General features: G+C 44.5%; 1 protein-coding gene and 2 long non-coding RNA genes across 7 annotated transcripts; 2 read left to right on the top strand and 1 right to left on the bottom strand.

Annotated features, from left to right (window-relative positions):
* Window positions 1–50,084: 50,084 nt before the first annotated feature.
* Window positions 50,085–79,573, bottom strand: TRIB2 (tribbles pseudokinase 2). 4 transcript variants are annotated; one of them, XM_086323550.1, is made up of 5 exons: window positions 79,506–79,573; window positions 77,920–78,883; window positions 72,842–73,134; window positions 57,640–57,687; window positions 57,003–57,351 (listed from the first exon to the last, which is right to left on the bottom strand). In XM_086323550.1, exons 2-5 carry the CDS (start codon window positions 78,187–78,189, stop codon window positions 57,204–57,206), a joined length of 759 nt encoding a protein of 252 aa, XP_086179676.1. In that variant the 5' UTR covers window positions 78,190–78,883; window positions 79,506–79,573; the 3' UTR covers window positions 57,003–57,203. The 4 variants fall into 4 exon arrangements, with proteins under 4 accessions (XP_086179674.1, XP_086179677.1, XP_086179676.1 ...); XM_086323548.1 differs by lacking the exons at window positions 57,003–57,351; window positions 57,640–57,687 and adding an exon at window positions 50,085–52,573; XM_086323551.1 differs by lacking the exon at window positions 57,003–57,351 and adding an exon at window positions 50,882–52,573 and having other exon boundaries at window positions 77,920–79,568.
* On the top strand, window positions 79,254–125,287 carry LOC147362732 (uncharacterized). Of its 2 annotated transcripts, XR_015135778.1 has the most exons (5): window positions 79,254–79,393; window positions 95,920–96,040; window positions 117,340–119,364; window positions 123,699–123,935; window positions 124,945–125,287. It is a non-coding gene; the product is annotated as an uncharacterized LOC147362732 (long non-coding RNA). The 2 variants fall into 2 exon arrangements; XR_015135779.1 differs by lacking the exons at window positions 123,699–123,935; window positions 124,945–125,287 and adding an exon at window positions 101,569–101,637 and having other exon boundaries at window positions 117,340–117,845.
* A 1,456-nt stretch (window positions 125,288–126,743) lies between these two features.
* Window positions 126,744–133,523, top strand: LOC147362731 (uncharacterized). The gene is made up of 2 exons (XR_015135780.1): window positions 126,744–127,030; window positions 133,224–133,523. It is a non-coding gene; the product is annotated as an uncharacterized LOC147362731 (long non-coding RNA).
* The last annotated feature ends 10,656 nt before the right edge of the window (window positions 133,524–144,179 follow it).

The raw sequence follows: 144,179 nt of genomic DNA, 5'->3' as shown, positions 1-144,179 counted from the left end.
AGTCGCTTCAGTCGTGTCTGACTCTGTGTGACCCCATAGACGGCAGCCCACCAGGCTCCCCCGTCCCTGGGATTCTCCAGGCAATAACACTGGAGTGGGTTGCCATTTCCTTCTCCAATGCATGAAAGTGAAAAGTGAAAGTGAAGTCACACAGTCATATCCAACTCTTAGCGACCCCATGGACTGCAGCCTACCAGGCTCGTCTGTCCATGGGATTTTCTAGGCAAGAGTACTGGAGTGGGGTGCCATTGCCTTCTCTGTATGATACCTAATACTATGCAGATGTTCTGAAAACAGTGTGCAGCACATTCAAATTTTGCTTTTTTGACGCTTTCTGGAATTTAAAAAATACATATTTATTTTTGGCTGCCCTAGGTGTCTGTTCCTTTTCACAGGCTTTTTATAGCTGTGGCAGCAGGGCCTACTCTTGGTTGTGGTGCATGAGTTTCTTGTTTCGGTGGCTTCTCTTGTTGGTGGAGCGTGAGTTCTAGGGTGCTTGGGCTCAGTAGTTGTGGCCCACCGGTTTAGTTGCTCTGAGGCACGTGAATCTTCCCGGACCAGGGATCAAACCCATGCCCCCACACTGGCAGACAGATTCTTATCCACTGCACCACCAGGGAAGTCCTGAAATTTTTTAAAAAATATTTTAGACCCTTGGTTTGTTGAATCTGCAGATACAGAACCCATATATATGGAAGGCTGTCTATAATAAGAACTCTGTCATGTTTTTTAAGCTTGAGAGAAGCACCGCATATTAGGTGTTTAAATCATGATTTCATTATGTTTTGTTGCATCGACTCATGAGTCACAAAGCAGAGAATAGAAGATAATCTCAAAAATATATCCAAAATAAAACCATGAGGTTAATAATTGTGGTCCTTGTGCTGTAGTTGGAGCAGAAAATAGTAAAGTTGTGGAAGTACTCTATACAGAAATGCACACGGTACTTTCCTGTACTACGATTAGATGATGATCAAAATTTCACATCAGGTTTCCCAATGGCCAAACACACAAAAAATGCATAATCAAGTACAGAATCTGAAATGTCCATAAGGTAAAAACAGAGCACATATACAGAACAAAAAGAGTTGTTCATTAGCCCACTTTTCTTCCTAACATGAAAGGTAACTGACTTTTTGTCTCCCTTTGTTTGTTTTATTTTGTTCTCCTTTTGAGTCTCATGGCTGGGTCACAACCACGTTACGTGATACTGTTGGAATCCTGTTGGTCCCTTAAGGTGAAGGGTATCACAGAGTCTCTCCAGCAGAAGTAAATTATCCTCAGAATGAAGAAGAGCTTCATTTTCCAGCTGGCGGGCAGCTGGTGTGCACGCTGGACTTTTTGATGAATGGAGTCATTGCATTATCTGTCTCCTGTATTCTAGACCACCCAGCACCTTCTTGGCGTTGTCTGTGGATGAGAATAATGGCCCCTTTGTTAGGCTCGCCAAGGCAGTGCTTCTGCAATGTGACCCACTGAAGAACAGTTTCTGGCCTGAACAATTTCCTCTCTGAGAGTGTGGCCTTTTTTGAGCAAGGGAGGCTGTCTGGAAACTGGAAAACACCCTGTTCACCAAACGCATTCAGTGACCATTTAGAGCCTTACCTCTTTACTCCACTCCCACCATCATACTCTTCATCATTGACATTCTCAACATCACTCACGTGGATACCATCTTGAGGACTTTCTGTAGGCCAAATCAACTACATAAATTATCTTAGCTAATTTAATCAAGTCTAAATGGTCTAATTTGTATTTTATATATGAGACGGCTGAGAACCATAGGTAAAATAATCTAATCCAGAACACAGCAGGAAAGTTGCAGAATAGGAGTTTCTATTCCAATTCTAAAGTCCACACTCTTACTAGTAAACAATAATCATCCCATAAACAATAGTGCAGCAAGGAGCTCAGAAATCAGGAATCTCAAATATGCTTATTCATTTAGTCCACACGTATTTATTGTCTACCTACAATGGACAAAATACTAATTTGAGCAATGGAGTGAGCAAGACATAAAAATTCCTGTCTTTTGGAACTTATATTCTTAAGATAGAGACAGACTGTGAATAATTCACTTGGTTTGAGGTCAATTAAAAACTTATGTTTTTTCATTTTGTTTCATAGTTCAGGGTTTTCTGCACAGATTTTCAGATCAGTTTTTTGAAACCATAGTAGTATAAATGTGCTAGGAAATGTATTCCATGCTAATGCTACATTATAAACATTAACCATGAATTTGCTAACTTTAAATGATTCTTTAACAAAGACTCAAGTGTGCTAGTGCTACTTTTTCCCCAAAATATAACCAAAATCTTTTCCTAGGATTATTTCACTAAGCATTCTAGAACCACAGAGACTGAGAAAAACAAGGCCATCAATTCCTCTTTGTGAATTGAGATAGAATATTTTTCAAGTTAGTTTAATGTATAAATCCATGGGGGGAGAAAAAGTGAAAGCCTTCACTAAGTAGTTTAGCATCCTAGCATGCTGATTTTTGTGAGCAGTAGCAAACTGGTGAAGATAAATTACCTATTTTTTAAAAAGTTGTAGGATCCTTCAATTTGCTAAAAACAAGAAATGGCAATTTGTGAGGTTCATTGCATTGCTGCAGAAAATACATGCAAATTTTTTATTTGAAATTTTTGTTCCTTGATGTCTTTGGTCTACTTTGTATGCCATTTCTTTTTTGGTAGATGATCATTTGTAATTTAGACCTGCTTCATCTAATCATAGTTGTTTTTTTTCCTCCAAGATTTCATTATTGAAAAATGACTTGCATTATAAATGTTTAAATTGGTTAATTGGACTAAAATATATTCTTAGTATGAAGTACATAGACACTGTGATGCTTTTTCCGACATTGATAGTTTCACAGATTTGCTGTTAAATTTGCACAGGCCTAATCATTGAATACCTTTGTTTATTTTTGTCCAGTTACTATAGTTGGCAATCCCTATTTTTCTTTCTGCCTAAAGGTTTGAGATTCCTTCTCTATCAAGTTCAATTTCATTACAGAGTATAGAAAATTGAAAACACTTGTGAAGTAACCTTTATTCAGAATACTTCAGGATTTATAAGTTTTTATATTCTGATCTAAACTTTTATTGTTGTCTGTTGCATGTCTCATTCAACATTTTACCTAATTCATTCATACTTTCAGAGACCTTCTAAAAAATTCAAACTCACAGCAACAGGATCTCTATTTTGCATTCTCTAATTTAAAAGAGGGTTTATTAAATTAAATAATTGATATGGCAAATAAATTGGTATAAAAAAGTATGGGAACAAACACAGCTAAATTGGTAAGCATCGATTTAACTTGTTAAGAGGGTGTTGTTTTGGTAGAATGTGCCAAGTGACAGTGAAAGTCACTCAGTTGTGTCTGACTCTTTATGACCCTGTGGACTATACAGTCCATGGAATTCTCCAGGCCAGAATACTGGAGGATATTTCCCTTCTTCAGGGTATCTTCCCAACCCAGGGATCAAACCCAGGTTTCCCACATTGCAGGCGGATTCTTTACCAGCTGAGCCACAAGGGAAGCCCAAGAATACTGAACTGGGTAGCCTAGGGCAAGCATCAATCCTGCAAATCAGTTAAATGAGAGTAAAGAGAGTTTATATTGCATTATTGACAATTGAGATATTGGCAAATGATATGCATTTTTTAAAAGTTATAACTTTGGACTGATTTTCTGAAATATTAATAAGATTTTTTGTCATTAGTATCTTTAGTAGCCATTTGTATTTTCTTCTTCTATAGATTGTCTATTCAAATCTTTCATTCATTTTCATTGTAATGCTAATTTCCTTTTTTTCTCATCACGTTATAAAAGCTTTTGCACACAATGTCATATATGTTGCAACTTATTTTTCAAACTTCTTTTACTTTAACCTCAATTATAGTGTTTTTGCTATTCAGCGGTTTGAAATTTTAATATGTTTCAATATACCATATTTCTTCTTATACTTTCTGGGATTGAAATAGAGTTAGAAACGTCTTCCAAACCCTAAATATAAAATGCTCACCAATATTTTCTTCTAGCACATTTATCGGAGAAGGCAATGGCCACCCACTCCAGTACTCTTACCTGGAAAATCCCATGGACGAAGGAGCCAGGTAGGCTGCAGTCCATGGGGTCGCGAAGAGTTGGACACGACTGAGCGACTTCACTTTCACTTTTCGCTTTCATGCATTGGAGAAGGAAATGGCAACCCACTCCAGTGTTCTTGCCTGGAGAATCCCAGGGACGGGGGAGCCTGGTGGGCTGCCATCTATGGGGTCGCACAGAGTCGGACACGACTGAAGCGACTTAGTAGTAGTAGTAGTAGCACATTTATAGTATGATTTTTGTAATGAACTTAACTAAAGGCTAAATGTATTATGTTGATTAAAAGTGAGTCAGGGACAAATGTCTATCTCTCCTCCACCCCCTTTCCATGGCCAGTTAGTTGACTCTGGGATATTTACAGGTTAGCTGTTTGTAGTATTGCCTTTATGGCATACTCTACTCCATCATCTACATGTGAACATTTCCTGATTTCATTTTTTATTTCATTGAGTTGTTCATGAACTGCTGTCCCAATATGAAGGATTGTTCATTACAAAAGTATTATATAAAGTTGAATATTTGATAAGGCTGGTCTTCCATTCCTACTTTCCCAAAACTGTGCTAATGTTTTAATAAGCTTATTCTTCCTAAGGAATTGAAAAGATATTTCTTTATTTCATTAAAATTCTTGTTTCTATTAAGTAGAATACATAGATTTCTTTAAAGACAACTAGTGCCTTTATGATGTCATGATTTTCTATTCAAGTACAGTGTATTCAAATCTTACTTACATCTGCCTGAAGAGTTTTATAATTTTGTTCATATAAGCTATAAATATTTGGAGTTAAGCCAGTATCTATCTATATCATATTTTTAATGTTTTGAATGGGTAATTTTCATCATATTTACTGTGTAATTATTATTACTATACCTGAAAGCTATTAATCTGTAAATATTTTGATACCAGAAAATTATAATTATGAAAACTTCGTAAAATAGTTTCAGTTGAATTTCTTAGATTTCTAAATTGACAGTCTTCTATCTGAAAATAATGATTACTTTGTCTCCTGTTTGCCAGTATTTATAATTCTTAATTTTGTTTATTTAATCACTTATTTTTACCTTGCTTCAGTCTTGAAAATGACAAGTAAAGAAAATATAAATAAATAAAACATAATCAAGGGTAAAAGGCCGGTGTGAAGATAAGTCACTAGAGATCCAACATCCTGTTACCCAAAATCGGAAAGAAATGATGCAACAAAATGAAAACACATATTCTAAAGGTAAATAATGTTTCCTGAAATAAGAGATCTGAATCCCACCACATCTACTTCCCCCACCCAAGCTGAGAATACTTCTCCATCCCATTAACTTTGAGGTTGACCACAGGACTTGCTTTGGCCAGTGGAATACGAATGCTATCCTAGGGCAAGGTCTAAGGACACATCACTAGTTTGATGATTCGGATCTCCTTCATAAGAAGATGCTTCTGGTATCTAGACTCCTTTAGCCTGGGCTCCAGAATGAAGACATCTGTAACACATTTCCCAGCAGAGGGCCAGGAGATGAACCTAAGCCATCAGAGCACAGCTGTATGTATGGAGTATGTAGAGAAGCTGCAAACCTAGTTGCTGATCAGAGAGTGAAAAATGAATGTTTTTATTTGTGTAAGATATTGCTAGATTTTACGGTATCATCATAGTAAAAACTAACATAAACAGTATTGCAGGAAAAAAGAAAACAGATCAAGGAATATCTGATGAAGTTAGCAAAATACCAGAATTCAGAATTCAATTTCTAGGCTTACTAAAAAAAGGAAACTAAATTTTTATGGTTCAGACATTGCCTCAGCAATATTAGAAACCAGTGGAAATTTTTTTTTTAATTCTACAGAGATTGGAAAGGGAGGTGGTATAACCCAAAATTTTGCTATAACCAGCAAAGTCACTGTGCATGAAGAGAAAAACAATGAAATGATTCTCATGATAAAAGATCTTAAAAACCAAAACATCTGTGATCTTGAAAAATGTACTTGAAATAAGAATCAAAATAAAGATGTCATAAGTGAGGAATTTATGGTTTATGAAGAGAGGTAGTGAATATGGAATCAATTTAAACATGGTATCATGTCAGAATAGATATTTTCAAAAGAAAAAACTACTTAATATAAAATTATAGTTATTGAACTACTACTGTTGCTGTTCTCATTTATTCCTTAGTTTCAGCTTAATTTGCATAAAATTCTGTTCTCTGTTCTCTTTCTTTTTTTCTCTTTCTTCCTTTCTTTTCCCCTTCCTTCCTTTTCCTCTTCCTCTCTCCCCCTTCCTCCATCCCTTCCTTTCTTTGTTTCTTCTTTTCATTTTAAGATTTCCAAAGAGAACTTAAGAAACATTTACTTAGTTCCCCAAATACACTGAATAATTGAAATAATGTTTTCCTAGATTGCATGTGGATATTCTTCACTATTGCCTTTCCATATAACAAGTATTTTTGATTTTTAAAGTGGCTTATTTCTTTTTAATTGAATAACTTGAAACTAATATCCAATCTTTCAATTTCTACTTTGTCATCTAAATTTTACATAGATACACAGTACAAGATGTGAGATTTCATTAACAGTTAAATGAGACAGTATGTTAAAGTGCTAGTAATGAAGGAGTTGGATAAACCGGCTGGTGAATCTCCTCACTTAACAAAATCAATACAGGATCCCTCCCAGACATGCGAAAGCTCCTACTAAGCATTTCATGACTCACCAGACCGTATTTCCTAGAGAAGTGGGGCACCGTCTGGTTATTTTTGTATGTTTAAGCCTCAAATTGGGCTTTCCCTGGTGGCTCAGAGGTTAAAGCGTCTGCCTGCAATGCGGGAGACCTGGGTTCGATCCCTGGGTCGGGAAGATCCCCTGGAGAAGAAAATGGCAACCCACTCCAGTATTCTTGCGTGGAGAATCCCATGGACAGAGGAGCCTGGGCTACAGTCCACGGGGTCACAAAGAGTCGGACACGATTGAGCGAATTAACTTTTCAAGCCTAGAATTGTGCCTAACTCATAACCACCACCCAGATCTGTGTTGAATACAAGTGGAAAGAGATTTAGAGAATCCCTTCCACACACACTCAAAAGGAGAGTTTGCTCAGAAAGTGTATTTCTGGCCAACATTTGTTTCAAATTAGTCTCTCAGCAAGGCTGTTCAGCTGTCTAATCAGTGAGGATGCAGAAGGTCAAGTCTTCCTTGCTATCATGAACTACCCTGTCCAACAGTTCCCAGCATGGGATGGTCTTTCTGGAAAATATTTAGGAAGGGGCTTTTCTTAGTGATCTCCATAAACATATTTGGAACATTTAATATGTGGCTGACACCACGCTAGACATTTTCATGGCAATTATCTCATTTAACCTCCTTTACAACTTATAAGTTGGATATTATCAACTGTATTTTGCAGATGAGAAAGGAACGTATTGAGTGGTTTGCCCATAGCTAATACGTGTCAGAGTACAAGATTTGAACCCCAGTCTTTCTCACTCCACATCTAGTTCTCGTCCCATTATGTTCCAGCTGCCTCATAAAGGACAACTGAGGAAAATGCAAGCTTTATGTTTCCTTTTCTTTCCCCTGCCCTTTCAACATGGCTCATACAATGGAATGGAATTTCAAAAAAAGATAGAAATAAATTCTTTTCTTTGGAATTCCTTGTCCTTTGGAGTCGTTCCCAGTTCTTATGTGAACCGTGGTTCAACTTCTACATCCTCTCTCTGACCCTAACATCCTCTCAGATTCCTTTTCCAAGAATCCTCTCCCGCCCCATGTGATGAATCACCTGGTTTGCCTCGAGACAGAGAACAATAGCCTCTAACCAACTCATCATCATCCGGGCTAAAGCTCTCCAGCTATCCGTATATCCAGCCTTGCATATCTTGTTGGCACAAGCACACCTAGAAAAGTAGTGGCGTTTCAAGTTTTTCCTTTAATACATAGAGCATCCAGCAGAAGTTTAAATAAAGTGGTTGTGCTTACCTTTATTCATTTAATCATTCATTTATTTATTTACTGAGTGTTCCCTCTGCACAAGGCATTCTATTTGACATAAAGGCTTCAAAGCTGAATGTTGTATTCTCTGTGTATATGGACCCTAGCAGCTTGTAGGAGAAGGAAATAAGCATTACAAAGTATTGTGGTAAATTATGAAAGAGATAGTGTATATTACTATAAGGATTATAATCTTTGAGACAAATTGACTTGCATCTGAAGCCTAACTTTCACATTTATTTGAGTATATATAGTCTTTTGAGGGCTTCCCAGCGGGTGCTAGTGGTAAAGAACTTGCCTGACAATGCAGAAGATGACACTTGGGTTCGATCCCTAGGTCAGGAAGATCCCCTGGAGGAAGGCATGGCAACCCACTTCAGTATTCTTGCCTGGAGAATCCCATTAACAGAGGAGCCTGGTGGTCTACAATCCATGGAGTTGCAAAGAGTTGGACACAAATGAAGTGACTTGGTGTGCATGCTATTACGCATGACTCAGTTTTTTGTTTTGTCTTTCCTCTGTTTATACTTATTTATTTTAATTTAACTTATTTTTTATTGAAGAATACATGACATAACCTTATATGTTTCAGATGTGCTACATAATTCAATATTTTTTAGATTATACTCTATATAAAGTTATTATAAAACATTGGCTATATTCCCTGTGCTGTACATTGCATCCTTCTACCTTATTTATTTTACACTTGCTGGTTTGTTCCCCTTAATCCCCTTACCTGTCTTGCCCCTTTGCCCTCCTCCCTCCATCATTACTGTTAACATCCTCATTCAGCCCAGGTGCCAATCTAAACCAACGTCTCTAAGCATCGTTTCCTCCCTTTCTCAATTCCAATGTCTAGCTTTGGTTGCTGTGTTTGACCTTCCATCACATTTCTGTCTTCCTCCTTATGTTTATTATCCAGCATCACTGGTCCAATGTCCAAATATGAACACAAGACTGGCTTACGGTGCAGTTGGCCCTCAGGCATGCTGGACAATATTGCTCCTGTGTCCTAGCCAGTGTTTTACAGCTGTTTCTGTGCTGTGAACTCTTGACAGTGCGGTGAAGCCTAGGAACTCTTTCTCAGAACAGTTATGTGTGTAAAAAGGCAAAGATTGGAAAGAGAATCGATTGTGTAGGAATACAATCATTCATATTAAAATAAATGCATGATATGGTACTATTTGTGATTAAATATTAGATTTTAAAATCTAACAGAATGAAATAATTTTGAAGAAGTGATGAATGTAAACATTTTGAAATGTCTGCAACAGCTTTAATGGGATTTGAAAATATCTGATGTCTATTGATTTTATAGATATTGCAACTAGGATTGTAGTTTGTTGCCTATATGCATAAATAAAATACATGCTAAATTTCAGTTGAAAAGTAGTAAAAATAAAGACGTAATATTTTATCCATGGTTAAAATCTTCAAAATTTTATCCATGGTTACAATCTTAGAAATTTTATCCACAGACCTCTTGGAGGGCTCATGGACCAAAAATAAGAGCCTTGCTCTAGCTCAGCATTTTCCAGAGATTCTTGAAACCAGCATCTCTCATAAGCTTCCTCTGGATGTCTGCATGGAAACCAGATGTTCTGAGTGCCTGGGGACCCTCTCTTTGGAGATCACTGTAGCATCTCTTCACTATAAATGAAAGTCTCTATGTTTCAAGGCGCAGATTAACCCAGGCTTCCTTGGGAAAGACTTGCCTGACCATGGAATCCCATGAATGTGTTTTTTCACACCATGGCTCTAATTCATCTGCCCAGAGTTTCTGTTATTACAGAAGGCTAGAGTCACCTGTTCGGAGAAGGCAATGGAACCCCACTCCAGTACTTTTGCCTAGAAAATCCCATGGACGGAGGAGCCTGGTAGGCTGCCATCTATGGGGTCGCACAGAGTCGGACACGACTGAAGCGACTTAGCAGTAGCAGAGTCACCTGTTAACTCTTGTTCTAGTCACTAGTCCAAAGTGTTTGCCTTGCCTTGCTACTATATTTTATCAGCTTAAATTGTAGATGTCAATTATCATTATCATCTCAACAAAATTACTTTGCATTTTATAAAGCTTAGAGGAGATTTTATTTGTTTCTTGTGATAGATCTCTGTGGGTAGGTACAACCCAGACATAATCGTTATCTTACATATGCAGGAACTCTGGGAGATAGTGAAGGGCTGGGAAGCCTGGCATGCTGCAATCCACGGAGTAGCAAGGAGTCGGATATGACTCAGCAACTGAACAACAACATAAGAGGAAAACCCAGCAACCATATCAAAGTGGAATCCCCTTTCTCCTGTCTGTCTTCACATCTGCCTCCCCTCCAGCAGCTCAGAGTTTGGCCAGCACAGGAGGTTAGTGTATGTCAGTGGCTGATTCTTTGAAGTCTTCTCCTGCAGTTGAAGAGATCATTCTCTATTTCTAAACCTGTTGCAAGGCTGGCTGTCCAGTTAAGAACTGCCAAAAAGAAAAGCCAAAGCATGTAATCACTAACAAAGAATCTGGAGCCATTTCGTACAACATCTTCAGGTTAAAGAGGAAGAAACAGAATCCAAGAGAAGGAAATGAACATCGTCAAGAAGCAGGAGAGGACCTAGGTCATAGGGCTCCCACTGAGATTGCAAGTTTATTTGTTCCAGTAACTAGCATTACTTTCCCAAATGTAATTCATTTGGAATGATATAATCAACAAGAATAGTCATGAGTGCCTACTCTGTGCAAAGTATTTTCACAGACAGTCTTGCAAATAAAAAAATTATTAAACACAATCTTGAATTTCCTCCATAGTATGTTTCTTGTATAAAAAATATCTCTATTATACATGTTAAATCTAGGACTTGATAAGGCTATGTGCAAGTGTATGTCTGTATATTTGCATATGTAGAAAAACATTTGAGCATACTTACGTGAACAGAGATAATACATACACAATTATATACACACAATAACTATAATGTATAGCATTATACATTTACACATCCAGACATTTACATGTTTGCATATGAGTGAGCCCTACTATACTCTATATAGAAAATTAATCAGAAATGTGTATGCAGAGTGGGTGATATTTATGTGATATGAATGTCAAATATAGACATCAGTATGCATTAATGCACATGTTCAGATGCATGTGTATATACAGAGATGTGCAAATATGCATGCCTGTACATATACAAGGGCTTCCCAGGTGGCTCAGTGGTAAAAGAACCTGCCTGCCAATGCAGAAGACATAAGAGACACGGGTTCAATTGCTGGTTTGGGATCATCCCTTGGGGGAGGGCATGACAACCAACTCCAGTATTCTTGCCTGGGAAATCCCATGGACAGAGGAACCTGGCGGGCTGCAGTCCATAGCATTGCAAAGAGTTGCAGTTGGACTGAGTGACTAAGCGCACACACACACACATACACACACACAAAGCAGAGAGACAAATGCACAATTTAAATATATACTTACATGTTAAATACATAAAATATGTACATGCATACATTTATGCCACACTTAGACAATAATATGTGTGCATAAATCTACATATAAATCGACATGAAATATTTGAAAATTCAGTACTTGTTCATTTGGTTGTCTTCCTTATATCCTTAACACCCTTCACTCCACCCAACTTCATCAACAAACCCTCCAAGATGAGGAGGCTATTTATTAAAATTCCTGCACACACCCTCATTCTTCAAACCGCAGGCGCTGTTTGGGTGCTGGCTGTGTTCCAGAGCGGAAGGCCAATAACCAAGTGCTCAGATAGACCCAAGAACTGGGACAAACAGGATAAAGTCTGGGCTGGAAAGAATTCTAGAAACAGCTCATAAAAATGTCCCACTGAGCTCTGGCAGAGCTTGTACACTTGGAGCTCACACGGCCTAAGGCTCTGTTTCTTCAAATGAGGTATCTCCATTCAGCCTACAGGGCTTTTCAGCCAACCCAACGTGTGTGACTTTAAAAATAAAAAAGGCCCCTTTGACCCATGGCATGAAGGAAAAGTTAAGGAAAATTTGAATTGCAAACATGGCATGAGGAGTTATGAAATTAAAAACTATTTCTTTATAGAAGTCATTTCTTCCAAGGATAAATAACATTCAAAGAACGTGGATGGTTTATGTACGAATCTATTTACTTGACAAATCCTATCCACCTGCTGTGACTGTGCTAAACACTGCAAGTAGAGAGATGAAAGCCATTTCCAAGGAACTCACGGTGTCTGTGCTAACCTGAGTGCCATACTCAGGAAGGGGGCCCCTTGAGAGGTGAAGGATGAGTAGGAGTGAGCCAAGAAAGCAACAGGAAGGACACCTCAGACCTATGGAACAGCATGCACGGAAACACAGAGACCAGAAGAGTCAGGCAATACTGTGGGAAGACAAATCCCTCAGGACTGAAGGAAGGAAGTTGGAGAGGACAGTGGACTTGTTAGGAGATGGGGTCAGAAAGAAGACAGGGCAGGTTGGGAGCATCCCAGAAGACCAAACAAAGGACTTTGCATGGGTCTGAAACTCCACTAGATGCCACTGCAATGTTTCTGTGAGCTTCTAGGCCTCAGTCTGTAATCCTAAGACATAGTGACCATTAAAAAAGTCTGCACTCAGTTTGACATCTCTAGGTCCATCCATGTTGATGCAAATGACATTTTTTCATTCTTTCTTATAACTGAGTAATATTCTCTTATAAATATGTACCACATCTTCCTTATCTATTCTTCTGTTGATGGACATTTTAGGTTGCTTCCATGTCCTGGCTATTGTGAGTTGTGCTGCAAAGGGTGCATGCATCTTTCCAATTGTGATTTTTCTCCAGATACATGCCCAGAAGAGGCATTGCTGGGTCATATTGTATCTCTATTTTTAGCTTTTTAAGGAACCTCCATACTGTTCTCAATAGGGTTGTACCAATTTACATTCCCACCAACAGTGTAGAAGGGTTCCCTTTCCTCCACACCCTCTCCAGCAATTATTGCTTATAGATTTGTTTTATGATGGCCATCCTGACCGGTGTGAGGTGCTACCTTATATCATATGATATCACCTATATGTGGAATCTAAAAAAAAGGGTACAAATGAACTTATACAAAATAAGAATCAAGCTACAGATGTAGAAAACAAACTTATGGCTACCAAGGGGGAGGGATAAATTGGGAGACTACAACTGACATATACACAATACTATATATAGATAGCTAATAAGGGCCGACTATATAGCGCGGGGAGCTCTAGTCAATACTCTGTAATGGTCTGTATGGGAAAAGAATCTAAAAAGGAGGAGATGGAAATATGCATATATATATATATATATATATATTATGATTCACTTTGCTGTACACCTTACACAACTCTGTCAGCCAACTACACTCCAAAAACTTTCTTCAAAAGTGCACACGTGATTATCTTCCACTCCTCATTAGGTATCAATTAGAGTAGGAGCAGATTAGATGCAAATGTTACTACATGTCTTTCAATTGACATGTATGTCTTACTTAAACCAAAGCAAAGGCAGTATTAGAGCTCCAGTTTATTTACTAAAAATAGAAGATATCTACACAAATCCCTCAAATTCTACATGAGCGGCATGCAAATGTAGTGATATGATTGCATCTTTTGGTAAGGCCCAAAGAAAGGTCTCTTGATATTCAAACAATACATTCCTGAGTATGATTGTAGAGCTCCTCCTGTTTACAGAGAGAATCTATTTTTCTATGCCTGAATATTCTACCAAACAGATTCAACACAATATTCAATACAAATACCAACATAATAGTCTACTCTGTGTAGGCCGATAGGATGAGGTAGGTGTGTCTACAGGGCAGTTGAGTACCCAGGCCAATATGCTCACATTCCTGGATGACCCCTGCCACACCCTGGAAACAAGCCCAGGTTGGCTCCTTGAAGGCTCACAGGCCACACAGTAATGGGGGTGATCTTTCCAGTTGTGTCCATCCAAAATAGGCCTGCCCCTGCCAACCCAGCTGCTGACCAATGACCCAGAAATGAACTCAGCCCCAACCAACAGAGCCTGGTCCAAATCAGTAGAACCTCCCAGCTTGCCCATTGACTAGGAAGCGAAAATGAGTATGCTGGGTATTTGTCACTGAGGTTTTGTGGTAGATTATTGTGTATTGCCTTTGAGGCACTAGAAAATGAATGTGGTTTTGGAGTCCAAAAACATGATCTAAGACCTGGTACCTCCACTTGTGAGATATATGTTCTTGTAAAAAAAAGCATTGCATCTTTCTAAGCCCCCACGGTACTCTTTGTAAAATGGGAAGAACCACACCCAAGAGCAGAATTGCGTGATGATCTGAGCAACATGTAAAGCACTGGTATTTAATAAGCACTTGGTACCTGGAACTTTAATTAGTACTCCCCCTGCTCTCACAACAGTCCTCATCCAATGATTCTGACAGCACAGACTTTTAAAAGGCACATTCTCTGTTGAGGCTGGCAAACCAGCATGATGAGGTGAAAGCGGTTCGGGGGCTCTGAGCACCTCTTCTTTAAGGCCAACTTGTGAAACCACCAGCTAATTTAAAACAGGCTCCTGCGGACAACAGATATCCCCACAACCATAGTGACCCTGGGGCTGGGAGCTCACAGCTCCCTCTGCTTAGTGAGATCCTTCCCTGCCGGGCGGGGCCTGCCCAGAGCTCAGAGCTCTCCCAGAGCTCAGCGATGGTGGACAACTGGGGAGTCCCACTCAGACCACCCAGGAGCCTTAGCTGATGCACTTGGCTGCCTAGTTACAACATGCACTGATGAGAAGGCGATGTTCCCGCAGCCTGTGCTTGCCGCTGCCCTGACTCTGGCTCTCAGGGTCACCCCATGGGGGAGGCAATGCCTTTGATCTACAAAGCCCATGTCCACTTTGATCCTGGTCACCTTCGGGGTCAATCTGTCAGCAGCTGGCCCTTCCCACCATGTCAGTCACCTGTGCCCTGAGACAGGCATTTAATATTTCCAGATGGAGAGAGACTGAGAAAGATACTGGAAGCTTTTGTGGTGAAGCCAAGAATGCAATTTGAAAGAGACTCAAGATGCTCTCCACACTCCGTCTTTTTCTTTGGATTCCTCTCAGCCATAGGAAAGGAATGGTGCAAAGGCTCTTATGTCCTACCAGTCACTGGGCATTGTTACCCCGATTATCACAATCAACTTGGAGTCCAAGCTGAACCCAAACACTTGCTATCTAAGCAACTGTGGGGAAGTCCCTACACTATGCAGATCCCAGTTTTCCCATCTAAGGAGTAACAATAATTTCTTGATAATAATATATGTAACATGCTTGGCGTTGAAATACTCCAAAACATCATTTTCATGTGTCTGCCTGCCTACTCAGTTGTGTCTGACTCTTTGTGATCCCATAGACTGCAATCCACCAGGCCCCTCTGTCCATGGAATGCTCCAGGCAAGAATACTGGAGTGGGTTGCCATTTCCTTCTCCAGGAGATTTTCCAGACCCAGGGATCAAAACTGGGCATTTGCAGGCAGATGCTTTACCATCTGAGCCACTAGGGAACTTTTCAGATCCCAGTTTTCCCATCTGAGGAATAACAACGATTTCTTAATAATAATATATGTAAAATGCCTGGCATTTAAATACTATGAAACATCATTCTCATACTAACTGCATGATCAAGACCTGCCATCTTAGAGGGGAAGAGACAGACACTCAAAGACCCAAGGTGAGTAGAGGGTAGACATGAGATTTGAGCCCAGGTCTTCCAGGCTCCAAATTCCCTATTGTCATCCTGTTACATTGTCTGCTGTGAATTAAACACACTGATCTACACATACGGGCTTCCCAGGTGGCGCTAGTGGTAAAGAACCCCACTGCCAACACAGGAGACATAAGAGATGGGGATTCGACCCCTGGTCAGGAAGATCCCCTGGAGGAAGGCATGGCAACCCACTCCAGCATTCTTACCTGGAGAATCCCCATGGACAGAGGAGCCTGGTGGGCTACATCCATAGGGTCGCAAAGAGTCAGACACGACTGAAGTGACTTAGCACACACACACACATGCATCCGCACTTTAAAAATTCATTCATAAGCTGTTCTACGTGAGTTTATTTTCCAAATCACTCGTTTACTTATATTTTAGTTTTTCAAAATGTAGCTTTACCATTTTAGATGGAAATACTTCTAGAATGATTGAAAGACTACTCTTCCTTCCTGAGAACAATTACTGAGTACAAGTTTAAACTTTTTGTGATGATACAGTGTCATTATTATAACAACCTATCAGACTATTATGACTATCACTTAGAAAGCTCTATTATAAAATGGCTCTGGCCGCCCACTCTCTCCCCATTCACCCATCAGGCTCCCAGCTCTCGCCAGTGTTTGTCTCTTGCAGCCTTCCCCTGCTTCCGTCTGCTTTATCAATGATTCTCAGCATCAGTGAGGCAGTAATTATCTGGGAAGTTTGCTAGCCACTCTGATATCAGGACTCCACCTGAGAGATGCTGTAGGTCTGGGGTGAGGCTTAGAATCTCCCAATTTTAACAGGCTCCCCAAGAATATGCTGATGCAGGTGGTCTGAGAATCACACTGAAAATATATTAGGCTGTGGGCTGAAAACCAAGTTACTCAATCATTAATCTATTTAGCACATGTTTCCCAGACAAGGCATGAGTTTTGAGACATGGAGGTGAGACACACTGACCTCTCCACCCTGGAGGGTTTACAGTCTAGTGAGCTGACAATCCTTACAAGCAGTCATAGAGGCTGGGCTACGAGATGTAAGAAGTTTGCAAATGAAAGGGCTCTTAATCCATCAAGGGTGGCTTTGCTATGGCACAAACCACACAGCCCACGTTTGAAAAAGTGGGTTCCTGTTCCTGAAGCAAGAAGGTCACTCTAGGCAGAGGGAACAGAACTTGCAAAGCCAGGGGTACAAAGGGAGCCCGAAAACCAGAAGGATGTGCAAGTGGCAGGATACTGAGATCCTGTGAGATGAGACCAGGCTGGAACTGAACGAGAACTGGTCCTACCAGTGTGGGCTCTGAGAGGAAGGTGGGAGTGTATCCTGAAGGTGACCGGGAGCAAAGGAAAGGCTTTCCTCCATACTAAGGCACCATTAAAGCTCAGTTTTAGAAAAACCAAGTGTCTCCAGCTCCTTCATCTGGCTCTGTGCCCCTAAGCTCTGAGTCCCTTACTAGCTCAGAACCTCTTACTTAGAGCATTTTTGACCCAAGTGTGATCAGGCTTCCCCAGGCTTCCCAGGTGATGCTAGCGATAATGAACCCACCTGCCAATGACACAGGTTCAATCTCCAGGTTGGGAAGATCCCCTGGAGGAGGAAATGGCAACCCACTCCAGTATTCTTGCCTGGAGAATCCCATGGACAGAAGAGCCTGGCGGGCTACGATCCATGGGGTCACAAAGAGTAGGACACGACTGAAGCAATTTAGCATGCATGCACGAAGTATGGTCAGGCCTGTAAGCTTGGATATCTGGTCATCAACCATAATGACGTCAATGCTCACAATATAGAGGCCTTTTCTATAACAATTTTCCAGTCATCATCTTAAACATGTGCTAGTGTGTGTGTACAAGTACATGAGTGTGTGGATGTATAAATATACTAGGTGTGTCTCCAAAGTCCTGCCTGTGCTCTCATTTTCCCCAGAAAATGTAGGACCTGGACCCACCTTAGTCCTTGGAATGTCTTCCCAAGCCCCAGCTACCATCGTCAAGTGCTGTCAAGGTCACCATGACCCCACACTTCCATTTGGGTAAAATGGCCCACAGAACACTTCCCAGGAGAGTCTGGCACCAAATGCCAACAAGCAGCAGAAGAGTCCCATGACCAGCACTCACCCAGCCACCTGACGGAAGCTTCTCAGCCACGGCTTCAGTCACCCCGTGGCCTTTCAGCATGATTGCTTCCAGACCGGGGGCCCCCCAGAGTCAAGCAGCTCCCAGTGTCTCCACTGCTGCTTTCTTCTCCCCTCCCTATCCCCCCGAGCCTGAGTTCTCTGATGCTAAGTCCAAGCCTTCCTGGAAAACTGAGAAAGCTTCCCAGCCTGGACCCTCACAGCCTGCGTGCCTCTACATCTGTCAGTCATCAGCCCACTTCCCTTCCAATAACTTGCGCCCCCTCCTTCTCTTCCTGCAGCCATGAAGCTGAGTATACTGCATTAATGATCATCATTATTTACTGGGGCAACGTCTGTGACACAAGAGAAAAGGCGCTTGGGGTGTTTCTCAGTTCCTCACAAACACGGTACTACAGATACCAGATGAGTGGGTTTTTTTCTCTACAGCAAGCACTCCTTTGAAAAGAGCTCTTACAGTCAACTCACCTCTCTCTAGTGGGAGCTAGTGTGGATGCCAGAGGAGACGGGGTCAGGCCCACGAGACTACCTCCCACTTCAGACACCATCCCCAAGTAGTAGGTCCCCCCAAGTAGAAGGTTGCTCCCAACTTCTGTCTGATGTGGCTATAAATTGGAGGTTCTTATTCCCACCTGCTTAGATTTGATCCTTCGTTAGAACAGCCCACAAGACCCAGGGGGAAACTGACTTACATTTGCTAGTTTATTATGTAATAAAGGAACAATAAAGGATCAAGATGAACAGCTAGATAAAGAGGTCTGGAAGAATTCTGAGCACAGGGGCATCTGTTCTCACAGATCTGGGATCCATCACCCTCCCAGCCTGTGGGTATAGTCACCAACCTGCACACACTGAAAACTTCAGACTCCACACCATGGGGATTTTGTAAAGGCTTCATCACCAAGGTATGACCCATTATTCACTCCAATTCCAGCCTCTCGCCTGGGTTCTATCCCTGGGTTGGGAAGGTCCCTTGGAGAAGGGAATGGCTACCCACTCCCAGACCAGAATTCTGGTCTGGAGAATTCCATGGACTGTATAGTCGCAAAGAGTCGGACATGACTGAGCGACTTTAACCTCACTCCCCTCTCCAGAAAATAGCTAGTGAGGTTAAAATTTCCAAGCTTCCAAGCATGGCTGTGTCCTGCTAGTGATCAGCCCCAGGAGCCCATTAAAAAACACCTCTTGAGAGTAAAAAACATTCCTATGAACCGAGGAAAGCCCAGAGCACTTGGGAGCTCTCAGTTAGACTCTCCTCTCACTCAGGAAATCATATAGGTCTTAGGAGTTCTGTGTCGGGGACTGTGGCCAAGACTAAAATGTAAGAACAAAAGACTCTTCTAATACCCTTATTTATAGGGGTTTTAGAAGCTGTGTCAGAAATGGCGGGCAGAGAACAATGTAAATATTTCTTATTTCTTCCCTATGCTGGGGTCATTTAATACATTATCATTTAATTTAAATCTCAAGGCAGTCTGCAAAAAAGCATTATTATCCTCATTTTACAGAAGTTAAAACTGAAGCAGAATGATTCAATTACTTGCTCATAATCACTCGGTACCGTGGAGTATAGCTGGGATTCAAATGCAAGGTTGAAAGCTGGCCCCCACTGTAACCCTGTACCTTCAGCCTTTTTGCCAAAAGAATATTTGTACTTTGCCTTTCTGTGCACTGAGTACTGATGTCAAAGTTTTCAACATTTGGACTCATCTCTCTATATGTTATTCTATCCCCAGGATAACAGTGACCACCCCAGTGCTTCCCAGGGATCTATAGACACTTCAACAAATACACACATTTCTGAACCCGGAGACTTGTGAACCCCTTTTAATCCTGCATGTACCATAGACATCACTTGTGTAATGGCAAAGATGAAAACATAGCAACAATGGAAAGGATGTAGAAATGTCAAGTTCAGTTTTTGAAGTTGAAATGTTTATTAATACCATTCGGGAACTGGCTGTTAAATATGACCACGGAGGAAGGAAAAATCCCTCTTGTCTTCCGCCCTTCAAAGTCCCTCTGTGCCACAGCTGTGAAGTTTCAAGGAGGCGAGCGGGGGCGGGAGCGCCGCGCAGAAGACATTTCAAAGATGGAATCCGGCGCAGGAATGAGGCAGTGTGGTCCCAGCGGGTGATGCGCGGTCTTTCTTCCTAATTGAATCCTCCTGTTTGTCATGTTCAGCCTCCCAGCGTTCCTTTTGGACCCTCTACCAACCAGCCCCTCAAGAATGCAAAAAAAAAAAAAAAAAGAATATCTAGAGCCCTTGATAAGATACATATTGAGGGAGCTTCTTCCAGTGTTAAACACACTCACATTTTATAATGAAGGACCCTCTAGAAACAGATTTTAAATGGGCAGGCGCAGGCTCAGAAAGGGTGGAGCAGAGGAATTGCCCCTGGGGGTAACTTTAAGCTCCGTTTCTTTCTGTTCTCTGGTTGTAAATCACTTCACCATTCCAGGATGGTTCGTGGCACCTTTCACAGTATCTGAATAAACCGTAACTTACTAGAATGTCAGTCGGGTTTACTGATGCTCCTTTTTAAAGATTCTAACTAGGAAACATACAGGAGGCTTTCATTCACCAGCACAAGCCCATGTGCTCAGTCGTGTTCAACTCTTTGTGACCCCATGGACTGTAGCCCGCCAGGCTCCTCCATCCATGGGATTTTCCGGGCAAGAATGCTGCAGTGGGTTGCCATTTCCTCCCCCAGGGATTTTCCTGACCCAGGGATCGAACCCATGTATCCTGCAGCTCCTGCATTGCAGGCAGTTGCTGTACCATCTGAACAACCAGGGAAGCCATCATTCACCAACACTGAAGGGCAAATTTATTTAATCAATGTGCTTCCATCTCACACATGGCTCTGAGCAATCAGTCGAAACCATAGAGTTTAAGGAAGAAGGAATTCTAGGAGGGAGGGAGGAAGGGAAGAGGAAAAGGCACTAAGCTCAGAAAGAGAAGGAAAGATTCCTGAGATGGACACTGAGCAATCTCAGAAGGTAGATGTCTGTGTCAGAAGGTGATATTCTCTAGTGTAGGAAGGGTGAGATGAGAGTCCAGGAGGGGAGTCGTGGATGCAATCCATACTCCAGACTTTTCTAAGCTGGTGGCTTTGAACTCACGAGAGAATGGGCAGTCTGGCCTAAAGGACTCAAACCAGCGTAAACATGGAATTCAAGACACAGAGGTATAAACAGTACTTCTTTCAAATACAAGCTCTGAGCTCTTGGTTTGGGGTCCAAGAGGCTACATGTGAATACTCGCTAGGCTTTATAGTCGAAATGTGATATCCAGCAAAAACTAAAAACTGTGTGCCTCGGTGTTCTCATCTGTAACATGGGAATGAGATTATCTTCTTCGTAGGATTAGGTGATGATTCTGAGGTCTCCTTGTAAGCCGGTGGCAGAGGTGGAATTAGAAGAGCGATCTCATCATTCCTGGTCTGTTGTATATTCTCTGTATGCATGTGTGTGTGTGTCTACACCTGTGTGCAGTTGTGTGATATCACCTTCAGACAACTCTCCTGTATGAAATGACAGCTTCACACAACTTGACGACGTGATGCTACATTCTCCAAATCTCCATTCCTGCCTGCGTACCTAAAGCACATCAGGTGAACTTGCTTAGTACAAAACACTCTTTTTTAATTCTTGAGACTATGGCCAGATGGTATGAACAGCTGAACCTCCTTAGAAAAATTGTTAAGAAAAGGCAGAGAAATAGAAGAATACAAAAATAAGTGTCTAACTTTCAGGAGAGGAAACAAAAATTGTGCAGAAGCGAGTAACAACTATGCACTAAAAAACAAATTGTTGGAATTCAACTTGATAGGGACGAGTATTCAGAACAGGCTGTATTGACAATGCTTGAGGTACCAGAATGAGTGATAAGCAAAACTGCAGGTGAAGGAAATGCACAGAAATCTGGCAGTACGGCTAGTACATGATAGAGAGACACGGTCAAGCTCTTCACAGGTGAATGAACATGACGGGGATTCCTTCATTCCTGATTATCACTGTTTCTCCTGAGTATATTTGCCACATCAAATCTGGTTTTGTTTTTCAAAATCAATTTTTCTAGGAATGCCTATGCTTTGGTGTCCCTAATACATGGGAAATATTGAATGTGAAGAAAAAAGTGAAATCAGATGTTTAAAGGGTGTGAGAGTCAACATTTGCCCAGCACCTGCCAGATGCCAAGCAACATGCCAGGGGGCAACCAGAACGTTTCAAACCCTCTAATTCTCACAAGTTCTACAGCATCACCTGCATTGTCCAGGTGGGAAGACTGAGGTTCCAAAAGGTTAAGTTGGTTGCTCAAGATGAAGGGATGAAGTAGAGTTTATATTCTTCAAGGTTGTATGATGCTAAAGCTCAGTATTCATTTATTTAAAAAGACAGTTTAATCATTTTCACAAAATTGATAAAGATAATTCTGAAGGAACTTTGCTCGGGGCTCTGTTATCTTCCTTCTCAAAATTATCTCAACCTCACCATTTCCTTATTTTGCCTAGTCTCTCTGAGCTCCTTACAGCGGTGGGAAGTCTGCCTGGAGGGCTCTGTTCCAGCATCCTCCTCCCACATTACCTCCACGTTCGCTGAGAAGTTCAAGTGCACAGACGAGCCTCGGGCAGTACAAGAGGTCAGCGATCCATCAGCCAAACCGTGTGTTCCAACAGCCCATGTCTCCAGGTACAGCACTGGCACGGGAACAAGTGCTAATTACTCCACCTCCAGCATCCTTCAGAAACAGCAGGGACCCGGCTGAAAACCAGCCAGGGCAGCCTGATCAGCTCCACAGCTACAGAAGTTCTTGCTCGGAGGAAGTCGTGGGGGGCACAGTGCTGGGGGGCGGTGAGCGGATGCCTGTGCGTGGGGGGGCGGCAGAACTCCAGTCTGGAAATGCATCTGCCCACAAGAAGCTCATCCGTCTCTCTGGTCTCCTTTCCTCTCTCTTCTCTCTTCTTTTTTTCCTGTTCATTTTCTCTTCCCCCTGTCTCTTCTTTGCATCTTTTATTTACAGCTTCCTTATATCCTTCTCTACAAGTTCTCTTTCTCCCTACTTCCTTCCTTCCTTTCTTCCTTCTTTTCTTCTACCTTTTTGTTTGCCTTCTTGCCTTCTGCTGCCCCACAACTAGATGCACAATATGTTATATAGTTATACGAAAATAAAATAAAACCTAATCATATATATATATATATATATACACATACATGATATCCTGAAGATCTTGGTTTCCTAGAAGCTGTGTCCTGCTCTCTCTTCTGATTCTGGAAAAGACTGAGGTCTCTCAATCTCCGAGTTAGGGAAAATCTCAGAGAACATCTGGTTCACTACCCCGTGGATGCAGGAGTCACATGGGTGATACACTCAATGGGTGTTCTCCAAATAGTTGCCGGGACCTCCTATCTTGTGGAGAAGAGTGGAGAAGATGAAGGGCCTGGGAAGCTCAGCACAGCGCCTGTGTCATCCTGGAAGAGTGGACACTCAACTGAAAGCAGCGAGCTCTAAGGGAAGCCTTTGTTGAAAATGACTTGAATCCTTAGGGAAACTGAGATATGAACATCGTAATGGCCAAGTGGCCTGTGCATATTGAGTGGTGCTGGTTTTCTGTAGGGTGTCATGATACTTGAGCAAGACATTGCTATGGAAGAGTCCCTGAGGAGGCCTTTGCACAGCCCTCATCTTCTAGAGAAATAGAACAATAAACGTATGCATCAGTTAGTCCAGAACTAGGACTAGAACCCAAATCTTTTGATGATAATTGCTCTCTTACCCCATTGCACTCAGCTCTCTCTATCTACAAAAAGCAAGCTGGTCTTTCTGGGAGATTTGGCTGCAGATCAACCACAAGGATACATCTCAGTAATTCTCCTCTGCTATCTCATACATCCTGTCTCCTCCTCCATCCTCACCTTGTCTCTCCCTGACCTCCATCACCTACTTAGTCCCCATGCTTATCCTAGCTAATGACTCAGAAATACCAGTGACATATGGTGTCCTTCCTGGTCTTGTGGCCAGATCCTTGTCCTGGAGAAGAAGAAAGAACACAACACTAGAACAAAGAGACAAGAGGCATTCCCTGTCCGCACCAGCATGGAATTCCAGAACGAACACTAGCACCAGGACTCCAGCTGCCCTTCTGGGAAGTGCTGAGACATAGGATGCTGTTCTTGGTAAGTCACAGTGGTCGTAGGAGGCAGCATTGGTCTATAAAGACTCTACATCCCCAGATGGATAGGCCTGGATGCAAGTTAGAGATCCTTCACCCTAACCCGTCTCTGAACTGAAAACCAAAGCCCAGAGAGGGAAAAGACTTCCCAAAAGTCACACATCATTTACCTATAAATCTGAACTAAAATCAAAGCCCTCGTTTCATTGTTTTCTCAGAGCACCCACCGTTGTGTGAGACACAGAAGAGTACTCAGTAAATGCTGGTTTTCTTTCATCTTTTTCCCCCTTCTCCATCCCTTGTTCCTTCATCTCCTTCCTTCTCATCAGAGTAAAATAATTTATAAGCACTTAGTGCTTCTTTTCCTGGGATTTTTTCCAAATTTGGTTAGATTTATAGATCTATAATTTTCTGTTTCCATTTATGTCTATAAATGCACTCAAAGGGGTTCTGGAATCCTTTCTTTGTCCCTCTTTTCCTCCCTCCCCAGACAGGGTGGGGGAGAACCTAAACAAATGACTTCCTAAAGTTTCCTCAAATCCTGGTGAGTTTCCCAGGGCTCCCTGCAAGCTGGAAGGAGAATGGTGGAAGCAGGCGCCCTCCTGGTCCTGCCGCAACTCCCATGCTGCTGACATTGCCTGGATGTGGTCCTGGGAAAGCACAGGACAGGCAGATAAGAGCTGGGGAAGTTGAAGGTGGCAGGAAGAGCAGCCCCCATCCTCATGGCTCAGTCTAGCTTCCTGAATATGAAATGTGCAATTGGATTTGCCAAAGACAAAGAAGTAACATTTGTTATAAATTCCAGCACCTCGAAGCTGTATAAAACCTCAGTGCTGGACCAGAGAGCAATCATTTTCTCCTCTCCATCCAGAGATGACTTTCAGGGGCTCTTTTCCTCTGGGGACTCGAGGAGGGGAGGGGAAAGGAGATGTCAAGTGGCAGGTGCAGGGTGAGAAACACAGAGCCTTGAGGTCTGAGATCCTCGAGTCCCATTCCATTCTGTCACCCTCCAGCTGAATGACTCTAGCCTAGGCAGTCAACTGGCTTTAGTGCCCCAGGTCCACTACTCACAACTGAGTGACCTTGGGCAAGCTATTTAGCTTGGCAAATCTCCTGACATGTGTAATGAGTATGATGACACCTACTTGGCAGAATTGTGATCAAGATTAGAAATGACTAGCACAGAGTCATTGTAGAGGTCCTGATTATTATTCTGATCACTATCAAAGAGAAAGGAGGGGCACTTCAAATATTCCTCCACTGAAGTGGGATTCCTCTGTGTCAAACACTCTTACAGGCAGCTCAGCAATGGCAGAGTGATCCCTTAGCTTCAGCCTCAGAACTTACTGGATCTGAGTTGTGTGTCTGGAAGGAAGCACCCAGAATGCTCACCAGATGGGTGTTGTATAAATAGCATCTTTGCCATGCTGTTGTTACTGCCCAAATTCCCTTACCAAGAACTAGGTTATGTCTGCACGTCTCTGTGCCCAAACCCCTCCCCCTGGCTGGCCTGGCCCCTGATTACCACTGGACAGGTCCCCATCTGTGGGTTCAGGGACCCTGTGAGCAGTGGGTAGATTCTTGGCACCTGCCCCCTCTACCATCTATTCAATCAAAAGAGAGCAGCACCAAGGATCTGGCAACAACCGGAGCCCCTTCCAAGCCTCCAGGCGCGGCTCCATCTGGCGGAGCGTCTTCTGTCTGGGACGCGACCACCCACGCCATATCTTCCCATCCAACTGTCGGGCTCTGGGTGATTCAGCTTCTGCTTCAATTCTGCAGGATCCACTCTGCTCTGAGGGATGGATGGCCTGTCTGATGAGTGAGCAGGAAGTGTGGGCTGGGTAGCACCTCCGTCTGAGGCTCCAGGAGAGCCTACTCACATCCGAGATGTCAGGGAAAATTCTCTCCTATCATTATTTTTAGCCTTATTAGCTCTGCGTTATCTTGGAGAGGCAAAGCACAGAGAAACACAGAAAGAGGGAGTCAGCTTGGCTCCTTGTTCTGATTTTGTCGCTCAGGAACTGTGTGACCTGGATTTGCTTTTACCTTTCTAGGACTGGGTTTCCTCATCGGTACAACAAAATATACATCTTTCTCAGTTTATGATGGTGTTCCATCCTGTCCTGAGAAGTGTATCATAAGTTGAAAATATTATAAGTAAAATTATAAGAAAATATTATAAATGTATTTCCTCTACCTGACCTAGCAAATATCATAGCTTAACTATGAAAGTGTAAGTCCCTCAGACATGTCCGACTCTTTGCAACCCCATGGACTTTAGTGCACCAGGCTCCTCTGTCCATGGAATTATCTAGGCAAGAATACTGCAGTGGATTGCCATTCTCATCTCCAGGGGATCTTCCCAACCCAAAGATCAAACCTCAGTCTCCTGCGTTATAGGCGGATTCTTTACTGCCTGAGCCACTTTACTGAGAAGCCTAGCCTGCCTGATATGTGGTTAGACATTTTCATTTGCCAACAGGTGGGCCAACTCACCTAACACAAACCTATTTTATAATGAAGTGTTCGAATAGCTCCTGCACCTGATGACTACTGTACTAAAGGGAAAAACAGAATGATTCTCTGGGTCCAGATGGCTAGAAGTGGTCACCAACTGGGGCGGGCTGACCTCAAAGCCCAGGCTCATGACTGTGTGGTGACTGGGAGCCAACGTTCACTGCCACTGCCAGCATCACCAGGCAGTGTCATCCTACATATTGCTAGCCCAAGAAAGATCAAAATTCAAAGTACAGTTTCTACTGAATGCATCACTTTTGCACCATGTAAAATTTAAAAATACTAAGTTGAACCATCGTCAGTCAGGGACTATCTCTGTAATGCTGTGGAAGTATTCATCTCTACATGGAAGGCTCGAAAGAGGTGATGGTGGTGGTGGTTTGGTTGCTAAGTCGTGTCCGACTCTTGTGACTCCATGGACTGTAGCCTGCCAAGCTCCTCTGCCCATGGGAATCCTTGGAGTGGGTTGCCATTTCCTTCTCCAAAAGAGGTGATAACAGAGGTGAAAGAGCGTTGTCAACTATAAACCAACGTTTAATTATCATAAACTTACTAATCCCCTAGTGAAAGATACTATCCTTTTTATCCTACAGCTGTTCCTTTTAGATGTCACCTTCTTATGAATTGGAGGCAGGAACTGGGACAAGGGCTTGGGAAGTTGGGAGACAAGAGAGGGTTGATTTATCTCAAAGTAAATGGGGGTCTCACTCAAAATGTTTGTTGTTGTTGTTCATTCACTCAGTCGTGTCTGACTCTGCAACTCCATGGACTGAAACACACCAGGCTTCCCTGTCCTTCACCATCTACTGGAGTTTGCTCAAACTCATGTCCACTGAGTCAGTGATGCCATCCAATCAACTTCAAAATGTTTGGAGTTTGCTAAACTAAATCCATTCTTTCCCATCTTTTTTGGTTCCTACTCTTGCAGCATTTTTCTTTGAGGAGACTCTGAGAGTGGATCCTTTGCCAGACACAAATTCCAGAGATACAACAAGGTGAAATGACCAGAGAGTCAAAAAAAAAGAACTTGGAGATAATATAACCTTTATTCTACGGATGGGAAAGCTGATACTCAGGAAGCTAGGATATCCTGTTCAGGTCAAAAATCAATAAGTGGAAACTTTTTGAAAGTCCAGCGGTTAAGACTCCACACTTCCAATGCAGAGGGTGTGGGTTCAATCCCTAGTCAAGGAACTAGGGTCCCACATGCCTGCAAAGTGGCCCCCACAATTTTCTTTTTAAGTTTAAAAAATTTAGTAAGTGGTGTAGCCTGGGTTCAACTCAATTGTGTATGGCTCCAAAGATCATTCTGTTTTCATTATACCATTCTGAGCAACTATGGCACCATTGGCAGGTGTATGATGCCATGAAAAAATATTTTTTTCTTATATGAAGATTCTTGGAGTAAGGAATAATTAATTCACCATGAAAGGTCTTTATTCTAAAACCACCTCCCTAGTCTAAGGTTAGGAGAAGGGAATGGCACCCCACTCCAGTATTCCTGCCTGGAAAATCCCATGGATGGAGGAGCCTGTTAGGCTGCAGTCCATGGGGTCGCTGAGAGTTGGACACGACTCAGCGACTTCACTTTCACTTTTCACTTTCATGCATTGGAGAAGGAAATGGCAACCCACTCCAGTGTTCTTGCCTGGAGAATCCCAGGGATGCGGGAGCCTGGTGGGCTAGCGTCTATAGAGTCACACAGAGTCGGACACGACTGAAGTGACTTAGCAGCACCAGCTGCAGTCTAAGGTTTTGTTTTCTGACATTAAGACTCTATTACTGAGATGATTTTTCTGATGTTAATCCCTCCTCTTTCCTATTTAAATGTTCTTGCAACTCTATCAGCTCCTGGACTTCCCAGGTGGCTCAGTGGTAAAGATTCTGCCTCTGCAAGGCAGGAGATACACGTTCAATCCCTGAGTAGGGAAGATCCCCTGGAGAAGGAAACGGCTGCCCACTCCAGTATTCTTGCCTGGGAAATCCTGTGGATAGAAGAGGCTGGTGGACTACAGTCTGTGGGGTCGCAAAAGAGTCAAACACGACTTAGCGACTGAACCAGAACAACTCCATCAGGTCAGTATCTCCAGGACACACGGCAAATTCTTAAGCCCCTTGTAGAATCTATCACTTACATTTCATTCCACCTAACTTTCCTCTGCTTTGTCCAAAGTTCACCCAAGCAAATTTGATCTCTGTTCTTATTCACTGAGATGCCAGTAGCGATGGGGGCAGGGAGTAAAAAGGACACAGCCTTTGGAGTCACAAGATCCGGGCTCAGCTCCCAACTCTGCCATGAATAGTCTGTGAACTTGAGCATGGTCATAGAGGTCTTTGAGCCTCTGTTTGTGTCTAAAATGAGAACGCTGACATTGACCCTACAAGCTTGATGGAAGCTTAAGTGATGTGATTTATTACTGACAGCCTAGGGAAGTGAAATGCATTTGATTGTTATCAGCATAGAGGGCAATCTGCAAATAGGCTTCTGATACAGAATTAGCTTCTTTGTTATATTGATATCCCCAGCTTTCTTGAGACATAATTGACATATAACACTGTATGAGTTTAAAGTGTCCAACAAAATGATTTTGATATGTGTATGTATTGCAAATAAATAAATTTAGTTAACATCCATTGCTCACATAGTTATCATTTATGTGTGTGTGGTGAAAAATGTTACATTTTACTCTTTTTGAAACTTTGAAGTATGCAATACAGTATGGTTAACTATAGCCTTCATGCTGTAGCTTAGATCCTTGCAAACCTCCAGATACAGGCGCTTTTCCTTTAAAGAAAGAATCATGTCAAATGACTTCGATCCTGCAGCCTTCAAATCATCTCTTTGGAAATGATCATCTTTCAGGCAGATGCTTGTTGTCCCTTAAACTCTAAAGTGTAAATCAATTCAGTCTCGGACCTGTCTGCTTGCAATCAAGCCATCACTTTTCTCCTTCTCCTCCTTTTTCCTGTACAATTTGTTTCTCTTTTCTAATGAAGTTTCCCTCCTGATATTAGCTGTTCAGAGCCCAAGAATACAACACTTGGAATGAGATTTTGTGAATCCATGCTGGGAAATGTGGGCCCTGTGTCAAGAATGAGTGCCTCCAGCTCAGTCTAGACTATAGAGCGAGGCTCCAAGGGGAAGCAGTGGTAGAGATGCTGCCTGACTCATTAAACTCTTGGGCCTGGACCCAGGCTTGGAGCAGGCAGCAAGCATGTTGTCGGCAGTGATCTCCAGCTGGCGGAACCCTGAGCCGGATGACTTGACCGAGGCCGGCTTTTGTCTCTAGTTTCTTCAAATTTTTCATTTGTGTGGCATCATAGGGAGCTCTGTTTTTCTCAGCGTGGCCCCCCTGGAAGACTTAGACAAAAGAGGGGAAGCCCTGTTCTTGCCAGATTCTTCATATCACCTGCCTAGTCTTTAAGTTCTGAGCACACACCTCCATCTCCCTGCCAGAAGTCTGATATCTGCTAGAGTTCACTGAACTCATTCTGGCTTCCTCGGGAGTCTTGGGGAGAAAGTCTGTGCAATTTCTTTTTGACATGAGGGTAGTAGAAGGTCAGGAAGACAGTTCTAATTACCATGTCTGCCACCTTAGGCTAAAGACCAGACTTCCCCAAGGAAATACATAATAATGTTGCATTTAATTGAATCCAAGATGCCATTATGTAAGCCCTTCTAAGAAAGAAAAAAAAATGCTGCCAATTAGACTGGCACACTGTTGACAATGAAACGCATCCTGGATTCAGAGATGTTAGACGGTTGGGGGTGGGGGTGGGGGGAGTGTCCTAGAGCAAACAAAATGTAGCACCTATCTCAGAAGACTTTCTGCGAAGATTAATTAAGACCATGCAACTGAAAGTGTTTTGGAAACTGTCAAGTACCATAGACACACTATTCAGCCCAGAGGTCAGTCCACTGGCCCAAACTCCAGTGATACCATATCCTGGCTGTTTAACCTTGGACAACTTCTCCTACCCTGGTGGGTCTCAGTTTTCTTCTCTGTAGAATGGACACAGTGATTCCGGTTCTGCTTCCCCTGCAAATGTAACATCCTAAGTATATACAGGGCATGTTTATGCTCAATTTTTTTATTTATCTGAAATTCAGATGTCACTGGGTATCGTATATTTTTATTTGCTAAATCTGGTGACCCTAAGGAAGACAATAGGGATCAACAGATGTCAGATGGAAGACTTTCTGAGTCAGAGGGATAAGACCTGGGAATTTTCAGAAGGTCACATTAAAGGTGAATGAATGGTGATCTGAAAATAGAGATTCTCACCAGTTTCCCATGGGGGTGGCGGTTGGGTCTGGGAGGTAATATATGCATGATGGGTGAGGGGCATCTGGGAGACAGCAGAGACAAATAGACACTGAAGGCTTAAAGCTGGGGTGGCAAGAACATACAGACGGTGCTCAGATGGTGTCTTATGAAAAGCCAAGAGCAAGTCACCAAATGCATGTCTTTCTTTAAAAAAAAAAGCAAAGAAGTGAAGATGACTAAGTGAGTAATAGCCGCAGGAAGAGAACCCAAGTTGCACTGAGTTAAGAACATGTTCCAATGTTTTTCAATAAATGGAGGAAAAGCTGCAAATTATTCATTTGTTATTTTTGTAAGATTTTCAAATCTGTGATTTTTTTTCCTGTTTTGTCTCCAGTTTTTGTATCCACAAAAATATTTCTCCTCCTTCGTAAGTGACTTCTTTTTGCAAATGCAGTCTCAAACCACACTAAAATTGCAAATGTAAAGTTTGTTTCTCTCCTCTCAGGTCCCTGCTGGATAGACTCCCAGGTCAGCTCTGGGCTTAATACTACTCCCTTGTTCCAAGGAGAAGGCAGCACTTGTGTGCTGTTTGGTTTGTTTGGACTTTAGAAGCTGCTAAATTCGGGTCTTTGATATTTGACCGTGTTTCTGAGCTATTGAAATAGACTTGGGTTTTCGTCAGTAAGAACTGAATGGCATTCGTGTTTTCTCAGAACACACTCAGACCAGTGATTGAGGTGCCTGGGGTTACGATTCCTGGTTTACCAGTGGGGAGACTGAGTCCCAGGCCTGTGATGCAGCAGCCCACACCCTTGCCCTGGGTGGATGACAGCTGAATGCAGGCGCTGGTCCCCTCCTTCCCCACTAGCTGTCTTGCCACTTCAGTTAAAAACCATATGGGCCTCCATTGCCTTATTGAGGAAACACGATGAATATATACTTTATGCAAGATTATTCGTGAGGATCATATGAAATAATATGTATGAAAGGGTATTGTAAACTGCCAAACGGTATCTAAGTATTAGCAGTTCTTACATATTTAGCTTATTGGCAGAACCGGAAGAATTTCAGTCATCTTAGATGGAATCTTCATTCCTGTTTTCTAAACGCTGCTGCTGCTGCTGCTAAGTCGCTTCAGTCGTGTCCAACTCTGTGCGACCCCATAGACGGCAGCCCACCAGGCTCCCCCATCCCTGGGATTCTCCAGGCAAGAACACTGGAGTGGGTTGCCATTTCCTTCTCCAATGCATGAAAGTGAAGTTGCTCAGTTGTGTCCGACTCTTAGCTACCCCATGGACTGCAGCCCACCAGGCTCCTCCGTCCATGGGATTTTCCAGGCAAGAGTACTGGTGTGGGGTGCCATTGCCTTCTCCAGTTTTCTAAATAATGTACCCTTATTTAGGGAAGAAGAACCAATTTTCCAATGTTAAGTCTCACTCTCACAATAGAAATCTCCAGCCCTTTCTCCAGGGGCAGGAAAAGCCAACCTTGACTTTGGGATGTCCTCTTACAAAGTAGGGTAGGGGCAACAAGTCTCTTTGGTAACTGACAGAAGCAGGTGTATGTCATACAGGGAAGCAATGAGAAAAAAGAGCTTCAAGGAAACTTAGGATCTTTCATTGCTTTCTGTGTATTGTGGAAGAGGATTATTCATAAAAAGAAAACTGCTAAGAGCAAGAAATTACTCAAAATCTTTCTCAGCAAAATGTAAGTTTTGTTCAGAAAAGCAAGGATGTTCTGGCAATAGAGAGTTTACTGCCAATTAATGGGACCAATTTCCAAAAGCTACATGTGGAAAACAATATTGTCACTCAGTCTTCAAACAGGCATAGTTTTCTAGAATCTGTATTTTTAAAAATATAATCTAGATAAGGACATGTAGAGCCAGAAGAAATCTTGATATTCACATAAATCCATTCTTGTACTTTGCAGATTTTGAAAATGAAGTCTAAGAAGGGATTTTGATGGGGCCATGGAGCAAATAAAGACAGAGCCAGAAACAGAACTTAGACTGCCTGCCTCTCAGGATCATTAATTTTCAGGTTCACCAAACTCTTTTTGCCTTTTTGCGGAATTTGCATGCAATCTCCTACCTGGAAAATAGGGTTAGGGTTATTTGCCTCATTTGTTCATATGACAATAAGGGCAGTAACAATGCACCCAGCATCACCACTGTTGACATCAAAATTTCCAAAACTGACTTCTTTCTTAATGAAACTGACCTAATTTTCATTGGCTCTTATGGTTCCCATCTTCTTACTGAGATCAGAAGGAAATAGTTCCCTCTGAAGAGAAGATGATTACGGCTGGTCCTTTCTATTAGCTCAGAAGCATCATTTGGTCCTGAGCATGTCCTTCTTTCCTCAGCCCTCTCTGGCTCTCTTAGCAGCATGATGCCATCATTTGAATGACATCTTCAAAAGATGCTGACTGTATGCATTTTCCACAAAAGGCTTAAAAAAGAACCATCAGGATTGTAGAGATTTGGTAGGAGGATTATTTGCTGGCTTAAAAAATTTTTTTTTAATTGTTTAAACTACACGAATGCCTTACAGACAAAAGTGTCTATAACAAACTAAACTCAGATTTCAGTAATAGAAGAAAGTTTGTTACCCCTTGGCAACTAGATTCTCATATTAGACAATGAGAATCATGCACCCATTTTTCCTTTTTTTTTTCCTTTGCCTAGAGCTCTAGAAACTTAAAGCTAACATTTTATTCTTAATTGTGGATGTCTTCTCCCAGCTAAGGCATCTAGAAACAGTGTTATGATCACCCCCCTTTTGCCTTTTATCTTGAGTTCAAGGGTTTGAGTTTCATCTTTCTTATATATATTTTGAGTTGCCTAGAATCATATTTTTGTAATTAGTCAATATTAAAAACAGAGAAGGCAATGGCAACCCATGCCAGTATTCCTGCCTGGAGAATCCCGTGGATGGAGGAGCCTGGTGGGCTGCAGTCACAGGGTCCCTGAGAGTCGGACAGGATTGAGAGATTTCACTTTCACTTTTCACTTTCATACATTGGAGAAGGGAAATGGCAACCCACTCCAGTGTTCTTGCCTGGAGAATCCCAGGGACGGGGGAGCCTGGTGGGCTGCCATCTATGAGGTCGCACAGAGTCGGGCATGACTGAAGCGACTTAGCAGCAGCAGCAGCAATATTAAAAGGAAAATATAATTAAAGGAGAAAGTGATAGGTTAACAAAGAATTTATCTGTATCAACTTAAAGATAAAGGAAGGGTCTAATAGACTTTGCCGCCTTTGCCTTGGTCTCTCCACCTGCACATTCTCCTTCTTTCTTTCTGTGAACTATTCCGCTGTTCTCTTTGATGCTGGTGGAACTGTCAATCATAGCTCCAACCGTCTCCTCAGGGTCAGCACCTGAGTATCCATGAACAATCAAGAGTATCCTTATGCCCTGGCTCCACTGATTTGTTGAACCTTTGCTAAGTCACTTCAGTCGTGTCCGACTCTTCGTGACCCCATAGACGGCAGCCCACCAGGCTCCCCCGTCCTTGGGACTCTCCAGGCAAGAACACTGGAGTGGGTTGTCATTTCCTTCTCCAATGCATGAAAGTGAAAAGTGAAAGGGAAGTCGCTCAGTCATGTCCGACTCTTAGCGACCCCATGGACTGCAGCCTACCAGACTCCTCCATCCATGGGATTTTCCAGGCAAGAGTACTGGAGTGGGGTGCCATTGCCTTCTCCAGATTTGTTGAACCTAGACAGATCCAAAAGTATGCTTCTCAGGGATGGCTATGTGGATATTTAGAGAGGACATGTTTTCTCCCTATAGATCGTGAGCTTCCAAAGGCCGATTATCTGCTATTTATGGAGGTAGCTTATGACTAATGAAGCCAAACAGAGGGGCTTCCCTAGTGGTCCAGTGGTTAAGACTTTGCCTTTCAAGGAAGAGGGAGTGGGTTCAATGACTGGTTGGGGAGCTAAGATCTCACATGCCTCGAGGCCAAAAAAACAGAACATAAACAACAGAAGCAATAACAAATTCAACAAAGAGTTTAAGAAAAACTTTTTAAAAGGCCAAGCAGAGATAAGCTGTGTGGAGAGTTAAGGAAAGAGAGGAAGAGAGACCAAACTCTGATGTTCTTATTCAAGTTCTTGGATCTGAACTGATCTGAAGCCAAACAGAGAAGGGCTCACCCTGCCAATGTTTGAGTTACCCGACCAGCTGAACCTCAAATTTGATGTCCAAAAATTTCCAATACATTCTATTGTTTCTGTTCTCAAGATAATGTCAGTTGAGCTTTTTCACTTACAGCTGAAGATTTTTGAATAAGAGGAGGAAGCAGCATGAATCAACTTAGTGGAAGAATCAAAAGAAGCCTGTCTTCAAGTGAAATCTTACCAGAAGCCCCAATGTAGAGAGGATATGGCTTGTAGAGACATGTTTGTAGCTGATAAGGGGATGGAGAAGAGCAGAGATGTGACTTCAGCAGGATCCTACCTGCAGCCTCAAGGAAACCTTGAGCCATCTCTGTGACATCTGAACACACCAAGTAACCAATTGTAAAACTACCTGTGTAGCTTAGACCCCAGAGCTCACGAGATTATAAACTCAGTGACCACAGGGATGGTATTTGTCTTATTCTCCTCCATATCTCAGTGTCTAATACAGTGACTGGGGAATCAGTACACAAATATTTTCTATGCAGAATATTTTTTTATGTAGAATAAATGATGTAGTTATTTTTTATTTGTGTCTCCTCAATTAACTGCTATAATCCCCTTCTTCCGTACAAATTTCTTCCAGAGCTGCTGAGAGGTTCAATTGGAACACAATATGCAGAGTATCTAACAAGATTCCTTCTTCCACCGATTTCCTCCAAAACTCTCTGAACGTCTGTTGCATTTAGTGGAATACACGCCAGACTTGGAATCAGGAGCCTTGTATTTTAGGTCTATTACGGTACGGTTGTATGCAAGCCCCTCTCCTCTTGGAGCCTTCCGTCAAATGAGGGGGCTGAGTTAGCTGAGCCCTCAGCTCCCTTTCAAGTCTCCCATTCCACAGCCGAGTGTGGAGCAGGATATTGATGACTCACTTAGCTGGATAAACAAGCTCTCGCAATGTGCAGTCTGCTAAAGTAATGAGCAATGTGCGGAACTCTTTCTAAACTGAAAAAAATTTTCACACCAGACAGAGTCCAAAACCTCTGAGGGTTAAATGAGGGGAACTATAATACTAAGCAGATGAATCCTCAAAATAAGATTGCAACACCTCCTGGCGCTCCCATCCCTGTTTCCATAGGGTCTCTCCTGAGTGATTTAGCTGCCATGCCTGGGGACACCTGAGGTCACCTCCAGCCTGGCCCCACCCCACCCAGCCCAGCACACCCTTTGCACTGAGCCGCAAAAAGGAACACAGACTCCCTTCCAAGGCCTCCCAGGGAGTCCATGGGTGGACTCATTCGCTGCCAGTTGGTCATCACACTTCCTTTCTCTTTCCTCTAAGCAAATGTTGATCCCCGAGGTTCCTAGGGTTCATAGGAAGAGAATTAAGATAGGGAGTCCCGAACTGGCCATCTGATGATAAAAAGAAGCCACACTGCATCTTTTGCATGTACTACCCCTGTGGCGATCACTGTAGAGGTATGAAGTAGGTAATATCAGCCTCCAGTTACAGATGAAGAAACAAACACAGATTAAGTAACTCACCCGCTATCACTGCTTCAATAGGGTGAAACCAGATTCGAGCACAGAGCTTCTTACTACACTTCTGTGTTTTCAACTCCTATTATGCCTATAGGCACGTGAAATTGTTTTCCTTTAGTAAATGTGAGCAAGTAAGCTTTTTGAAAACCAAGATGAAACTCTTTTCTCCAGCTGGTACAGTACTGAGTGTGTAAACTGTGAGTCTTGGTGAAAGCAGGTCATTCATGGGGTGAGACCTGGGAGCCAGAAGGAAAAAGGGCCCCAGTGCATGAAGTTCTGTTTCACTCTCTGAGCAGATGGTCTGGGATGGGACCTGCTGTAGACATTCCTGAGCTGATTCAACCCAATCAGAGCTGTCCTTCTGGGTTCTTCTGCAACAGGAGCCTTACAAAACTAGAGGTGGAGGCCCAGCTCTCTGCAAATCCAATAGCAAGAGTCATTCATAACCCCATCTGGCAGAAGTTTTAATCCTAGGAAATCAATCAAAGCTTACATCTAAAGCTTTTTTTTTTTTTTTTTTCTTTTGGTGAGTCTTCTCAGATGGCCTCAGCCCCATGTAAATCCCTTCATTGTAAGTTATGCCACCATGTCAGTGCCCAGTACATACTCCATGGAACTTTTAGTGGCTTGAGATGGAACTGGGCAAGATCTGTATCTATGTCTGTGACAAAATTGATCCAAAAAAATATTGCTTACATCACTTTATAACATATAAGGGAAAAAGTTATCTTCAGAGTTTGATAGCAGGAAAAGTGTCTTTTTGCTGACTAATGAATAGAGCTTCTCAGGTTGGGGCTAGTGATAAAGAACCTGCCTGCCAATGCAGGAGAGGTAAGAGATGCAAGTTCAATCCCTGGGTTGGGAAGATCCCCTGGAGAAGGAAATGGCAACCCACTCCAGTATTCTTGTCTGGAGAATCCCATGGACAGAGGAGCCTTGTGGGCTGTGATCCATGGGGTCACAAAGAGTCGGACATAACTGAGCTACTGAGCACACATGCATGAATACATACTATTTACTCAGACATGATGCATTTTATAATCAATTGTGTTTAGCTTTGGACATTAGCAGTCAGAAATATACCACAGGATATTTCTACATGTGTAGATATAATTGTTGTTGTTGTTTAGTTGCTAAGTCATGTCTGATTCTTTTGCCACCCTATGAACTGTAGCCTGCCAGGCTCCCCTGCCCTTGGAATTTCCCAGGCAAGCAACTGGAGTGAGTTGCCATTTCCTCCTCCAGAGGATCTTCCTGACCCAGGGATCGAACCTGAGTCTCCCACACTGGCAGGCGGGTTCTTTACCACCGAGCTACCAGGGAAGCCAGTATATATAGTATATATGCATGTATATAGGGACTCCTAGTGGCTCAGCAGTAAAGAACATGCCTACCAATGCAGGAGACACGGGTTTGATCACTGGGTCAGGAAGATCCCCTGGAGAGGGAAATGACAACCCACTCTAGTAATCTTGCCTGGGAAATCTTATGGACAGAGGAGCCTGATGGGCTACAGTTCATGGGGTCACAAAAAGTTGGACACGATGGAGCAAGCATGCACAGTAGCAGAGTGGTGGCGTATTTATGGTGTATATTGATGGGCCTTCTGATGACTCTGCCTAAAAATTCTCATCTACCTTTTTTGCCTTCACATATTCTTTCTCATTCTTCAGGACTCTCATGGGCCATATTCTTTCTCAGTGAGTCCTTCACCTCCCCTGAGGCTGGATTAGCTGGCCTTGTAACTCCTCAAGTTCACCTCCATCCCAACAGCGCTCAGTGGGCATTGCAACGGCCCAGTCTTATCAGCTTCCCCGTCATGCATTGAGTTCCTTATGGGAGAGAATAATCTGTCCTTCAAGTCTGTGTTTCCTGGACAAAGCAGAATGCAGACAAAGTTATCAGGAATATTTGCTGATTTAACACCTGACTGAATAAATACACAAAGGCAGGAATGGAGAGAGAAGGGAAAGGAGAGATGGGAAAAGTGAAGATAAAAGGACAGATTAAATTCATGTTTGATCCTAAAGATAATCACCTTAGATTTTTACTTAGAAAAGTTAAAGTTATTCACTTTTTACTCCTTTATCCTTTTGTTCTTTGGTTTCTATCCTTAAAGCTGTATATAATTATTTCCTCAAGGAAGAAGTAGAGTAGCATAAGTAAATTTATAGATATAATATTATAAGCATATAAATATAAATTTGCAAGTATAAGATCTCTGTGGAATGACTGAGCTATAATAATACCAATACAACTGACAGCTTTGCAAACCCTGGGAATTTCCACAGCACTGGACTCACACAGATGTGAGTTGTTGGCCCATCTGTATGGTGGGAGGCAAGTGGGCTGCAAGGAAAGTGAGTCAGTAAGCTTCTTGGAGAACCAATAAACTCTTTCTTACATGAGAGATGTAACTTCCAAGCTCTTCTTCCTGAGAAAGGCATTTGTAAGCCAGTGGGAATGCTGATGCCTTTAAGAGGTCCCATATCAATACGTCATAAGCTTCCCAGGTGGCTCAGTGGTAAAGAATCTACCTGCCAATGCAGGAGACACAGGAAACTCAGATGCGATTCTTGGGTCAGCAAGATCCTCTGGAGGAGGAAATGGCAATCCACTCCAGTACTCTTGCCTGGAAAATCCCATGGATAGAGGAGCCTGGCAGGTGACAGTCCCTGGGGTCACACAGAGTGGGACATGACTGAGTGACTGAACACACCAGCAGAATATGTAATAGAGAAGCAGTACTGCTCAGGAAGCCTTGTATTCTAGATTTCAGTCCCTTCAGTGGTATGGCAGTGGTGGTGGTTTAGACGCTAAGCCATGTTCAACTCTTGTGACCCCATGGACTATACCCTCCAGCCTCCTCTGTCCATGGGATTCTTCAGGCAAGAATACTGGAGTGGGCTGCCATTTCCTTCTCCATTCACTGGTGTAAAGAGTTAAAATATTCAGTCAGATCAGGGATGTAGGACTTTGCTTTCTAGCCCAGCTGCCAGCTGGATTCAGTATATTACAAAGCCTCCTATGTAATAAAGAAAATGGTAATTTTTAGAAAGGATGCTTTCTCAGGCTCGCTGGTTATTTCTTGCTGTCCTCTCCCCTTATTATCCTCCCCTCCTGGGCAAAATCATCTCGCCTGTGAGATTCACATTAGACTCCTGTGCTCTGAACCTAAGACGCGTCTCTCTGGTTTGGCCCTGAGAGCATCTCTGACCTGTCTTCTTTCATTCAACACACATCTGATGACTACTGACTGTTCTTGGACCCACATGGGCCACTGGGAATAAAGAGACACATTAGAAGGAACCCTGCCTTCCCAGAGACCACAGTCCAGAGTGGAGCAGGGCTCCTGGGCAGGGTGGGTGTTCAACCACTGCTCTCTGAAAGAGGTGACCCCAGGGCTGTGTCTTGAAGGATGATGTCGTGAAAACAGCTAGAATGTTTCAGCCCCTCCTTGACCTTCAGTGGCCTTCCTCCCCCATACAAATGGGGAACCAGACTGGATGATTCTTAAGTTTCTTTTCCCACCAAGTAGCAGTATGTAAAGATAGAACCTGTACAGTGGAAGGCATATAAAAGAAATGTGTTCATGTTAATAATTAATAAGGAACTTATATTTTAAGTATGCCTTTAAGATATTACATTTTCAGAGCCAAGAAGCTTCCTAGTTCTCTGATCATTCCTCACTAAGAAGAAATAAATTCTGCCTTCCAAGTGAAGGGCACATCCTCCCTGGAACATTCCACCCGGAGTATGGAGAAACAGAAGACTAGATCCTTAGGCTGGCTTCTCCTCCTCTGGGAAAGAAGCAGCCATCTATGGGGCTAGACAGGCTCTGAAGTTCTGGATTCCCTTCCACCCTTGCTGTGGAGGCAGATGCTTGGGGCTCTAGAGGAATCTGGAAAGGCGGTCTGGGAGGACTTCTGGGGTCGGGGGACCTGAGAGAAGTGCCTGAGGAGGAGCCCCCCCACCGCCTCAGGAGCACTGCTGATACTCTGCTTCTGGCCCCAGCACCCTGTTCCCAGAGTGCCCTAGGAAGCTGAGATGGGGGGCGAGGTCAGTTCTGGGACACTGATTAGCATCCTTGCATAGGAAGGACAGTGCGATTGCACTGCAATTCAGAGGGACAACGGAAAGTTGAGGGTAGTTAACAATTTAAAACTGAGTGTGAAGACCAGAGGGCCTCTTTGGTAGCTTACAAAGAAGGTCATGCTTTCAGTGGGAAAACAGGAAAGGCTCAAAACTCAGGATGTAATACTTAGTGTAGAGCTTCAGACAATCGAGTATACGGCCAAGACAGCTCTGTTATACCAAAGTCAAGGCCTTGGTTGGGGAAATCTGGATCCCCTTGTACACCTTGGTGAATCCCCCCCAAAGATTTTGGCTCCCCAGAAATCTGATGCCTCAGAATCTGAAAGCACTCACTCCTATTAAGAGCTAATACCGCTCCTGTGTGGGAAGATACTGCAAGACAACAGAGTCCACTTTCGGATCCCAAGTCAGTAATTTGAGTTAAGTATTTGCATGACCCGTAACCCATATAAGTATATACTATCACCATTTCCTAAACATTTCAAAGATCTTTGGTCACATGATAAAATTAACACAGAAATCCAGAAACTCAAAGTGCCATCATGGCTCCATATAGCATCTGATAAGAAAGAAATGGACCTACATTCCAAAACAGCTCGAATAATCAGCCAGAAAGTCTTGGTGGGAATAGGTATTTGCAGTCTTGAATTTTACAGATTCTTGATCAGGGGATTAGAGCACAAAATTACATAAGGAAAACTTTGTTGACTTGGGGACACGCTCCTTGGTTAAATGATTTACTATCTGTTGTATGGAGAAGGCAATGGCACCCCACTCCAGGACTCTTGCCTGGAAAATCCCAGGGACTGGGGAGCCTGGTGGGCTGCCATCCATGGGGTCGCACAGACTCGGACACAACTGAAGCGACTTAGCAGCAGCAGCACCAGTGGGCAGAATAGTGGTCCCCACCCCCAAGATGTCCAAGTCCTAATCCTTAGAATTCGGTGAACTTGTCAGTTCACAAGGCAAAAGGGAATTAAGGTTCCAGATGGAATTAGAATTGCTAATCAGCTGACCTTGAAATATGGTGATTATCCTGGATTATCCAAGTGGGTTCAGTGTAATTATGGAGGTCCTTAAAAGTAGAAGTTGAGGGAGGCAGAAAAAGGTCAGAGAAAGAGATGCAATGATGTGGGTAGAGAGACCTTGTGATCCTGGGGGAGGGGAGCTACCAGCTGAGGCTCTAAAAGCTGGAAAAGGCAGTGAAGTGGATTCTCCCAAAGCCTCCGGAAAAGAAAGGAGCACTCCATCATCTTGGTTTTAACCTAGTGAGGCCTGTGTTTGAGAGCTAACCCACAGAACTATGAGATAGATGATACATTTGTATTGTTTTAAACCTCTAAGCTTATGATAATTTCTTACAGCAGATGGAGAACCCTGACACCACTACAAGAAGGATCCTAGGGATGATATCCATATGCCTTTAGGAGATTTCCCAGAAAACTGGGGAAAGCAACGGCCAACACTGAGCCAGGCTAACTACCTGAATTAGTGAAGAAACAGCAGAGAAAGGGATTAAAATCACAGGGACGACAACATGCTGGAACAGATGTATTATGTGAGGCCAGGAGACCCACCCAAGGATTAAGTTTCATGGTAGCTTAAAGGTCACCAAGGCCATCAGGAATGTACTGGTGAGAGACAGCACCAAGAAGTTCAGTGCTGGCTCTTGGCAGAGGTCACAGCTAAGGAAGAGGGGTTGCTATGGAGACGGCTTGCAAGTAGCAATGGGATGATGAGGCCCTGAAGCAGTAAAGGTAAAATGTTAACAACTAATTGCCAAAATCAAAAGGCCAGAATTACCACGGAGTCCTCAGTGCATTAGAAAGGAAGTTAAGAATGATCAGGAGACTAACGGTAATAAAATGACTAAAATAAAGTGTCATATGCTTTGTCCAGTTTCAGATAAGGTAAGGAAACTGGAAGGAAGTTTTCAGACTCAGGCTTTTTGGCAATTAAGGGAGCTGATTTCTCAGGAGAAAGGACCTTGCGGCAGCAAAACAAGTGTATGTTATACAGGCAAACTTCGTTTTTTTGTGCTCTTTGTGTTATTATGTTTCACAAATATTGCATTTTATCAACTGAAGCTTTGCAGTGGCCCTGAGTCAAGCGAGTCTATCAGAGCATTTGCCCCCTTCATATCCCTGTGTCTCATTTTGGTAATTCTCACAATATTTCAAACTTTTTAAAATTATAGTTATATTTCTTGTTGGACTTCCCTGGTGGCTCAGACAGTAAAGAATCTGCCTGCAATGCAGGAGAGCTGGGTTCGATCCCTGAGTTGGGAGGACACAGCAACCCACTCCAGTATTCTTGCCTGGAGAATCTCATAGAGAAGCCTGGTGGGCTATAGTCCATGGGGTCGCAAAGAGTAGGACATGACTGAGCGACCAAGCACAGCACGTATTTGTTGCAGTGATCTGTGATCAGTGATCTTTGATGTTGCTACTATAGCTTGCTAGAGGCTCAGATGATACTTAGCATAGTTTAGCAATAAAGCCTTTTTAAATTAAGGTACCATATATATTTTTTGACATAATAATATGGTATACTTAATAGACTGCAGTAGAGTGTAAATATACTTCCCTGGTGGCTCAGATGGTAAAGAACCCACCTGCCAATGCAGGAGACCTGGGTTCAATCCCTGGGCTGGAGATGGCACCCCACTCCAGTATTCTTGCCTGCAGAATCCCATGGAGAAAGGAGCCTGGCAGGCTACAGCCCATGAGGTCGCAAATAGTCGGACATGATACTCCGCATAGCGCATAGTGTAAACATAACTGTTACATGCACTGGAAAAGCAAAAAATGTGAGTGACTCAGTTTATTGTGACATTTACTTAATTGTGGTGGTCTGGAACAGAACACATACTATCTCCAATAAATGTCCATAATGATTCCCCAGGACTTTCCTAAAGGGGCCTGCAGTCACTTACTTAGGTGGCTGTTGCTGAGGAAACAGGAATACCTGGCCATTTCGAAGACCTTTGAACACAAGGTAGGATTGACACCAAGACCCAGAAACCCAGAAGGTCATGATGGCTCCACATTAGACTGGAGACGTGGGGGTCAGGTAATGAATGGAGTCCTTGGCCACTTCACGTTGGGTCCATTGGGTTTGCAGGCATACCTGGCCATCATGTCCCCATCCCCCAAAGGTATAACTGAGTTTGATGAAGCAAAGGTATAACTGAGTTTGACTAAGCACATATGATAACTCCCACACTGGATCTCGATGTATGGGATAAGAACCAGCAGGGAGGAAGCAAAGGGGTCTTCTGAAACTGGTTTCCCACCTATTCCACTCCTGTCTGGAGAATAAAATAACAAACAGTATCACAGTCCTCAGGCAGAGGGGGTAATTAGTGCCACCGAACAGAGTCCGATGGTCCCACTCAGATTTCCATTCAGTACGGCAGTCTGCTTCCTACAGAACCAGAGGGACCCTGGGGAGTGCCTACAGACCACCACAAGCTCAACCAATCACGAGCCTCAATCAGAGATGCTTTACCGGTTGTCATATTGCTACAAGAGCAGATTCATATGGCCTTGGATACGTACTACGTGGCCATTGATTTGATAAATGTGATCTTTTTCATCCATATCATGAAAGACAGAAAAAACAGTTGGCCCTGAGGTGAAATGGACAACAACATACAATCACAGTTGATCCAGAGTCATATTAATGCTATTGCCTTCTTTCAGAACATAGTCTGAGGAGAGCAGAGCCGTCTGGACCTCCCACAGGGCATCTTGTTCATCCATTACCTAGATAGCATTATGATCAGGAAGGATGAGCAAGGGTTGGCTAGCCTTATTAAGGTGCTTGTAATGTTAAAGGGTGGGAGATACACCTTATGAAGATTCAGGGCCCTGCCACATCACCAAAGTTTGCAAAGATCCAATGGTTAGGAACGTCATCTTCAAAGAAAAATTACCAATGGCTCCGTCATTCATCCTGTGCTTACGAGAAGAAAGCATAGTGTCTTCTAGGTCTTCATGTAGAGGTAAGGTGTTGACAGCTCATCACGGGATGAATTAAGAAGAGTTATGATGATGTCTTGGAGGATCTTGCAGGCGTGGTCTGGGCTAAGGGTGTAAGAGATTAAGGCCTTAAGAATATAATTGAGGAGGCTCAGCCTGATGGTTCAGCCTCCTTTCTTCTTTCTCCCTCAAGTCTCTACCTACTTCTCAGCTTCAGCTGAGGTCTCAGAACACCGGTTCCTGGATCAAGAGCGAAGAGAGGACCTCGGAGGAGTCGCCTCATTGATAGAGCAGCTGTGCCTTGGGTTGGGAACCTCAGGGGCCACCCTCCACTGCTGCTGACTCACCTAGTTGAGTCCTATTTTGCCTTCACCCTTAAAGCCACCTTAGAATGTTCATTTTAGTGCCTACAAGATGTAACATTGCTCAGGCCATCTGTCCTTATAAAAGCACATGCAGACTACTTTACAGCTTACACAGCATGGAAACTAATGAGAGATTAGTTATCCCCACAGTAATCCTTTGTTCCTACTTCACATATGAAGACTGAGATTCAACAAGTGACTTGTCATAGATCACACAGGAGACAAGGGACAGATTTTGTAAACCAAAACCTTCTAATTCCAAACTGTTTGTTTTTTTTTTAATTACATCTGTGCATGCTAAGTCATTTCAGTTGTGTGTGACTCTGTGTGATCCTATGGAATGTAGTAGCTCACCATGCTTCTCTGTCCATAGGATTCTCCAGGCAAGAATACTGGAGTGCATTGCCATTTCCTCCTCCAAGAGATCTTCCCAACCCAGAACCAACTTCTCATCTGTTGTTGTTTGCTGTTCAGTTGCTCAGTCATGTCTGATTCTTTGGGACTGCATGGACTGCAGTATGCCAGGCCTCCCTGTCCTTCACCAACTCCCAGAGCTTGCTCAAACTCATGTCCATGGAGTCAATGATGCCATCCAACCATCTCATCCTCTGTCATACCCTTCTCCTCCTGCCTTCAATCTTTCCCAGCATCAGGGTCTTTTCCAACGAGTCAGCTCTTCACATCAGATGACCAAAGTATAGGAGCTTCAGCTTCAGCATCAGTCCTTCCATTTCCTCTAGATGTCCGTAATTCAAAAACTTCCACACTGTTGGTGAGTAGTTTCTTTCCCTTTCTTTAAACTGAAGTATAGTTGATTTACAGTGTTGTGCTGGTTTCAAGTGTACAACAAAGCCATTCGATTACACACACACACACACACACACACTCTTTTTCAGATTTCTTTCTATTAGAGGTTGTATGCCTGCATGCTAAGTCACTTCAGTCCTGTCTGACTCTGTGCAATTCTATGGACTGTAGCAATCCAGGGTCCTCTGTCCATGAGATTCTCCAGGTGAGAATACTGGAGTGAGTTGCCATCATCTCCTCCAGGGGGTCTTTCCAACCCAGGAATTGAACCTGTGTCTCTTATGTCTCCTGCATTGGCAGGAGTGTTCTTTACCACTAGTGCCACCTGGGAAGCCCCTCATTATAGGTTATGACAAAATAATTAATATAGTTCCCTGTGCTACAGCTCCTTGTTGTTCCATGTTCCTATCTATTTTTCACATAGTACTATGCATAGTAGTGTGTATCTGTTAATCCCAAACTCCTATTTTATCCCTCCTCCCTCCCCCTAGAAGTTTCTTTTTTAGAAATGAAAGATATGCCCTTGAAAGTTTTCTGTCTGTCCACATCTGGTTGAATTGTGATTAAGTTCAGGGAAAGGTGTAAACTTCATTCAGCCTCAGTGATACTCTCAACCCTTCTGTAGTCCCTTACCTCTGAGATCTGCCAGAAAACATTCTCCAAGTGGTGGGAGGGGAGAGGCGGGTGCTGGTCACAACTCCCAGGCTTTAATATTCAGGTCTCTGAGCTGAAAGGCTTCAAGGTTTCCTCTGACAGCATGGAGTGGCTTTGGAGACTGTGAAACCAGGGTTCAAACAGAAGACTTGACATTAACTGGATGGCATCATTCAGTTTATCTCTTAGAGGCTCACTTGACTCATCTGTAAAACTTGCTGCCTATCTTGAAAGGCTTATCAATAGATTGAATAGGTGGTGTGTGTTCCTGTTTCCTCCTTCCCTTTGTCTCTAATTTGTTTCAAAGTTTGGTTTCTGGTAGTGTTAGTATAGATACAGACATAGATTAACAGATATAGACATACACACCCAAGGACTCAAGGTCATAGAAACAACAGACCCAACAGGAACCATCCATGGGCTTAGCAAGGGACTCCATCTCCAAAGCTGAGTTGTATGTGTGTGTGTGCTCAGTCGCTTCAGTTGTGCCAGACTCTTTGCGACCCAATAGACTGTAGCCTGCCAGGCTCTTCTGTCCATGGAATTCTCCAGGCCGGAATACGGGAGTGGGTAGCCATTCCCTTCTCCAGAGGATCTTCCTGATCCAGGGATGAAACCTGGGTCTCCTGCATTGCAGGCAGATTCTTTACTGTCTGAGAACCATTTACCTGGGAGTTACCTGGCCTTTATCTGCTATTACAACACTGGACAATTACCTGACTTGTAAATACGGAAGTATCTAAAGGCAGAGGTGATGAGTAACAAAACTTTGGCTTAGACATTTGATATCTTGATATACATATAATTCATAATTATTTCAGAGGATCATCTGATACCCATGAAATAAGGGTCACTATGTTAGTCACTGGAGAAGGCAATGGCACCCCACTGCAGTACTCTTGCCTGGAAAATCCCATGGATGGAGGAGCCTTGTAGGCTGCAGTCCATGGGGTCGCAAAGAGTTGGACACGACTGAGCCACTTCACTTTCACTTTTCACTTTCATGCACTGGAGAAGGAAATGGCAACCCACTCCAGTATTCTTGCCTAGAGAATCCCAGGGATGGGGGAGCCTGGTGGGCTGCCGTCTATGGGGTCGCACAGAGTCGGACACGACTGAAGCGACTTAGCAGCAGCAGCAGGTTAGTCACAGAGGAGAATGGACTGAGTTAGGGGAAAAGGCCACTGCAAAGGACCTAAGGTCAAGTGAAAGGAGCTGTGGGAATAATAAACCCCCTGAAGTTTTTAAGGGATGACCCACAAACCCAGCTCATTCATACATTGGTCCTGCAGTTGAGTCCAGTACCCACTCTCAGTGTGGACTCTGGGAATGCCTTTGACTTCTCTGGAACTTGGTTGCTTTACCAAAGCTGTGTTGGCAATTCTTACTCAAGAGCTAGACTTCACAATAATTCTCAAGCGCATCTGGAAGCCGAAACTTCATCCTCCTCCCTGTACGTCTTCGTGAGAAGTAGACACGTATAAGACTGTGAAAGCTGGAGCTGCTTTGGTTGTGGCAGGGGAGGGGCCTCAGTGGGTCCTTGTCACCTCTTTTTGATGGCACTTGATAAATTCTTGACTCCAGGGCCATCCCTAGTTGTAAGAACTCCACCTCATTATGCCCTTGGCTGCTATTACCACAGTCTCCGGGTCAGCCTGGCTCAGGACTAAGCCTCTGACCTGCCTCACCTCATCTCAGTTAATCCTCACAACACCCTTGGTCCTTATAAAAGTGATTTACCCGGTCATGGCTAATGGAAGGGTGAGGACACAGAGCCTGGTTCACTATCCCCGCAGCCTCCGCCTTCACTCCCAGTGGCCTGGGCCCTGGCCCTGCCCCAGGACTGGGTTAAGTAGCAAAGGCATGTAGTGTCTATCCCCAAAGGCAAGCTTGAATAAAGATTTCTGCTGTCTAAGGCTTGAAATGTTAAGAAAAAGGAAGCTTGCTGATTCTGGGTCCCTACCACGGTGGAAGCTTTCATCTAGAGGCTGGAAGTGTGTGTGCCAACAACTCTCTCCCCCCAGCAACCACGCATGGGGAGGTTTGACAGAACGCAATTCAAACAGGCACTCATTAGGCAGCAGGCCCACTTCTGCTTAATCACAGGCAGTGAAAGAGCAAAGAATTTGGATCAGCCTTTCTGGGTCCTAGCAAAAGCCACTTGTGGTGGGCTCCAGTCCTTGCAAAGGCTGTTTTCTAATGATGCACCCCTTAGAAGGGCTGGAAATAAATTTAGCAGCATATAGAGGCCCTCAGCATGGGCTTCCCATGCTGATAACCCCCCCAGGGACAGGGGTGCCTGGTGGGCTGCCATCTATGGGGTCGCACAGAGTCGGACACGACTGAAGCGACTTAGCAGCAGCAGCATGGGCTTCCCAGGTGGCGTTAGTGGTAAAGAATCCCCCTGCCAGTGCAGGAGACACAAGAGACACCAGTTCAATCCCTGGCTCGAGAAGATCAAATTAAACATCAATGAACCATTGTTTACTGAACACTCACCATGTGCCAGGCACAGGGCCAGGTGCTGCTGGGGATACAGAGGTGAATGTCACTGGATGATAAGCACTTTGTGAATTTAGAAGATGGGTCCAGCCATCTAGAAAGCCTCCTCTTCTGCCATGTCCTTCCAAATGCCACAAAACCACACCTTTGCAAGGACTTTGATGAACTCCATCCATAGCTTGGCACTGAGGACTAGATTCTTCTCTCGCACAGTTCCCTCTGCTTAGAGTAGTACTGTTTCTCTTCCTTCAATACCCAAAGCCATGTCCATCTGGACTGATTCAGCGGCCACCCCTTCCAGGACACAAACTGACAGCTTTAGTCAGGTGGGGGCGCCCAACCCGTGGGCTGCCATGAACCTGTTTACCCACCACTCGATGCTGCCTACTGTCTTTGTCTGTTTCCCCAACCTGCACTGAAATGACAGGAGGCACCTACTAAATGCTTCAGGATTGAATTGACCCTCTTTGGGCTGGAGGTACATCTCTTAAATCACGTCTACAGTGCATAGTGTTGCTGAGAGAGCCCACCTATCTCTGATAACCCTAACACATGGATCTTTGACCTAGAGAAAGGCTGCTGGCAGGACAGTCACTTCTGGGAGCCAGGTGGTCTCCTCCTTGATGATTTCCAATCAGGTTTGCAGGGGAATCCTGTTTTTCTTGGGGAATCATGTGGAATCCTGCATTATTTGAGACCGAGGTAAGCCTCATTCCTCCAGTTACTTTTACAGTTGCCCTCAGAACCTCTGGGCTTTAAAATCTTAGAGAGCACAGCCGGCTTGGGATTCACTGGACTTGGGGTTCACTCCTCACTCACCTAAAGGTGGTTTCATGTCGGGTTATAAACTGTCTGGGCTGATTTCCTCACCTGTAATAGGAACATAATTCATACCTGCGAAGTGTGAATACAGTGAGATATTCCATCTAAATCGGCCAGCACACGCCCACACCAGGTACAATGCTTTGCACACATAGTGATAGTGATTCACTCACAAAGGAGGGTTGACCTTAGAGAATGGGGGAGTTCCCGGCTGGTGGGAGGTTTGAGGTTGAGGCTGGTGGGCCTCAAATCCCAGACAGCAGAAAAATCATCATTTGCCAGACCCCACGAGTTTAGTTAAATACGCACAATTTTATTGATTGAAGAGATTAGGACAAAAACATTAAACCGAATACAGGACAAAGCACCAGAGGCCATAGATTCCCACCATGCATGTCACCAATCTTTCCTCCAACAAGGTACTTAAAAAATAAGGGAGAGGGAAGAAAAACAGGTCCTTCTTTACTCAGCCCCATCTTCAGAATGTAAAAAACCCTCTCTCCTTTTTTATCTCCTGTTACCAAAATAGAATCCAGAGCAAATCCATGGCCTCCTTGTCTCCTGACGATGAATGGTTAAGCCGCCCTCCTGGGAATGAGGCCGGGCTCCTGCTAAGTAGGAATAGAGCATCCAAGGTCTGCACATACATGCCACATACTATAATGAAGCACAGATTCAAGTAACATTTACATACTAGAGTCCACGTGTCACCTACCCAAAAACATGACCATTTCACAAAACATATACAGGCAGTAAAATCCGAACAACTGAGGTACTGGAAACACAAATATTGATGCCGAAAGAGTTCTGTATCATACAGCAATATAGAAAAGCCATAACAGAAAAAAAAAAAGAAAAGAAAAACATTTGCCACTCAAAATCAAATAAAGCTATCTAGAAAAGCCAAATAAAAGGTTATTTCAGGGACAGAAATACCCAAACAAAGAAAAAAATATATATATAAATGTTAACTACAGCATGTAACATGTTACCCAAGTTAACCCGTAATTGAAGTACTGGCTTAATACATCACAATGTGACATTTTCCTTAATAAATAGAAGAGTTCTTGAAAAATACAAAGGTGCATATGGGGATAGAGAGCTGTTTTTTTTTTTGTTGTTTTTTGTTTTTAATATCATCCTAGCTTTCAGCTTATTTTCCTTCCTGCTGTCTCAACTGAGGGTTTTTGTCCAAACCAGAGGGCCTCCCAAGCTACAAGGATTCATATTCTATAAAGAAAATGCAATAGCTGCCCTGTATTTCATACATGTGGGACAACCTGCTTCATTTCATGAGTTGCCAATAAAGCAAAGACAAAATGTTTAGTTGAGATCAGAGTGTTACAAGAGCTTCAGACTCCAACAGCATCTGGAATCTCACTCCATCACTAACATCTCAGCAAACAGGCATGCCTGTGATGCAGCCCTCGTCATTCACCAGCAAAAAAAAAAAAATTAAAAAAATAATAATAATAAAATTAAAGAGTTGACTTTCTCTTTTCCTTTCATTTTTCTTTCTTTAAACTATGATAGCAATGATGCTTCTGGAAGTTTGACTTCTAAGAGCTTCCTGCCACAAACCAATTGACAGAAAACAGAATACTGGGTTAAAGGACAGGTTTGTTTTTTTTCCCCCACTTCAGGGAGCAAAGCACTAAACGTGTCATTTCCTGACCAGGATATTCAATAGTTTATTTAGAAGAAATGAGTTGAAGAGCGCAATTAGGAGACACAAACTGGACTTTTATTTTCTTTTAGTTTTAGCACCCAGGTTTCACATCAGTCTGTTGTGCACCGAATTTTTTTTTAATGAACCCCATGAATTATCAGATAGGTGGCTGGCTTGTTTAAAAAGAAAATTAAAAACAAAAAACCCTTGGCCAATGGTACCTTCCCTGAATCATGACAAGAAGTTAAATGCTAACAGTGCGATGCCAAGATGTGTGTTTGAGGCAGAGTTTTGATTCTATCAAGATTTGCAACTATTTGGAACAAAATGGAAAGGGGGATAGGCGGAAGCAGCCCAGCTGACAGGGGTGGTCTCCCGGGGGGCTCCGTCGGGCGAGAGAAGCTCCAGGGGGCTCCTGCCCACCCGACAGGACCCTGGAGCCCGCCTCCATCCCGCGTCTCTGGCCCCCATGCTACATGTTCAGTCAGCTCCTTGACGGTTTTCCTTCTTTGAACCAAGAAGCCTGTGAGTGTCCGTGTCCCTCTTGCTACCAAGCCAGGCGATACGTGTTCCCTGGAAGAACTCCTCTCCGCTGCCCTCTCTCTCGCTTCTGGTACCTGCTAAGTCCCCGTGGGGCATGAGCTCAGTTAAAGAAAGGGTCCAAGGTCTCCTCCATGTTGACATCTGGCACCAGCTGATCAGACACTTCCTTAGCACCATATCCTGAATTCGAGACGCTAAAATCTGTAGAAAACCAAGGATGGTCCAGAATCTCCTGGGAGGTCAGCCGCTCCGAGGGCTCCCGCCGCAGGATGCTCCGGATGAGGCACTTGGCCTTGGGCGACAGAGTCTCTGGAATGTTGAACTGGCCACGCCGGATCTTGCTGAAGAGGGAACTGGGCTCAATGTCATGGAAAGGGTACCGCCCAACCAGCATGGTGTAGAGCATCACTCCCAGGCTCCACACGTCAGCTGCTTTGCCCGAGTAGCTGCCATTGGTGTTCAAGATCTCTGGGCTGACATACGCCGGGCAGCCGTGCTTGTCGGAGAGCGAATCGTCATCTCCCCGCAGAATATAGGCGTCTTCCAGGCTTTCCAGCTTGACCCGAGTCCTGCAAGAAAGGGAGCAAAACACGAGCTTGTAAGGATGCTCTGAGCCCCAGGAAACCCACCATTATGCCGCAGCTTCCGTTTGAACGTTTCCAAAGACTCGTATTCATTCACTGAACCAGCCAAACACTGTTTACTGGGCACCTTCTAGGTGGCGAGACCCTGTTCCAGAGCTGGGGAGCCAGGAGGCAAAGAATTTGCCTGAAACTTTCGACCCACTGAGGGGACTGAAACCTTCAGCAGGTAGATAAATCACAAATAGATGATTACCACCTCAACATAGTCAGGAAGGAACAAGAGCTTAAAAGTCACACAGGGGTAATGCTGTGTGATGAGGAATTCACAAGATTTGCACTCAGATCCAACCAGCTGGGAAACTCACACAATCTCTGTCCATAGCTTCCGGCAAACTTGTGACTAACATAATACAACACAGGAGCCAGGGTCTTTCATACAACAGTTTTGCTTCCTTTCAACACTCCTTTACTTAGACATAGAGGATTTTCCTAACCCATTTTACAGAGAAGAACACGGATGCTCAGAGAATTTAAGTAACTTACCCAAAGCCATCTGGTTGGGAAACAGAGAAAAGTTGACCTCACATCCTCCTAAGTCAACGTGGTGCTCTCTCCACACCAAAATGCCTCTCTTAGGACACAGGCAGAGCCAGAAAACGTTCCCTAGAAATGCATTCCATCACTTTGTCCATCCAGAGCCAACATTCTCATCTTCTTTCCAAGCCCACCCTCTTCCCAAGATTTCCTGTTGAAGCTGTGTCCTGTCCCACCCATCACACTCCTAGGGTCTGGCCCTGGACCTAATATGCATGTGACTTGGGTTACCTAGATTCTCCACCTGGGCCACACATATGTGATTTTGCCTCACATGGGTACATGAGTTGTGTGTGTGTGAATCTTCTCCCCGTCGGTTAAGGACCACCGAGCTCACTGATGAATGCAGGACCCTCTTGGGTATGATGGAGAAGAACAGAGGTATAGAAATCTCGCATTAAACTCAGTCTCCGGAGCCTAGCACTCAGGGTTACACAGAAGGGCTTGATATCACCATTAAGTACCAAATAAATATATGCTCAGTACCCCCAAGCTCCTAGCTTTGCATTCCTTCCTTATTCCAGAGACCTCTGAAGAATCTCTGTGCCCCTGCCTTGTTGCTCTCTGAGTGCAAAGTTAGGTGTTATTACCTTTCAGTGCCTAAAACCAACACCCTCCTCCATTCTCCTGGCCAGAATGCCACCACTGGAAAGTTCCTGCAGTTCCCAGGCCCCATCAACTCAATTAATCCCATTCCATCACACAGATGATGCCATGCATGGAACCTGAGGCAGGGAGGAGGGGCTGGAGTTAGGGGTTGGGACCACACGGATGGTGCTGATGAGCACCTAGGAGGTCAGTGGCATCCCTATCCATTGTTTCTTTCATCGCTGAAGTGCCCACCAAAGCATCGCCCCTGTTGCCCTGAGGTGTCATGAGGCACAAATGAGGAGAGAATAGGAGAATTGGAGAAGGCACAATAAGGCTTCAGTCTTAAATCAGAGTTTATGACCAGGTCCATCCACTACTGTTTCTCTTTCTTTCTCCAACTCTAGGTCTTAGCCTTGCAGGACTGTCACCACAGCTCCTCAGAGAGCCACAGAAGGGAGGTGAGGCTCAAATTAATCCAAGGAGAACTGCTGGGAGCTGCATAGAGCAAAAGGTCGGCTAAAACCCTGCATGGATTCTCAGACGCCATATTTGAAGTCCAGGAGTTTCCAAGACCAAAGGGTGACTGACTTCTTCCCTGTTCTCATTTCCATCAACAAGGAAAACATAGTTGCAATCACTGGAAAAGGTACTAGACTAGGAGCTAGGGGAGCAGAGTCCAGGCCAGACTACATCTCTTACCTGCTGTGTGGCTGTGAGTGAGTCACTAGACTTCTCTGTTCTCAACCTTAAAGCAGAGTGTTGAACAGGACAGTCTTTTTTTATTACTATTATTTTAATTTTTTAAATTGTGGTATAATGTATGTAATAAAGAAAACTGAGCACCAAAGAATTGATGCTTTTGAACTGTGGTGTTGGAGAAGACTCTTGAGAGTCCCTTGGACTGCAAGCAGATCCAACCAGTCCATCCTGGAGGAAATCAGTCCTGAATATTCACTGGAAGGACAAATGCTGAAGCTGAAACTTCAATACTTTGGCCACCTAATGCGAAGAACTGACTCACTAGAAAAGACTCTGATGCTGGGAAAGATTGAAGGAGAAGGAGAAGGGGATGACAGAGGATGAGATGGTTGGATGGCTTACTGACTCAACGGACATGAGTTTGAGCAAGCTCTGCAAGTTGGTGATGGACGGGGAGGCCTGGTGTGCTGCGGTCCATGGGGTTGCAAAGAGCCAGACTAAGTGACTGAACTGAACTGAGTGAATATATATAAGATACAATTTACTATTTTAACCATTTTAAGTTTACAGTTCAGTAGCATTAAGTATTGATATATGCACACAGTTGTGTATCCATCTGGACAAGACAGTCCTGAAGTCTCTGCTAGTTTTAACATTCTGGGCTTCTATGCAGTACATTGCAACACATCTTCTTTATCTGCTCGCCCATATTCTATTTATAATCTGTAGTGTATGTGCCCTTCTCGTCCCCCTTTAGTCGATCTGTAAAAATAGGAAGGGTCTGGATGTGTTGATCCGGAATTGAGTGGATTAAAAGCAAATCTCTTCTTCCTTTTGCTTCTTCTAATCTAAGGTGGCAGGTGGTGCTGACTCACACGAGCCTCACTAGATGGTTGAGGACTGGAGGTGAGCCGGTAAAACCCACGGGGTGGAGAGGACGGGGCACAAACCACAGGCCCAGGTGGGTTCTCACCACAGGTTCCCCTGCCCCACCCTCACCAGCAGCTGCTCCTGCCCAGCTTCGGGACCCACCAGGCTCTCCACCTTCAAGTTCACAGCCTGGGCAGCAGAGTAGCTGCGGGGATAATCATCCCACTGGAAATAATAATAATAAGCCCTCACATCTGTATGACAAGGGGTGACGGTCCAGTGGAATGAGATTTGGAATCAGATTTGGGTTTGGAGCTGGGTTTCTCTGCCAAAACCCTCCAATGCCATCTCAGCTCTTTCAAGTGGGTGCCCATCTTCACCAAGGTTTCGGCCAAGCGGCCCCTCTCCCTTCCAGCCCCTGTACCATTCTTCACAGATACCAACCAACGACAGTCCTTCCTGGGGCCTCTGCACACAACCCCCACCTCCAGCCCCTTGTCCAGAATGGTCTTCTGTAAGACTCAGTTTTTGCAGGTCTTTGCTTAAATGCACTTTATTAAAGAGAACTTGCCTGACCCTCCTGTTTCAAAGGAGCACTCCCACACCACAATGCCATATCCCCTTCATTATCATCTGGAACTGTAGGTACTTACATGTCTACAGTTCTACGTGTATACTCTAGGTGTTATGATACCAGTGGTCATTTCAGGGTCATCCCCCACCTCCAGGGGCCCTTGGGCAGGTGGCTGGTCACTCTGAGTATAAAAAACACCACCAGTGCTTCCTGCGGTAACTCCAGCCCCTAGACTATTTTTTTTTTTTTTGTACCTGGCACCCAACAGACACTCAGTCCCTGAATCCAAGAATGAAAGGGACCGTCAAGCTGTAGACCCCAGGAGTATCTGTGTGCAACCTTTAAAGGAACAATGGCCCCTGCTTTGGGTAAAGGAGGAAAACTTTCCTAGGAGTAAGTGGAGGAAAAGTGAAGACTATATGGAGGGCCGGCTTTATAAATTATTGGTACAATATCTCAGGTGCCTTTGGAGTAAGGCTGGGAGGGAGCTTTGGCTTCTTTCGGAAGACAGACTTAACTACCTCAAGCAGTTCATGCTAAGCCAACCCTAAAGCCATTTTTCATTATCATTCCTTCCCAGTCACAACCCTAGATTCTGACTTTCTCCTTCACCCATCATCCCCACACCCCCTCCTACGGGCAGCAGTGACCCCACTTTCATCCTCATCCCTCTTCTAGAACCCTCCTCCACATCACAGACAAGACCCACGCCTAAGGTCTCCATCTTGTCAATTAACCCCTTTCCCGGAGTTCACGTCTCTCCTCCGCCTACTCAAAAAAAGGGCTTGGAAGCCATGCAAACACCTCATGAATTTGAGTGCTATTAACATAGAAATAAAAAGGCACCCACGTGCTGCTGATTTCCGCTGCCCCTAGGCTGATCCACGGGCCACTTCATCCCCCTGCCTTCAGAGGCTGAGCCTCCAGCTGGGAGGGTCTGGAGCTGTGGTCACATCGGGTTCAGTGTGGCCTGTGGTGACACAGCCACAAGGAAGCCAGGCCAGATCAAGGTCTTAAAGCCAGAGACCTGGGTTCGAATTTTGGCTTAGGCAAAAATACTAAGTACAAAATACCAAACACCGTCTATGCATTGAAGCGTGAGTGGGTATCTACATATATTTTCTCTTCAAAATATATAAAGTCAATTTCCAAGGCAAGAATTATTCTTCCTTTGCGTGGACACTGAACGTAATGCTCAGAGAGGGTAGGTCAGCTCCTCTGGCGGGAAGGCTAGCTAAAGGCCGAGTGCTCGCCTCTCGCTGGGCTGGGAGCTCAGGTCAGCCACCATCACGTTAGCAACTGGAGGAGGAAACCAACCCAGGCTGGCTGGGTCAGCGAGGGGCCTTCAAGGCGGGCAGCACGCATGCGCCCCAGGGTCAGGAAGCCGGCTTCTTCTGCGCAACGGTGCAGGAATCCCCCAGGGGTAGGAAGAAGCCTAGGAAAGGATGGGGAGGAAATGCAGCAGTTCAGGCATTCTTCTGACCTTGCCTGCCTCTGGGAACATCCTGAACTTGTTTACATCACTCCCAGGCAAGGGTCGAGGCAAGAAGTCTGGATTACATCTATAAACAAGGACCTTCCGGGGTGCCCCCAGGTCGCGGGCCCGAGCTGGGCTAGAATTCCAACTCTGGTCCCCACCGATGCACGACACAACTACAGGGCCCTTCAGAAAGTCTCTGGGGCTCGGCTTCCCCCACCCCTGGGCATGGGGGGCGGGCCTCACCCTCTCCTCTCAGGAATGTTGCGGGAAGGCTTGGCAGAGCGCCGGCACCTGTCAGAGTGGGAGGAAGTGAATGAAAACAGTCATTCAGCTTCTGAGGTCCCTTGATCAATCTGGGCTTTAGGAATTTCCAGGCAGAGAAATCGATTTTCATGAAACTCAGCAGGAACATCGGTGACGGTCTGAGTTATTCAAATGAAACCACGCACTGTAGATTCATACAAGTCATACCCATAGTCTCAGTTTTTGTGAAGATTGTAAATCAAACAGTGCAAGTATAGTATCTATCAAAGAACCTAGCACAGTAAATCTGCAAAAAATGGTGGAAACTCTAACTGACCTCCTTATAAGCTCTCCCCCTCCTTTCAGCCCCAAAACCTAGAGGGAAGATAGATGAATAAGCCACAGGCAGAATGAAATGGATGTGAATTCTGTGCCCCATTCCTTCCCAAGCCTTTGCACTTTTTTTCCCCTCTTGCCTAGAATGTTCTTCCCACAAATATGTGCCCAGCTCACTCCTGCTCACATTATTCAGTACCAGGTTGATCAGAATGGGCTTCGTGGAGGTACAGTCTAGAGATGGCACACAGAGAATACGGAGAATGGTAGATATCTGTGTGACCAAAGAGCTGCAAATGAGAGTGGTTATCTCCTGCAGCTTCTTGGAGGAGGGAGCCCTGAGTCACAGGCCCCAGGGAGGGTTGATCTGGCCAACAAGCTGCCATCTCTGTGTGCATTCAGCAACCTGTCCATGGTGTAGGCGGGAAAAGCCTGCTTTGCTTGCAACCTCTGAATGAACAAGGCTTACGGGGGGCAGCCTGTGTTGAAGGAGCAAGCCCAGCCCAGTATCAGGGCTACGTACTCAGATGCTGAGCCAGGTGAGGAAGCCAGAACCAGCAGGGTGCATGAGGTTCCACGCCCCACCCCCATGGAGCAGCAGCACCAGCCTTGAAAGCTCTGACCCGATGTCCTACCCACACTCCCCGGAGGCTTGAGTGGCTCTCTCTGGGTCACTAAATCGACCTCAGCTTCAGTTTCTCTTCTATAAAATGAGAACCAGTCGTGTGTGTGTGTGTGTGTGTGTGTGTGTGTATGCTCAGTCATGTCTCACTCTCTTGTGACCCCATGGACTGCAGCCCGCCAGGCTCCTCCGTCCGTGGAAGTGGGTTGCCACTTTCTCTTCCAGCGGATCTTCCCAACCCAGGGATCAAACCTGTGTCTCCTGAAGTGGCAGGTGAGTTCCTTACCACTGTGCCACCTGAGAAGCCCAAGAACCAATCATACATGGCCTACAAAGGGCTCTTCCGGCTTCAGAATTCCTGATTTTATAACTTTCCTTTAACTCTTAACCTATAGGGACTACAACCCTTCCTATCTAACATCCTGACACTAATCTAGTATTTATATACTAATAACAATAGCAACCACGAATTAAACAGCTACAAAACACTGAGATTATTTTTGGTCTACATGTTTATTTTTCATAACAAAACTGAAAGGCAAATATTATGATATGTGCTTACTTCCTAAAGATTAAGGAAACTGAGGCACAGAGAATGAAATGTTTTAGGTCACACATGGAATAACTGAAACAACTGAGCTCTGATCCACGTCACGAGGATTCTAATGCCAGTGCCCCTCCAAAAGACACCCTGGTGCCAATATCACAGATTTACTCAGTGTAAAGAGGACTAAGCATAGTAGAATTGATGCCTTCAAACTGTGGCATTGGAGAAGACTCTTGAGAGTCCCTTGGACAGCGAGGAGGTCCAACCAGTCAATCCTAAAGGAAATCAATCCTGAATATTCACTGGAAGGACTGATGCTAAAGCTGAAGCTCCAGTACTCTGGCCACCTGATGGGAAGAACCGACTCATTGGAAAAGACCCTGATGCTGGGAAAGATTGAAGGCAGGAGAAGGGGACAACACAGGACGAGATGGTTGGATGGCATCACCAACTCGATGGACAGGAGTTTGAGCAAGCTCCAGGAGATGGTAAAGGAAAGGGAAACAGCATGCTGCAGTCCATGGGGTCACAAGAGTCAGACCGAACAACAAAAGACAAAGTAATTTTTAAAGGAAGACCCTGGGTTTATGGAGACAGATATGGCCCCAGGTTTATTTAGCACTGGATCACATACAAAACCATTACAATACACGATCTAAGTGCTCTAGCTCATGAAGTGGATGGTGGTGGCAGGACCTGCCCATTTATTAGATGGAAAGCTGAGGTACAAAAGCAGATGTGACTTGTCCAAGACCACCTGGCTAGTGAGTGGCTGAGCTGGGTAGCTCAGATGGTAAAGCATCTGCCTACAATGCAGGACACCCGGATTCGATCCCTGGGTCGGGAAGATCCCCTGGAGAAAGAAATTGGCAACCTACTCCAGTATTCTTGCCTGGAAATTCTTACGGATGGAGGAGTCTGGTGGGCTACAGTCCGTGGGTTCACAAAGAATCGGACACAACTGAGCGACTTCACTTCGCTTCACTTTTCAACCTCCATGTTCTGTGCTTCACCCAAAATATGAAAAAAAGGCATACACAAGCCAATCAGGCTTGGCTTTTAAACCCTGAACCCCACCCTGGGCTCCCAACAGGAAGAGATCAGGACAGGGTGGGCCAGGGTGGGGTCAGGCTGGGAGTTCAGCCAGATCAAGTGGGCTTGGCCTGGACGGGAAGTCCGGGGGCCTGAGGTCAGTGGAATCCAGAAGTCACCAAAGGCCATTCAGTGGGGTGGGTCCAAACAGGAGAAGGATCAAGGGCGAAAGGTTAGCTGCAGCCAGGTCTGACCTTGCTCTGGCCGCTACTGCAAAGCTACCCTTGGCTGCCAGGCCAGGGTCTCAGCTGGAATTACTGCTGGGAGGCCAGAGGAAGGCTCCACCCACCCACCCACCAACCCACCCACCCCAGCAGCATGGGCTGCATTGTGCTAGCCTGGCAGGCACCACGGGGACTCCACAGGCCACTAAACTGCCCAATAAATCATCACTGCTCAGAGCCTCTGCTTCCTGTGTGTATGGATCTTTCCAGCAGTCACCTCTGAGCGCCACTGATGCCCCAGGTCCCGCTGACTCAGGGAACAGACCCAGCACTTTAGGTCGAGCTGCTCACAAATTAGCCAGAGAACAGCAGGCAAACAGTAAGGGAGCCACTCAGGGTTGGGTAAGAGAAGTCAAAGGGGAAGGGGACCCAGGGGAAGTCTGGTAAGTTCCAGAAAGCAGTATATCCTCTGATTGCCTTACAACACCATCCCACACTCTGCACTGGTTATACAGAGAAATGTGCAGTTGGAAAGATAAAGCCACCTGCTGAGAAACAGCACAGTTGGGAGGAGGAACCCAAGCCGACTCTAGCAGACAGTTGTTTCCACGGCACCGGCTACCCAGCCAGGATGCAAAAGCCCCTGAAACCTACATGCAGGTGCACGTCCGTGCCCGACTCATCAGGGCCACGGTGGGAACAGGGAAGCCAGTCCACCTCCAAGACTTTCCCGCAACCCCACCCCCGCCCTGCAGGAGGACCCCACACCGAGGCAGCCAGCCTTCCATTGTCATAAGAACAGCCAGGAACTCCAAGGGAGGTGGTGCAGCTGGGACTCCTCGTCGAAACTCTATCCACCTCTCACTGCTCTGCGCCAAGACCTGGATCCCTGAGGTTCCCTCGAACCCAAGTCAATCAACTGTGCCTCTCAGGAAAGCTTCCCAGGTGGCCATCTCACTCCACGCTGGACCGCACTGCCCCGTTTGCTCACCCAGCCCAGATCCTTCCAGGGAGAGCCAGGCACCCCTAGGTGCTGCTCCTGCCTTTTTTGCCCAGGATGATTCAGGGCCCAGAACATTCCTCTCCATGCCTCATTGGTGGGGCAGGGCAGGGTTCAGGCCAGTCCCTCCAACCCCTCCATCCCCACCCCCAGCAGCACTGGGCCACCCAGGTTGGGGGTTTCACTTCTGGCTTCCCCACGTGGTCTAGGCAGAGACTGAACAAATTCGGGGAGTCGGAAGTCTGAGTTCTGTTCTTGGTTGTGTCACTTACACCTTACAGAACTTTGAGGAAGGGCTTTCCCTTCCTGGTAAAGCCCCTTCCCCTCTTAGCCCTCCCTCTTAATTCTACGGCCTGGGTCGCGATTCAGCTTCAGCATCCTGAAGTCCACGTCTGTCCCCAGTCTGTCCTTCACACGCACATCCAGAATCACAACCTGACCTGTCCCTGCCGTGTCTAGAGAAAACCTTAAATGGCTCCTGCTGAGCTTCAGATCAAGTTCAAGGTCCCAGCCTGTCTGTGTGTGCTCATATCCAACTCTTTGCGAACCCATGAACTGTAGCCCACCAGGCTCCTCTGTCCATGGAATTCTCCAGCAAGAGTGGGTTGCCATTTCCTTCTCCAGGGGCTCTTCCTGACCCAGTGATCGAACCCAAGTCTCCCGCATTGGCAGGAGGACTCTCTACAACTGTGCCACCTGGAAAGTCCTCAAGGTCCCAGACGTGAGACCGTGGCCCTAGACCCTCTTCACCTTCATCTCCAGCCCCACCTCACAATACCCTCCCCGAGCAGTCCCTCCTTACCCACTGCTGGCACTTTCTGGACCTTTCCCCTTCCCTCCTGCATCTCTCGGAACTACCCTGTGGGGAGCCCAGCCCCTCCCTAACGCAGTCCTCCTCTACAGCCCACTCCATTGTTGGGGTACCCCCTTCCTGCTCCCAGAGAGCTCTCTAATGCACAGCCTTCCTCTCAGATGTGGTGTTAAAAATAACCACTGCACTGTGTCTTCCATTAGGTGAGGACTCTCTGCTATTAAGTCTTGCATCCCCAATACTGAGCACTGTAAGTAGTGCCATGACAGGTGCTTAATACACGTTTGCAAGATAGTGTGATCCCCATGTGTCCAACGCTCTCAGCTCCAACACGTGGTCTAGCACTCAGAGCATCTACGCATGACTCTGCTTAACAACTGCAATATCTAGAATCCAGAGAAATTTCAGAGAGACTGGATTCGTCTGTGGTTTAGAGAAATTGCCAAGAGCATTGGCTAAGGGATGTTTGAAATGTGTTTCCATCCACTGTCTTCTACCATCAGTCTATTTAGGGGGGTTTTCTTATAATATTTATGACTCCAGGATATATGGGGCTAGTCATATTCCCACTGAGTCAACTGTCACACATTCACTAAGTATGTATAATGCTAAGTCCTAGGCTAGGTATGAGGGATGAAAAGATAAATGGACCCCAGCTTACAGTCCTGTAGAGGAACCTAAACCCACTCCATAAAGTGGAAGGGCAGGATGTACAAGGACTGCCTGTGAGGTTTGCTTAACTGGTGGCCGAGTCTACCTCTGCCAAGACCGCTCTGGGAAAACCAAAGACTGAGCTTCACTTAGACTCCAGTCAGCCAAGTCCTTGTGGGTTCACTTGTTGCCTAGCTGCATAAGAAAATTCCTTCTATGGGTCCAGTACAAGGGTGGCACTTTACCTGGCATTTAGCTTCTGTAGCTAACGTGGCATTTGAGAACGTAAGCTTGGGGGCCAGGTCTCTTTCTCTGGGTACCACCCCCAGATTTGCACTGATTGGCTGTACAACCCCAGGCCACAATTTCCTCATCTGTATAATGGTGATACACATAGCAGGACCTGAAATCAAATAGCTTGATTTAAATCAAATAACTTGATTTAAATACAGTAATTCTACCCCTCTAGGTCATCACAGAGGACCAGAATGGGCTTCCTGTGATATACAGAAGCTTCCTGCTAGTTATCTATTTTACAAGTATAGTGTATATTATGTCAATGTTACTCTCTCAATTTGTTCTACCCTCTCCTTCCCCCAGAGGGAGGGAGGCTCTGCAGGGAGGGGGGATATATATATATATATGTATATATATATGTATATGTAAAACATTATGACTCATTTGAGTTGATGTATGGCAGATGTCACCACGGCACTGTAAAACAGTTATCTTCCAATAAAAAAAAAGTAAATACATAAATAATTATAGTAATTAATTTGGATAAAATTCGTTCATTTATGTGTTTTGGTTAGAACAGGGCCTGGTACATGGTGGATCCTAATTATTTCACTAAAATGTAAGTCCCGTGAGAGCAGGGCTTCTGTTCCATCCAGTATTTCAGTATGTCCAGCACCTAGACTAGTGCCAGGCACATATAATGCCTTGTACTCCAAAAATATTTGTTGAACAAATAAACAAATCTCCAGCTTGTTGCAATATGAGGCTCAAAGCTACAGAGGATTATGGAGAGCAGTAATGACAGGTATCCTAAGTCCCTGAAGTATATCTGTGCTGGATACTCTAGGTTCATTATCCCCAGTCCATGTCAGAGAAGGCAAGCCAAGGGCAAAAGGCCAAATGGAGGAATCAAAAAAATCTCACCACTGAGCTCTCTGCTCCACTTGCTTGTGGTTCCCAATCTAGCCCGTCAGGTAATTTATTAAGCCCCAATACCCTAGCCAGAAACCCTGCTGAAGAATACCTACTATTTAGTCTATCTTTAAGCACAGAACCTTGAGGAAGTCCTCCCCTCTAATCATGACCTGAAGCCCTTCATAAATAAAAAGACACCTACCACAGACATAAATAATGGTGTCTTAAGTAAATGTCACTTTTGCATAAATCATTAATTCAAAATGGGAATGATGGGTTTATCTGTTACTTGACGTGGACCTTTGAAAACAGTTCTCTTTAAAAGGTGTCTACGATGATGAAAGAAAAAGTGTTAGTCGCTCAGTCGTGTCTGACTCTTTGTGACCATGGACTCTGTAGCCATGGTCCAGTCCAGCCTCCTCCATCCAAGGAATTCTCCAGGCAAGAATAGTGGAGTGGGTAGCCATTCCCTTCTCCAGGGGATCTTCCCAACCCAGGGATCGAACCCGGGTCTCCCACAATGCAGGCATATTCTTTACTATCTGAGCTACCAGGGAAGCCCATCTACAATGATACAACATTATAATTCAACTGTATTTCAATAAATAATAGTTTTTTAAAAAGGTGTCTACAAGGGAGATTTGTAAGTCTCAGTCTTTCTGGGCTCCCACCTGGGCAATGACTGAGATGATCATTAAATGAATACATTCCCTGCCTCTCTCACTCTGACATGAGAATCCAATCTGAGCTGCTCCTGGTCCATAAAAGGAATTCTCATTCACTCAATGCCCACCAGGCTCTGGGAACAGTGCACAAGAGACAGCCTCCGACCTCGATGAGTTCCCTGACTAGGAGATGAGGACAGTCTGGAGATGCTCATGGACAGTAAGAGGAGAGCAAGAAACACGCTGTAACAGATCCAAGTGTGAGCACTCCTGACACGTCCTGAGAAGAGTGAAAGGGGAGGAGCTTTCCCAAAGGATGGACAGTGCCTGATTACATCCAAGGGGTCAACATGAACAAGAGAATTCTAGGAGCTCCATCGCCTTTAAAGCAGAATGGCAATTCTCCTAAAATTCAACAAACCTACAACTCAATGGATGCGTGGGAGTACAAGCTCAGTCGTGTCCGACTCTTTTGCAATCCCATGGACTGTATCCCTCCAGGCTCCTCTGTCTGTGAAATTCTCCAGGCAAGAATATTGGAGTGGGCTGCCATTTCCTCCTCCAGGGGATCTTCCTGACCCACGGATCAAACCTGAGTTTCCTGCATTGCATGCAGATTCTTTACCACATGAGTCGTCAGGGAAGCCCACAACTTAATATATATTGCTATTAATGAAAGAAAGCAGAGTCTGGTCTCCAGGACTCCAATGCCTTGCCCTCTGTACTTTATTAGATATGGGAGTATCTCTGGAGCCAAGAAAAACCTTAAAGATCTAAAGGGAGAACTAATACACATACTAACATCTGCCTGGGGAAGGGAGCACTGACTTCGTCTGGTGTGGCAGGGAAGAGGCCTTCCCCCTGCAGGGAGGTGCAAGTCCCCCTGTGCCCCTGAAGAGGGCTTTTGTTCCAGGGAAATACTGCCCCTCATCCCCCGGGTTCTTACACAGGGTCCCAGTTCCCCTCCAGCAGAAGCAGGCACTGATCAGCTTCCACAAAGCAGAGGAAATGAGACCTGTGACGTCAAGAGATAAAGATCTTCAAACCAAAGAAGAAACATGTTCAGAAGCCGTCTCGTTCACATGGGGGTATTTCTGGGCAAAAAATGTCAACACCGAATTGTGGTTGGGGGCAGGGAGCTGGGTTTGGGGAGGGAGGGTGGCAAGGAGCCCTGTTCCAAGGGACAGGCAAGATTCGGCTGGCAAACAGGGACTGTTGTAGGCACCATGTTCCCCCACCTCCCTACATGCTTCAGGGGGCCCCCCTGCAGCCACAGCTTGCAGCAGCTTAAAGTGCTCTTCAAGTTCTAGGTCAGCAGGCTGGCCCGCTGTCACCCAGAGGCCCAGACATGAATCAAGTCCAGGAGAGGTTAAGAGCAGCGGATGGCCAACTGTGCACCAAGCAACAGGTTCACTTTCGTTAATTCATTTAATTTCGTGAGCCAAGTCTTCCCGTTATGATGAGCCAATGGGGCAGAAGAGGTTAGATAACTTGTCAACGTTAAACTGACTAAGAAGTGCAAGTGAAAAAGACTGGAATCCAGAGAGGGGTGGACTCCAGCGGAGCAATCAGCCTTGTCCCTTAGAGGCTGGGATTGAAATCCGGGGCCTCAAGGAGACCTGACCAGGAGACCCCTTTAATCCCAGAGCAGGATGAGAGGGGCTGGAGAACATGGGCACAGCTTCTGGGAGTTCTCAGATTAGAGGCTTCAGTCCTGCTCAGATTTTACTACATCACATGTACTACATTTACTACACACAGACCATCTCAGATTTTACTATAGGAACTGGGGATGCAAAGGGTGTGTCCAGGGTGAGTTCAGTTAGGGTAGGGCTTTAACGTCCTCAAAACACAGTGTGGCTAAGGCTCAGCCCTAAAGAAACATCCCGGCCCAGAGGAGAGGCAGCAAAACAGGGGTGGGAGCACCGTGGCCGGTCCAGGCCTGGAGGGGTGGAATCCGCCCTTCTCTCCCACCCTGCCAGGGCCCTTGTCCACCTTCCCTTTCTGACTGCTTGTGAACCGCTTAGCCCTTCTGAGCAGCAGGTTCCACACCACGTGTACTTGACCTGTCAGTTGCCCTCCTAATAGGCATCCAGCGATTATAATTAAACAAAGGAGAGGGGAGGATATGGCTTAAATCTAACCTTTCTATCCCAAAGGATCAACCTTCAGGGACAAGGTTGCTACATTCTCCATTCTCTGGGAACTGCTCTCCCATAAAGTGAGTGAAAGTCGCTCAGTCATGTCCAACTCTTTGCGACCCCATGGACTATACAGTCCATGGAATTCTCCAGGTCAGAATACTGGAGTGGGTAGCCATTCCCTTCTCTGGAGGATCTTCCCAATCCAGGGGATTGAACCTAGGTCTCCTGGGTTCAATTGCAGGCAGAGCCCTAAAGAATTGCAGGCAGATTCTTTACCAGCTGAGCCACCAAGGAAACCCAAGAACACTGGAGTGGGTAGCCTATCCCTTCTCTATCGGATCTTCCCGAGCCAGGAATCAAACTGGGGTCTCCTGCATTGCAGGCGGATTCTTTACCAACTGAGCTACCAGGGAAGCTCTCCCATATGGGTATCATTTTATCAATGACTCTAAGTAGTTGGTGTGCTCAATCGTGTCTGACTCTTTGTGACCCCATGGACTGTAGCCCTCCAGGCTCCTCTGTCCATGGAATCTTCCAGGCAAGAATACTGGAGCAGGCTGCCGTTTCCCTCTCCAGCGGATCTTCCCAACCCAGGGACTGAACCCACATCTCTTACATCTCCTGCATTGGTAGGCAGGTTCTTTACCACTAGCGCCACCTGGGAAGCCCCATGGATGACTCCAGGACCAGCTACTGACTGTGAGCGTCTGCCCTGCCTGTGAGTCACAGGATCATCTAACTCTCATAACCACCCTCTAGGGATGCAACTATTATTTCTGCTTTGAGGAAAGTGCAGCACAGAAGTATGAAATGACTTAATCAGGTAGTTAACAAGTGGTAGACTCAGAATTTGAATCTAGTTCAAATAGAATAAACAGGACTTCCCTGGTGGTACAGTGTATAAAAATCTGCCTGCCAATGCAGAGGACATGGGTTCGATCCCTGGTCTGAGAATATTCCACATGCCAAGAAGCAACCAAGCTCAGCACCACAACTACCGAACCTGCATACTGCGATTACAGTAGCCATGAGCCTAGAGGCCATGCTCTGCAACAAGAGAAGCCACTGCAATGAGAAGCCCGTGCATTGCAAAAACAAACAAACAAAAGAGCAGCCCAGCAGCAACAAAGACCCAGCGCAGCCAATAAGTAAATAAAGTAACAGGAAACAAATAAAACAGGAGCAGAAGAATCTGAGGTGCAGCGGATTCAACCCAGAGGCAGAAGGCACCCTAGCATTAAGTCTTCATAGAATAGCAGGTGTCATCCATGTATAATGTGTGCAAAATCACTAGTAGGAAGCTGAACTTAAGGGTGATGACAGTTCTATTAAGCATGTTTCCATGGATGGCCACGGGCTTGAGAGTTACAGATGGTTTAGAATGGGAAATCTGTGCATAAGAAGTCAACCCAGAGTCAGGTCTCTCTCTGAACCACCTGTCGTTCACTCTTTGCGACCCCACGGACTGCAGCACGCGCCTTCCCTGTCCTTCACTATCTCCCGGAGTTTGCTCAAACTCGTGTTCATTGAGTCAGTGATGCCATTCAACCTCTCATCCTCTGTCATCCCCTTCTCCTCCTTCCCTCAATCTTTCCCAGCATCAGGGTCTTTTCCAATGAGTCGGCTGTTTGCATCAGCCAATTTCACTATGTAATGCTTTCCCCTTTGATCACTTTCAAGATCATCAAAGAACAAGAAGCACATCCTTGAGAGAGAGAGACTGATGGAGACGAGTGCAAAAGAGATGTCTGGTGACTTGAAGCTTAATAAAGCAGTGCTTCCTAAGGTCTCTTCTATGCAACCCCCACCCCGGGCACCACAGAACCAATGCCTTAATAATCAGAAAACAGATCCAGATTCCACTGTTTTAAGTTTTCAAAGTCTTTCAAATCAACGCATTGTTTCTCATACCTCCACGTTGTCATGAGAGGAGGAAATGTTCGTCCTATTGAAATACCTATTCATTAGGTCCTATTGATTGGGACCAAAAGTGAAGGTCACAAGCAGCAAGGCCCAGAAGAGATCCCAGAGCCCCTGGATCCTGTCCCTCTCGGAAATACAGGCATGGTCGCCATACAGCCACCATGCAGGCCAACGAAGAGTCTACCATGAAACTCAGTGGCCCCTGGGAACTAGAACATCCTGAGTGACAAAACCAGCCTTACAGTCCAAAATAGAGAGGTTAAAGCCCAAACAAGATGAAAGAAGGCTGCTAAGCATTATTCATCTTTTACCAAAAGTTGATGGTTGGGTGATAATGAGAAAGGTCCTATTGCCTACTGATGAAAACATAGAAGATGTCCTTGAAAAGGAAAGCAACCTTCTCAAAGCAAATCCACTGGGGCCTCCCCGGGGATCAGGGCAGAGAAAGAGCTCTGGAAGGAAATGACAGGATTTCTAGGCTGCCTCCATCATCAGACTGACTGTGGGATCTTGAGCAAGGTCACCTATTGCTGTGCGGCCCATTGCCTCCCCTATGGCTGGGGCAAAGGGTTCTCCTTTCTCTATGGCCCCTTGAGGGGCAGGGCTGCTCTGACTCAGGTTCTCAGATACGGTGGCAACAGACGATGGCCAGCTTCTTACCTGCCACTTACACTGTCTTTTTCAGAAGGAAAATGCTCTTCAAAGTTAAAAAGGATTGAGTTTTTTTAAAATTAATTTTTGTTGGAGTAGATTTGCTTTACAGTGTTGTGTTAGTTTCTGCTATGCCGCAAAGTGAATCAGCTATACACATACACATATCCCCTCTTTGGAGTTCCTTTCCATTCAGAGTTCCATGTGCTATACAATGGCTCACATCAGTTATCTATTTTGTACATAGTATCAACAATGTATATACATATCAATCCCAATGGCTCAATTCATCCCCCTGCCCCCACCTCAGGACTGAACGTTGACACCACCTTTGAGCGTGACACCACCTGCTTCTGTGGTGTCCTAGCTTCACATTCACACCAGATACTTCTTTCTAGTTCTTTCTAGAAAGGGTCACACTCTTCTGCATGAGCCAAATGTAACTCCAGACCAAGCATCAGAGCCCTGCAGGGCTCATGTTAGAAGTTTCTTATGTGTGACCATTTCTTCCTCGGCCCCTGTGACATCAAGGACTCTGGCTTTGCCATCACGTACGAATTATCTTACACATTTCCCCATAAAGGACAAGCCATCCTGGGGGAAAAGTTCACACCCTCAAACGTGAGGTCAGTGAAAGTGAAAGTCGCTGAGTCGTGTCCGACTCTTTGCAACCCCATGGACTATACAGTCCATGGAATTCTCCAGGCCAGAAGGCTGGAGTGGGTAGCCTTTCCCTTCTCCAGGGGATCTTCCCAACAGACTCAGCCCATATTTGCTTCCAGAAGAGCTGTGGGCTCTTGGACAAGCACCCTTACCTCTGGGGCTCTGCTCACTGATGGCAAAACGAACAGGTTGAAGTACAGAATCTCTAACGCCGACTTCTGCTCCCATAGCCTGTGACCCGGGAACGTCCAATCTACTTGGACCCACCGGACGCATCTATATCTACCCACGGCTGTGCTACGACCTGACGGGCTACCACCCCACATCCTAGCCAATATGCCTGCAATTCCTCTCTAAAGAGACACAATCAAAGATGATGCTTAAAAATGAGGATCCCCAAGAGAGAGGGCATTGATTGTCCTGAATCCCTGTGGTGGCCAAATGAATTTCTTGAGAGTTGACTTAACAGAGAATGGGTCTTCTAACTTTGAGACTTCTCCAGCTACACTTCGGAGCCCTCATCTACCCAATGACACGCTAATACTCACCTCTCCAACCTGCAAAGAGAATTAAGTGTTGAAAGATAACCTTATAGTAGGCTCTTCCGTGTGTACGTGTTCAGTCGCTCAGTGGTGTCCAACTCTTTTCGACCCCACGGACTGTAGCCCGCCAGATTCCTTTGTCCAGGGGATTTCCCAGGCACGAATACTGGAGTGGGTTGCCATTTCCTCCTCCAGGGGATCTTCTTAACCCATGGATCGAACCTGTGTCTCTCGTGTCTCCTGCATTGAAGGTGGATTCTTTACCACTGAGCCACCATGGAAGGTTCTTACATAGGTCACTAAATAATATCTCTTATTTTTTAGTTAGTTATTAGATCTTCAAGGAAGATAGAACACTGAAGGGCAAAAAGGATATCTCTGTCAGTATCTTGCTGGAGTCAGGTGTATATCTTTCAGTCAGGTGTATATGAGAATATTCAAAGTGGCACATACTTGAGTGTTTGAACTCAGGAAGACCTTAGAGCCAGTGCAACAGAGTCAGGACAAGAAAAGGATGAGGAACTTGAGGCCAAGGGGAAGGGACCAATCTAAGGTCACAGAGAGGAGAAAGGGCAAAAATAGGATGAGGACCTGGGTCTCCAGGATCCAAGGGCAGATGGAGGTAAGCAGAAAGAGAAAGAGAACCATCACTCCCACACTCTAGATCTTCAAATAGTGCCCCCACCTTCTTTAGCTTGTTAATGAGGGTAAAAGCCATCCACTGTCAGAGACCAGGATTTTAATCACCACAGAGGCCCATGGTACTCCCTTATGGGTAAAAATATGGAACAATAACCAACTTCTGTGGGTCTGGGAAATCCAGTGGCCCTCTGCACTTTGTCTACTCTGCTGGATTATAAATGCTCGTGAAATTATTCCATTCGGACTAAGTAACCACAGGCCCTTTGACCTGGGCTAATCCTCAAATGCTTCCCAGACGTTTACTGCCAGATTATCTCGGACCACAAAGATAGAAAAGCCAGAGCACACATCACTAGATCTCCCTCATTTGGATGCCATCAGGCTTCCATAAGCAATCACCTAAAAACATCACAGGCCACTGGGATAGATGGGCTAATCTAACTGGAAGATGGAAAGGTTTGACAGCAAATCTGTACCAGACGCATAAAAGGTACTTGCAGAATGTTTGCTGGGCCAGTGAATGAATGATGCACACTAGCTTTGTAGTCAGATGGTCCTGAATAGGACTGTGACAATGGAACCTTCATTTCACTAAACACTTTGCTAACAGGAGACAGGAAAGCCCAAGGCAGTCACAAGAATTCCATGACATCACGTATGTAGAGCCCCTGCAGTAATTCTTGGAATAGTCAGCAATGAATATGCATCAGTTGCTTCCACTCCTCTAAAAAAGCACATTATTAAAAAGAAAAAAAAAAAGGAACTTGAAAGAGGTTTTACAATCAAAGTCAGCTGGAGCAGAAAGCAGGGTCCCAATGGGGGTCTGCTAAACATGATGTAATGACTTAATGGAAGGACCATGAATGAAGCCCAGATGCCCAGCCTCCTGTCCAGCTGTCTCTTAAAACAACCAAGACTTTCATATAGCCAGGCACGTGCCCAGGCAGGTTCCTCACCTGGAACGCCGGTCCCTCCCATATCACCTACAACACATTCAGCTTGGCTCCAAATTCACCTCTCCTATAAAAACTTTCCTGACTCTTCAAGTCCTTGTTAGAACTGACACCCCAGACCCCAGTTCCCATCTGACCCAGCACATACCTGTATGTGGGCCAGTAACACTTCCTTTATTAGGTCATTGACTAGCTAATGCATCTTGATATTCACAGTCCTGAGACTTGTGATTCAAACTTAGGAACAGACTTAGAGAGTATCTCTTGAATGAATGAATGATAAACAACTGATGCCAGGCATGGACACTACCAAAGGCAGAATTTTCAAAAGTTTGCCTTATTCACGCTGAAAGTGCCACAGAGGCTGGCAGCCACCTTCAGAGTTCATGACACCAAAACAAAATTAATTACGGGATCACAGAATATCCTGGCACTTGTGAGCCTCTGATAACCATCTCTTAGAGGAGCAGCAAACCGCTTCTCAGGGGCACTTAAAAGACTGCAGTATTTCTCCCTTTGTCCTTCCACAGTCCCTCCTCCTCACCTAGACGACAGGCAGCCCAAGAATGTCCATTCCAACCTCTCCGCAAGCTGCTCTGAGCAGCCTGGCATAGCACAAGGGCCTGGACAGGAAGGAGACTCACCTTTCTTCGTCCTTAAAGATGAATTTCCGAAGCTTGAGGTCCCGGAGCACCAGCCCCCCGTCGTGGCAGTGGGCCACGGCCGAGGCAATCTGGTAGAAGAGCCTGGCCGCCTCCTCCTCCCTCAGCTTCTTGCAGGTGCGGACAAAGGAATGCATGTCCCCATAGCTCCGCTCAAAGAACACATAGGCTTTGGTCTCCCCCAGGATAATTTCGGTGATTTGGTTGATGTTGCTGTGGGCAGACAGGCAAAAGCAGGGGGCCAGGGACTCCTGGTAGCAGCTGATATCAAACACCTAGGGCAGGATGAACAATATCAAGAGTCAGAGATGCCTCCTATACAACCAGATCACAGAATGCGGATGAGTCCCGTAGACACGGGTGGAACTTGAACCCCTGACTGGCCCTGCCTCCCAGCTGTGCAGCATTGAATAAGTCCCTTGACCTCTCTGAGCCTCCAAATCCTCATGTGCAAAAGGGCAAGTGATTGACTCACAGTGTTGGGAGGATTATATGAGAAAATGAAGGTCAGAATGCTTACCAAGATGCAATGCAATACACAAATCGTAAGTTTTGTTATGTTTTTCTCTCTATCCTAATGGCCTCTGTTTATAGAAAAATTAAGGCAAAATTTGAGACATCCCAAGCTGCACAGACAACACCTTATTTACCTTCAAAGAAACAAAAAAAAGCATCCATACACCAACACAACACAGCTCTAGCAACCATATATAAAATATTTTTTGCTACAGAATTGGATTGTATAGCAGTATACAACATAATAGCAATTAATAGATTAAATGTGTAGACTGAAGGTTACATAATTCACTACCTTCATCTCACAGATGTGGAAATCGAGGCTCGGATAACAAGTCGAATCAAGCCCCCAGCGGCAGAGCTAAGAAAGGACACAGTCCTTCTGATTAAGAAAGCAGCCACGCTCCTTTCTCTCTTCCCTCCACACATATCTAGCTCAATGAATCAGTTATGCAATGATTTTCTATGAATCAAAATGAGCCTGTGAAATGCCACCTCATTGTGGGGTTATTTCGAAAGCAAATCCACCCTCAATACTTTTTGGGAACAGATCTAATAAGAATTAACACTACAGAGATTTTTCTCAGGTTAAAAAAAAAAAACAAACGTTTTCATTCATTTCAAGACCTCCACTAAATCAGGGATACAAATCTCTGGGTTTGGAATGTGGCTTTCCTATCTGCCCGGGGAATGTGGCTATGATGAGTCTATTCCGTGTCTGCAAGAGTGAGGGGCGGGTGTGGGTGTTCCTTGCTGGGAAGCATGGAGAGCCAACACTGCTCTAACAGCAATACGCTGAATGTTAACAGTTCACCATCATTTAGCTTCTTCAGTCTCTTTTTCATTAGTTAGAACACACTCTCCTCGATCATCATTTTGTGGTGTGTGGTGGGGGGATGATAAACGCTGGCCTAGAAACCATCTAATTTGAGAATATAATCCTGGCTTGGCCACCGATAATCTGGAGGAGGTGGATAAAGCGTTCAGGATCACTCGGCTGCCCTCCTTTTCATAAACTGAAGACACTGATTGGAAACACTGTTGACCTTTATGGGTCCGGACCCTACCTGAGAATCTGATAAAAGCTCTGGCCCCTCTTAGCTGACGATGCCCATTTTCAAAAGCATGTACAATAATAATAGATTTGTCTTACGGGGACTTACAGGCTTTCTATAACCCAGCCAGGGACATAGGCTGCTATTTAAGAATCCCTGAGTGAAGCCTCTTCATTTCAAAAAACAAAACCCCCAAATCTGTGAGTCAAACGGCCCGGTAAGAACCTTGGGAGGGCTGGTGCGAACGCGATCAAGGAAGCAAAGTAACATTGTGAATGAACCATAATGAGGCATCTCAGGAAAGCAGCGCAGCTGCTGCCACTATAACCTAGAATTTAAGAATGAATACTTCCGTGTCCCCAGAGACCACAAATCACACCCTGATACTGTCAAATGATGACCTGCCAGCAGTGACCTCAGAGGTCCGTTCAATTAGGCATCTGAAATGCTTGAGTCAACTTTAACACCCAGACTGCAGAAACCCAGGAAAGCCTCAGAAATTTCCCAGAGTAATAAAGGCTTTGCAGTGACTAATGTAAACATTGCGTTATATAAGGAGGACGCTGGGATCTGAAGCACCAGGCTGCAGGCTCTATAGCCGATGCTCATGGGGTAATGATTATTTATATTTCCTGCTTTGAGTTGCATTTTTAAAAAAATAAAAGGTGATTTTTTTTTTTTTGCTCAGTACCCTTAGTCTATTATCCTGTCCCACTGAAAACTGAATGAACATTAAAAGTCAAACATATTCATGGCACCTTCAAAATGTAGCCATACCCTTTGTAGGAGAGACCAAATTCCAAGATGGTGGACATAGTATGCAAAATAAAGCAAGTACTTATGTTTTCCCAAATGGGTAGGAACCAAACTTTTATTACTAGCTGTAACAGGCATTTATGAGCTTGGATTGGTATTTAAACCATCACCTTCAAGTGCAAAATCAAGCCATAAGCCTCAGTGCCAGCCTCTTTTAAATGTTTAATTTAGATCCTTGGTTATATAATGTGACAGATCAGATAAGGCAGTGAGATTAGGCCATCATTCATAGTATTTGCAAAAAAAAAAAAGTGCCCATTTTGCCAAGATAGTAATTATGTCAATCTGCACAGTGACTACAAGCATTTCCATGAAAACGATAAGCTAAGGACACCCTAAAGTCCCCTTCTTTCATCTGCCTAGCTTAACACAGACACAGGAAGACAATAAACAGGCATGATTATTTTGGTTAAATGATGCTCCAGTCTCTCTCTCTCCCAAAATAATGTCCTATAGAATTCCACAGAGTTCCTGTGAGTGGCATCTTTGCACTGGATCTATTGTTATAAAGACTTTTTTCCTGGGTCAACACAAAGCTAGGAGACAGGAACTCTACATTCTAAGATGTCAAAAGGAACTGGATTCAATGTGTAGACTTCACTGAGCCTGCAGTAAGCCAAGAGTCCACAGTGTATCTATGAGGGTAGTTCATAGAAGCAGCCTTATAAAAACCACTTGGAGCTTCCTAGGATATATACAACTATACAACTATGCTTGCATAAAAAGTCACCCACATCACCTCTGGTGAAAAGGCAGGCAAACAGAGCTGCTGTGTCTTAAAGGGATGACCTCTGTCAAGCAGAACAATGATACTGCACTTAAATCCACTTGCAGCAGCACAGTAATTGGTGAGGGGCTGATTCAATCTTTGCAATAACTAAACCAGCAGATTAAGTACAGTTTCAGGCCAGAGAGCAAGTCTACAAATGACACTGTAAGGTCAGTCTAAAGTGAAATATGTCTTGAAAAAATCTGAAGGGAGAAAGAAACAGCAGGGGCCAGAGTCACCTCTGTCTTTAAACAAAGAAATAACAGGGCAAGATGTTCCTGCAGAATTTGGCGGCAGACTCCTTTTACTTAAAAGCATCTCCAGCCTTTGAAAAATATTAAAATGCTCTACTGAAGTTGAGTAAAAGGAGTGAAAACACACTGCTGGGTGATTGTGCATATTTCATATGACAGTGGCAGCTCTGTGGAATTCATTCATTTCAGAGGATGACTACCCTATTGTACAACGTTGTAGGTCTTCTGAGAATTCAACCCAGCTCTGAATAGCTTACTGAATTTTGGTTAACTGGGAATAGCTGCTCTGAGTCTCAATAACTTGGAGAAGGTGCAAAACACCAAATGCTCAGTCCAAGCAGAGAGCAGTATTTAAAGAGTCTCTGATTTCCCCCTGAGGTCTCAACTGAACAACTGCACAACAGACTGGAGACCCTCCACAAAACCCATTTTTCACAATGAAATACTCCAGTCCCCTGTGAAAGAAAGCAAGTTCACAAAGCAGCCTATGGTTGATGGTAAAAGTGTGATGCATTATGTGTAGCAGTTATGCAGAGTGCCCGTTTCAAACGGGGGGGGGGTGTCCCCACTTCTAACTATCTCCTTAACCCCTCCCCAAACAAAACCAACACTGAGCTAAGCTAAAATTAAGTGACAATGAATTCTTTATCTATGTCCCATTCCTGGGTAGCCTGCTCTACCATCTTCATATATATATATATATATATTGCAACTATTCCCCTGCTCATCCCCTTGTCTTAGAGCCCTGTGAACGCACACAAAGACACAGAGACACCAACCAGTTCAGGGTCAAAGACGAAAAGGAAGCTGAAGTACCCATCTCTGTATGAGCACTGTGAATCCCCGAGGCTCCAAATGCTGGCCTCTAAATCCTACAGGCAAAGGTGTATGTTGGGCGGGTTGGGGGGTAGGTAGTGGGGGCAAATGGGGGGGGGGGGGGGCGGTTCAGGCACGGAAAGCTGGAGATGAGAAGAAACGGAGACAAGAGAAAAAGACCCAAAGGATTCACAATTTCCAACACCCAGAGGTGCGCTGGTGGCTTTGATTTCCGCCCCCAACCTTCCTTTCAAGGCTCCAGGCAGAAGGAGGCTCTTTGTAAACTCCTTCCCCACGCTGGGCCCCTGGGCTCAGCCAGAGAAGACACCTTTGTGCGTCTCTTTTAAAGGGCACCTACGGAACAAAGGTTCCACACCTGCACGCTGCCGAGAACAATGGCTGCAAAGGAAGCGAGGCATCAGCGCCTAGAAATTAGCGGGGGGGATTCCCTCCTCGGTGTTGGAAGAGGAGGGGGCTGGACCCAGGGAGAAATCCCCGGGCCGCGGGACCCAGCGTAACGGAGGGGCTCCACGAGCCGAAGGGACCACGCATGGCCGTGGCCCCCGCTCAGTCCCGCCGCCTTCTCCGCGGCGGGCTCTCCCCAGAACGCCCCCGCCGCAGCCCGCCCCATTGTCTGCAACGCTCTAAAAACTTCGCGACTAGTCGAATGCGAACAAATAAATTCAGAACCCCATTTAACGAGCCCACGGATAATTAACCAGGCGAATCTCCCTCCCCCGGACCGCAGGGCTCGGTAACCTCCCGCCCCCTCCCAAAGGCCGGGGCATCTTTTCAAAAAACAAAACAGCCAAAAGCAAACCCCGGGCTCTTTACCTTGCACACCAGCTCCTCTCCACTGTGCAGATGCACGGCCCGAAAAACGTGGTCTCCCTCCAGGGGTTCCAACAATAAGTATTTCCCAATGCAAGAAACGCAATGCGACAAGTTCGGAGTCTCAGGCGGGCTCGGGGAGCCGAGGTTCGGGCTGAAACTCTGGCTGGGTTCGGCGGACCTTATAGACGACAACTCCTCGAAATCCTGGGTTTTGTTCCGCGATCTCCCATATCTTGCTATTGTGATGGGGGTAGACCTGTGTATGTTCATGAGTGTGGGGATCGCACTCGACAAACAAAAAAAAACCGCTGGAGAGATGAGTCGCGGGCGAGTGCGGCTGCAGGCGCCTCCGTGCCACGGATGTTAAAAGGGATCGAGAGGGGAGGGACGGGAAGGGGGCTACGTGGAGAAAGAGTTAGAAGCCCCCCAAAAGGGAGACGCCGGGCACCTCGTCTGCTCCGAGCCCGACTCCCGGGGGGTCCTCGGTCGGCGGCAACTCGGGTCCTTTTGTTACCCCCAAAGCCGCCAGCGATTTGCAGAATCTTCGCACTTTTAGTTTCTCTCTCTCGCTCCTTTTCCAACGTGGATCTGGACTTGTAACCGGATTGCTAAGGTGGGGAGCTGCAGCCCTGGGGCTCCCAAAGCAGTCCCCACGCAGGCTTCCGAAGCAGACGGGGCGAAGGAGCCTCGCTGTAGTTTGTGCAGTCTTCGGGGAGCGCACACGGCCGCCGCTTGGTCTCGGCGCGTTAGAAACCAAACAAAAAGAAAAAGGAAACAAGCCCGGGTACCGGCTCGCGCCGCACCGCAGACTGAATCCGCGCTGCACCCCCTTTTTTGGTGGAAAGGGTGGGGGGCGTGGAAGGCGGGGGGGGGGGGGGAGGTTGCCGGAGAGGGTCCGGAGAGGGTAATTACCTACGTTTTAACTGTAGATGGCGTCTGAGGCTTTTCCAAGATCGCTAGAGCTCTCCAAAATTTAAACAAACAGACAAAAAGAAAGAAAAAAAAAAAAATAGCAAGGGAGCATTTAACTTAGAGCGGTCAGCGCTGCCAACAAAAGATTGCAAAAGCCGGTCACGGAGTTGCGGGCCGGGCGCAGGTACGCGACAAAGCCCAGGGCTTGGCCCGCCGGGCGGAGGTCAGCACCGGCTCATGCCGTCGCCGCTCCCTCGCGCTCTGGATCGGCCTCCGGAGAAAGCGAGAAGCGCGCGCAGGGAGGACGAGGGTAGATCAATGGTCTCCGGTGTCCCCGACACGAGCTTCCGGGGGTCCTCCCGGCGCAGGAAAGGGATGCACCCCCAGCCCAGTAAACCCACGCCGTCTCCTGTCTCGCTCTTTTCACTGGATCGCGCCTTGGAATAATTTGCCACGGCTCCGTCACCCCCTACCCTCAACCAAAACTGCCTGGCGGGGTTGTTTTGGAGAAAATTGACGGCTTCTCTTCTTCTTTGATTTTTGTTCTTCCCCGCACCCGGAGGTAAGAGAAACGTGTATTGGAAATGGAAGGGGACGGCCGACGGTGCCCGAGGCCAATCCCCGAGCTCAGCACGCCCGCATCTCTCGGCGAGGCGGTATTAATAGTTACTTACGTGGCCGGGGATCTCTGCGCGAGCGGGGCTGTGTGTGTGCGCGCGCGCGCCTCGCTCGCGCTCGGTCTCCCCATTCAATGTCACCGACACATTTCCACTGAGCCTCCGCCCCCCTTCCCCCCCCCCCACCACCCGGCGGCACGGGCGACTGGCTGAGCGCAGCGTCGGCCCCGCCCCGCCCCCGCCCCGGGGCCCCCCCTCATTGAGCCGGAGGCCCATCAATCAGCCTCGCCGCTGCCAGTCCTCGGGCAGCTCCCCGCGCCCGCAGGCGGCTGCCACTGCCATTGCAGCTCCTGGCTCCGGGCGCGGGCGCTCGCCTTCCCCCTGCCCCCCCAGGATGGCTCAGCCCGGGTGAGGTAAACAAAGTACTTTATCCAACTGGGGCCCGGAGCAGGGGAGGTAGCGCACCCAACCAGGGAGGGACGGTCCCGGCGCCGCCACCGGCTACTGCGCGCCCTGCTGCAGGCGGTGGGGCGACTCCTGCCCCACCACCAAGTCCCCTAAGAAGCTCCATCAGTGACGAGTGGACTTCCTAACTCGTTCATCTTCCCGGGCGCTCCTCCCCAGCAAGCTGGGCATCCTCTGAGCGTCCGGACACCGCTGCTCACATAGCTCTTGTCCTTGGAAGATGTGCTTGCCATGCGGGGTGCCGCACCGAGTTTCAAAAATCAGTTTCATTATCTTTTTCCAACACTCTCCTCCCCATATAAAAAGGAACGGATTACTTGCTTTTAGTTGGTGTCCTCCTCAACCCTCCACCTACCGTCAAGGCTTTTAGTATTTTTCTGCCTGCCGAATACGAGCTCAAAGACATCTTTTAACTCAGACCGCAGGTAATCACTAATTCTTCCGCTCCCAAGACATGCCCAGAGGGTTTTGGCCCAGGCAAACAATGCTGGCGCACACCTCCTGCTAAGCGTGGGGCTCCTTCAGTCCGAGTCCCTTTCTCTTGTTCTCTTTATGCTTCCTCCCTCAACACACGTGGACCACAGAGTCACTGGGCACTGGGAATCAGGTGAGGGCTACAGGTTCACTCCAGTTATTCCCAATTTCCGCAAGAGGTGCCAGTCCTTTGATTTAGGCTAGAACTTGGACAGAGGCCTGGACTGCCAGGCCTTAACCTAATGTGTCCTGGTAAACCAAGCAATCTGATTGGGGACCAAAAAAAAAAAAAAAGCCCAAGGGGCTGAGAAAGGGGAGTTTAGAATACTCTGAACTTTTATACGCACGTATGCATATTTTCCGGAGAAGGCAATGGCACCCCACTCCAGTACTCTTACCTGGAAAATCCCATGGACGGAGGAGCCTGGAAGGCTGCAGTGCACGGGGTCATTGAGGGTCGGACTCCACTGAGCGACTTCACTTTCACTTTTCGCTTTCATGCATTGGAGAAGGAAATGGCAACCCACTCCAGTGTTCTTGCCTGGAGAATCCCAGGGACGGGGGAGCCTGGTGGGCTACCGTCTATGGGGTCGCACAGAGTCGGACACGACTGAGCAGGCACATGCATATTTTCTAGTCTGGGAGGAAAAGCGGACTATATCATGTATTGCCCATGGTAGGACACTTTTTAAAAAACTATTTATTTACTTGGCTGTGTCCGGTCTTAGTTGTGGCACCATGTGGGATCTTAGTCCTTCCCACCCACCCAACCAGGGATCCATTCCCCCCACCCATCCCCTGCGTTGGAAGGCAGATTCTTAACCACTGGACCACCAGGGAAGTCCTTGGTAGGACACTTTTGAGTCAAAAAAAGAGGGCTCTGTAGGATTATGCCCACATATTTGCAGTTTATGATTATGCACAAACTCCAGAGATAAGCCATTCCTGGGAGGCTGGCAGAAGAGATCACAGACTGTATGACAGGCCACCACAGGGCCACTGGGTTTGAAAAAAGGGTCAAGAAAGTGCTCCCATGTCTCCCGACTCCCTTTCGCCAACTGACTTCTGGCAGACCTTCCTGGCACTCAGTCCCTCACCCTAGGGCAACTTGTGTGTTCCCCCAGACCGTCACCACGAGTGGTGAGCAGGATCCATTCATGAATCTCGGCCCATCGAGGGTCCTCTGCTGGTGCTCATCTCGGGAACAGTCCTCTGTTCCTCCGCTGAGGAGTCAGAAAGAAAGGCACCAGCCTCCCTTGTCAGTGGCCACCAACAGTGCTTTATAACTAGGAGTTTAGGAGACCCTGTTCCAGGCCTGTCTGGGCCTCTGATTTCCAATGAAAATTGAGTCAAGACATTTTTTTTCTCCTCCCTGACTACCCCTTTTTTCAGCTGTAAAATGAGAAGCCTAACAACCGTCCAGCTCAGCTCACGTGACTGCTTTAGAATTATATTTTTCAATTCCAGGAAATCTATGGTGGTTTACTATAAGCCCAGCCTAGGATGGGTGTTAAGGATCCAAATATGAGTAAGATTTAGTCTCTGCCACCCAGGAGCTCAGAGTCCAGCTTCAGAGAAATACTTGGAAATACATCGTTTCATTGTATAACAGTATGGCTATTAGATATCAAGGCATCCACTTTTCCTGGGCTTCAGGGAGTTTTCCAGAAAAAATTATTTTTTTTCGCCTTGAATTTATCCAAAGCAAATATTTAATTGAAACCTACTATGCACCAGATGGACAAGGCAATGGCACCCCACTCCAGTACTCTTGCCTGGAAAATCCCATGGATGGAGGAGCCTGGTAGGCTGCAGTCCATGGGGTCGCTAAGAGTTGGACAAGACTCAGTGACTTCACTTTGACTTTTCATTTTCATGCATTGGAGATGGAAATGGCAACCCACTCCAGTGTTCTTGCCTGGAGAATCCCAGGGATGGGGGAGCCTGGTGGCTGCCGTCTATGGGGTCACACAGAGTCGGACACGACTGAAGTGACTTAGCATAGCATAGCATAGCATGCACCAGATACTGAGTTTCGAGATACAATGATTTTAAAGAATTTATTTCCTATCCTCATGGATCTTGAAAAAGTTCTATGAGTCATACAATAAGATAAATAAGAGATTGTCATTGGCATTTCTGGTGGAGAGAAAGAATGTACAGAAGCAAAGAAGTGGGATGTTCTGAAATTTCTAGTGACTCTCCACAGCTTTGGTACTGGCAGCTTAGGAGCAGTGGCCAGGCATGTGGCAAAGTGAACTGGGATTAGAATGAGAAGGGACAGACAGACCAGCCAAAGTAGAAGAGATGTAGAGTGAATGCTACCATTAAACGGGGAATTGACATGGTTGATTGGGGTTCTAGAAAGATCATAGTGGACGTCATATGAAGTAAATATCAGTGGGCTTCCAAGGAAAGAGAAAGCCCTGTCACCTGGAGAGACTGAGAAAGTGGTCAACATAGTGGTACATCACAGATGCTGTGAGCTTCCCTGGTAGCTCAGCTGATAAAGACTTCGCCTGCAATTCAGCAGACCCTTGTTGGATTCCTGGGTTGGGAAGATGAACCAGAGAAGGGAGAGGCCACCCACTCCACTGTTCTTGCCTGGAGAATCCCATGGACAGAGGAGCCTAGCAAGCTACAGTCCATGGGGTCACAGAGAGTCAGACATGACTGAGTGACTTAAGCACAGCACAGCAATGGATGCTATGCATGATTGATGGTACATTCATGACTTCTGATGAAATTATATGGTGGCCACAGTCCTGCCCATTCTTAAAGGCCAAATTCATGATCTTTGGAAACTACTGTAGTGCAGGATAAATTACATAATTTATACCTAGTGCCTTAAATCTTTTTATCCGAATTCACAGTAATTCTTCTTAGATTGGAAAAAAAAAAAAACATGTAATAGGAAGATCTTTGTGGGAATCTTCATTCATTCACTTTTTAGGTATATGACCTTAGATGAATTTGAAATACTTCAATTATAAAATGGGTTTCCCCGGTGGCTCAGTGGTAAAGAATCTACCTGCGATGCAGGAGATGGAAGTTTGATCCCTCAGTGGGGACGATCTCTTGGAGAAGGAAATGGCAACCCACTCCAGTATTCTTGTCCATGGGAAATCCCATGGACAGAGAAACCTGGCAGGCTTCGGTCCCTGGGGTTGCAAAGAGTCACAACTTAGCGACTGAACAGCAGCACATAAGGCAACTAGCATAATGTCTTGCATATTTGTCATTATTTGAATATGTCCGTAGAAAACAATTCAACATGCAATGATAATAATAATAATAATAGACAAAATGCCTAAAATATCTATAAAATGTATAGGAGTTGTTAAAGTAACAGTTGTAGGTATGCTGCTGCTGCTGCTAAGTCGCTTCAGTCGTGTCCGACTCTGTGTGACCCCATAGACGGCGGCCCACCAGGGTCCTCTGCCCATGAGATAGGGTTGTAGGTATGGTTAAATACAAATTATGTAGCTATGATAAAAGATGATATGGCAATTAAACTAGGGATTATATAATTACAGAGGAATAGTAACCAGTCCCTGGGCTTCCCATGTGGCTCAGTGGTAAAGAATCTGCCTGCCAATGCAGGAGATACAGGTTCAATCCCTGAGTCAGGAAGATCCCCTAGAGGAGTAAATGGCAACCCACTCCAGTATTCTTCTTGCCTGGTGGGCTACAGTCCATGGGGTTGGAAAGAGCTGGACATGACTTAGCGACTGAGCACAGCACACATTAACCAGTCCACTCTGTGGAACAGTCAGATCCAGCTGCCATAGGTTGCTAATCTGCTGTGCATGTTTTCCAGAGTGTCCTCTATCTTGAAATGCATGTAACTGCTCCTTAATTCACTTCTTCTCTCATTAGTTCATTCATCTAGTAAATGTTCAGTAGGTACCTGCTAAATGTGAAGCCCTAAACTAAGTGATGTGTTTGTTGATCAGATAACAACTCTTGAGACTACTATGTCACTTGAAGGCTGATATATACCATGGATGATGATAGTCTTCTTTCTTAACTCTCACATCATACCTAGGCTCAAAAATCTGTGACAGGCTTCCAGGACAAATTGTAGATGTGGCTACCATATGCTGATCTGCACAAATGCAGAATGTTCCATTCCCCTCTGAGGTCTTTGTGAGTGTCACCCTTGGAATTGTGCAAAACATGACCTTCTTGGCCATACCTGAAAACCTGGGCATAGATAAAGGGAGTTGGAATTTAAGAAATTCCCAGCAACTTCGTCTCCCACTCCTCTTGGTTCTGTGCCCACTGGCCCACTCACACCACTCTGTGGACTCTACCTCTATGTCTATGACTTGACATAGGTGTCTGTGACACCTGCTTGATGACTAGGACCTCTGTATTTCCCTGAAGTTACTCCTTTCCAAGGTGTTCCTTCTAGCTTGTTCATATCATGTTCCCTACTTCTCTTATCTGGTTTTATGGCTGCCTCAGGTTTTACAAATGGTATGTTCAAAATCAAGGTGGCGTGGATGTGGTTGGTCAAGAATGAGGTTTGTGGTGTAAAGACATGAGTTGCAATCTAGATATTCCTGATGACAGTATCTGCAGATCACCTGGCATCAGAGTCAGTACCAGACGCCAGGAAGGTAAGTGCCCCTAATTACTCCTATAAGTTAACTCTAGAAAGAGATTCCATCATTCCTCTGTGCAAGGAGGAAGGGAGAGATCCAGGGGAGAGGGTACACAGCTTCACTGCTGCAGTCCTCCGAGATGCATTTGGCCAAGTTCACTGTGACCCTGGGGTTTGGACACAGTCATGATGAAGAGGGCAATGGCACCCCACTCCAGTACTCTTGCCTGGAAACTCCCATGGATGGAGGAGCCTGGTAGACTCCAGTCCATGGGGTTGTCAAGAGTCGGACACGACTGAGTGACTTCACTTTCACTTTTCACTTTCATGCATTGGAGAAGAAAATGGCAACCCACTCCAGTGTTCTTGCCTGGAGAATCCCAGGGACGGGGGAGCCTGGTGGGCTGCCATCTATGGGGTCGCACAGAGTCGGACACGACTGAAGCAACTTAGTAGCAGCAGCAGCAGCATGATGGAGAGATGCATTTCCAGTGGTATGAAACTTGTGGCTTGCTTCCAAGCTTCATGTCATAAATTGCCCCATTACTTTGCGAGTCTTCTCTTTTACTAACTTTGATAATAATTATACTTCAATTATGCCTTCTGAGCACTACACCAGCCACTTTCTTTCTCTCTGCTTCTTATACAATCCATCAAAATAGATATTATTACCCCCACTTTTCAGATGAAGGAACCAGGACCAGGACCCAGCAAAACTCATTACCTTTTTCCACAGTGGCCGGTTACTCAATGGCTGTGCTGCTCACGTGTGTGTGTGTCTGTGTGTGTCTGTGTGTGTGAGGGAAGAAGGGGGCAGGGGAATGAATAAGGTTCACGTACATCACGTTGCCCGTCATCAGGCTATTTTAGATGTCTAAACCTTTGGCTTGAATTGCTCACTTGTAATCAATCCTTCCATAATAGTGTTTCTTTTCTCAATTTGTTCTAAACAGTTTGTCTTTGAAAAATGGTGGTTTATGTCCAAGGTGATTCCTAGCAGTACCTATTAAAAAGTGACTTTGTATTTGTTTGTTTTAGCATGGCAAGGTAAGGGGTCTGTTTTCTTCTTTGAATAAATGGTCTACTAGAAGAAGACCAGTGTATAAATACAAAAGAAATTGGCATGTTGAAACAATTTTTTCCCCACGCCCTGGTTTTGTTGTTTTTCTTCCCGACCAAAGGAATAGTTGTTGAGTGCTTACAAGTGAAATGAATATAGGAGAATTTTGTTGCTGTTGTTCCTTTTAAATTAAATTAGAGGAGGATGGGATACCTAGTATATGGGAATTTTCTGAATATTGCAAATTGCCTGCCATCCTGTTACATATTGCAGAGCAGCTAATAAAACAAAGTGAAAACTGGTAAAAATAATCCAGCTAGTCCAGCAAGTGCTACAAATTTACATTTATCTAGAAAGCAATGGCACCCCACTCCAGTACTCTTGCCTGGAAAATCCCATGGATGGAGCAGCCTGGTAGGCTGTAGTCCATGGGGTTGCTAAGAGTTGGACACGACTGAATAACTTCCCTTTCACTTTTCACTTTCATGCATTGGAGAAGGAAATGGCAACCCACTCCAGTGTTCTTGCCTGGAGAATCCCAAGGACGGGGGAGCCTGGTGGGCTTCTGTCTATGGGGTTGCATAGAGTCGGACACGACTGAAGTGACTTAGCAGCAGCACAGTGCTAGGTTACTGTAAAAATAGATCCCGTTTGAAGGGTGTTCTGGTAAGTCTAGTGTGTGTTTCCATACCTGGCACACAGACAAATGTCGAGGGAGAAGATTTCCCACCCTCTGCCCCCACCCCTACCCCCGCACCCCGCTCTGTTTTTGAGTTTTAGGCCTTTGAATGACACTTCAATCCCCTACCATTTGTGGAGTGGAAGTAACCGATACCCTCCTTACAAAGGGAATAGGCTGAACTGAATGATCATTTACATCCCTCTTCAGCTTTTAAAAGCCCACCTTCAGTTTGGGAAAAACAAGCTGGTCACCAGTACACCAGGGTCTGAACAAGGACACGTTGAGCTTTTATCCCATTTGGGCCCCAACTTGGCCAATTAGTCACATGATCTTGGACAGCCCTGATTGCTCAGATTAAGGTCTATTAAGAATATGTGCCATAGCCTCACCAATTTGCAAAGCATTCTTATGTATTTTGTGCCATTTAATCCTCACGATAGCTCTATAAAGGAGATTTCATTACAAACCTCAGCGGAAGAAACTGAGTCTCAAGGAAATTAGCTCATGAGCACAAACCCAGTACTGTTTATTTGTCTGTGTCCGTCAGGTCTTTTAGTTGTGGCACACAAGATCTTCGTTGCGGGGTTATTCACTGTGGCGCACAGATTTTCTAGTTGTGGCACACGCACTCATTAGTTGAGGCAGGCAGGCTTAGTTGCTCCACAACATTTGGGGTCTTAGTTCCCAGACCAGGGATTGAACCCGTGTCCTCTACATTGCAGGGCAGGTGTTTTTAACCACTGGTCCATCAGTGAAATTCCACAAACCCAATACTTCTGATACTTTACAGCACAGCTCTCCTTCCTGCCACTGCCTTCTCCTCTGCCTTGTCCTTGTGTCCTTTCCTCTCCTCTCCTCTATTTCCTTCTGTGTCCAAATATTGTTTTAAATTTAAAACAATTTGAGGGTCCTTACCTAGAATTTTGTTTGATGGTTTCACTGGATAGTTGCAAACCAGGAAAGTGCATTTAAATAAAAAGGCAGTATCTATATTATAGTGGTTTCCACCTTGTGAGCCTTGGATCCTCAGGTGGGCTTGGAGCAGAGCGTGCACAGTATGGAAACTCAGTGCTATGTGGCAATCTGTTTAGTGAGCTATAGATGGAATGAATGATATGTCCCATTCATATCTGTGTAATTCACATTCAAATATACAAGAGTGCTTTGAGTGTTAAAACTGTGAACAAATAACTGATTTCACAGTATTTTTCCCATATATCTAATTTGTATCCCTTGGAAGAACATGAAATTTTATATCTTTTACATTTTGTTCCAAAACTCAGAAAGATTGAGACTTGTTCTTCACTGAATAGGTAACTCCTAGCCATGAACCCAACACTTTAGAAAATGGGTCCATCTGTACGTGTGGACCTGAGGGATGGTGTATGATCCTGGGTGGGGTGTAAACTGGAGGAGTGTTGAAGAAATACAGTCCCTTGTTCTAAATATGAGGTAAGCATCAAGCCTCAGTCTTCATTATCTTCATTTGCATAATAAAAGAGTCTGCTAGCAAATATGGTTTTAGGCTATTTTGCTACAGGGAAGTAAGCTGCTTTCTAAATCACACAGTTGTTCAGAGACCACAGCCCTTGACCCGTGACAGACTCTGGAACTGCATCTAGAAGAGAGTGAGATACAAAAGTCAACCAATCATATTCAAGAGGTCAGGAAAGTGTATATGGTGCACTTTTTCTGAAGTTCAGTAGTTCTGTGACCTTCAGTCAATTCCGGAATATCCCTAAACCTCAGTTTCTGCTTCCTTAAAATGGCACCGTCATAGTACAGATCTTGTAGGGTGTGGTGAGAACTGCGGACAGGTGAATGAAGCTCTGTGTAGGGCCTGGAGGTAGTGAGGACTAGCCCTGACCACAGTACAGTTAGCCCTCCATATCCACAGGTTCCACATGCATGGATTCAATCACCTGTGGATCAAAAATAATTGAGAAAAAAAAAATACAGAAAATCCAATAAGCAAAATTTGAACTTGCCGGCATCAGCAACTATTTGCATAGCATGTGCATTGTATTAGGTATTTCAAGTAATCTAAAGATGATTTAAAGTATACAGGAAGATGTTCATAGGTTATATGCAAATTTAAAAAAACTATATGTATATATGGAGCATCTGTGGATTTTGGTATCTGAAGGGCAGTTGGGGAGGTGTCTTGGAACCAATCCCCTATGGATACAGAGGACAACTGGGAGACAAGGTTACTGTCAGACAGTGGGGGAATGTGACTGCTGAGCTAAGTGCTAGGACTTCATGCCACTGACCAGATGTTGCCCTAGCCTCAAGATGAAAGATCCTCATTAGCCAGAAATCACATGGTGTAATAGGAAGAGAGAGATATATATATATATATATATATGTATATATATATATACACTTCTTTTTTATATACTTGTATTATTCAACCATTGCTGCATAACAAATTGCCCCCCAAAGCTTCAGCTTCCAAGGTCACTCCTTTAGGTATTGATAGGATTCAAGTCCTTGAATGCTGTTGGGCTGAGGGTCTCATTTCCTCCCTGGATGTTGACTGGAAACCACCCTCCAGTCTGAATCACATGAGCTTCTCCAAAGGGCAGCTGACAGCATGGCATCTTGCTTGATTAGAGCAAACACCAGAGAAGACCCAGAGAGAGGACAAGCCAGACAAATGTCCAAGTCTTTTGTAGCCTAATCCTGGAAGTGACATCATTTTGCCATAGTCTGCTTATTAAGAGCAAGTCACCAAGGCCATCCCACAGAACAAGAGAGGATTCCACCAGGTGTGAAGACCAGGAATTATTAGGAGCCTTTTTAGAAGCTGTCTGCCTTTCTGTTCTCTAGGGTAGGATGCCAGATTCTGGGGGTAAATATAATTCTGTTTAGTAGGAAGGGGTGGAAGCTAGCTGCTGCAGGCCTACGTTGAGAGAATATATACAACTTCTGGTATTCTTCAAGAATTCTTCCCTCTGGCATGGTGGCTCCATGGCTGGGCAATGGCAATCTCATCCTCTCTGCCCCCTGCCATCTTGATCTACCTTGAGATGCCCAAGCATTCCCCTGGAATCTAGGGGTGGGTAGAGAATGCTTCCATCTGGAGACTTGGAGGCCCTGGAGATATAATGCCATGTTTGAATTTCCCTCTATAACTACAGTTACTATGCTGAAGTCTTTGACTGTGTGGATTAAAACAAACAGTGGAAAATTCTTAAAGAGATGGGAATACCAGACCACCTGACCTGCCTCCCGAGATATCTGCATGCAGATCAAGAAGTAACAGTTAGAACTGGACATGGAACAGACTGGTTCCAGATCTGGAAAGGAGTACATCAAGGCTGTATATTGTCACCCTGCTTATTTAACTTATATGCAGAGTACATCATGAGAATACCAGGCTGGATGAAGCACAAGCTGGAATCAAGATTGCTGGGAGAAATATCAATGACCTCAGACAGGCAGATGACACCACCCTTACGGCAGAAAGTGAAGAAGAACTAAAGAGCGTCTTGATGAAAGTGAAAAAGGACAGTGAAAAAGTTGGCTTAAAACTCAACATTCAGAAAACTAAGATCATGGCATCCGGTCCCACCACTTCATGGCAAATAGATGGGGAAACAATGGAAACAGTTAGAGACTTTATTTTCTTGGGCTCCAAAATCACTGCAGATGATAACTGCAGCCATGAAATTAAAAGACACTTCTTCCTTGGAAGAAAAGCTATAATCAACAGACAGCATATTAAAAAGCAGAGACATTACTTTGCCAACAAAGGTCCATCTAGTCAAGGCTATGGTTTTTCCAGTAATCATTTACAGATTTGAGAGTCAGACTATAAAGAAAGATGAGCACCGAAGAACTGATGCTTTTGAACTATGGTGTTGGAGAAGACTCTTGAGAGTCCCTTGGATTGCAAGGAGATCGAACCAATCCATCCTAAAGGAAATCAGTCCTGAATATTCACTGGAAGGACTGATGCTGAAGCTGAAACTCCAATATTTTGGCCACCTGATGCGAAGAACTGACTCATTGGAAAAGACCCTAATGTTGGGAAAGATTGAAGGCAGGAGGAGAAGGGGATGACAGAGGATGAGATGATTGGATGACTTCACCAACTCGATGGACATGAATTTGAGTAAGCTCCATGAGTTGGTGATGGACAGGGAGGCCTGGCATGCTGCAGTCCATAGGGTTGCAAAGAGTCGGACACGACTGAGTGACTGAACTGAACTGAACTATAACCGCTGTGCTGGAACAGTGATGGATGCATGGTGGGTGTTACCACTGTTTTCTGGATCAGTCTCTTAGAAGCCTGGTGTGATGGACCTTTGGAGTCGGGCAGGGAGACCTGAAACTGTCCCACATCTGCCTGGACTTCCGGGCCCACCCTTGACCCTCAGTCTGTGTTTGAATGGAAGAGGCTACATCTTGTCATCCAACCTTCAAATGCTTCTTGGATGTTTCTAAATGATTCCTTTTTAAGTCCACATTTCACAACTAGAATTATCCCATTGTGTTCTGCAAAATCTCCTTAACTGAATGTTCTCTTTGTCAACCCAATAAATTGCTAGTTTTGCAATAAGATTCCCCTGGCACCTTTCCTGGAAGGTTCAGTGTGAGAAAGTCACTCATATAACTAGAAATGTAGTAAAAAAACATTGCCTGTCAGTTAACTGAGTTCTGTTGATGGATCACTTTCCATGTTTCTAGCACCATAAATAGGTCTGGAGCAGAGCATAGTTGATCATAGTTTAATGAACTCATAGTATAATGACAGATGTCTCTCATACACAGCCTTATTTCCTCATCTGAGGTTGCTTTTCTTTTCCTATCTCATGTTTACTTGGGCCGTAAATCACCAAGATTGCATCACACACATGAAGTGACCTTAGTGAGGGGTAAATGTACCAAACTAAAGACGGACACAGAGTCTTGTAGAGGGGGCTTCCCTGGTAGCTCGGACGGTAAAGAATCTGCCTGCAAGGGAGGAGACCTCGGTTCAATCCCTGGGTTGGGAAGATTCCCCTGGAGAAGGGTATGGCAATGCACACCAGTATTCTTGCCTGGAGAATTCAAGAGGAGCCTGGCGGTCTACAGTCAATGGGGTCACAAAGAGCTGGACACGACTGAGTTACTAACGCTACTACTGCTACAGAGTCTTGACACTCCTCCCAATAGGAGGTGGGTTCCAGTGCCCTGCCACTGAATATAAACTTGTGTGGCCCTGCCACTGAATATAAACTTGTGTGGGATTGTTTGGATTAATAAAGAATTGTGGACGTGATGCAGACTCAGTTTTAGGTCTTGCCTTTGAGAAGGCTGAAAGCTTCCTTCTTAGTCTCTTGGAGGTCTGAGCTGCCGTACAATAAATCCAATCAACTACCCTCCTGGAGAAAACCCACAGAAAGACTCACATGATGACATGGAAAGGGAGAGGGGCTCAGTGTAGCCAAACCTTAGCAAAGCTCCAGGCAGGAGAATGAAAGCCATCTTGATCTCTCCAGACCAGACCAGTAGCCAACAGAATACCACTGAATGAACACAGTTATGCCAGCTGCCCAAATTACTGCCACACAAAATCATAATGTAATAATGTGGTAGTTGTTTTCCACCATTAAGTATCAGGTCAGTTTTTTGTTCAGTAATATAATAGAAGGAGAAGGCAATGGCACCCCACTCCAGTACTCTTGCCTGGACAATCCCATGGACGGAGGAGCCTGGTAGGCTGCAGTCCATGGGGTCGCTAGGAGTCGGACATGACTGAAGCAACTTAGCAGCAGCAGCAGTATAATAGAAAATTGGAATGAGGTAGTATAGTCATCTTTCTGGGTCAGCTAGCCAGCTCCTCTAGGAAGTCTTTCCCAGAGGAGTAAAATAATTCCTATTGTCAGATGATACGTAATAAACACAGGTTGAATGACTCCCAAGCCCTCCTTCTGATGCATCTGGCTAAGGGAAGATCCTCCTTCCTGATGGGCATGGAAACATGGGATGATGACTGTACAATGAATTCAGATTAATCTGCCATGATTATACGAGGTGAGCATGACTTTTCTCAATGGATCCGGAGCTCCCCAAGGGGAAGGGCCGCACCTTCTCCTTTCTCTTCTGTTCTGTTCTTGTCACAGCGCTGGGTGCCTGATGAGAAAATGCAATTCCATCCAGACAACAATGGATTAGGATGGTTCCTTTCCTTTAATTCTAAGATCAGCACTTAACAGCAAACTACTTCCCATGAAGATGAGCCCAAGTGTTGCCATGGATGTGAGGAAAGGCACTACCACAGCATGAGGGCTCTCCAGGAAATTCCTCTCTTGATTTTCAAAAACCACCAGTGCTGGTGGGCTTCCCAGGTGGCACAGTGGTAAAGAGTCCACCTACCAGTGGAGGAGACTTGGGAGACGCAGCTTCAGTCCCTGGGTTGGGAAGATTCCCTGGAAGAGGAAATGGCAACCCACTCCAGTATTCTAGGCTGGACAATCCCATAGACAGAGGCATCCATGGGGGTCTCAAAGAGCTGGACAGGACGAAGTGACCAAGCACCCACACAGCAGTGCTTGTAGTAAAATTATAACAAATATTTCTTCATAGTTATTAATGTAGCCTTGTTTCCGGCCACTCTGTGTGATGCACTCTATTCTCCAGTAATTACAACTCAGGCTCTTGACTGTCTGGAATCCCTTTGTCATCTCCATAAATCTTGGCAAGATTCATCTTGGGCACCAGCTTTTTCAGGAATTCTCAGATTAAGCTGACTCTCCACTGTGCAAAGCTCTATCTTAGCTGAGCCATATTTCATTAAAATAATCCCTGCATATTCCTATTTTCAACTGGTTAGTTCATTGAAATAATGGATTGTATCTGACTCTTACTGCTGTTTCTGATTACATTTTTTAATTGAAGTATAGTTGATTGACAATATTGTGTTAGTTTCAGATGTACAGCAAAGTGATTCAGTTTTTTATCTATATTCTTTTCTGATTCTTTCTCCATATAGGTTATTACAAAATACTGAATATTGTTCTTTGTGCTATACAATGGGTCCCTGTTGGTTATCTATTTTAGTACCTAAAAGGCTCTAACAGTGCTTGCACATTATAAATGGTTGAGGTAGCCTTTGCCTGTTGTCTTCCAGTTTATCAAATGTTTGTCAAAGGTTCTTTATTCTTTATTATGTCTCAGAAAGAAAAGTGATTTTCAGACTCACAGACTTAGAGAATTGCTGGGGGGAAAGTTGGGGGGAAGGGATGGTTAGGGAATTTGGCATGGATATGTACACACTGCTATATTTAAAATGGATAACCAACAAAGACCTACTGTGTAGCATATGGAACTCGGCTAAATGTTATGTGGCAGCCTGGATGGCAGGGGCCTCTGAGGGAGAATGGATACATGTATATGTATGGCTGAGTCCCTTCTCTGTTCGCCGGAAACTGTCATAACATTGTTAATCAGTTCTACCCGGATGTCTCAGCCTGTAAAGAATCCGCCAGCAATATAAGACACAAACAGGAGATGTACATTCGATCTCTGGGTCAGGAAGACCCCATGGAGGAGAAAATGGCAACCCACTCCAGTATTCTTGCCTGAAAAATCCCATGGACAGAGAAGCCTGATGGGCTATATAGTCCATAAGGATCGCGGAGTCAGACATGACTGAGCGACTAAACAAAAGCAAAAAAAAAAAAAAATACCCCAATACAAAATAAAAAATTTAAAAAAAGAAAGTGACTTTCTTAAGATCACCTAATGGTGGTTGAAACTGGAGCCGATTATACAGAGTGAAGTAAGCCAGAAAGAAAAACACCAATACAGTATACAAACGCATATATATGGAATATAGAAGGATGGTAACTATAACCCCGTATGCGAGACAGCAAAAGAGACACAGATATATAGAACAGTCTTTTGGACTCTGTGGGAGAGGGAGGTGGGGGATGATTTGGGAGAATGGCATTGAAACATGTATAATATCATATAAGAAATGAATCGCCAGTCCAGGTTTGATGAGAAATACAGGAAGCTTGGGGCTGGTGCACTGGGATGACCCAGAGGGATGGTATGGGGAGGGAGGTGGGAGGGGGGTTCAGGATTGGGAACACATGTATACCCGTGGGGTATTCATGTTGATGTATGGCAAAACCAATACAATATTGTGAAGTAATTAGCCTCTAATTAAAATAAATAAATTAAAAACAAAAAAGATCACCTAACCACAAAATGAAAAATTTAAAAAAAGAAAGTGACTTTCTTAAGATCACCTAACCACACCACCACCCTTCCCCCACCACCCCCTCCCCACTCCCCACCACACACACAGAGGTTTGCTAAGATTCCTCCCCAGATCCTGAGACTGTGAATTCTCCCTGATGGTAGGGAAAGGCTCCAGCCTAAACCTCCCCATGGATACACATCCTTTGTTTTCTGCGTCTGGGAAATGCCCCAGGATTCCCTGCTGTGTTACCCCGGGAGACTGTTGCTCAATCCCAGCAGCTGCTCTGAAGGAAAAGAAAAAGCAGACATGCTGAATGTATCATACACACAACGTAATATGGAATTGAAGATCTCTAATGAGCGAGAACACTTTGATGGTACAGTCTCCCTCCAGTGAGGTCTAGTTCTTCATTTCCAGTGGGCATTGCAGGAAGTCCTCTTTAAAAAAAAAAAAAAAAAAGAAAGAAAATATATATATTACTAATGCCGTGGCTATATGAAACAATATTTGGCCAAGATGGCTAAGATATGATTCATTCTTTGTTCATCGAGTTGCTAAGTATTATTCAGAGAGTGGAGTCACCATATGGTAGAACTGAGTTTCCTTGGGAGGCTGGGTGAAATATGGTGTTGGCTATAGAATGTGGAAATGTGCGTGTCTCTGGTGGTTAGAGTCTGGATCAAGCTATAGACAGCAATTAATTCCATTAAGTCCTTGTGCAAACTCCACTGCACACGGCAATTGGAAAAGGCATAGCCCAGCACAGATCACTCTATGAGGCTGGATTCTCTCTGAAACTGCTAAAGAGTGGGCAAGCCACACAGCTAGACCCAGATGTGGTCTTGAAAGAAAAATGTGTGTGGGCAAATGCAGTACCGGCTGGGAAAGTCTAAGTGGCTGAAACCTATGACTCAGAAATCTTAAATTGCCTTGAAATTAATGAAGCTCTGTGGAGATGACTCAGTTCATTCATGTCCTTAGCTTGCAGGACTCAACACTGGCAGAAGGGAACACTGTCCAAAACTTGGAAGATCACCCCTTCAGAGGAAACAAGGCCAGGAGGTGGTCTGGGATGCGTTGTCACAGGAGCCAGGATAGGCAGGTGAGCTGGTTTTATTCTTCCCGTGGGCAAGCTCATTCAAGTGCCATGCTGTCTGGACCTGATTTCTGTCCCTGTAAAATGGAAAGGAGATTAGATGATTCCTAAAATGTGGTCAGCTTTGATATTCCGATTAGCTAGGGTCCCAGTAAGAAACAGCGTTTACCCCAGATGTTTCAAATGAGGAAATGTTAACACAGAGACTCTTTACAGCTGTCTGTGCCAGGTTAAGAGAATAAATAAGAAAGAATAAGGCACCCAGAGACCCATAAAGTCCGGAAGCCATTGTCACTCCCACGGCAGAAAGGATGCAAAGGAAAAACAGTATTACTGGAGCCTATTGAGAGTTGGAACCCTGGAGGAACCCACCCAGGGGTCTGGAGGAGGCCACCAGTGGGAGCCATAGTCCCCAGCAGACACAGTCCCTCCTACACACACAGTCGTGACTCAAGAGGGAATAGAAAAGAAATGACTTATGCTGTGTCTTATCCCCTTCCCGCTCTAGTTTCCCACTGGTGAGTCTCATTGGCCAAACCCAACTGGGTGCCATCAGGCAAAGGAATTCAGATCCAACAGGCCACAGGGGTTGGAACAGTGCAAAGAAGCCTGAAGAATGCAGCTGGAGTGGGTGAAAACAGAAATACCAGCACATATTCTATGACTTTATACATGTGATTATGCTCTCACATTAGGGAAAAGGGCAGAGCACACATTTTTAATTTATTTTTCTGGAGTGATTGAAGAATGATTCTCAAGTCACAGAATTCCTGAGGGCAGGGACCAGGTTTTGTTGATTTTTTTTTTTTTTGAACCTATCAGAATCTATCACCACATCTGGCACATAGTAGAAAATCAGGAAATATTTGGTAAATTAAAGGCTGATCACAGATCCACATTTATAAACATCTATAAATGTCCAGGGCATGCTCTGTTAATATCTGCTGAATGAGTAATGAATGTGTAGGTTCAAAACAAATTACATAATCTTTCAGATGAAAGGTTCTGCAGAGCTCAGGCAAACCCTTGGTATTTTTTGTTCTCATAGTTGTTTCAAGTATGATTGATGGTTATCATTGCACAAGCTGTGTAAATATCCTGAACTAGGAAGATGGACCACAATGTGAGACCCCATGATATAAAAAGTGAATAAGTAAGTGAGTGTGCACTCAGTTGCTCAGTTGTGTCCAACTCTGTGACCCCATGAATTGTAGCTGACCAGGCTCCTCTGTCTATGGAGTTATGGAACCTGCATCTCCCGAGGCTCCTGCATTGGCAGGCAAATTCCTTACCACTGAGCCATCTGGGAAGAGGGGCCCTTAAGGAGACATCTCCTGCTTTCCTCAGTGCTGAGATTCCCAGCAGGAGTGCTTGCAAAAGAAGAATGTCTCAGTTCAGTTCAGTTCAGTTCAGTCGCTCAGTTGTGTCTGAAGAATGTCTAGCATATTTAGATACATGTGGAATCACCTCCTGACAGGTGGATGTTCTTACAGAAGGATGCTCTTTAATGAGCCATGGATGGACACTCAGCTCTACCGGCACTCAGCTCTCTGACTTGAGACAAAAGTTGACCCAGTGAGCCTCAGTTCCGGTCTAATGCTGCTTCATAGGGTCAGTGTGAGAAATGAATGAGTTGATGTGTGTCACGTTCCTGGTAAAGAGCCCAGCATGTAATCGATGTTCACTTGCTCTCAGCACCATCTTTATAGTGGAAGCATTGATTTCCTCAAAGTTGACATAGGTGGAAGACCAGTGACGAGAAAAGATGTTTTCTGCATTGCTATCTATATTCCCTTTAACAGAAAGTCACTTCTTTTATTATGAGACCAATCCTGTGCCTAAGAGAACGTAAGACATAGTATTAGTTACAGAACACATCTAAATGATTATCCCTTACTATTCATATTTAGGAACTGATGTACGTATGTGTCTTATTGGGATGTAGAGGGTATCACAGGTACGTGCTGGCAATTCTTTAGTATTCACCTCACACACTTCTTCTATGATGGTCAAATCCAATTCCCTCTAAACAGACTGAAATGCCAGATGCTTTTTTTTCTCAAGGCTTAATTGTAGCTAAGCAGGGTCATGTGATACAGTCAGGCCTAATGGAATGACAGGTATTTTTTGTTAGAATGTTTCTTTTGGTTCTCAGTTGCTGAAACTGCATAATAGCTGTGAAATGAATGTCTTTTGTTGCATATAGCAAGTCCCTTTCATATACCTGAGTTTATGATAATGAAGTGACTTTTGGAAAGCCTCTAAAGATAGGGACTGGTGCCAGGGGAACCAACTTTGACTAGAGGATTGGGAATTTCAGCCGCATCCTCTAACCCCCAGGGAAAGGAGAGGGGCTGGAGATTGAGTTCAGTCATCGCTGGCCAATGACTTCATCGATTATGTCTATGTAATGAAGCTGCCAAATAAAACCCCAAAAGGACATTTCAGAGAGCTTCCAGGTTAAACCAGAAGGCAATCTTGTATTTGGAGAGTGATGTACCCCAGGCTTCGTGAGGACAGAAACTCCTGTGCTCAGGACTCTTCTAGTCCCCACCCTACATATCTCTTCTCCCACCTGTTTATTAGTAGCTTTTAATATCTTTTGCTATAAAATGGTAATCTAGAAAGCTGAAGCTCCAATACTTTGGCCATCTGATGCAAATAGCCGACTCAGTGGAAAAGACCCTGATGCTCGGAAAGATTGAAAGCAAAAGGAGAAGAGGGTGGCAGAGGATGAGATGGTTGGATAGCATCACTGACTCAATGGACATGAACTTAGGCAAACTCCGGGAGATAGTGAGGGACAGAGAGGCTTGGTGTGCTGCAGTCTGTGGGGTTGAAAAGAGTCAGACATGACTTTGAGACTGAACAACAACAAATCTACTGAGTAGACTGGTTTCCTGAATTCTGTGAGCCACACTAACAAGTTAATCAATCCTTGAGAGGGGCTTGTGGGAACCTCTAATTTGTAGAGTATTGATCAGAAGCACAGATAACAACGTGGCCTTGTAATTGGTGTCTGAAGTGTGTGTGTGTGTGTATGTAGTAGGAAGAGTGTAATCTCGTGGGATGGATCCCTTGACACTGTCTTCAGTAGTTCCAGGTAAAAAATGTCAAGTTTTAATACTTCTGTCACAGAATTGTTTGATGTGTGGATTTTTCCATGCATGTAGTGTCAGAAGTGAGTAGTGTGGTGGAGTAGTGTGAGAATGGAGGAAACACACACCAGGATTGTTGTTTTTATACAAGACAACTAGAGAGACATTGCCCAGAGGCCTGATGTGTAACTGACCAGTGAAACAACCCAAATTTCTGTCTTAAGAATTTGCATCCTTAGAGATTCATTTACTATGTATGCCTTGTTTTGTCCTATATTCTGCTGCTGCTAAGTCACTTCAGTCGTGTCTGACTCTCCGTGACCCCATAGATAGCAGCCCACCAGGCTCCCCCATCCCTGGGATTCTCCAGGCAAGAACACTGGAGTGGGTTGCCATTTCCTTCTCCAATGCATGAAAGTGAAAAGTGAAAGTGAAGTCACTCAGTCGTGCCCGACTCTTAGTGACCCCATGGACTGGAGCCTACCAGGCTCCTCCGTCCATGGGAGTTTCCAAGCAAGACTACTCGAGTGGGGTGCCATTGCCTTCTCTGTATATTCTGCTACATGCAGCCAAAAGCATTCTAACAGAGAAGTTCTCTTTAGATTTGTTCTGGGAGAATAATTGGATCCCTCTGTTTCTATCTCTTTTCTCCAATGGCTAATTAAAAGTCGAGAGGTCAGAACTTAACAGACATTTTTGATTCCTCCATCCTCTTACTTATTGATCCATTCAATCAATCATTTATTACTTATTCAGTCAATTCAGTATGTACTTATTCAGTCTGTACCTATTCTTTTCTTCCAATGGTTGACTTCTGTTGGCCTTCAGAACCCTGCTCCGGCATCATGATTTTCAGAAAATCTTCCTGGGATCCCTACATCCAGCTAAACGCTCTTCCTCTGTACATCCTTAGCAGCCAGTCATTATATCATTTTTAGCATCTATCACATTGTAGTGAAGTAATTTGTTTGTGTACCTGTACAACTAGAATATACTTCTAAATGCGGCAGTTAATCAATAGTCTTCCTTCCTCTCTTCCTTCCTTCCTTTCTCCCTCTTCCCTCCCTTTCTTCCTTCTTTTCTTTCTTCTTTCCCTTTCTCTTCCTTCTCCATCTCCTCCATCTCCTCTTTCTCCTTTTCATCTTTTTTTCTTCTTCTGTGTGCTTTAATACGGTAAAGTTCTCGGCCATAGTGACTGTCCAAAACTCTGAAGATGAAGCTGGGTACTATGGGAAACATGGAAGAATAACAGAGTTGGTCAATAAAGGCAGAGACTGTGCTGACTGACTGCAATCCTAGTGCATGGCCCAGTGAAAGTGCTCAGTAAATGTTTGGTGAGTGAAAAAATTAGACTCAAAGAGAACCAGTTTTATTGAAATGACAAAACTGACATAAGACTCATTTTGGATATGAGTCAATGCTTGCTACGTATAGCATTAGGTAATAGTGATATTTCATAAATATGTATTAAATAAATGACATATACACTTAATGTGTCCAGAATTTAAAATTTAAAATCCTGTATGTTGTGAAATATGACTATTCTCTTGGCTAATGTTTTTGCCTCACTTTGGAAATAATTTATTCTTTCTCTGATGATTTGAATTATTAGCTTCATCATATACTAAGTACTCATAGATAAGATGGGTTGTTTTCTGTAATCTTTATTACCTTGCACCTTACAATACTGCCTCACTGTTTTAATTAGTGGGTGTGAATGTGTGATGTGAGTGTCTCACTGTTGTCTTCCTTTTATTCTCAATTTTTTTTTTAATACTTCTTAGACATTTAGGGATCCAAATAAACTTTGGCCTCAAATGTAAAAGCTCCGTAAATGTCTCAAATGATTCCTTAAGGTTTAGATAGTATTGAATTTAGACATTATCAAATGCAATATGGCAGAGGGAATAAAAGCATGGTTTTGGAACCAGTTGCCCAGAACAAAAAGAATAACTTCACAACTTTCTAACCTGCAGTCTTTGACAAGTCAGTGAATAAGTTTCTTCGTTGGTAAAATAAGAATAATAATACTATCTACAGATTTGTCAATTAGACAAAATTTTAAAATATATATATTAAATATTTAGCCCAGTAACTGGCACATGGAAAATATTAACAGAGGTTAATTAGATGTTTAATTTTCCAACATTGTTCTAAAACTTCCCATTGCCCTATCCATAGCTGAGGATGGAAGATGACACTTTGTCCTGAGGGAACCTCCTTTCAATTGATCAAGTTTGCACAATTTCATTTTCCTTTGAACTTCAACAGCTTTGGGCAGAGAAGGAATCTAACATTTATACTGTTTTTCCTATTAGATCATACTTAGGATAAAATGGGGGCGCAGAAAACTTAAAAAGGGGAAATATGGCTCTTTTTCAATTTTTTCTATAGAAATCTTAGGAGAATTGTGACCTTGCTCTATCCTCCCCACAGGTGACTCTGTAAATTCAAGGAAATGATACATGGAGCAGTGTCATCTAAAATGAAAAGGGTCACAGTCAGGTACGAACGGTAATTGCACTGCTTACACATATCAAAGTTGAATCTGGAAGGTCATGTCCTGAGAACTACATGAATGATTGCTACCAGATATGTGATCTTCAAATTGCCCCCATTTTAGCTGCACAATTCCTGGGAGTATCTATACATATATATATAGAGATACTAAACTACGAAACTAAATACACTAAAAAATAGATACTAGTTTTCAAAGACCCCTGCATGACAACTCATGTATTGTCACGTTAAATTGACCGCAGCATTCTCCTCTGAGTGATTTTAAAAGGTCTTAACCCTGAAGCATTAACAGTTACACCTCCAATAACGATAGACGTGACTAATAGAGAGATGCAGCAGAGAAGCACACTCTTGTACCACACATGAGTCAGTTTATAGACAACGCTTTGTAGCATGTTTGTTGGCCATGATGCATCAGATTCACGTTGAACAATGAGAAAACGGTGGTCTTTGCACCAGAAGCTAATTATAACTTTCTCAAAAACTCTTTGTGACCATTTCACCCTGACTTTCTACAGTTGCATGCTGCAGAAAGTCCCTGAAACTTATCACTTTTGCCCTATATAATCAAGAACAGGCACAACACTGCATTGTCACTTGAGATACGACTTCAACACTTTCCACTTAGTTGGTAGCTGGCACATAGGTAATGATATGGCCTTGAAGTAAGTTTTCTGAAAACTTTTCTTGGCTTGTGACACAAAAGAGCATCTTGTTTTTAATGCATATTGTTGGCATTTCTCACTACTGAATAGAGGTTCTTCTAAGTCGATGTGAGCCATGATGTTTAAGGACGTTTAAAAGAATGCAAGTTGTGACCTCATGAGAACATCAAAACACTGCATCATCGCAGATTGCCATTAAAAATATTTAACGAGAACCTTCTTGACCCAAACCTTGGAGTCTTAAGAGTCGCAGTTAAAGGCAAGTTTCAAGGGATAAGGCAAAAAGTCCAAAAAAAAAAAAAAAAAAAAAACCACGGAGATAGAGAAAGAAAGAAATTAGAAGCTGTCAGGGACAGATTTCTGCTTCCTTCTCTGGGAGCATTGGTCATTTGGGGTTACTGGGCCCAGAATGCTGGACACCCAAGGGGAGAAGGGAGGGATAAAAAGAAGGGAGAGAAGAAGAAAGGAAGAAAAAGAAAGAAAAGGAAAAATCTAAGAAAGTGTTAAAAAGATTGATACACTGAAAAACAGGTGTAAACCATACCACTTCCAGGTAAACTGAAACCAAGATCACCCCATGGAGAGAGAAGATAAGTTACTTAATGTCACAAAATTACTGCCTAACAAACTGCTCCCAAGCACAGTAGCCTACAGCAACAACTCTTTGTTCTCATTGTCTGTGGTCAGCTGAGGGTCTGATGGGCATCCACATGCTTATAAGAGTTATCTAGGATCAGCTCACCGTGGCTTCTGTGATCCGTGTTTCTCCTGTCTTTGCCCTGGGACCGGCCGAGTCCAAAGCAAGGCACACGGCCAGTGTTAGGTGGAGGGGTGGACAGATGGTCTACTCTTGAAAGGAGAAAGGAGAAATTTAGCATGTTTTAATAACAACCTAGTCTCTCACCTAGGGACTCTCTGGGATCCTCAATTAAGACTTTTCACTTTTCACTTTGTGGATATTTCTTACACACCATTTTTTTATGATACACTTTACAATATATGTGATGATGTATTTCTCATTCAATCATCACGATTATATAAGGTGGATATATTATTATTTCTAATTTAAAAGTAAGAAACCACTTGTAAAAGAATGAAACTAGAACACTTTCTAACACCATATACAAAAATAAACTCAAAATGGATTAAAGATCTCAACATAAGACCAGAAACTATAAAACTCCTAGAGGAGAACATAGGCAAAACACTCTCTGATATACATCACAGCAGGATCCTCTATGACCCACCTCCCAGAATATTGGAAATAAAAGCAAAAATAAACAAATGGGACCTAATTAAACTTAAAAGCTTCTGCACAACAAAGGTAACTATTAGCAAGGTGAAAAGACAGCCTTCAGAATGGGAGAAAATAATAGCAAATGAAGCAACCGACAAACAACTAATCTCAAAAATATTCAAGCAACTCCTCCAGCTCAACTCCAGAAAAATAAATGACCCAATCAAAAAATGGGCCAAAGATCTAAATAGACATTTCTCCAAAGAAGACATACAGATGGCTAACAAACACATGAAAAGATGCTCAACATCACTCATTATCAGAGAAATGCAAATCAAAACCACTATGAGATACCATTTCACACCAGTCAGAATGGCTGCGATCCAAAAGTCTACAAATAATAAACGCTGGAGAGGGTGTGGAGAAAAGGGAACCCTCTTACACTGTTGGTGGGAATGCAAACTAGTACAGCCACTATGGAGAACAGTGTGGAGATTCCTTAAAAAACTGGAAATAGAACTGCCTTATGATCCAGCAATCCCACTGCTGGGCATACACACTGAGGAAACCAGAAGGGAAAGAGACACGTGTACCCCAATGTTCATCGCAGCACTGTTTATAATAGCCAGGACATGGAAGCAACCTAGATGTCCATCAGCAGATGAATGGATAAGAAGGCTGTGGTACATATACACAATGGAGTATTACTCAGCCATTAAAAAGAATACATTTGAATCAGTTCTAATGAGGTGGATGAAACTGGAGCCTATTATACAGAGTGAAGTAAGCCAGAAGGACAAACACCAATACAGTATACTAATGCATATATATGGAATTTAGAAAGATGGTAATGATAACCCTGTATACGAGACAGCAGAAGAGACACTGATGTATAGAACAGGCTTATGGACTCTGTGGGAGAGGGAGAGGGTGGCAAGATTTGGGAGAATGGCATTGAAACATGTGAAATGTCATGTATGAAACGAGATGCCAGTCCAGGTTCAATGCACGATGCTGGATGCTTGGGAATGGTGCACTGGGACGACCCAGAGGGATGGTATGGGGAGGGAGGAGGGAGGAGGGTTCAGGATGGATTTTCTTTTAAAAATTTAGAAAAAAAAAAAAAAAGAATTACAAAATATTGGTCTTTTGAGACTGTTTTCTTATACCTAGCATAATGTTTGTAACACGTATTAGTATTGTGTTCCTTTTATTGTCAAATAACATTCCATTGTATGGATATAATCACTTTATTAATTCATTTATCAGTTTACGGGCATTTGGGTTGTTTCCACTTTTTGGCCACTATGAATAATGCTACTATAAACATACTTGTACAAAAAAAAAAAAAAATCCTGTGATAAACTTTAATGGAAAATAATATAAAAAAGAATGCATAAATATGTATAACTGAATCACTCTGCTGTATACCAGAAATGAACACAACATTGTAAATCAGCTTACTTCAATGAAGAAAAAATAAAGAATAAAAAAATGTCAAAAAACTTGAAAAAAAAATAAATAAATAAAAGTAAGAAACCTGAGGCTGACATCCAAGGTCAGGAGTGGCGGCCTTGAGGAGCAACCCCCTGTCCAAGGTCAGGAATGGCGGCCGTGAGGAGATACCCCACGTCCAAAGTAAGGAGCTCTATGCTAGAGCAGCTGTGAAGAGATACCCCATGACCAAGGTAAGAGAAACCCAAGTAAGACGGTAGGTGCTGAGAGAGGGCATCAGAGGGCAGACAGACTGAAACCACAATCACAGACAACTAGCCAATCTGATCACATGGACCACAGCCTTGTCTAACTCAAAGAAACTAAGCCATGCCATGTGGGGCCACCCAAGATGGACGGGTCATGGTGGAGAGGTCTGACAGAATGTGGTCCACTGGAGAAGGGAATGGCAAACCACTTCAGTATTCTTGCCTTGAGAACCCCATGAACACTATGAAAAGGCTTTTAAAAAGATAGGACACTGAAAGATGAACTCCCCAGGTCGGTAGGTACCCAATATGTTATTGGAGATCAGTGGAGAAATAACTCGAGAAATAATGAAGGGATGGAGCCAAAGCAAAAACGACACCCAGTTGTGGATGTGACTAGTGATAGAAGCAGGGTCTGATGCTGTAAAGAGCAATACTGCATAGGACCCTGGAATGTTAAGTCCATGAATCAAGGCAAATTGAAAATGGTCAAACAGGAGATGGCAAGAGTGAACATCAAAATTCTAGGAATCGGCAAACTAAGATGGACTAGAATGGGGGAATTTAACTCAGATGACCATTATACGTACTACCGTGGGCAGGAATCCCTTAGAAGAAATGGAGTAGCCATCATAGTCAACAAAAGAGTCTGAAATGCAGTACTTGAATGCAAGCTCAAAAACGACAGAATGATCTCTGTTCATTTCCAAGGCAAATCCTTCAATATCACGGTAATCCAAGTCTATGCCCTGACCAGTAAAGCTGAAGAAGCTGAGTTGAACAGTTTTATGAAGACCTACAAGACCTTTTAGAACTAACACCCAAAAAGGATGTCCTTTTCATTATAGGGGACTGGAATGCAAAAGTAGGAAGTCAAGAAACACCTGGAGTAACAGGCAAATTTGGCCTTGGAGTACAGAATGAAGCAGGGCAAAGGCTAGTGGAGTTTTGCCAAGAGAACCCACTGGTCATAGCAAACACCCTCTTCCAACAACACAAGAGAAGATTCTACACATGGACCTCACCAGATGGTCAACACCAAAATCAGATTGATTATATTCTTTGCAGTCAAAGATGGAGAAGCTCTATACAATCAGCAAAAACAAGACCAGGAGCTGACTGTGGCTGAGATCATGAACTATTTATTGCCAAATTCAGACTTAAACTGAAGTAAGAAGGGAAAGCCACTAGACCATTCAGGTATGGCCTAAATCAAATCCCTTATGATTATACCGTGGGAGTGAGAAATAGATTTAAGGGACTAGATCTGATAGAGTGTCTGATGAACTATGGACAGAGTTTCATGACATTGTACAGGAGACAGGGATCAAGATCATCCCCAAGAAAAAGGAAATGCAAAAAAGCAAAATGGCTGTCTGAGGAGGCCTTACAAATAGTTGTGAAACAAGAGAAGTGAAAAGCAAAGGAGAAAAGGAAAGATATACCCATTTGATTACAGAGTTCCAAAGAATAGCAAAGAGAGATAAGAAAGCCTTCCTCAGCAATCAATGCAAAGAAATAGAGGAAAACAATAGAATGGGAAAGACTAGAGACCTCTTCAAGAAAATTAGAGATACCAAGGGAACATTTCATGCAAAGATGGGCTCAATAAAGGACAGAAATGGTATGGACCTAACAGAAGCAGGAGATATTAAGAAGAGGTGGCAAGAATACACAGAAGAACTGTACAAAAAAGATCTTCATGACCCAGATAATCACGATGGTATGATCACTTACCTAGAGCCAGACATCCTGGAATGTGAAGTCAAGTGGGCCTTAGGAAGCATCACTAGGAACAAAGATAGTGGAGGTGATGGAATTCCCGTTGAGCTATTCCAAATCCTGAAAGATGATGCTGTGAAAGTGCTGCACTCAATAAGCCAGCAAATTTGGAAAACTCAGCAGTGGCCACAGGACTGGAAAAGGTCAGTTTTCATTCCAATCCCAAAGAAAGGCAATGCCAAGGAATGCTCTAACTACCGCACAATTGCACTCATCTCACACACTAGTAAAGTAATGCTCAAAATTCTCTAAGCCAGGCTTCAGCAATCCGTGAACCATGAACTTCCAGACGGTTTAGCTGGTTTTAGAAAAAGCAGAGGAACCAGAGATCAAATTACCAACATCCACTGGATCATCAAAAAAGCAAGAGAGTTCCAGAAAAACATTTATTTCTGCTTATTGACTCTGCCAAAGCCTTTGACTGTGTGGATCACAATAAACTGCGGAAAATTCTGAAAGAGATGGAAATACCAGACCACCTAATGTGCCTCTTAAGAAACCTGTGTGCAGATCAGGAAGCAACAGTTAGAACTAGACATGGAACAATAGACTGGTTCCAAATAGGAAAAGTAGTATGTCAAGGCTATATATTGTCACCCTGTTTATTTAACTTCTATGCAGAGTACATCATGAGAAACGCTGGGTTGGATGAAGCACAAGCTGGAATCAAGATTTCCGGGAGAAATATCAATAACCTCAGATATGCAGATGACACCATCTTTATCGCAGAAAGTGAAGAGGAACTAAAAAGCCTCTTGATGAAAGTGAAAGTGGAGAGTGAAAAAGTTGGCTTAAAGCTCAACATTCAGAAAACAAAGATCTTGGCATCTGGTCCCATCACTTCATGGGAAATAGATGGGGAAACAGTGGAAACAGTGTCAGAATTTATTTTGGGGGGCTCCAAAATCACAACAGATGGTGATCGCAGCCATGAAATTAAAAGATGCTTACTCCTTGGAAGGAAAGTTATGACCAACCTAGATAGCATATTCAAAATCAGAGACATTACTTTGCCAACAAAGGTCCATCTAGTCAAGGTTATGGTTTTTCCAGTGGTCATGTATGGATGTGAGAGTTGGACTGTGAAGAAAGCTGAGTGCCAAAGAATTGGTGCTTTTGAAGTGTGATTTGGAGAAGACCCTTGTGAGTCCCTTGGACTGCAAGGAGATCCAACCAGTCCATCCTAAAGGAGATCAGTCCTGGGTGTTCATTGGAAGGACTGATGTTGAAGCTGAAACTCCAATACTTTGGCCACTTGATGTGAAGAGCTGACTCATTTGAGAAGACCCTGATGCTGGGAAAGATTGAGGGCAGGAGTAGAAGGGGATGACAGAGAATGAGATGGTTGGATAGCATCACCAACTCAATGGACATGAGTTGGGAAAACTCTGGGAGTTGGTGATGGACAGGGAGGCCTGGCATGCTGCAGTTCATGGGGCTGCAAAGAGTCAGACACAGCTGAGTGACTGAACTGAACTGAACTGAACCTGAGGCTTTAGGGACTTAACCCTTTAGCTCATGGATGACAGGGACAAAATTCCTCAGATCCAAGAGACCTCACAGCCTTCTTTTTTAACTTTTTCACTAAAAATGCTCTATCTAATTATTTTACACAAAGAAATTGTTTTCCTGATGGTTGCTAGAGGTTTCCCTAGGAGCTTGGAACTCATAATCATTCTCATCTGAGCAGAATATAATCACTGATATAACTATGAGCTGCTGTCATTTCATTCTGCTAAAAAAAAAAAAATCACAGCGTGAATCTGAAATATTAGGAAGACTTTGGGGCTAAAGAAAATAAGATGTCTGTAAAAAAAGGTGCCATATGTACAGGATTCAAGTGGCATCTGTGTGTGCACATTATAGCCCATTGCCCTGTATCTGCTCAATTTGTTCATCAGGTAATTCAAATGACTCATGGGGTTGGAACTGTGTTGTGTCTACAGTCTTCTGTTTGTTTCCAGCTTAGGCCTAACAAAGTGGTTTGTTCTCTTATTTTGTATCATTCAAGGAGACAGCATTTGCCCTCTCATCCCACTGAATAAATAACTAACCAAGATAAATTTTCTTTTCATCAAGAGTGCATGTGTGCTATGTCATGTCAGTCACGTCCCACTCTTAGCAACCCTATGGACTGTAGCTCACCAGGCTCCTCTGTCCATGGGATTCTCCAGGCAAGAATACTGGAGTGAGTTGCCATGCAACTGACCCAAGGATCTTCCTGACCCAAGGATCAAACCTGCATCTCCTGCATTGCAGGTGTATTCTTTTACCCACTGAAATGCTCCTTGAGAGTGGCATGTTTATTATGATCCATGTCAAGTCTCCCCACCTCATGCCTCTGAGTGTTAGCTATAGTGTTAGCTAAGAAGTAGGCTTAGAGGAGGGAGGGGGTATATGGAATATGGACAGGAATGATAGTGAAATCAATGACTGATGGACAGAGGAGCTCCAGAAGGAAGGGGAGCAGTTCAGGGCAAGCTGGAGTCTACACTGTATAAAGTATAGATTTTAGAGCTCGATGGGATTGTCTGGAGTTGCTCCAAACTTTTCCCTTTTACAGTGGAGTAAACGAAAGGCAGTATGAATTAGCAGTGATTCCAAGTAAGTTAATGACAAAGGTAAAAACTTAACCAGGACTCCAAGCCCTATGCAATAGTTAAGTCTGTGTGACTACTTGATTAGGTTTTGGTGCCAGTTCTTTGATCAAACACTAGTCTAGATGTTACTGTGAAGATATTTTGAAGATGTGATTAACATCTCTAATCAGTGGACTTAAAGAAGATCACCTTTGATAGTGTGGGTGGGCCTCATCTAATAAGTTGAAGACCTTAGGAGCAAAAACTGAAGTTTCTTGAAGGAATAGAAATTCTGCCTCAAAGCTGCAGCCTAGAAATCCTGCTTGAGTGTTCAGGCTGCTGGGCTGTGCTGAAAACTTTAGACTTGCCAGCCCCACAGTTGCATGAACCAATTCCTTAAAATAAATCTATTTATATATCTGTTTATCCATCTATCATTTATCTATCTACAGACACATACATACAGAGAGACAGACAGATACACACATGCTGTTGGTTCTCTTTCTCTCAAGAATCCTGACTGATTCAGAGTTTGGAATCAAGAGTAGTGTGCCCTGTAACAGATACCTAAAACTGTGGACATGGCTTTGAAATGAATAATGGGTAGAAGCTTGAAGACTTTTGAGATTCATGCTAGAAAAAGCCTGGGTTGCCTTAGAGACTATTTGTAGAAATAAGGTTGTTAAAGATGATTCTTGTGAGGACTCAGGCTTGCACACAGAGAGAATGCCACGTGGCAATAGGGATAAAGAGGACTGTGATACTGCTGTAAGCCAAGGGATTCCTGGGGCTACTAGCTGGAAGAAGTAAGGAAAGGCCCTCCCTGAAGGGATCTTTGGAAAGAGCATGGCTCACCTTGTTATACTTCTAGCCTCTTGAACCAAACAGTGAAAGAATAGACTTTTAGGCACCCAAGTTGTGCTACTTCGTTATGCAGCCCTAGGAAATTTATGCACCTGGGATTCTGCTATGATTCTGAAACAGTGCTAGACTCTAGGACTTCAGAGAATAAGACACAGATCTGCCTCTCAAAAAACATAGTTTACACTAATTACAGTATTTATAAGTAGTATGGCTGTGGGCTGATCTAGCATGACTAGAATAACAAGAGAAGGGTAGGGAGAACAAATAAAACATGGATGGCAAGCCTGCTGCCATCTTGAATGTCACATACCAGTACCTTTCTCTAATCTTATAAGTAGGTAATTCTAACATTACGTGCTAGAAATTCGAAGTGCCAGGTCTGTATGGACTGGGAAGTGTCCATACACTTCCCAGGAGTGTATCCAGGAGGATGCATTGCCTTAATCTGATCTTGAAAAATAAATGGCATTTAGATAGAGAAGAGACATGAACACATTCTAGAAGAGCTAATTCTACAGGCAAAGAGAAAGAGGCTAGGATGAATAAGCCACTATTATTATGCTTCCGCTACGGGGTTTCCCCTGTGGTTCAGCAGTAAAGAATCTGCCAGCAATGCAGGAGATGCTAGAGATGCGGGCTTGCTTCCTGGGTTTAGAAGATCTCCTGGAGGAGGAAACAGCAACCTGCTCCAGTATTCTTGCCTGGAAAATCCCATGGACAAAGAAGTTCATAGGGTCACAAAGGGTCGGACGCGACTGAGCCCATACAGCACACACGAGCTGTATTGGAAACTGTACCGTGTATTGGAAACTGTAAGTTTTGTCCGACTCTCAAACATCCTAGCAAGGTGGATATTGTTTTTCCTGTTTTAAATATGAGAACATGGAGATTCAAAGCCTTGCCCAAACAGGCACTGTAGGAAAAAAATAGAGTTCCAGAGCTTCTCTGGCCCAGAGCTGGTGAAATACCCAAAGCTAGGTGAGGAAGACGGTCTGGCAGAACCAAAGGTTCACGGCGACAAGGATTGAAAAAACTCTCTTTTCCTTACAGTTGCACCGTTTTTGTCTTTGGTAGGTTAAGTTAGCATGGGAGGTTATCTGAAGATAATAAGAAAAATAAAATCAAACTCTAGGCTGTCTGATTTTAATAGTTTGGTGACTCTGTCTGAAATATACATAGCTATCACTGCAGCAAATTGGACATTTTATCCATCTATATTGATCCATTGTGCTGGCACCAGGAGGATCATATTAGGCCCAATCTGATGTGTGATTTTCTCTGTAATGGAATCATTGATTCTCTAGTACAGAGCCAAGTTGTGTGTCCCAGCTTTATTTATTTATTTATTTTTTTAAGTAAATTTGTCCTGTGTTAACCACTATTATAATAGATTCGCAATTCAAATTGATACTTTTGAATTGTGGTATTGGAGAAGACTCTCAAGAATCCCTTGGACAGCAAGGAGATCAAACCAGTCAATCCTAAAGGAAATTAACCTTGAATATGCATTGGAAGGACTGACTGATGCTGAAGCTGAAGCTCCAATGCTTTGGCCACCACTCATTGGGAAAAAACCCAAAACCTGATGATGGGAAGGATTGAGGGCAGAAGGAGAAGGAGGTGACAGAGGATGAGATGGTTGGATGGCATCACCGACTCAATGGACATGTGCTGTGTGCTGTGCTTAGTCACTCAGTCATGTCCAACTCCTTCCGACCCCATGGACTGCAGACCGCCAGGCTCCTCTGGTCACAGAATTCTCCAGGCAAAACACTGGAGTGTTTTGCCATGCCCCCCTCCAAGGGATCTTCCCAAGCCAGAGATCAAACCGAAGTCTCCCACATTGCAGGTGGATTCTTTACTGACTGAGCCACCAGGAAAGCTCCAATGGACATGAGTTTGAGCAAGCTCAGGAAAACAGTGAAGGACAGGGAAACCTGGCATGCTGCAGTCCATGGGGTGGCAAAGAGTTGGACATGACTTAGCAACTGACCAAGAACAATTGCTACTATGTAACCATAAGAGTTTTCCAATCAGTGATTCACTCAAGACCTCCCTTTGTAACTGGAAGCTGATGGAGTGAGGGCAATAGTTCAGAGTTTGTAATCCCAGTATCTCAATGGCTGGGATGTTAGATTCTTCTGCTCCATCACAAGGGCAAAGAATGTCATGCTGAGAGCCCGGACAATGGAAACACATAGCTGACACTCCTTAGCTTGGCTAGATGGCATGAATTACACTGAAGGCTGCACGGGTCAGGTCTCATTTGGTCATTAGGACAACCCTCTGAAGTGCGTACAAGGATCTACATTGCATGGAGAGGAACATACATCTTGGGTCAGGGCTGTCTGAAGCCACATTGCTACACCGTCCTTTCCACAGTAGTCAGTCAGTTCAGTCACTCAGTCGTGTCTGACTCTTTGCGACCCCATGAACCACAGCACACCAGGCCTCCCTGTCCATCACCAACTCCCGGAGTCCATAGAGTCCACCCAAACCCATGTCCACTGAGTCAGTGATGCCATCCAACCATCTCATCCTCTGCCGTCCCCTTCTCTTGCCCTCAATCTTTCCCAGCATCAGGGTCTTTTCCAGTGAGCCAGCTCTTTGCATCAGGTGGCCAAAGGATTGGAGCTTCAGCTTCAACATCAGTCCTTCCAATGAACACCCAAGACTGGTCTCTTTTAGGATGGACTGGTTGGATCTCTTTGCAGTCCAAGGGACTCTTCAAGAGTCTTCTTCAACACCACAATTCAAAAGCATCAATTCTTTGGCGCTCACCTTTCTTTATAGTCCAACTCTCACATCCATGCATGACCTCTGGAAAAACCATTGTTGACGAAGTAATGTCTCTGCTTCTTAATATGCTGTCTAGGTTGGTCATAACTTTCCTTCCAAGGAGTAAGCGTCTTTTAATTTCATGGCTGTAATTACCATCTGCAGTGATTTTGGAGCCCAGAAAAATAAAGTCAGCCACTGTTTCCACTGTTTCCCCATCTATTTCCCATGAAGTGATGGGACCAGATGCCATGATCTTACTTTTCTGAATGTTGAGCTTTAGGCCAACTTTTTCACTCTCCTCTTTCACTTTCATCAAGAGGCTCTTTAGTTCTTCTTCACTTTCTGCCATAAGGGTGGTGTCATCTGCATATCTGAGGTGATTGATATTTCTCCCGGCAATCTTGATTCCAACTTGTGCTTCCTCCAGCCCCAGCATTTCTCATGATGTACTCTCCATATAAGTTAAATAAGCAGGGTGACAATATACAGCCTTGACGTACTCCTTTTCCTGTTTGGAACCAATAGTAGTAGTTTGATTTTTAAAAAAATGGATTATTGAATAAAGTATGTTATCTTTATAAAGGATATACTCTTTGACGTACATTCACTCCTGACTTTTGGGTGAGTTTTTTCTGGTATTTAGTTTTTATATTCCCATCCTTAAATTGCAAATATTAGTTTGCATGCTCAGATGCTAAGTCATGTCAGACACATCGTGATCCTATCCGCTAAGCTCCTCTGTCCATGGGATCTCCCAGGCAAGAATACTGGAGTGAGTTGCCATTTCCTTCTCCAGGGTCTCTACCTGATTCAGGGGATCAAGCCCATGTCACCTACATAGGTAGGTGGGTTCTTTACCACTGAGCCACCAGGGAAACCCCAAATGTTAGATTAGGAAACCTCAAAATTCCCTTCCATGGCTGCCTATCTGTGATTCCAGGATTCATTTATGTGTCTGGTTATCTGATTCATTTCAAAGTTCCCAATTAATTTTCATCTCAGAGACTTCTTAGAGAATATAGAATGTCATCATGTTATGGCTAATCTCCATTGAGTCTAATCATTCCATTTAATTGATTTGCTTATTTTTAATCCCCCTTCCTAAGGATTTGAGAATTCAAAAATTAGACAGAAGCAAATCATAACAGAGTAAGGCAAAACAAGTAGAATGAGATCAGGGTAAAGTAAGTGATCAAGACACAAAAAGGTTTAACTCCTTTGCAAAGGGTGGAGTTGGGGGGTGGGAGGTTGTTCCATCTGGTTGTAAGGTTCTTAGTGATCAGTTTTTCCAAGAGATAAAAGAAGGAGCCGCCCAATTTCATAGACAGGTATCAGCTTGGCTTTGACTGGAGCTAGGCAGTGAGCCTGGGCTTGATGCCACCTCTTGGGCTAACGACAGCTTCAGAGAGAGACACATCTCCCCATTGGACAGAGGCCTTGTTGGACTGGCACAAATTAGACAAAACTCAAAGTTCAGTGGAGTTTGGGCATCCTGCTACCGTGGTTTTCACCTGTGAAACCGGGAGGCAGAGTCTGGTGAATATGGGTGGCCTTGCGGCTGTTGGAGGCATAAGTGGGAGGCAGGCTGGGTGAGGGCAGTGGGTGGAGCGGTGGCTGCTGAAGCTGAGAAGACCAATTTGAAGCTGAGTTGTTGATCCACACAAGGTGAGGAAGAACTGGAGCCAAAAGAGGACAAAATCTGGAAAGAAAGCAGAAGAGACGAAGCAAGAGTGAAATGGGCAGACGAGAACTGGCCTAAACAATTCCGGAGGCAGAATGTGGGTGAGAGTAGTGTCTTTTAATGCTCTCACCCCCTGGACTTGAGGGAGGAGGCCATGCTGGGGGTGTTTCAGGAGCTGGGCTCCTATTTGTCCAGGAGTCTCTCTGGGGCTCAGGCGAGGAGGCCCTGTCCAGGAACTGCCCTGAAGCCAGTTCTCCTGTGCGAGCATGTGCGTGCATGCCAAGTTGCTTCCGTCGTGTCCAATTCTGTGACCGCATGGACTGTAGTTCACCAAGCTCCCCTGTCCGTGGAATTCTCCAGGCAAGAATACTGGAGTGGGTTGCCATGCCTTCTTCCAGGGGATCTTCCCGACCCAGGGATCGAACCCTCCTCTCTTATGTCACCTGCATTGACTGGCTGGCTCTTTACCTCCAGCACTACCTGGGAAACCCAGTTCTCCTTCTGTGTGATTCCCAATTCGGTACCCCTCACCTCTTCCAAATGACTTCACTAGAAGTCTTGGTGATGGGCCAAGACTCAAGGTGGACACTGAACCCCCCTGAGTGCTCTGGGGTGGGACAAACTGGAAGGAAACAGCCTTTTGTGCTCAGGATATGACTGATCTGGGAGAGGAGCCTGTGCTCACAGATAGGAACACCACCACCCGTCCCTTTGCATGGCCAGAGGCACATTTGCTAATTGTGCTAACCTTTCCTGGTAAAGCCACCGGGCTTCCCTGGTGGCTCAGATAATAAAGAGTCTGCCTGCAGTGTGGGAGACCCAGGTTTGATCCCTGGATCAGGAAGATTCCCTGGAGAAGGAAATGGCAACCCACTCCAGTATTCTTGTCTGGAAAATCCCATGGACGGAGGACCCTGGTCAGCTACAGTCCATGGGGTCACAAAGAGTTGGACACGACTGAGTGACTTTCTTTCTTTCTTTTCCTTGTAAATGGCAGAATTCCGGGATTTGGCTTGGAGGAGGGGGTGGCTGAGGTCATGGGGTCAATCACACTGCAGTGGAAGGAAGTTGGTCACCCTCTCTGCCCCAGCACATCTGAACTCATCCTCCGTTGCCCAAGTTTAAAAACCAACACCCTCCCCGCCTCCCCCCGCCCCGCAACAGCTGTCCTTCCATTGCAGACCTTGGAGAAGAGTAGCTCGTTTAAAATTGAGTCAGGGTTGGCAGGAGCCCTCACAGGAAGGACCACTAGAGCCGTGTGAACTTTCTTACCCTTTTATTCATACCATGTGCCGTTTGAAGCATGTTGTAAACTGTGAAGCACTCGTAAATATCAATGAATGTGATTTACTCATTCGTTCAACAAATATTTGCTGGGTATCTAATGTGTACCAGATGCTGGGCTAAATGCTGGCGACAAAGACTTGAATGAGACAGTCTGTGTGCTCAGGACCACAGACCATTGTGGCGGGTGAACATATAAATACATCGTCACGAACAAGGGCTGTCAGAACAAACCCAGAGTGCCAAAAGGAGCCCGGAGGACCCAGGCCGCCTGGGAGTGGGGTGCGGATGGAGAGTTTTAAGTGGGGAGGGTTCAGGAAAGGAGATTCCTGAGCCAAGTGTTGATAAAGTAGTCCAAGTGGGTCCACAGGGAAGGACACAGTCCAGGCAGAAGGAACAAACAGGAGCAGAAGCCCTAAGGCAGGACAAAGGCTGCTGCAGGAGAGAGAGCTATCCCCACGTCAGCATGTACACAACAGAAGGAAAAGGATTAGCTTCTTTGCTAGTGAGGATGGCAAAGGCCATGACAGATCACATAACGTGTTTAAACTTTTAAAAACAGGTGATGTTCGGACTCCCCTGGTGGTTCACTGGTTAAGACTCCACACTTCCAAAGCAAAAGGTGCAGGTTTGATTCCTGGTCAGGGAACTAAGGGGCTTCCCCGTGGATCAGTGGTAAAGAATCTGCCTGCCAATGCAGGAGCCACAGGTTCGATGCCTGGGTCGGAAGATCCCCCCATGGCAAGCCACTCCAGTTCGATCCCTGGGTTGGGAAGATTCCTCTGAAGGCAGGCATGGCAAATCGCTCCAGTATTCTTGCCTAGAGAACCCCATGGACAGAGGAGCCTACTGCACTACAGTCTATAGGATTGCAAAGACTAGGACACAACTGAACCAACTTAGCACGCTAGGGGAACTAAGATCTCACACGCCAAGCGATGCAGCCAATAAATAAATAAAATAAAATAAGCTACAAAGGCATAGTGTACAGCACAAGAAATATAGTCGATATTAAAAAAAAAGTGATGGGGAGACACTCAGTTATTTTCAACAGGGAGAGGGTTTGTTTGCTTGACTCTTGATTGATTTGTTATTATTGTTGTTATTTCAGAAAAGACAGTCTATCCACACCAGAAGGTTCTCATTCTGAAGAGATATGAAAGTGACCTGTGGGATTTTTCTGAAGTGCTGCTGGCTGGGAACTGCTGGAGGTGCAGTGGGTCTTACCCTAGTGTGTGGAGCTAAGTGATTTCTGATCTCTGAAGGCAAGGAAGCTCCTGGAGTGGCATCAAGCATGGGTGACAGGCAGCGTGGACGAGCAGTGGGCAGTGAGGCCTCTTCCCTGATGGTTCAAGTGCACATGACTGATGAATGGGTACCACGGGGTCGGAGCATTGCAGAGGTATATTTAGCTGTTACCTAGGACTCAGTCCACTCATCTCCCACCCACTGGGACACCCATTGGATGGCATGCAGTGGATACCAGGGAAGGAGGCTGTGGACCTGCTCTCAGGGCCTGGGGTAAGGCAGAATCCTCACTCCCCTGCATATGAAGATCATTCTAAGAGCATTTAAAGTAAGTGTGATTTTCTGAGCCCCACCCTAGATCAGTTAAATTAGGATCTCTCCTGGGAAGTCTGTCATCCTAACTGAAGTGCAAGGCAGGAGAGGAGAATGTGTCAAAGAAAAATGAGGTGGTGTGTCTTGAGTGTTCAGAGGAAGGGGCTCAGGACAGGGGCTGGAGAAAGGGGACATGTGGGGTGTGGATGGAGACCATGGCAACCAATATGTTACCTGTAGACAGCAATGAGGGTTTTCATTCCAGAAAGACTCACACTAACTGCAGCGTCGTCCGGCTCTGCCTCCCTTGCTGTACTGTCGTTCCAGTGGAACGTCTCTGTTCTCAGTTTCAGCGCAGGTAAACTATCACAAACTGGGTGCTCGAGCAACAGGATTTCATCAGCATCTCCCGGCTCTGGAGGCTGAAAATCCAAGATCACTGTGTCAGCAGGGTTGGTTCTTTCTGTGCCCCTGAGGGAGACTGTTCCATGTTCCCACATGGTTTTGCTGGCTTCATTAGCATCTTTAGCTTATAGAAGTATCACCCCAGACTGCCTTCTTCTTCACACGGAGTTCTCCTTTGTCCATGCCTGTGTCCAAATTTCTTCTCTTTATAATGACACTATTTATACTGGGTTAACTTCGCTGGGGGCTTAGATGGTAAAGAATCCGCCTGCATTGCGGGAAACCTGGATTCTATCCCTGGGTCACGAAGATTCCCTGGAGGAGGAAATGGCAACCCACTCCAGTATTCTTGCATGGAGAATTCCATGGACAGGGGAGACCGGAGGGCTATAGTCTATGGGAACACAAAGAGACTAACACACACAGGGCCTACTTTAGTGACCTCATTTTAAGTTGATTAACTCTGTAAAGACTCTCCAAATAAGGTCACATTCTGGAGTTAGGCCTCCAACATATGAGTGGAGCAGGGCGGATTTATAATTTGATCTTTAACAGTTTGGAATAAAAATATATTATTATTGTTATCATTTCTACCCATTTTGGGGTATTAGGTGCCCGATTCTGCGTTAACATTGTGTTATTAATCCTTCCCAAGCACTGTGCAATTACATGGCATTGACCTTATTTTGGAAATAAAAAGGCCGAGCTGCCATGAAGTATAATAGCTGGCCTGGCATTGCAGGAAGCAAATAGTGAAGGCTTTCCTGGCCTAGTTCTGGCTGAGTGTTATCTACTCTGTGTGTGTGTGTGTGTGTGTGCGCGCGCGCGCGCGCGTGTGCTTTGTCCGACTCTTTGCGACCCCGTGGACTATAGCCCCCCAGGCTCTTCTGCCCATGGGATTTCCAAGGCAAGAATACTGAAGCGGGTTACCATTTCTTTCTCCAGGGGATCTTCTAGACCCAGAAACTGAACCTGTGTCTCCTGCATTGGCAGGCGGATTCTTCACCACTGAGCCATCTGGGAAGCCCCGTGTTATCCATTACATTCCCATTTAGGATGAGACAACCCTGGCCGACCTCATAAAGCCCTTTCAGGTTTCTGAGTCCTATCTGAGGCCTGTTAAGCTTTGCCATTCTAAAGAAAATGCAAGTCTGCAGGGCTCCCGGGAAAGGTATGCACGTATTGAATTTGTAACGGGATCCTGGAGTCCCGGCTGTCTTTCTTTATTCATGGGCTTCAGAGCTGGAGGTGCAGCATGGGGAGGAGGACAGGAGGTTGTGTAATTCTCTCAGGAAGAAAGCCAAAACGAAAAGGAAGAATGCAAGCAAGCGGCGTCGGTACACAGGCAGTTTTACAGGAGAGAGATGAATGTTCCTCTGTGTCCTGAAATGGTCACGGAGCACGAGCTGGAGGAGCTGCTGCCTTTTGCAGTTTTGCTGGAGGCACGATCTCGACTTCAAAGATGATCAGCTGCTCTGGTCAGCTCCCTTCAGCTGTGTTCAAGGAACAGGGACAGAGCAGCTGTTGAGTATACATGCTCGCATCCAGAGACAGTCCATACTCTGCAGGAACTCGGAGTCTGCAGGTAGCTGCAGACCCACAAGGAGATCATCTTGGAATTATGTGCAGAAGGAAGCAGAGGAGCTGCAGGAAAGCTGGGGTCAGGGTGTGTGTGTGTTGGTGGGGAGGTGTTGGGGGTGGGAGAGGAATCAAAGAAGGCTTCCTGGAGGAGGCAATGGCTGAATCTTCAGAAAAGAATACAGAGTAACAGGGGTGAAGTGAGGAAAGCAACAGCTCAAGCAAAGACACATATGCACACAAAGAGACACACAGAACAAGCAAAGACAGTTTGCATGGGAACCAGCAGGCAGGGGTGTTTAATTCAGGCTAAATATGCCTCTTCTGGGGAGGTGACGACTGCCAAGCTTCTCTTCAAGGGTTAAGACAGCACATCTGAGCTTCTTCCACTAAAATCTCATGGGGCCTGGAATCTTACACCTGATCCCCCACCAATGGGCTTCCCTGGTGGCTCAGATGGTAAAGAATCCTCCTGTAATGCATGAGATCTGAGTTTGATCCCTGGGTTGGGAAGATCTCCTGGAGGAGGAAATGGCAACCCCCTCCAGTATTCTTGCCTGGAGAATTCCATGGACACAGGAGCCTGACGGGCTACAGTCCATGGCGTCTCAAAGAGTCGGAAACGACTGAGCAGCTAAGCATCCCCCATCAACATTACAATTTTGTTTTGGCACAACAGGCTTAGAGTTGCCAAATATATACTCAGCCGAATCTGAAAAATCAAAGCACTTTAAGGAAAGGATTAATTATTAAGAGCAGATCTATTCAAGCTTAGCACTTAGGAACCTGACACAGATTTGTTCTGAAGAGAGCAGTGAAGAGATTCTGGAGGCAATGATTAGATTCTTGTGCCATGACATCTTGCAAAGTGTTAGCTGAGCCAGGTAATAAAAAGAGAGGTTCACATACCCCCTGCTAACTCTTAACATTCTTCCACTAGCTCCTCTTGAGATCACCCAAAGATTAGCCAAATATTAGGGAACATATCCTGCTGCTGTAAAGTTTTGTGTACCGTGTCTTCCCGCTGGTTAAATGATGCTTAGTTTGTAAAAGTAGCCAAGGGCAGAAATTCAGAAACAGAATCTGTTGTGAGTACAAACACAAATATACTCCCTTCCACTGTATTATGCTAACAGAGGTGTCAGATAAAACCACTGCATAGCCCTGATACATTTTTCCTTAGAACAAAAGCCTGTTTGCTTTGTAATGTTAATCCTAATGTGATTTGGAGAAGCAAATTAAATATTGATGAATCTTTTAGAAAATTTGTGGATGATAATGTGTCTTAATTCATCGTGAAAACTTTTAAAGGCACTGATGATCATTCTTTCAAAATTGCTTTTCTCACTACAAACAGTTTGACTTCTATTCAAAGGGAATTTTTTCGGGTAGCATTATCAATCTGCAGTGGAACTCATCCTTAAGGCAGGTACTTCAAAACTGGAGTCCTGTCTCCTATGGTTTTGAAATGGCACACTTGAGATTGCATGGTTGTCTGTTGGTGGAAAGGATGTCTGTCTGTCATTCAAGAGAAACAGAAGTCACTTTCGGTGTTTAAAATGGGAGGAATTTAATCTAGGGTGTTAGCTACATTGGAGAAGCCAAATAAGTAATAAATAGAACAAAGCAACCCAGAGATTCACACAAGAGGGAAAGTCAGTGTCATCTGATACTGGATGGCAGTGGGGTGAGGTGAGTTTGCCCAAGGCCAGGGGCGAGGTCACCAGCTGGGCTGGAAAGGCTGCAGCGAAGACAGAGAGGGAAAACACCCCAGCATTCCCGTCCCCTAGCATTCCTGTCCCTCCTCCAGGATATGCGTCGGCGGACTAGAGCCCAAAGCCAGCTGAGAAAGGAGCCTGGAACTGCAGCATCGACCCCAGCGCAATGCAGGCTCTAGCAGATGGAAGGCCAGGGGTCTGCAGAGCTTATCAGCTTTTCACCAACTTTACTAATCTGCAAGAGGGACGGGGTGAGGACCCTCTCTGATGAAGACAGGTGCAAGGAAAAAGGGGAGGAGAGAGTTTCAGATGGAGAAACAGAGAAACGAGCCTGAATCAGGGTCCTGCTCTTCCTCCCCATCTGTTCTTCTACTCTCTGGTCTGATGAATTTTCCTAGTTTTATTATTTTCTTCTGACTCTTCATATCTTACTCCATGCTTTAAAAAATTACCCCTGGGAGAAGAATGGATGCATGTATGTGTATGGCTGAGTCCCTTTGCTGTCCACCTGAAACTATCACAACATCGTTAATCGACTATTAACAATGATTAGTGTTAATTAATGATAAGTTAGAATCTGAAGCGTGTCTCTGCCATTAACTACACCTAGGTATGTCATTTGTGACATTGGGGAAGGTCTTGCCTTGTCTGAATTCTGGTTTTTCTTTGTATCATCTGAAAAATAGAATTAGAAGTTTTTAATATTTACTCTGCTTAGTTTATAAGTGATTAACGTATGCAATCTATCAAGCCTTTGCCTGGAGCATTATAGTTTTGATTATGAATTTAGTGCATCATTCTTGCCTAGGTCACTCCCATAACCTTCAAATGGTCTCCCCACATCTTACCTCTCAAGGTCTATTCTCAACCGAGCAGCCAAGGTGATCTTTTTGAAATGTATTCTCCACGTCACACCTTGTCTTCGAGCCTCTCATTGACCCCGATAGTGTCTTCCCTTGATGTTTACATGGTTCACCTCTCATCTCTTTCAAGACTTGGCTCAGCGTCACCCAGCTCTTGCACCTTGCCTTCCGTGCCTTGCCAGCATCCCAGCATTTCTGGTCCCCCTTCACCTGTTTAGCCTTCCCTTTTCCCCATAGCACTCAGCACCTGCTCACACACTCGCTCACTCTCTCATTTTAGGCCTGATTCCCTGGCACACACTTCAGCTGGGAGAGACCAGGGTCCTTGTTCTGCTCTTATCACATGGGTGGCGGACCCCATCCCCACCCCAGGGTTTCGGAGTCCTCATCATTTCCATGAACGGGGGTCCAGATAAGCTCTACCTTGCTTTCAGAATTTAACTTCTATCCTGTTAGCCTGTGCACATGCTTTGAGAAGCCATTGTCTGCGAGTAGAGTACACCTGTTATTTCCCTTCACTTCTCTATCCTGTGGTCAGGCTGGAGGCAGCAGATAATGACATGAGAGACTAACTCACAAATGAATGAAAGCAAAGTCAAAAGGCTTCCTAAGAGCATCTCTGGAGGGCCAGACTCTCAAGGGGCATCCAGCCTCTCATCCCTTCATTCGGGGTTCCTGCCTTTCTGTAGTTCCTCATGTGTCCACTTCAAGATGGGTGGGGAGAGATGTATAGGATGCTGGGAGGACCGGCATCCCAGTTCACCTTGCACCTCTCTACAGAAGAATGTCGCAGGTCCTCAGCCACAGGTGCAAATCCATCTGTCCATTTATCTGCCCACTCAACGACCTATCCATAACTTTCTTCAGCCTATTATCCTTGAGGGACTAGATGCCTCTATAAGATATCTCTTCATTTATTATAGTTCCTCCCAAATCATTGTGTGTGTATGTTTCAGTCACTCAGTCATGTCCAACTCTTTGTGACCCTATGGACTGTAGCCCACCAGGCTCCTCTGTCCATGGGGTTTCCCAGGCAAGAATACTGATGTAGGTTGCCATTTCCTTCTCCAGGGGATCTTCCTGACCCAGGGATCAAACCCGTGTCTCATGTGTCTCCCGCATTGACAGGTGGATTCTTTACTACTGAGCCACCAGGGAAGCCCCCAAATCATTAGTGTTTTGTTATTGTTATTTCTTGTTTCCCTCCCCCAGCCCTTGCTCATGCTATTTGCTTGCCTCCCCCACCCATGTCTTTGCCCATCAGCATCCTCATCGTCCTTTTAGGTGCCTGTGGCCGATCCTAGCTGCATCCACTTATAACAGAGGATCACCCCTCTATTCTCCAGCTGCCCTTCCCCTTGATGAGTCATGTGACTAATTCTGGCCAAAGGATGGTGGATGAGCAAGACGTGCGTCCCTTCCAGACCGAGGTGTCCACTAGACACGTTCTGCTCTGCATCTGCCAGCTGACTCAGTCCAGAAGATGGCAGAGTCTCAAGCTGGACGCAGCCCAGGCCCCCTGAGAGGGCCCTGGAGGACAGCCACTCTGAGAAGGGCTGCAGAGAGGAGTACATGACTACGTGGTGAGTAAGAAACTTCGACTGCAGAAGCTACTCTCGATTTTGTGACTGTTTGCAAACAGGTTGGTAGCTCAACAAATACATATCGATCATGATCGATCTGATGATGAAAAGTGAAAAACTAAAAGTGTTAGTTGCTCAGTTGTGTCTGACTCTTTGTGACTCCATAGACTATAGCCCATCAAGCTCCTCTGTCAATGGGATTCTCTAGGCAAGAATACTGGAGTGGGTTGTCATTTCCTTCTCCAGGGGATCTTCCCAATCCAGGGATCAAACCCAGGCCTTCTGCATTGCAGGCAGATTCTTCATTGTCTGAGCCACCAGGGAAGCCCCTAATGTGATGCTGAAATGCATCCGCATATGTAACTCCATGTAGGGAACATGTCACCAGATATATTCAAAATGTAGGAAGTTCTGGGAGAGGTTGGACAGAGGAAAATGAGAGCATGGAGTGTGTACATTGGGTGTGGGGACACCAAAGAGGTGGAATCCAGCTTGATGATCAAAAAGAGTCCCCAGGTTGGTAAAATCTGAGCTAAGATCTGAAGGATAAGAGCACTGGAGGAAGAGAAGGCTTTCAGGAGAAGGGGCTCAAGGTGCCCAGGCTGAGCTGGAGGAAGGCCAGTGGCGTTATCTACACAGATAGTGAGTTCAACCCATGATAGGCATTAATACATGTTTGCTAAATGAATAACCAAATGAATGATCATTATTAACTGATTATAGGAAAAGATTGGAGGAGATAGAAACAAAAAGAGGAATAAAAATTTGGGCCTGAAAAATGCCTTTCTAGAAAGGAAAATACCTTCATTTATTAAAAAAAAAAAAGAGAGAAAGAGGTATATGAGTTGTTTCCCTATTGAGAAATCTCCCTCAACCTCAAACCTATTGCAATTAAAGGGAGGAATGTGAAGGGCTTTCTCAATCTATCTGTTGTAATGTGAAGCTTTGTAAGGAATTTATTCTGTATTGTGTTGGGAAGATTCCTCTAAGCCTGGCTGTCTCTCCACAGGCCCTGGGAAGCCATGCAGGACCCATCAGGTAAAGGAGAGGAAATTCTGCTTTTCATTCTACAGGATGGAAAACAAACATTGATTAGTGGATCTTTATGGCAAATGTGGACAGAGTGTTTGGGAGAAGCTGCAGATATCTATTTCTAGTCTCCTGCACTAACACAATAGTCATACTGTGTGCTCTTCACCAGCTGATGAACAGATAATTTATGGTTTATAATCTAAACTGTCAGAGTTTCCTTTATGTAATGACTACAGACTATACACAGCTACTTTTGTGGAACCTAAAAACATCATTGCTTCAGGCAAGATGGAATGTGCAATAAATAATTTAGCAACAGACCTCTCTTCATTCTATTTATAGTAAGTTAAGATTCATCTCCATGGCCAACGTGAAGCACCCCTGAGTGGATGGTAAAACCCAAATATATCTCCCGTGTAACCCGATTCATGCTGAAAGGGCTCCAAGAATTCCAAAGATACTGCAGAGCTTGGAATTCCTTCTGCCCTCCAAGTCAACATATGTCCTTTTCTCCCTCCTGGTTGCTTTTGCTCCAAATAACAATGTCTGGTGTATAACTCTGTCTTGGAGGCCATTTTTCACCTCCTAAAATGCTTTGGATAGAAACTGTGGCACCTCAGTCCCTGCTTGCTTGTTCACTTTTTGTGCCATGAGAGCTCTCACTGCAGTATCCACTGCAATCACGCCATGGCCAAGCAGATTCTTTGACAGACGTGGAAACCAAGGCTCAGAGAGCTTGGGGCTTCCCCGAAGTGGCCAATGGGTGCTTTCTTTCACTCAGAATATTTTAGTGAGCACCTTCTGCAGGCAAGCTGTTGTAGTTAGAAAGGGCCCTGGGTTCCAATGCTGAAAAAGATAGAGATGGTCTCTGGCTTCATCCAACTTATATTTTAGTGGAGACAGATAGTTACCGTTTATGCAACTGATGTCTGCATCAGGGCTGTGGCAGTGCCAGTGGAGATGTGTGGGCATGGACTGAGCAGGGAGTAGGGCATACGTTCTGCCTGGAGGCCTGAGGGTGCTTCTCTGAAGAGGCAGCGTGAGCAGTGAGAACTAACTGGTTCCTAGACAGAAGGGGAAAACATTGTCCAAAGAGGGCAGATGGGGAGAAAGGCCTCGAGGCAGAACTTGGTTTTTAAATTTTCTTTCTTTCTTTCTTTTAGCCTGTGCTGGCTTTTTGTTTCTGCTTTCTCTAGTTACAGTGAACGGGGGCTACTCTCCAGATGCGGTGCTCGGGCTGCTCATGGCGCTGGCCCCTTTCGTTGCAGAGCACAGGCTCTAGGGTGCTTGGTCTTCAGTAGTTGTGTCTCATGGGCTCTAGAGCTCAGGCTCAGAAGTTGTGGTGCATGGGCTTAGTTGTTCCACAGCATGTGGGATCTTCCCGGATCAGGGATTGAACCCACTTCTCTGGCATTGGCAGGAAGATCCTTTACCACTGAGCCACCAGGGAAGCCCCAGAACTTGTTTTAACACTAAAGAATCTTCATCAGGTGGCAGAGGTCTTTAAATTCACACCTTTGATGTCAACTAACCAGACTCTCTTGCTTTTAAAATGAGGAGATCCTGTAACGTTTGGCCTGGCTGTGGGCTGAGACCATCTCTACCTCCCAGAAGATCTGAACCTCAACTCAGCTTGTAGGCTGCTCGGGGACACGAGAGACAAGTGAAAACAACTTATGCCCAGGATGTATGAATGAATTGCCAACTAGAGCAACGTTTATTTCCTGGAATGAGATGGAGGCAATCATGTAGTAATTATAATAGTGTCATAACATTGAATGGGATAAAAATATTAACATCATATGTTATCCAATGAGTAACAGTAGCTCATGTCGTGTTCGTTTGTTTGTTTTTGGCCAAGGCCTTCAGCATGGGAAATCTTAGTTCCCTGACCAAGGACTGAACCTGTGCCACCTGCATTGGGGGCACAGAGTCTTAACCACTGGACCACCAGGGAAGTCCCCCTAGAAGCTCTTGTTTTGACTGCACTTTCACGTATTCATATAATGACTGTCAGCCTCTCAACAACCACGTGAACATGTACCATCCTCCTCATTTTCCAGGTGAGGTTATCGAAGTTTAGAAAACGAGGTTACTTGAACATGTGACTCGGTTAAGTGCTTGAATGCAAGCTCTTTGCTGTGTTGCATTTCTTCTGTTCTACCGTGACCTCTGGATTCCCCACACTGCAGCTCTGTAACCTCAAGTGAATTGCTTAACCTCTCTGCAACTCAGCGCTCTGATTTGTTAAATGGGGAAATAATAATACTAATTGATAGCTCAGTTGGTAAAGAATCAATGCAGGAGACCTGGGTGTCATCCTTGGGTTGGGAAGATCCCCTGGAGAAGGGAAAGGCTACGCACTTCAGTATTCTGGCCTGGAGAATTCCATGGACTGTATAGCCCATGGGGTCACAAAGAGTTGGTCACGACTGAATGACTTTCACTTTCACTTTTCACCATGACCTCTGGATTTCCCCACACTGCAGCTCTGTGACCTCAAGAGAATTGCTTAAGCTCTCCACACCTCAGTGCTCTGATTTGTAAAATGGGAAAATAATAATACTAACTAATGGGGTTAAAGTGATGATTAAATGAGTTAATGCATGTCATATGGGGACTTCCCTGGTAATCCAGTGGCTAAGACTCTATGCTCCCAATGAAGTGGGTCTGGGTTTGATCCCTGATTGCAGAACTAGACCCCACAGGCCACAACTAAAAGATCCCTCATGCCTCAATGAAGATGGAAGATGTCAAGTGCTGCAACTAAGACCCGGCACAGCCAAATAGATAAAAATAAGTATTAAAAAAATAGCAAAGCAAAATAAAACATGTCATATTCTTGAGACAGAGCCTAGCCCATAGTAAAAGCGGTGAAGTGTTAGCCTTATTATTGATTCTCTTTGATATTATTACTAGTTTAATATTTGAATTTTATATCAATGATATTTGATCCTTCCATTGGTTTAGTCTGAGATAGTAGTAGATAAGATGAGTATCTAATGAGTAGATAAGATCATCAAAAGAATATTCTTTGTTTTTTTGATAAATGGAATCTATTAAAATTGGTTTTATGGACCTTGAACTTCAAAGGAGTCGTTAGCCTTAGACTAAAATGATCACTCCCTTTTCTAACAAACCTGTCAGCTACGACAAGAGTCATGAATGCTTGACATTCATTCATTCATTTTCAGTATAATGTGCCCTGAGTACCTGAAGTACATCAGACATTGTTCTTGGTATAGCAATAGGCAAAGCAAACAAAATCCCTGCCTGCTCAGAAAGTAAAGAGTCTACCTGCAATGCAGGAGACCTGGGCTCAATGCCTGGGTTGGTAAGATCACCTGGAGAAGGGAATGGCTACCCACTCCAGTATTCTTGCCTGGAGAATTCCATGGACAGAGAAGCCTGGTGAGCTAGGAGTCCCAAGGAGTCGAACATGACTGAGCAACTAACACTTTCATTCTCACTTTTCCATGATGACAAGGGCTTTAGAGAAAAGCAGGAGGAAAGGGGGTGGGGAGTGCAGAGTGAGAGGGTTTAAATTCAGTGATCAGTGACCACCTTACTAAGAAGGTGGCATTTGTGCCAGGACTTTCAGGGAGTAGGGGAGCCACCCCCACAGTCCTCTGGGTTAACAGCATCCCAAGCAGACTGTTTCCTGTGTGCCCTCTAATTCCTTACCTTCACACTTGATTAATTCAGTAATCATTCTCATTCATTTATTAAGTATTTTTTGATCATTTGCTTTGTTCTAAATCCTATTCTGGGTGGTATGACTTCGGTGAATGGTGCTCCCATCCTGGCAATTACTGTGTGTTTCACAGTGTAACCAGGGAGACAGGAAGACCATTCACAATAACCATACTGGATGATAAGGGCTGCAGCTTGGGGAATTATGGTAGCAAAAGGAGATATGCCTAAATACCAGAGGCAAGAGAGATAGGATCAGAGTCTCAGGTCTAGGGAAGAGTCACAGAGCAGGTGAGAGTCGAAAGAGCCTTCAGACAAAAAAGCAGGACTCTGTTAGGAAGACCAAAGAGGAAGGGCATTCAGGCAGAGGACTGTGCAGTCAGTTATAAGCACAGCGGTGTCCTCTGGGGGCTGGAGCAAAGGTTGGGAAGAGGCAGGCTGGTGAGGCCAGGAGGTTCCCACGCTGGGATGGATTGTGACATTTTTCCTGGAGCTGGCAGGGGTCAAAGAAGGGTTTGCAAAGTGGGGCGTTATCCTATTTGTTTGTGAGAATGACTCTTTCCACAGCTATGTGTGGGAAGGATCAGCTTTCTGATGGTACCCAATCAGAGGTCTGGAGATGGACCAGCCACCAACGTGAAGGATTAGGAAGCCTGTCAGGCAGAGGGATTTAAAAGCTGGTGCTGAGTCGTAGATGTCATAAAAAGGGCAGTTTGACAGCCCTTGATAATGATGTGGCTTAGAGCATGAGGAAGGAGGTGAGGAAGCTTCACAGGCTCCTGACATGGGTGACCTACATGACGATGATGATCAAGAGAGGGCCTCTAAGAGTTATGGGTTCAAATTTAGACATGCTGACTTTGAAGGTCTCCAGGAACATCGTTTCAGCAAGCAGCGTCTACTGGGCACAGCCTGTGCCCATCAAAATCAGATGACCTGACAGGTCTGGATCCAGGGTTCTAAGACTTTCAGAGACTGAGGTGGCTTGTGTTGTCTCCTGTGTTTGGGAGATGCTGTCACTGTAACAGTTCGGAAAGCACTAGCCACAGGCCAGATGCTGCTGGGTGAGCTGGATAGTGACTTTCACACTGTCATCCTTAACTGCCCTCCAAAGGGTAGGTACCATTTTAATTATTTATATTATTTCCTTTTTTGTGTGTTGCTATTTCTATTTTATAGAGAAGGAGGAAACCAAGACTCAGAGAGGTGAATCAACCTGCCCAGTCACCCAACGACAGAGTTAGGACTTGAATCCAGATAAAGTAACAGGACCTGCATTCCTAGTTACCACTCTGCCCACTTAGGGTCACGTCACTGCTTTGCATTGTTGGTATGTGGTTATGGATGCACATAACCATCTGTTTTTTTGATAACTTCGCTTGAAAGAAGGGGATAGGGAAGAAACTTCAATTAAGTAAAAGTAGACTCTTGTGGAGAAAATATTGACTGTACAAAGAGAGCCTTATGTGTATAACTGAACCAACTGACCTGAAACTAACACAGCTTTGTAAATTAACTACACGTGCTAAGTCGCTTCAGTTGTGTCTGACTCTTTGGGACCCTATGGACTGTACGCTGCTAAGCTCCTCTGTCCATGGGATTCTCCAAGCAAGAATAGTCATTTCAATTAAAAAAAAAAAAAATTAGAATAAAAAAAAAGAAAGAAGTTGAAGAAACATGAGTCTTACATAAAGTGGATTCAATAATAAGCTTTTTGGTACAAAAAAGTCATGCTGTCTTTGAGGTTCCCCCAAATATATAGTTATTAATCAGCAATCATTTACTGAGTATCAGTTGGCACTAGAAATGTTCTGAGAATGGAAAGTAAACAAGATAAAGGCTAGTCATGCCCTCAAAGAGCTCACCAAAGAGAAAACCAAAAATGAGGCTACTGTATTGCCCCAAGGTGAGGCTCTTTCTACCAAATTTTAGAAACCGAAGCCTCAAAGGCAGCTTGTCTCAACTGTGCTTAGTAACCTAAGACCCCAGTGCCCTGTATAGAAAAGGTGATATTCAGACTGGTGGCTAGCACTTCCGGATTTTTGGCTGTGCTGGGTCTTTGTTGCTGGGAGTGGGTTTAGGAGAGCAGGAGCTACTTTTCATCGGGGTGTGAGGTCTTCTCATTGTCGTGACTTCTCTTGTTGTGGAGCACAGATTCTAGGCACATGGGTTTCAGGAATTGCAGCTGCAGGCTCAGCAGTTATGGCGCACAGGCCTAGTTGCTCCACCGCATGTGGAATCTTCCCAGACCAAGGATTGATCGAACCCATGTCCTCTGCACTGGCAGGAGGATTCTTTTTTTTTGTTTTTTGTTTTTTTATTTTATTTTATTTTTTAACTTTACAGTATTGCTTGGTTTTGCCATATATCAAAATGAATCCACCACAGGTATACATGTATTCCCCATCCTGAACCCACCTCCCTCCTCCTTCCCCATACCATCCCTCTGGGTCGTCCCAGTGCACCAGCCCCAAGCATCCAGTATCGAGCATCAAACCTGGACTGGCAACTCGTTTCATATATGATATTATACATGTTTCAATGCCGTTCTCCCAAATCATCCCACCCTCTCCCTCTCCCACAGAGTCCAAAAGACTGTTCCATACATCAGTGTCTCTTTTGCTGTCTCGTATACAGGGTTATTGTTACCATCTTTCTAAATTCTATATATATGCGTTGCTGCTGCTAAGTCACTTCAGTCATGTCCAACTCTGCAACCCATCGACGGCAGCCCACCAGGCTTCCCCATCCCTGGGATTCTCCAGGCAAGAACACTGGAGTGGGTTGCCATTTCCTTCTCCAATGCATGAAAGTGAAAAGTGAAAGTGAAGTCATTCAGTCGTGTCCAACTCTAGCGACCCCATGGACTGCAGCCTACCAGGCTCCTCCATCCATGGGATTTTCTAGGCAAAAGTACTGGAGTGGGGTGCCATTGCCTTCTCCAATATATATGCATTAGTATACTGTATTGGTGTTTTTCTTTCTGGCTTACTTCACTCTGTATAATAGGTTCCAGTTTCATCCACCTCATTAGAACTGATTCAAATGTATTCTTTTTAATGGCTGAGTAATACTCCATTGTGTATATGTACCACAGCTTTCTTATCCATTCATCTGCTGATGGACATCTAGGTTGCTTCCACGTCCTGGCTATTTTAAACAGTGCTGTGATGAACATTGGGGTACATGTGTCTCTTTCAATTCTGGTTTCCTCAGTGTGTATGCTCAGCAGTGGGATTGCTGGATCATAAGGCAGTTCTGTTTCCAGTTTTTTAAGTGGCAGGAGGATTCTTGACCACTGAAACACCAGGGAAGTCCAAGATTGGTGGCTGGCCCTTTAATTAACTTTTTAATGGTCCCAAGCAAGGGCATTGCTGCAGGATTATGATCACTTCCATTCCATAGATGAAGATGGTGAGTGAGGTTCACAGAGATAAAGCAACTTGTTTCTTGGTAGCAAAACTGGGATTCAGATGCAGATATCCACCTGCAAGGTCCACAGTAAACTGTTCTCTTCTATCACATAAGCCAGGAAGGGAAGCAGCGAGAGAGTGGTAAGGGGTGATGCATCGTTCAGGGAGAGCCTGGTTATAGCAGATGAAATTCATCATCTTATTTTTTTGTTTACACTTTCCTACCCAAATGTATACCAAGAAAAGTCCCATCAGTGGTTATGTTCCAGACAACAGGGTGATTCCCTTGACCTTCTTCATTCTCATGTGTCCACTGAATTAATCCAGCAATGGAGTGTTATTCCCAGTTGGTGAGAACTCTCTGCATACCGTCCACATGCCTGGAAAAGTGAGAATTCCATGAGCTAGTTAAGAAATGCAGCCCAGAGCCCCTTGAAACAGGATTTGTTGTTGTTGTTTAGATGTTAAGTTCTATCCAGCTCTTTGTGACCCCATGGACTGTAGCTCTCCAGGGTCCTCTGTCCATGAAATTCTCCAGGCAAGAGTACTGGAATGGGTTGCCATTCCTCCTTGGGGGGATCTTCCCAATCCAGGGATTGAACCACACATGTCCTTCATTGGCAGGTGGATTCTTTATCCCCAAGTCACCAGGGAAGCCCCAATAAAGGATTATAGATGGTTAGAATTATACAATGTGCTCTTACAAAGTCATTAAACCAATTCTAAGACCCTGGAGGTCAAGATTCACATGATATTTGCATTTATATTCTTGACACCTAGGGAGGAAGCTAGAATTTAGTACACATTCAAGGATTACTCCTTGAATAAATATATAGTGAATGAAAACATAGCCTGTTAATGTTACATCTAATACTATTTTCTACTAGTACATTAAATTGCTAAAATATGTGGTCTGATTAGAGTATAGAGCACTTTAGCATAAGACACATAATAGTTCTTTGATTAGAATCTTTGTGGAGTGGCTCTCAGGAAATGGGATATTTGAGTTGAATTCTGACAGGTTATGTGGTCTATTCTCCTGGTACCCTACTCCAGTTGGGGTGGATTTCTGTGTGCTTGCCTGCCTCACTGGACTATCATTTCCTGGGGGGGGCAGGAATCAATTATGACTTAACATTTTTGTTTCCAGTAGCACTTTCCAGCACCTTCCAGAAGAGCTCTAGGAGTCAGCACATTATATTAGAAAGCTGCCATTGGAATCCCACTCTCATCGATTCTTTGAGCAATTTCTGAAAAACACTTGAAGCCTCAGTTTCTCATCTAAAATAAGAGATCGCCCTGCCGAGAGATGGGCCAGCCCGGCGGCGCGCGGGCAGCAAGCGGCGGCGGCGGTGGCGGCGGCGGCCCAAGATGGCGGAGCTGCAGCTCGACCCGGCCGTGGCGGGGCTATGAGAAAAAAATAAAATAAAATAAGAGATCATTGCCATCACCTTCTAGACATTATTTGTTATAAGAATTAAATATTGGTAGTGATGTAAAGTGTCTAGTGTAGAGGCTACAACTCCCAGCATATGGTGAATGACAATATCTCCTCTCCTTCATCTTCCTTGGTAAAGAGGAGATGCTGGAAGAGGTAAAACCAAAGTTACAGGGCACCAATGCTGGTGACAGTGCTGAGTATTTATGGTGGAAGGGCCTTGTCCTCTAAGAAAACCCACAGAAGAGAAGACAAAAGGGTCTTAGACTCATAGACAGGACAGGTGTGGGCTGAGGACCAGGACTCTATCTGGGTCCTGCAGGAGGAGAGAGGGTGAGACCAAGGTAGGATATGGAATCCTTTGCCTGAGAAATCCTGATTCCCAAAGCAGGTGGTGCTTTCATTCTGCTCCCCATGTGGAACACCAGCCCTTACTTACAGCTCTATCAAACCTCACCTCTCCTGGCCTTGAGCAAGCTTACAAACATCCCCCAGATTCAACTCTTCCCAGGGGGGATCTAGTATTCCTTTGGCCTCACTGATGTCTTTGCTAGCTTTACCCATTTAGTACCAAATGCCAGGACCAGTCCAGGTCCCACCCTATATACAGGGGATCAAGAGCATTGAGGATGGGCTAGAGCAAGGGGAAGGGGAGACTTTTAGAGGCCTTATGCATGGCAAAAGCTATCATGACCTCATCTGAAATTAAAACAAAAACCAAAAATGAAGCTGTAAAATATTAACGAACTCAAGTGGGTTGATGGGATAAATATTTTATAAAAACCACCAAAAATCAGATTGTTTTTAGAAAAATTTCCTTGTGTGGAATTCTCCTGGTTAGTGCTTAGCCTGCCTGTTGGGACATTTAATCCCAAATGCTCAGCTAGGATGGAGGTCCACTGAGTAAGCTCTGGCTGTCAAAGGAGTCTTTTCCAGGACAAATGGGTCTAAAGCCCAAGGAAGAAAGCTGGTCAGACGTTAAACCTGAAGGAGAGAAGGCAGCAGGGAGGCATCAAGACAAACAAGTCTAACCTGAAAGCAGGTGAGGAATGGGACTATTTCCTGCCACTTCAGTAAACAGACAATAGCTACTGCAGCCCTCCACGAGGGAGTGGTGAGTCCTGAGGAGCTCAGGATGTGAAAACCGGACACCGGCCTCGGATAGCTGAGATGCGCATCAAAGGAACGATTTCAGTGAGCTCAGACTCTTGCATCTTTCCATACACAGGCTTCCCTTTTGGCTCAGATGGTAAAGAATCTGCCTGCAATGCAGGTGACCTAGGCTTGATCCCTGGGCCAGGAAGATTCCCTGGGGTGGCTATCCACTCAAGTATTCTTGCCTGGAGAATTGCATGGACAGAGGAGCCTGGCAGGCTACACACAGTCCATGGGGTTGCAAACAGTTGGGCATGACTGGGCGACTAACACTTTCACTTTTTCACACACACAAAAAAAGTGCAAAATTCCTTAACTTGGGATATCTGGTTTTCTTTAATTTACAAAAAATCTACCTGCCCTTTGTTGCAAAACTTCTATATAACCTGGCTCCTCCTCTCACCTCCTCAGAGCAGTTCTCTTGGGATCACTTGAGATGCTTTCTCCAGGGCTTAAAGTCCTAAAAATTCCCACTGCATAAAACAACTCTCAGCTTTTAGGTTGTGAATACTTTTTAAGTCGACACAAGCAAAGTGAAAACAGCAGAGAGAGCTGCAAATTTCCACCTGCCAAAGACTTAATGAATTACATTTCCATTACATTTCCAGATGGGACTAAGTGCAAATTGTAGCAGGTAAGTAGGATGTCCAAGTAATTTATCATTCAACCCATTTTTGAGAGAGAAAGGAGTCACTATTAGCAATTATATTGAGAAAAAGTATAGGAAGAGGTTAGAAAGTATGTCTACCTATTTAAACAGACAGCAATAGATCTGAAGATCTTACTATGGGTTCCTTGGATAAGGAAAATAAAAAGAAAATAAAAACAAACCTTTGTATTTGGATGTACTGACTTAAGGACACGCTGGATGCAGCATTGTAAAAATTCAGCAAGTAAAATACAAATTCCTTGGCTTAGTATTCAAGGTCTTCTGCCCTCAGGCTTAGCTTATCTCTTCCCACACTCTGGCCTAAGCAAAATCAAACTTTTTTATCATTGCCCTCCAAACACTACTTTTTCTCACTTTAAAATTCTATCCAACCCTCAAGGTCCCAGTCAAGGTTAATATCCCGCACCCCTGCTCCCACTTCAGGCAGATGGCTGTAGCAGTTTCTTTCTTTACTATCATTTAGGTTTATATTTTATTTTCCCTCTAACATTTTTTTTTTTTTTTTTTTTGCTCATAGCTATCCTTTCTAACATAGTTTGTACACTAAAATTGTATCCTGGGGCAGGATTTGAATTTAGCTTTGGAGTAACATAACTTTATAGTTCTTCTCTCATGCTGCATGGTAGGTACCCTTTCTGCAGGGTCCTCAGGACTCAACCTTGAAACCGAGATGAATCCAGTGGGGCTCTTGGGTATGCAAGCCCTTTCAACAATTGTTAATTAGGGAAGGGAGGGGATGCAGAGACTACGGGGGAGCAGCCAAGAAACAAAAGTGCAGCCTTGGGGGAGAGTCCTGGTTCTACCTCAAGGGATACACGATACAATACCTTTGCGCTCTTTACAGAACTCATATCCTCTACAAGTGGAAGATGTTAGTGTTAGGTAGGTAGAATAGGGAAAAGGAGTCCAAAATGGCAGTGGCTAAAAGACAAGGAAGGTCAAAGGAGGGTCCAAGGACCAGAGTGAAGACTTCAGGTAGAACAAATAGCACTTCTGGCTAAGCCCAGTTTGCATTGGGCAGGCCCAGGTGGAGGAAAAAGCCTGTAAAAGGAAGAGCCAAAGCGCTTTCTCTCTTTCTCTCTCTCCCGCCTGCGTGCGCTCTCTCCCCCCGCCCCCACACACCGCGTGCGTGTGCCCTATCTCTCTCTCTCTCACTCTCTCTCTCTCTCACTCTCTCTCCTTTCCCGCGCACTCCTCCACTCTCTTCTCTTCGAGTCTTTGGGTTGGCACGCCCTCACACTTCAAGGATGGATTCTCCTACTATCTTCTAAATAAAATAGAGCTGTAACACTGATTTGCCTAAGAGCTATAACACGGTTTGTTCAAGACCCTACAGCTGTGACGCGCCGAGGGCTTTAATGTCCATCGCTCCAATTCTTTGTTGTGACGAGACAAAGAACCGAGGAACATACACTCGCGTGACATTAGCATTCATCATTTCAGAGCAGACTATCTAGGGCCAGATTAAAAGAACCAGAGAAACTCATCAAAAGACTGAGACCTAGATTTCCCTGGTGGTCCAGAAGTTGAGAGTCTGCCTGCCAATGCAGGGGACATGAGTTCAATCCCTGGTCAGGGAAGATTCCATATGCAACTAAGCCTCAGAGCACCATGACTATTGAGCCCGAGCTCTAGGGCCCATGAGGCACAACTACTGAGCCTGTGTGCTGCAACTACTGAAGCTTTGAGCCCTACAGCCCATGTTCTGCAGCAAGAGAAGTCACCATAATGAAAACCCTGCCCACAACAACTAGGGGGGAACCCCTGCTCCCCACAATCAGAGAAAGTCTGTGCACAGCACTGAAGACTCAGTCTCTGGTTTCAGAGAGACTATCTGAAACCAGATTAAAGGACTGCAGCAGTTTTGAGGGTCACTGTGCCCCTCTGTGATCTGCTTTGCCTGGCAAAGCAATAAAGTTACTCTTTTATACTTCACCCCAAACTCTGTGTACAAGATTCAATTCAGCACTGGTGCCCAGAGGCTGAGCTTTTAGCACCAACCCCAGTATCTCTTCCTTGCCTTTCTCTCCAACTACTCTGTCCCAAACTTGGGAAAATTTTCTGTCCTCCTTTGCAGATCTTTTACTTTCTTCATCACCAGGGACATTTATTTATTGATCTATCTTAAACATAGCTCAGAACTCCTCAAAGGTGGGAAGACGAAATCTTCTTAAACTTTGCCGACTCCACCCTCTACTCTGTCCAGGAAAGGGCCCCCATCCAGTAAACCTGCTCAAGAATTTAGTTCTTCGTATCATTACATCCCAATTTACACATAAAAAAGGTTTCTCTGGTGACTCAGATGGTAAAGAATCTGTCTGCGGGGCAGGAGACCTGGATTGATCTCTGGGTGGAGAAGATCTCCTGGAGAAGGGATGGCAACCCATCCCTTACCTGAAGAATCCCATGGACAGAGGAGCCTTACCTGGAGAATCCCATGGACAGAGGACCCTTGCAAGTTACGGTCCATGAGGTCACAGAGAGTCAGACAGGACTGATGGACTAAGTCTTCCACTTTACCTACAGAAAATGATAAAAGGAGGAGCCAAGTCCTCAATTTCCACTCAGAAAACTAATTGTAAGGGAGTTTGTGTGGAGAGGAGGAGAGAGGGAAGGGAGTTGGAAGGACAGTAGCTCCTTGGCTAAGTTTGGAAATAAATCCCCCAACACTCTGTAGATGAATGATTTTTGGTAATAATGAAAGTTCTCCACTTTTAGATTGGATAATATATAGTTACCAACAAAGAGAGGTTAAAAGTGTTAATTAAAACCACATCTAGATAGTCAATCAGATAGCTATTATGTAAGCTTAATTATTTAACTTTTTTTAGTTATCTCCTGCTGACTCATGTTCTCCAGCTGCTTTTCAAATCACAAACTCTTCTCGCCTGTCAAACTTTTCAATGCCTAGAGACATTCCTATTTTGTCTGCCCTTTCTTGTCAGACTCTTTGTGGTTTCCTCTGTCTTCCAATTAAACGCTAACACTGATTCTTAGATAATTCATTCAAATCCACAGAAACTCAGTCGACAAGGAAGAAATTTTAATGACAAAGGAATTCAGGGCTCATTTTCTTCTTTCATCTCTGAACATTAGGATTTACCAGGTTTTCTTGGGGACTATAGGTGACTTCACTCAGTGCTACAAAGTTGGTCCCTGAACACATGGGCTTGAAGGGAAGACAAAGATGAAGATTTTAAAATAGTTAAAAATTCAGAGAATACAGTTCAGTTCAGTTCAGTCGCTCAGTCGTGTCCAACTCTTTGCAACCCCATGGACTGGAGTTAGCCAGGCTTCCCTGTCCATCACCAACTCCCGGAGTTTACTCAAACACATGTCCATCGAGTCGGTGATGCCATCCAACCATTTCATCCTCTGTCATCCCCTTCTCCTCCTGCTTCAATCTTTCCCAGCATCAGGGTCTTTTCAAATGAGTCAGTTTTTCGAATCAGGTGGCCAAAGTATTGGAGTTCAGTTTCAGCATCAGTCCTTGCAATGAATAGTCAGGGTTGATTGCCTTTAGAATTGATGGGTTGGATCTCCTTGCAGTCCAAGGGACTCTCAAGACTCTTCTCCAACACCACAGTTCAAAAGCATCAATTCTTTGGCATTCAGCTTTCTTTATAGTCCAAATCTCACATCCATACATGACTGCTGTATACAACTGTTGGAAAAACCATAACTTTGACTGAATGGACCTTTGTTAGCAAAATAATGTCTCTGCTTTTTATATGCTGTCTAGGTTGGTCACTGCTTTTCTTTCAAGGAGTAAGCGGCTTTTAATTTCATGGCTTCAGTCACCATCTGTAGTGATTTTGGAGCCCAAGAAAATAGTCTTCCACTGTTTCCATTATTTCCCCATCTATTTGCCATGAAGTGATGGGACCAGATGCCATAATCTTACTTTTCTGAATGTTGAGTTTTAAGCCAGCTTTTTCACTCTTCTCTTTCACTTTCATCAAGAGGTTCTTTAGTTCTTCACTTTCTGCCATAAGGGTGGTGTCTTCTGCATATCTGAAGTTACTGATATTTCTCCCAGCAATCTTGATTCCAGCTTGTGTTTCATCCAGCTCAATATTTCACATGATGTACTGTACATAGACGTTAAATAAGCAGGATGACTGTATAAAGCCTTGATGTGCTCCCTTCCCTATTTGGAACCAGTCTGTTGTTCCATGTCCAGTTCTAACCGTTGCTTCTTGACCTGTGTAGAGATTCCTCAGGAGGTGGGTCAGGTGGTCTGGTATTCCCATCTCTTTCAGAATTTTCCACAGTTTCTTGTGATCCACACAGTCAAAGGCTTTGGCGTAGTCAATAAAGCAGAAGTAAATGTTTTTCTGGAACTCTCTTGCTTTTCCAGTGATCCAAGGCATGTTGGCAATTTGATGATCCATTGGATGTTGGCAATTCTTTAGCAGCACAATTCAAAGTGTCTCTGTGGCAAAATTGGTTAACATATTTGGCTGTTAACCCAGGGATGTTCCTTAACCTTTACCCCCTCATGGGTCACAGCCTTGTCTTGTCATAGTGAAGAGGCTTGCATAACTCAATGAAGCTATGAGCCATGCCCTACAGGGCCACCCAAGACGGATGGGTCATAGTGGAGAATTCTGACAAAACATGGTCCCTGGAGGAGAAAATGGCAAACCACTCCAGTAGTCTTGCTGCAAGAACCCCATGAACAGAAGGAATCTATTTTCATTTAAACAGTTCCAAACAGAGTTGGCTTGGGATAAATGAAAAGTGTCATTCATCCATGTGTTACTGGCTATTGGCTGTGATTGCTTGAGTAGGAAATATTTAGAGAAATCCAAGTGATAATAGCTATGACTTTGGTTATGAACTGAGAATTCTTACTGGGGGCATTTCTGAGTAAGACCAGAAAAAGCCGTTTAGCTAAAACCAAAAGTAAGACTACTTCAACTTACTACTATTTAATTTTTCTCAACAATTTACATCCTTTTATAAAGACAGATTCTGATTTAACACTTTTTAAGATCATTGAATGGATAGAGATAATTTTTTTAGTCTTTTATATCTGGGCACTGTTTGTGCTTAATATGAACATGAATCCTTATATAACCTTTGAGGTAAATATTTTCTTTCACACTTTATAGATGAAGAATTTGAGGTCCAGAGATAGTTGATAACTGTTCCAGAGTGAAAAGCATTGGTGAGTACCTTACTAAGCTGGTGCTCAAACTCAGATCTGAGCTTTCTCCAAAATTATCTGATGTCAGCGTTCTTTCCAAGGAACAGACTGCCTGTCTTAGAGTTTATCTCAAGACAAACCCTGTACAGCTCTGAAATTCAGTGCAGATGGTTCTTCCCCAGGAGAAGCATCTCAAATGCGTACTTGGGCCACTTCTGTACTACTTAACACAAGCATTGACAAATCATCCATTCATTCACTGTCCATAGAGTGTCTGCATGTTCCAGATGCTGTGCTAGGTCCCAGAGATTAATCAGAAATGATTTCTATTTTTCAAGGAGCTCAATCCCTTAAGCTAGATTATATCAAGTTTTATTCATTTATTCACTCATTCGTCTGCTTCCTGCCTATGGATGTCCAATTGCTTCAGCATCATTTAGTTACGGAAAAGTCTACCTCTTTCATTGACTTGCTTTTATACCTGTGTCAAAAATCAGTCAGTTCTCTTGGTGTGAGTCTATTTCTGGGTTCTCTGTTCTGTTTTATTGATCTGTATCATGAATTCTGTACTGATTTGCTATATATATACAATATAGCTATATTGTAAACCTGCCAATTGGGAAAAGTGATCCCTCCACTTTACTGGTCTTGTTCAAGATTGCTTTAACTATCTTGGGGCTTATTCTTTTACATGTAAACTTCAGAGTAAGTTTGTCTATATCTACAAAAACTTTGCTGGAATTTTGATAGGAATTATATTAAACTTCTAGATCAGTTTTGGAAAGTTGGTGCTTATACTAAGTTGATTCTTCCAAACATTTATTCAGCTTTTCTTTGATATGCGGTTGGAGGTAGAGGGAGAGGTTAGAGAGGTCTGCTGGAGTCAGCTATACTTTCCCGAGGACGCTCTGGACACCCCCAGTCCACGAGGAAAGATGTTGGTGGAAGGTGAGCTCAAGCTGCCCATCAGGAATTAAACCACATGAGGGCCACTAACAAGGCTTCCCAGACGTGTCCTCCCTGAAGTAGGAAAGGTAGGTGCCAATTCACAGAGGTGCACATGCGTTCAGAGGAAGAATCTGCTAGGTAGTGTCCAGTCGGATGATGGAGGCCAAGAAGTGTGGGCTTTGGGAGACAATGAGGAGACACTAGGGCTGTTATGCAGGGAGGGACCCAAGGCAGCTACATTTCACACTGTGCTGTGGAGAAGGGAGAAGAGGTGGTCGGCAACAGGTCTGGAGGCTGGATCATGAGCCAGGGGTTGTGCTGAGTCCAGGGAAGAGATGAAAGGAGCCAGATACAAGGCAGGGGGAGGAGGTCCCTGCTGCAAAAGAATGAGGCTCCCTTTTTTATATAGGTGTTTGTAAATGAATAAAGGAGAGAGTTGGTCTATTGCAGGTTGAAGAGATTGTCTGGGGTTTCTTACAAAGTGGGAGGGAGGATTCAAGAGGAATCCATTAAAACACAGGTATTAAAGAAGTTTGGGGCTTCCCAGGTGGCAGTGGTAAAGAATCTGCCTGCCAATACAGGAACCATAGGAGATGCAGGTTTGATCCCTGGGTAGTGAAAATCCCCTGGAGAAGGGAATGGCAACCTACTCCAGTATTCTTGCCTAAGAAATCCCATAGATGGAAGAGCCTGGCAGGCTAGTCTATGAGGTCGCAAAGAATCTGAGTGTTAAGTCTGTGGCCCACCAGGCTTCTCTGTCCATGGGATTCTCCAGGCAAGAATACTGGAGTGGGTAGCCATTCCCTTCACCAAAGGATCTTCCTGACCCAGGGGTCCAACCACCATCTCCTGCATTTCAGGCAGATTCTTTACCATCTGAGCCACCAAGAGAGCCCATTTAGTAAGAGAGGTAGATACTTAATGACAGGATGGGCATCCAGAGTTAAGAGGCCAGGTTTATTTAGACAAAAAGAGTGTCATCTCTTATTTTGAGATATACAGGATGCATAAACAATGAAAAAGTAGGCATCAAATGGGATTGAGAGTCCAGGACAATATTCTCCTTCATCTGTTCTTCCAATGGCAGAATGAGTTTCTTCAATAGTTCTCCAGAATATTCCAGTCCTGGAATACTCTATTCAGAGGAAGGGAAAAAAAAAAACAAACAAAAACATCACAAGAGAAATGACTCCCAGTAAACAAGGATGATTCATTTTTTCTTTTTTTTTTTTTTATAAATTAGCTTACAGTTTGTGACGTTAAGAAAATCAATGCCATTTCTCATATTTACACAGCATTTGCTTAGCTGAATAATTCTCCCTCAGGGAGTTAATTTCTTTGTGATGGGTTTTACAGGAGACATCATTAATTCAGAAAAGCCTTTCTTTACCTGTCTGATCTCCTCCAATTCATAAATTCATCCAATATTGAAGCAAAAATTCAAGTTTCCCTGCCTCCTTTAACAGATGAAGAAAACATAGATTAAGATAGAAGGCTTACCAAAGAAAGCAGTGGGGCCAGAGTCCGAATTTCCTGGTTACTGCTGTGATTCTCTTTTATGAGTCACATAAAAGAGAATCATTTTACTCTTTTAAATGGGTAGTGAAAATCCCCTGGAGAAGGGGATGTAATGACTCTAGTTTAATGTAGTCCTGCCCAGATCAGAGTTGTTGATTCTCTTCAGTGAGTAGGTTCTGGAGTTTCTGGGGTCTGGATAAAAAAAATTGAACTAACAGAATCACTGTTGGTAGACATCAAGGTTCAAAATAAGAGAAATGGGGTAGCATCATTAAATCAGGAAAGCCATTTAGGGAGTGTAGTTGGGGAAAAGGAGGTGAGGAAGATAGAGGATGGCATAGAATGGAGTAGACAAACAGGTATGGGACTTCATGTGGCTTGTGTATACTGTCACCCTCTTTTCTTTTTTTTGTTAAATTTTTTGTTTTGTGTTGGAGTATAGCCAACTAACAATGTTATGATAGCTTCACATGGACAGCAAAAGGACTCAACCATACATATTCATGTACTCGTTCTCCCTCAAACTGCCTCTCATCCAGGCTTCCACATACATTGAGCAAAGTTTCCTGTGTTATACAGTAGGTTCTAGTTGATTATTATTATTTTTATTTTTAAATCAACATGGTAGACCATGCATGCATGTCCACATGCTACTGCTGCTTAATCGCTTCAGTTGTGTCTGACTCTGCAACCCTTTGGACTGTAACCCGTCAGGCTCCTCTGTCCATGGAATTCTCCAGGCAAGAATACTGGAGTGGGTTGCCATGCCCTCCTCCAGTGACCCTTTCCCACCCAGGGATCGAGCCTTGGTCTCCTGCATTGTAGGCAGATTCTTTACCACTGAGCCAGCAGGGAAGCCCACAAGTCCATATGTGCGACTGCAATTTGCCAGTTTTGTTAAAGATAGAAGGAAATAGAAAGCTTAACTCTATAATGCATTGAATACTTCACTCTGAAGACCTGATACCCTGTTATTGGCTTCATTTTGGCAGATTTGAATCAGTTATGAGCACTCTGAGAAAATGGGACTGGACCTAACTGCCATAGATTCACCAGGTGACCTTAGGTATTTCCTTTTTCTTCTCTCGGCAAAGGAAATGAAGGTATTAAACAGGTCTCTGGGGACAAATTCATCTCTGGAATGTTGTCATTATTTCTGGACAGGATAGATGGTCAGGCTAGGCGAAACTGGTCAATTTCATTTCCTCTTTCACCTCGGCCCCCA

Source organism: Bos grunniens, chromosome 11 (assembly GCF_055505025.1).
Source record: "Bos grunniens cultivar Pamir isolate PY7600 chromosome 11, Bosgru_T2T1.0, whole genome shotgun sequence".
NCBI classification, from domain to species: domain Eukaryota; kingdom Metazoa; phylum Chordata; class Mammalia; order Artiodactyla; family Bovidae; genus Bos; species Bos grunniens.
The sequence above is the reverse complement of the archived record's forward strand: the minus strand, read 5'-3'. Positions and strand labels throughout refer to the sequence as shown.

Bases quoted from the DNA above. Each gene is read 5' to 3' on its own strand.
- TRIB2 (XM_086323551.1), bottom strand. From the start codon at position 78,189: ATGAACATACACAGGTCTACCCCCATCACAATAGCAAGATATGGGAGA. The intron at 57,688-72,841 runs GTGAGTCTCCTT...CCACTCTGACAG, and splicing joins ATCTTTAAGGACGAAGAAAG to GTGCCGGCGCTCTGCCAAGC. The intron at 52,574-57,639 runs GTGAGGCCCGCC...CCTTTCTTGCAG, and splicing joins AACATTCCTGAGAGGAGAGG to GACTCGGGTCAAGCTGGAAA.